The sequence below is a fragment of the Puma concolor genome, chromosome A1, assembly GCF_028749965.1.
Source record: "Puma concolor isolate L17-30 chromosome A1, mPumCon1.1.hap2, whole genome shotgun sequence".
Taxonomy (NCBI): Eukaryota; Metazoa; Chordata; class Mammalia; order Carnivora; family Felidae; genus Puma; species Puma concolor.
The window spans coordinates 234,088,280-234,232,458 of record NC_141667.1 but is presented as its reverse complement, the minus strand read 5'-3'; the positions used below and the strand labels follow the sequence as shown (position 1 = coordinate 234,232,458).

At 42.0% G+C, this 144,179-nt stretch overlaps 2 protein-coding genes and 2 long non-coding RNA genes across 6 annotated transcripts; 3 read left to right on the top strand and 1 right to left on the bottom strand.

Annotated features, from left to right (window-relative positions):
• The first annotated feature begins 18,939 nt into the window (after positions 1-18,939).
• On the top strand, positions 18,940-35,938 carry POMP (proteasome maturation protein). The gene is made up of 6 exons (XM_025923717.2): positions 18,940-19,147; positions 21,726-21,823; positions 24,455-24,515; positions 27,341-27,442; positions 31,410-31,503; positions 35,114-35,938. The coding sequence occupies exons 1-6, from the start codon at positions 19,145-19,147 to the stop codon at positions 35,179-35,181; spliced, it is 426 nt and encodes a 141-aa protein (XP_025779502.1). The 5' UTR covers positions 18,940-19,144; the 3' UTR covers positions 35,182-35,938.
• An 11,007-nt stretch (positions 35,939-46,945) lies between these two features.
• SLC46A3 (solute carrier family 46 member 3) lies at positions 46,946-67,539 on the bottom strand. Of its 2 annotated transcripts, none has more exons than XM_025923478.2 (6): positions 67,401-67,539; positions 66,469-66,681; positions 58,983-59,853; positions 57,302-57,385; positions 51,998-52,154; positions 46,946-48,194 (listed from the first exon to the last, which is right to left on the bottom strand). In XM_025923478.2, exons 2-6 carry the CDS (start codon positions 66,655-66,657, stop codon positions 48,110-48,112), a joined length of 1,386 nt encoding a protein of 461 aa, XP_025779263.1. In that variant the 5' UTR covers positions 66,658-66,681; positions 67,401-67,539; the 3' UTR covers positions 46,946-48,109. The 2 variants fall into 2 exon arrangements, with proteins under 2 accessions (XP_025779263.1, XP_086570615.1); XM_086714489.1 differs by lacking the exon at positions 67,401-67,539 and adding an exon at positions 67,098-67,239.
• LOC147584863 (uncharacterized) lies at positions 50,867-52,156 on the top strand. The gene is made up of 2 exons (XR_015253910.1): positions 50,867-51,186; positions 51,435-52,156. It is a non-coding gene; the product is annotated as an uncharacterized LOC147584863 (long non-coding RNA).
• Positions 67,540-71,614: 4,075 nt separating the features above from the next.
• LOC147584862 (uncharacterized) lies at positions 71,615-116,802 on the top strand. 2 transcript variants are annotated; one of them, XR_015253899.1, is made up of 3 exons: positions 71,615-72,140; positions 88,271-88,343; positions 116,463-116,802. It is a non-coding gene; the product is annotated as an uncharacterized LOC147584862 (long non-coding RNA). The 2 variants fall into 2 exon arrangements; XR_015253900.1 differs by lacking the exon at positions 116,463-116,802 and adding an exon at positions 101,968-103,326.
• Positions 116,803-144,179: the final 27,377 nt, after the last annotated feature.

Genomic DNA, 144,179 nt, shown 5'->3' with positions numbered 1-144,179 from the left:
AGTGTTTTAAAAATTATTTCATAGTAGTGTTATCAATAATTGCTTGTCATGGTTGATTGACATTTTATAATTACATACCCAATAGAAGAGCTGAGAAGGTACTTTGTATGTATTAGAGATAATAATGGTGAGTTTAAAAGTATCAGAGACATGGTGGGGGGGGGATTGTTTTAGAAGGAAGGATTCGGGAAATAGGACTAATTATTTTAGGTAGACTCATTCCATTATTTCAGGTTTCTTTCTTTTTTTTTTTTTTTTTTCAACGTTTATTTATTTTTGGGACAGAGAGAGACAGAGCATGAACGGGGGAGGGGCAGAGAGAGAGGGAGACACAGAATCGGAAACAGGCTCCAGGCTCTGAGCCATCAGCCCAGAGCCCGACGCGGGGCTTGAACTCACGGACCGCGAGATCGTGACCTGGCTGAAGTCGGACGCTTAACCGACTGTGCCACCCAGGCGCCCCTACATTATTTCAGGTTTCTAAGAGTGTTGTTTCAATTTGCAGGAAGACTTGAGTTCCGATCACATCTGCTCAATATGTTTTACATACACATTTTTATTCGCTCTCCAGCTGACTGAATAAGTGATTTTTTAAAACCCTTCACTCCATCCACAGGTGATTAACATTAGTATCTGGACTGAGTCTACAGTGCTTTTCCCAATGTTAGCTGCATACTTGTGTTCAGTTCTGGATGTGAAGAAGCTTTGACCTGAGGATGGCTGATTCTGACTGAAGGTAGACTGTGCTATGAGCTGGTCCTACGGTAGCTCTACTGGAAAACTCTTTAGAGTAACATAACCTCATCCGCAAAGTCATTGGCGAGTAGACAGTTGTAGCTCCCGTCCTATCACTCTACCACAAAAATAGAATCTCAGGTTCCTTTAATATGAACGTTATCTAGATAAAACTATGTCTCTGTCCTAACTGACAAGTTACATGATTCAGTGCTTTGTTTCTATAAACTAAAGTTAGAAACTCAGAGTGACTCACTTTTCTTTTTTGTGTGCATCTAAGTGTACGAGGAAATCGGGCTGCGTCTGGTGTTGCTTTCTTTAAGAGAGAGAGAGAAAAAAAAAAAAGATCTGCTCCTTCTCAAGTATCCTTTTTAGGTCAGCAATTTTGAAGGGCAAGACTTATTGGTATCCGAGCGGAAAGGGCTGATACTCTGCTTTATCACGACTCTCTGTGAGTAGAGTTCTTCCATAGCTGGAGAAAGGAAAACATTTGTTGTGCTAATACTGAATGTGCTTCCTGTGTAAAATAACCTTTAACTCTGCGGAGATCCCCCATTTTAATGATCAGGGCCATAGTGGAAATAGAAGGAAATCCAAACCCCGCACTGCGGCCGCTCTCCTCACCGGCAGGTCAAGCTGCAATCTTCTGCACGACAGAAATGGCTGCGAGGGGGAATGTTCAACTGGGCTCCTGTTTCTCCTGTCTTAAGATATGACTGCTTTAATTGTTTCAAAGTGGGTGTGACATTTTGACCCATTAAGAAGGCTGGGCTACATCAATCAAGGATCGTGAGGTAGACGGACCGGTGGAATCCTCTTACTCATGCGTCTGTCATGGGGATTGCAGGGAATCTGGTCAACTGTAGAATCAGCTTGCAAACCCCAAGCAAACTGCGGGTTTCTCTACCTCCATATCTCTGCTATAGAAACACTATGGAGTCCACAGTGACTGTCCTGGCCGTTGGAACTCTTCTTTTTATGCAGAACTTGAAGTGGGATTTCCTACACTGAACGAGGGGAAAATCCAGCAGTGTTCAACTAGAGAAACAAACTTCTGCAGTAATCCAGCTCCTTAAATTCTCTGAGAGCGTGTCTTTGTGCTATGCAGAGAAGGAGGTTAACCTATGCTTTCCAAGCTTCCGTGGCACAGTGGCAGTATGGGTCCCACTGCAGGACACAATCGCATTCTGTCTCAGCAAACTCACCTTAATAACCGCATTTGGTATTCCCAGAATGCAGTTAGCAGTAGATGATCATGAGAGCTTTCCACAGATCGCCCAATGGCACGTCTGTCTCCAAGCTCACTTGCGGATTGTACCTTCTTGAAAAGACGTGCCTACTTTCAAAAAGACATCTGAGCCGATTGGGAGGGAGAATTTGGAAGTCTTTGCCAGATTGCCTTCCTTTTCTTCTCTCTTTTTAGTTTATTTATTTGAGAGAGCAAGAGAGAGCGTGTGCATGCATGCGCACATGGGGCAGAGGGGGGCTGGGAGAGAAAGAGAATCCCAAGCAGGCTCCTGATGCTGGGCTGAATCTCACAAACCGTGAGGTCATTACCGGAGCTGAAATCAAGAGCCGGCCCGCTTAATTGACTGGTGAGCCACTCAGGCACCCCAGTGGGGACTATTTACATTTCCTTCCCATTCTACAGTTTCTCCTTTTTTGTGTCTCTCTCTACCCTACTCTCTCCTTCTCCTTCCCACTTACACCTGCAACTCTCTCGAGCTAGATCCTCCGATTAATCTTGATTCGTCTTCTTCTCCCTAAGAATCCATGATTTGTCTCAGTGAGTACAGACCAAACCTAATGACACAATACTTGTGTATTTCATATGCCTTAAACTGCATTGCTGGGTCCCAAAAACTCTAGCTAAGTCTGACATGGGTATGGTGTAGTGGAAGGCAACACCACCTGGTATCTTGATAGGTATTTGGTAACTATTAACTCTTGTTTGATATTTGATGTTTGCTGATGGGCTGAGCACTGGTTAGGAACCATGAGAGCCAGGTGCTGTCAGCATTGTGCTACTATTCTGATATACACCTTGACAGCCCCTCATCCTCTCTGGGTTTACAACTTGCTGGCTTCCTAAGAAGGAACTGTCCTTTCATGATTCTTGAAATGGGGCAACCATGTTCCCAGACAGAAGAGTTTAGGGTTATGTCACAGGATGTACATGGCCAGAAGAGAAATACCTTTAGAAAGGTAGCAATTTCACTTAAGGGTAAACACCTGAAAGTTTTGTTTTCTGTTATTCTAAGAAATCCAACAAGGGTAGATTAGGTACTCCCGAAACGTAAAGTGTGCCCACATTTCATGCCTGTAGCCAGAAGCTTTGGGTCTTGACCAGATTGCCTCTTATTCATACACACTTTCCTCTGCTTTTAGAAGTTCTCCAGTGGAGAACTCTGAGAAGTACTATCAGGGGACAGGTATTCTCCCTTTTAGGTCCTGTTTCTTCTTCTGTCTCTTGGAAGGATCTCCCCTGTGCCCTGCACTTAGACTACCACTATATCTCTCGTTTAGAGATCTCCTCTGGCCACCAAAAGCCTGTATATCCACTTGTCTACTTGGGATTTCTTTCTGGATATCTCACACCCAACACGTCTAATGCAGGATGCACGATTCTGCACGCCCTGCCCCCACCGCCAAATCCGGTGCCCTTAAATGTTCCAAACGTAAGTAAACGCCACTACGTTCATTAAATTGCACAAGTTAGAAACTTGTGGCATTCTTGACACCTTCTGCTGCCTTATTCCCTACAGCCAGTCAATCAAACTGGCAATCACCGACTTCTAAATAGCTCTCAAACCCGCCTTCCCTCCATTTTCAAACTACCGTCATCCCTTGTTGTAGCCTCCTTACTGTTCTATGCCACATCCTATTGTGGCCCCTCCACGTGTAAGACCCTGCGTGTTCCCGCCTGCGCCCATTTCTAATATCCTCATTTCCTGCTCCAGCCACACTGGCCTTCTTTCATTCCCTCATATATACCAGGCTACCTCTTATCATAGTACCTCGCCTACGTTTATTCTTACTTCCTCCCTTCTTTACTCGGTTAGCTCATCCTTTAGTCCTCAGCTAATTTCTACGTATCACAACCGAAAAGCCTTTTCTGACCTTGCTGACGAGTTCAAATCTCCTTTATTAGGACCACTTATTTGCCTTTTTGTGGCACTCGCTGAAGCTACAAGTTTTTGTTTCTTTGGCTATTTGACAGATAGGTGCCTCCCCCCAGGACTGGAACTCCTTAAGGACAGGAACCGTATCTGACAGGCATTGTGACCTGACAAGCCCACATCGTAGACACTGTAATAGGTAAACGTTTGGTGAATATGAAGGAATAAAATAGCTATTTGTTAACAAAGGAATGGGAAGTATTGATAAATGTCATCAATAACGATGAGTGAATACACACAGAAGAATTTTGTGAATCTCAACTGTTCAATTATTAAGTTCTGTTTGGAGGGAGTAGTTGGGATGTTATTTTTCAAACATTAAGTGTGGATCACTTGAAATATAGTGTGCAGATTCGTAAAGACAAAATGTAAACAAGCATTTGGAGTCAGGTACTTAGGTCTTGTAACAGTATTTCCAATCTTTCAATGGTTGCTACACTAGGGCATTCAAACAAAGGGGCAGTTTTTGTACGTATCCATAAACCAGGCTCTCCATATCTCTGAACTGTAAAATTACTTTCCTGCATTTGCATGACCTTTGTCCTAATGAGACAAACTCATTTTCACAGTGTTCCCCACTAAAACAAATCTCCTTAAGAATTAATGGCATGACATGGGAATGCCAGCAACAGAAACAACTTTATAATGATACCCCTTTACTTGTAAGACTTAAGACTTCTGTTTAAATGACAATGTAAGTCGCAACACTAAGTTTAACAAGTAATCTCAGTATATACAGATTTCCAAATAAATTTTCAGGGGAAGGAGAAATCCTAGAAGTTGCCTTTAATAAGTGATTAATCTTTTCCTACTAGCCATTAATTTAGGCATATGTGCAAAAACAAAACACAGATTTCTTCATGTACATGATACAAAATGATCAGTAGTCATTTGAAAACCATTGGGCACTTACTCTGTTACAATGTTCTGTTGCATTTCACAGGAAAAAATAAAGTATTATGTTTTAAGATTATTTTGGGGCCCCAGAATATCTGACTAAGGAGGATACATTAAGCTAAAAGGGCAATTCTTTTTCTCCTATAGCATGAAGTCTAGAGGTAGGCAATCTAGTGCTCAGTGAGGTTATCAAGGACATGGGTTCCATTTCTCGATTCTTGTTTATGTCACTTCATAATCCCATGACTGCGTTCAAAGGAGGTGGTGGTGGAAAAGGGTAAGGACAGGCAGAAGTAAAAGGTGACCTTTTTAAGTGGTCCTCTAAAAAGTGTTTTATCATGAAAGAATCCATATACCCCCAAAATTCAAGGTAGGAGAAATAAAAAGGCATTCACATCAAGACACACTGTAGTCAAATGCAGACAAAGAAAAAGTCTTAAAGCAGTCAGGGAGAAAAATACAGATTACCCACAAGAGAAAAAACAGACTTATGGTATACTTATCAACAGCAATAGTGGATGCTGGAAGGCAGTGGAATAATATCTTCAACATGCATAGAGAAAATAATTGACAGCCTAGATCCTCTGCCCAGAAAAACTATCTTTATGAGGGCAAAATGAAAACATTTTCCAACAAACACAATATGAAAGTTTACTATTACTCACTAGAGGAATTTCTATAGGACATACTTCAGGATGAAGAAAACTCATCCCAGAAAGAAGGTCTCAGATCCAAAGCAGATAGCAAAGAAAATAATAAACACATGGGTAAATCTAAACAATCACTGTGGTAAACAACAATAGTAATGTTTTAATTATAAGGTCATAAAATTACACAGAACTAAAATGCTGGTAAAAATGGCATGTAAATTGAGAGGAGATAATCAGGAATAAGGCATTCGGGGGGCACCTGGGTGGCTCAGTCAATTAAGCATCTGATTCTTGCTTTTGGCTCAAGTCAGGATATCATGGTTCAAGTCATCAGGTCCCACATCAGGCTCTGCCTCACAGCACAGAGCATGCTTGGGATTCTCTCTCTCCCGTTTTCTCTGCCCCTTCCCCAGTCTCTCTCTCAAAATAAATAAATAAACTCAGAAAAAAGGAATAAGGCATTCAAAGGTCTGTACTTTGTTCAGGGAGTAAAACACTAACCTCAAGGCTTATTAAATGACACACATTATTAGTTCCATACTTTATTAAATTATGCATACACATATGTATGCTAAAATTATAGGACACCACAGGGGTGCCTGGGTGCCTCAGTCAGTTAAGCATCTGACTCTTGATTTTGACTCAGGTCATGATCTCACAGTTAGTGGGTATGAACCCCACATCAGGCTCTGTGCTGACAGTGTGGAGCCTGCTTGGGATTCTCTCTCCTCTCTCTCTGCCCCTCCCTCTTTCTCTCTCTCAAAATAAATAAACTTTAAAAAAATTATTAAAATTATAGGACACCACGTAAAATATTAAAAAAACAAAGTATAAGCTCCAAACTACTAAAGGTAAAAACAGATTAAGAAAAACATAAAACAATAACAAAATTAAAGAAGAAAAGAATATAGAGAAGGCAGAACAATAAAATGCATAATATAAAGTGGTAGAAATGAAATTCAAATAATTAAAATAAGGGTAAGTAAGCCAAACTTTTTATCGGATTAGATAAAAAGCAAAATCTTGCTACGTGTTCTTTACATGAGACATATGTAAAACAAGTTCATGAAGAGTTACAAGTAAAATCAAACAGCATTACTAGAGATAGGGGTTTATTACCTACTAAGGAAGGTCTAAATCAGTAAAAAACATAAGCAATTCTAACAAGATAGCTTCAAAAATGTCAAGCAAAAAAATGACAAAACAAGAAAAAGAAATTGACAAATACACTATAATTGAGGTAGACTTTAACGAATCTTTGCCAGAAATTGACAAGAAAAAAAAAATCAGTAATAATATGAATGATTGGACCATCACAATAAACAAACCAGGTCTAATAAACATATACAGATACCCATACACAATAACACGATAATGTCCATGCACAATAACACAATAGGAACAGTTCTAAAAATTGACAATTTACTAGCCTATAAAGTAAATGTCAACAAATGTCAAAGAATCACTATCATGTAGAACACATTCTCTGACTACAGTGCAATTAATAACAAAAAATAACCAAAAAACCTTGGAAATTTAAGCATAATTCTAAATTGTTCATGGGTCAAAAAAGAAAGCAAAAAGAAGTAAGAAATTTAGAACCGACAGTAACAATTCTGTAGGACAGCTTGTGAGATACAGCTAAAGTGGTAGGTGGAGGAAGTGAGTCGCCTTATAATATTTACATTAATAAAAAAAGAAAAGTTCAGATTACAAAAAGAACAAAAAATCTAAATAGAATGAAGAAAATAATAAAAAGCAAAAATTAATGAAACAAACATTCAGTGGAAAGGATGAACAAAGAAAATGTTGATTCAATGAGAAGAAAATAAGAAAATTGACAAAACTTTAGCAACTGATGGAGAGAGAGAACAGATATAATTTTAAGAATGGAAAAGGAAATAATAAATACAACAGCAATTACACAGTTAAACTAGTACAAGCAATTTCTCAATAAATTTAAAACAAGTACAATAGGCAAAGTTCTGAAAACATAAATTTACAAAACTGGCTTAAGAAATTTAAAATCTTACATTTAAAATATCAGGCTTGATATTTAGTTTTACTGCAATTGCACAGCCATTCTGTTTGCCTAGGGCCAGGGTCAGTTCTGATTGATTGATATGACCATTCTAATTGGTTGTTAAACAATTTGATTACCACCCAGCCTATAACCATTAATAAAAATTTTCCCACAAAGAAAACACCAGGTCCAGGAAGTTTTATAGGCAAGTTTACCAAGATTCAAGGAAGAGATAATTCCAATCATTAACTCTTTTAGGGAGTATAAAAGGAAGAACGTCCTCTAACTGATTTTATGGGCTACTATAACTTTATACAAAAACTGGACAAGAAAAAACTATACTCCAACTTCACTCTTCATCATGGATGCAAAAATCTATAATTTTAGCAACTGTATCAAGTGATATATATACAAAGATAATGACCAACTGAGTCTACTCCAGGAGTAGAAGGTTGTTACACCATTAGAGATTTACTAATGCAATTTACCCCATTAAGAGATTAAAAGAGAAAAATCGTATGGTCATTTCAAAAGAGGTAGAAAAACATTCCAAAAAATGTCACAAGCCATTTACAATAAAAACGAATAAAAAACTTGTAGTCAAAAAGGAAAAGAACATCCTTAGCCTACCTAATAAAGGGTATCTGCAAAAACACCTCCAACGAACATAATACTCCACTAAAAAAAAAAAGTTAAAAGCATTTCCTTTCAAAATAAAGACTAAGGGGCACCTGGGTGGTGAGCAACCAATTCAGGATTTCTGCTCAGGTCATGATCCCAGAGTCCTGGGATCAAGCCCTGCAGGGCTCTGCACTTAAGATTCCCTCTCTCTCTCCTGCCCCTCTCTCCTGCTCATGCACACACACACACTCTCTCTCTTAAAAAAAATAAAAACAACAAAAAACCCCACAAACTAATACAAAGAGACAAACTATTATCATTCCTAGTTACTTTATGTTTTAGCCATCACAGAGCATCAAGAGAAATAGCAAAGGAGTACAGGGATGGGAGAGAAAGAGACTAAACTGTCACTATTTACAAATTAAATAATTGTCTATGTAAAACACTCATAGAATCTACCACAAATTATAATAAAAAATTTTATCAAGATTTCTAGAAATAGGATCAATAAATGAAAGCTAATTGCATTTCTTTATACCAGCAAAAAGTGGCTAGAAATTTTAATTTGAAAAGATACCATTTATAATAGCTCAAAAATAAAATATCTAGTAGTAAATCTAACAAAAATACTTAAGAAACTTCATGTAGAATACTATAAAATTTACTGAATCAAGAAAAAGACAGGAATACTCACTATCATCATTATTTATTCAACATTATTTTGGAGGTTGTAGCAAGTGCAGTAAGATAAGGAAAGGAAATAATATAAATTTGGAAAAGGAGAAATTATTGTTTTCATGATAATAGGATTACATATTTATAGCCCCCAAGATATGCTTTTAAAAAGGGCCTACTAGAATTAACAAGATAATTGGCAATGTGGCTGGACACAAGATAAATATAACACAGAGACCTATACATATGTAGATAGAAATACAAATGTACGTGTGTGTGCACATTGTTCTCTATATGGTAGAAGGTCTCCTGATTCACTTCTATATAAATGTGGGATCTACACAAGTTCTCAACTGCACAGTAGTCAATATGACTATAGTCATTGACAACTGTCAATATGTACAGACTATTATGTATGGAAGGATAAATGCCCTCACCTCGTGAGATAACCACGTATTCCACATTCACCAGTTGAGTTGCACGCTTACTATTATCCAGTTGTGCTTCCTCCTAAACTTTTTTATGACAGTTGTACTGTTATTAAAACTAAGTGATTTAAGTAAATATTACTGAATCTCATAATCATGTGAAAAGAATTAACTGTTTTATGAAAACTAAGTTGTCTGCTTTAAACTCAATAAAGGCGACTTACAAACAATACTGTTGGTGTTGGTGTGACAGTTATAAAACATGAGAGGCAAGTTTTAAGATTCTATATTTACATTTTTCTACAAGTGTAGCTCTTGACCCACGGTAGAGAAATCAAAAATGCAAACTGTATAGGATGCGTAATGAACGAGGTGGATGCAAGAAAAATATCATGATGCTGCAAATCAGTGGACCCATACTTAAAGAAAAAGACTTTGTCCTATGTAACAATATGCATAAATGAACATATGTATGTACATACATACACACATGCATATGGCGTTTTTTTTTTTGGTTAAAATATGTATTGCATTAGTCAGAATAGGCTAGGTTATGCTGTAGTAAAACCAGAAAGAAAACCCCCAAACCCCTTAAATCTCAGTGCTTTAAAACCACAAAGACCCTTCACTTGGATAGCATCCAGGGCAACCATCTTCTACATTATTGCCCAGCAGTCTAGCCACTTTGAAGTCTTTTGGTACTTCCATATCAACAGACACTTCATAATCATCAAGACAGGGAAGATATTATGGAGAATCATGCTATGACTCCTCAATGCTTCCATGCAGAAGTGAAAAATATCATTACCACTCACATTGCCATGGCCAGGATTTGTCACACAGCCATATCTAACTTTAAGAGATAAGAAAGTATTATCTTCTTGCATACTTAGCAGTAGAGAGGAACTGGATGTTGTTGAACAGTGATGTCTATCACGCACGTAGTGTTTTCTAAGACTTCTCAATCTTGCTCACTTACACACATAACACTGACAGACTGTTATTACTGATCAAAATATTCGCTGTCCTTCATGTTGGAATATTAATTTCCATCCCAGTGGCACTGTGACTCAGAGGGCCCTTTCCTATAAAAGGATTATGGATGGATCTCTGATACTTTAATGCCAGGGATGAGTAGATGTCCTGCTCTGGCTTATAAAATGTGAGGCTGGGGATGTGGGACACTTCTTTGTAGAAGCTTGATGAGCCGGGAGATGCTTTACCTTGATTTCCCTCCCACCACTCCAAGGCTGCAGTGTGCTTAGCAGCTACTCTATTAGCCTGGGTCCCAGAGTAAAGACGAGATGAACCTGAGCCACTGCCATCTTGTGACCACCATGTAGTAAGAGCAGGAAGTTGTTACAAACCACTGAGAACTCCGGGTTGTCCCTGCGGCATAATTTACCCTAACCCGACTAATACGCACACCATCCTTATGTTACCGGTAAGAATGCTGATGGGAACAGCCAGATAGAAATAAAAACGGAAAAACATATTCCATTTGTAACAGTGATAAAAGTACAGAATACTAAGGCTAAATTCAACACGACAGGCTTAAGGCATATGAGGAAAATCGTAAAATATCATTGAAGGATATACGGCATGTAAAGTTTTCCCATAATCACGTACAAATTTAATGTAATTCCAACCATAATCCTAATGGTTTCTTTTTAATTAGATAAAAGCATTTTAAAGTTCATGGGGAATACTAGAACTGACCTATAATGTTGCGGCCAGGATTAAATGGGCTAAAATACAGGCATAAAAAAATGTTAGCTAGTTTTTCTGTTTGGAAAACTAATGAGATCATTAGAATGGAGAGTCTCAAAATGTATCTTAGTGTAAATGGGATTTTAATATAGCCTCTAGAGGAAAATAAACTTAAACCCCTCGCTTACTCCGTATTTAAAAATAAATTCCATATGATTTAGAAACAAAGTATGAAAAATAGCATTTTAGAATAAAATTTGAGAATAAATTCATGAACTAGGGGCTAGGGAAGTATTGTCAACTGAAACAGCCAGGAAGTTGCAAAGGAAAAGAAACGTTTATTAAAAATGTATAGGTCAAAGATACCAAAACAGAAGAAAAATATTACAGATTATGAGAAATATTTGTGATGAGACAAAGGTCAACGTCTATAATATATGAGCACCCACAAATTTATAGGAAGATGAAAAATTCCATAGAAAAATGAGCAAAGGATGAGTGAATAGGCATTTCCAGGAAAGCATATTTAAACAATAAATAAATGTGAAAAAAAATGCTTTATCTTACTAGCAATCAGGAAGAATCAAAATGAAGTAACAATAAGCCATGACTTCTCATTCATCAGATCAACAGAAATTTGTTGACAGCAATGTGCACTTACACATTCTGAATCACTTTGTGCATCTATTTAAAAAAAAGGATGTCTCAGAACAATCCTTTAATAAATATAATGGTAAAGGAAGAAATTATTTTGTATTGCAATTAGTCATACAGAAACTACACTATTTTGAAACTTCAGGTTCTCTTGGAATATATTTTGACAAGACGTTGACTTATGTCGCTCTTTGTTATTTTCCCCACCCTGTAAGATCCCTCTCAGCCCAAAGAATTTTGCAATTACTTATGGTCACTGGACAGTGTTGTTTTGTTGTCTTGCTTTGTTTTTTAATTTTTACATTTTAATTCCAGTTGCTTAACGTACAGTGTTATATTAATTTCAGATGTACAATATCATAATTTAACACTTCTATACCAAACCCTGTGCTCGTCATGACAAGTGCACTCCTTAATCCCCATCACCTATTTAACCCATTCCCCCTCCTCCCCACAGTTTTTTTTTTGTTCGTTTTTTACTTCATTACCTTTCTGACCCAGGACCTAGTCCTAGTACTCCCAAGAGCCCTACTTGTGCAAGTTCTGAACTCTGGCTACCTATACCTTTTTAGATCTGTGCTTTGTATGGCTGTCCACACCTGATTCTTCACCTAGTTTCTCACAGCCCTTACTTTTTCTACTGAACTCCTCACTCCTCTCCCACAGTTTGCTGGAATCTCTCAGCAGGGTGCTAGGGTCAAGGCGGTCTTAATATTTACTGAAGGAAATAAATCAGACTCAGTGCTAACTGTGCCCTGGGGCTAATTTCACCAGACCTTTGAAACCCACAGCCATTGTTTCTTAAGTCTACTCACCGTGGTGATGGTGTGGAGAATGGACTGGGGAACAGGTGAGGAGAGAGGCAGGCAGGCCAGCTGAAAGGCTATTAGGATGTGCCCTAATGAAAGGGCTACCAAAGGATACCGTCAGCTCCGAAAGGATAGGAATGGAAGTTACAGTGTAACAAGGAGAGGCACATTTGAAAACAAGAAGTGGAACTTTGTGTTACCGATGCTGTGATACCACTCCTGTAAGTACATGCAACGGCGCACAAATCTATTCTCTTTGGAAGGGGGAAAGCAGGACAGCACAAGCCAGGAAAGGCTTCAGAGAGGAAGTGATGCTTGCCCTTGAGACCATGCAACAGAATCTTCCAGAAAAAGGGGAGGACAGGAGTACAAGTACAGGGGCATGAAATGTGTGACATTTTCAGAGAATTCCAAGTAATTTAATATGACCAGAGTAAAGGATTTAGGAATGAGGTTGGCAGTCAGATCACAGAAGGCCTGTTGTGCCATTCTGAAGAGTCTGGAATTAGTCCTGGAGGGCAGACAACAGGGAGCTATTGAAGGGCTTTCAGGAGGGAAGTAATAGGTTTGAATTTGAGGGCACAAAACATCTTTAGCAGCACCATGGAAGACGGTTTGGAACAAGGCAGGAGCTCTTCTTCTGACCCAGGCATCAGGCAATTAATTCTGTTAACCATAATACCCTATTTGTCAGGCAATCTCACTGAGGTATCTGAGAAATAATGCTTTCCTTCCTCACTGATGTAAACACCTCTAACTACAACGATAAAAAAAAAAAAAAAAAAGGTCTTTTTTTTTTTCTTCTAGACTCTATTGTGTAAACTTAGTTGCACACTCTGATTTAATAAATAGAGTGAGGCTGAATAGCCTTTGGCATCAATCCCAGATACTAAAACAGTGAGAAAACAACAAAACATGGAACGTAATATCTATCCATAAATCCAATTGTATGGTTAGGGCTATGGAGCACTTTAAGAGTTATGATTTCCCTGGCAAAGTATCAAAAAAACATACCTTTGAAAATTATTCAGAACAGCCGTTTGGCATCCAACCATGCTGACAGAATGAAAAATACTGAGTAAATAGCCTACGTGTAGTTCACCATTCTTTAAGTAAAGAAAGGATGTTTTCTAAAGCTTCAGAATGACATCTTTTGTAAAATAAAAACATGGTCATGACAAAAGCCAAGAGAAAACTTCCCAACTCACTTAGAAGATGGGGTCAATCTATTTTTGTAAAAAAGATAAATAGATATATTCTGTCATATAAAAGAATACCTTCAAGCCAGTATGTTCCCGGTGGTCATTTCTGCTTTCCATTCCCTTCTTTTTGTCCTTTGGCGTTTTCTGATTTTCTACAATGCCTGTGCATTGCTTCCATAATTAAAAACGAAAAACCTCAGACAGACCAATCATACGATCAGAATGACTCAAGCTGCTGTCTCAGCTTTTAAATTCGAAATCAGCTTTCTGATTCTGAAAAAGATGAGTGTAAGCTGTTTTTGAGGTAGCCTTCTACTATGTTTGGAATGAATATAGGCAAATTTTCTCTCCTCCAGTTTTTAATGGGCTTCAAGGGGCAAAATTTTGATTTTCAAAAATACAAAAACTTCTCCTCAAGTATGCACACCAGTGGAGAAGAATACGGACCCTAGATTCCAAAACTATCATCCGGATTGAAAATACCATTGTACATGTATATCCTATGAGGGTCTATCTACAGCTGTATAATGCTTTTGGCAGATATGCCTTCCGAATTAAATTTTTCTTTAGCTGATATTAACACGACTCTGTGCTTCTACGTGTGGGCTGGCAAATGAAGGGTAACAGAAACAAGTCTAGAATTTAAACTTCGTTGCATATAACCTACACACTGTACGCTCCACGGACAAATAAAGACTCTCTATGATAAAAATAGAAACCACTTTTTCAAAAGCACAGACCCGAAATAGGGCTATGAGAGCATGAAAAATGAAATGCTAACCTCTGCTGTCTGATGCAACGCAGATGGAAAATAGTAAAACGAGACACCTGGATTCCAGAGTCCACGCTACTACTTACTCTCAAATCCCAGCCTTTCATATTCAGAGGACACTCTTCTAAGAGCACCTCCATCTGAAATCAGAGTCAGCAAGTATTTCAGAAGAAATATGAAACATTCATCTCTTAGGGTTAAAGAAAATGGTCTGTCAGATACACTTGGTGTGAAGTATTCCTCCGTCCCGTAACACTTATGAAGGGACTTGCAAAGAGAGATGTGTCAGTGTAATTTGTCTGAAATTAAGCACACTGAATCTTCCCCACCACTGCAAGAACTTAGATCATTTAAAGGAAGAGTTGGGTGTACTATTTACGATTTATATAGATTCTCTTCAGGTCCTCTGAAGCATCGTAACTTCCTTACCATTGAGATTTGGACCACCCCTTCACAAAAACTCCCTCCCCAACCTCATAGGGGAGCACCACTGCTGAAACTGACGCAGCCGGAGTACATGTTTTACAAAATTTTTACACTAAATATTTTTCCCTCCTGTGTCTCTCAAACAATGGAGCTCTTGTGCTTCTCCTGCTCTAAACTCTGAGGGAAAAGTCGCTGTCACCAACCCTCATCGCCAATCCCCCCATTCTGCTTTCAGAGCTCAAAAGAATCCATGTGGCTAAGAACTGTCAGAGTCTGGGAGGACAAAAGACCAACCAGGACTGGCCAGAATTTGTAGCTGGAAGGGGGAGGGGGAAGGGTGGGCATATCTCACACACACACACACACACACACATCCGTGGCTCTTAATGTCAGCGGATGTCAGAACTGTTGACTTTTTGGTGAGGTGCCGGATTTTGTGGAGTCTAGCCCTGGGGGAAAGGGGATCACTGGAGCCAGGCAAGGATTAAGGGCCTTGGCTTATAGTGCTGAGCTTTAAGGTTGGGTTTCAGGCCCGAGAAGATGCTTCTGGAAACTTCTCCAAATAAGTTATCTTGGACCACCCTTGTCTACCCCCACCTATTTCCCAACCATGTTAGTCTAGTCTTGCCTACTAGGCACAATGATCCATTCATCTGTTCTTTCCTACACTTTTCATTCAATAAGCATTTACTGGTGCTGTGTGCCAGATACAGATGCAATAATGTGTAAGGCATAGCCCCTGACTGCAGAAGCCTGTCAGAGAGAAGGAACAGAGAGATCTGAAAATAGATGAACACAATTAATAGATTAACAGCTAAAGGTTACGGCCAAGGGTGTATAGGTTGTATCAGGTCATAAGGGAAAGGACCTTGACTTCTCTACCCCATGTATTCCTCTGGTACCATTACCTGTTCGGCCCCTGAACCTGCTACTCACTGGTCTTTCCTTCATAACCCCCTGCCACCATGTCCCTTGGAACATACAATTAGACTTCCCTAGTTTATTGTGACTACATTTCCCAGTATTGTTTACTTGGCCACAAGTTCTCTTCCCACATCTTAGCCCCAACTAAAACCTAGCTTTCTCATAAGTGATGCCACTTTCCTCAAGTCTATCCCGTGGAGTCTCATCTTCCTCCCACTTTCCCTAACTCACAGGGTAAGAAAAATGTCAGCACGGCCTCCTGCTCCCCACTTTACTGCTCGATCATTGACTTTATCACTCAACTGACGACCTCTTCTTTGAAATGCGCGTGCTTGCTTTATACCATCCTTTCTTTTGAAGGGACGAGGACTCAACCAAAGCCAAGGGCACATTTCAACTTGGCGTGCTTTTACACCAACCCGAGCTGTATCCATTCACCTGTGCTCACCCATGTTCAGCAGGCTGCTGTACTCTAGATGGGTTTCTTCTGCTACGTCCAACAATGTGCACGAAACAAGTATTTTTGCCAGAGAGCCTGAAGAGTAAAGTCAGGGAAGACAACAAAATGTGAAACAGAGTACTTGTTCTCTTACAATGTACACAGTGAGCCTGTTTCTTATGGAAAATGGGGATAATAGTAGTACCTACCTCACAGAGTAATTGAGGATTAACTGAAACAATGTATGTAAAGAACTAAGAACGCCGCCAGCTACTCAGCAGACGTTAACAATTACTAATAGTCTGTCCTCCAAACGATATTACATAAAGTCTAAGTAAACATTAAACCATTCTAATGTCAAGTCTAATTGAATTCTTCAAGCTACTTGAGCATACTTAACACTGACTTGTATTGGTTAATGCTGTAACAAACCTTTTCAAAGGATATAAATATAGGTGTGTGTATGGCTCAAAGGAAGGCGATTTTTCTCCTTGCTGCCCTCCTGATAGTATCCTATCAGTCACCGGAGACTTATTTTTGACACTTCATCATCTTTTTAAAGCGATTTTAAAGCTACTTTTAAACCTTAACTACTTTTCAATCTCTCATCCCTTCCTTCCCCTGTGGACTCTAACTACTGCAACACTCCAAATGGTACCTTGGTTCCTAGTTTCTCCTAATTCCAGTACAGTCCTCAGGCTGCCACCAGAATAATTGTTTTTAACGTCGAGTGTCTTGTGAAAAGACCTCCATTATTGCCTATTCCCTGCAAGACAAAGCCTAAAACCCCAGGATACCATACAGGGCCCTTTATTTTATCCTCAACCAATCCCTCCAATTTCATTTCATGCTGTTCCACCTGCTCCCCCTGAACTCCCAACTGCATGGGAATATTCCTCATTGTTCTTATTACAACATGCCCTTTTGCAAACCTCTGCCTTTCCACATTTCCTCTTCCTCAAAAGCCGGTTTTCCCTGTTCCCAGCCACTTTCTGATCCGGCTCCTTTCTCTACTACACATTTACATTTATTTACCATACTTCTACCCCCCAGTAAAATAAAAGTATCTCAAGTATAGGGAAATGGCTCTTCTCTTTGGCTCCAGAATCAAATGCTCAACGAAAACGTAATGACTGAACTGTGAGCAATCAACAACCTTAAAATAATTTCTTTTTAAGAGCTGCAGTTTTAAAATTTCTCCTTAGGTGGAACTGAGTGAAAGGAAAAAATGCAAATCAAACATTCAAACTCAAATCTCAAGGAAAACATGGAAGAGCCAGAAGAAGACACATAAAGGCAGCAGTGCAGAATATTCAAAACCTGGAACTTCAAGGTTGTAGGACCATGGCAAGCGGATATACATAACATACATGACTTTATCACCTCCCTTAGAGGTGACAGAAGTCCTCCAATGGTTTAAAAAATTTTTTTTTTAATGTTTTTATTTATTTTTGAGACAGAGACAGACAGAGCATGAGCAGGGGAGGGGCAGAGAGAGGGAGACACAGAATTGGAAGCAGGCTCCAGGCTCTGAGCTGTCAGCACAGAGCCCCACGCGGGGCTTGAACTCACGTACTGTGAGATCCGTTGGACGCTTAACCGTCTGAGCCACCCAGGGGCCCAGAAATCCTCCAATGGTTTTTTTTTTTTTTTTAATTTTTTTTTTTTTTCAACGTTTATTTATTTTTGGGACAGAGAGAGACAGAGCATGAACGGGGGAGGGGCAGAGAGAGAGGGAGACACAGAATCAGAAACAGGCTCCAGGCTCTGAGCCATCAGGCCAGAGCCCGACGCGGGGCTCGAACTTGCGGACCGCGAGATCGTGACCTGGCTGAAGTCGGACGCTTAACCGACTGCGCCACCCAGGCGCCCCTCCAATGGTTTTTAAAGATAAAGCCTCACCCTTAATTGGCACAGAGGCCTCCAAAATAAACTTGCCTCCATCTATGTACAGCCTCATCTCCCACTACTCTCTCCATACTCTCTGAACTTTAGCCACACAGACCTCTTTTCCCAGTTCAGTTTTTGCGCAAATTTGCCAGTAATGTTCTTTCCCATACTCGCCTACCTTTCAGTATCAGCCCAAGGATTCTTTAAGTTATCCCCATTATATGGTAACAGAGTAGGAGTCCATTTTATCGCGTTATATTTGGAAGGCAACACAGTATAATGCTTTGAAAACGGATGATTGGGTCCTCGGGCATATTTAAACTCTTTTGTCTTGCTTTCCTTGCCTATAAAGTTGAGATAACAATAGAGCCTACTTCATAAGATTATTGAAGAGATTAAAGGGGATAATTCAGGTAAAGGGCTTAGAATTCTATCGCGAGAAGAGCCCCAATATATGTTGGTAATTATCATCCGTACTTCGCTCCTTGTCACCCGCCCCACCCCCAGCAGTTCCGCTGCTCCTCTTGCCTAGGAACCACATCAGCCCCATTCATTTCTATATTCTTAGCCTCCGCACAGGGTTCTGAACATAGCAGACCTTCGTTCTATGGTTTTAAAGAATGAACTGGCAAAGCCTCGTGTTCTACTTTTGCCTTTTTCTAGCTGAAACGCTGCAAATTATTCATTGCACCTGTGCCTCGTTTGCCCTCACGAAAAATGTAGTCTCCCCTTGGACGAGGTTTTGTATTCACTAAGGGGATGCATCTACCAAAGCGCACTGCACATCTTCAAATACTGTACCAACGGTGGATGTTTATCATTAAGCGGAGGTCCGCGTCTTCCCTCCCCTCCGGCACATCTCGTCCCGACCCCACCCTCCCCCCAGCCCACACCCTTACTGCGCCCTTGGCCCCGGGTCCCTCGGGACTTCAGGCGTGGGAGCCCCGGCCCCGCGCGGCTCCCTCCCGGCGCCCCGCGCCCTCCTTCCTTCCTCGCCCGGACGGACGCACTTCCGGCGGATGTGGGGGGGGCAACCCCGGAAACGGAAGTGAGCAGTGGGGCCGGCTGACGGTAACGGGGCTCAGAGGCTGTTCACTGAGCAAGTTGAAGATGGTGAGTGAGCCCCCGGGCGACCTGAGTTCCCGGCGGGTTCGGGACCCTGGCCCGGCAGGAACAGGCCGCCTCCTCCTGGCTCGTCCCGGGGTGGCGGCGGCGGCGGGAGGATGAGGCCGGCCTCGGGCGCCATGATCTGTCGAGTCACGGGGTTGGGGGTTTCGTGGCTGTCGTCCGGGCTGGGCTCGGCGCGGGTCCCGCGAGTAGCGCTTCGGCTTCATCCCCTCGCTTGGTTCTCTTCTCTCGGTCTGCGCCCCCTCGTCCCCAAGTCCCCAGTACCCCCCGGCTCCTTCCTCGTGGTTGGCGCCGAGCTGGCACATCCGAGAGTGCAGCCTGTGACGCGGCGCTGCAGACTACCCTGCCCCAGAGGGGCGAACCTTGGGGGCCCAGAGCCCTCGAACTCCTCGCTCACCCCCGACCTCGGAACTGCTTTGCGAACAGACCCACAGCTGAAAGTCTCCTTTTCGTCTCTTACCTTTATAGACATTTCTGGGAGCTTGTAGTGTGCCAGACGTTGGAGGGGTAAAAATCAAAGCAGTTGTTACTCCCCGTGTGTCTGTATCTTTAGTGCATCCCCTCCCCCCTCCACTCCCTTTCTCTCCTTGTAACGTAAAAGTAGTGATGCTTGGGAAAGACTCCTGAACCGCCCTGGCCCCTGATTCTGATACTAGGCCATCTAAATCTAGAAAGCTTGTGTTGGTAATATTGCTGATTATTATGAAGATGTTGTATAAACTCTCTGAGGTGTAACTCGTGATACTTTTCATAGATTTGGTTTCTCTGCTGCTTTAGTAGAAACATCGGGTGCCTATCCTGATGTTGTACAGAAGGAAATTGGGGGAAATGATAATAGTAGAACCCAGAGATCAGAATTCTCCTTTTCTTTGTGCATAGAAGAAACTTTCCTTCTGTTACTTTACAATAAAGCAATCTGGGAGGAAGAGAGTGTTCCTTTCCTGGTGGGAAAGTACCAGGAGATACATTTGGTAAGGTAGAATCATACCACTGTGGTCCTGGCAAGAGTTCAGGTGCCTGGGAGGATAAGTAAATGGGGCCAGAGACATTGTATGCCTTGATCATAGTCACGTAGGAGGTTAGAGACAGGCCACACTACATAGATTCCAGATTCTATTTCCTGATCAACCTTGACTTCTGTGTTGGGGAGCCTGTTGTGTAGGTTCTTGAGTTCCAGGATAAGGATATTGGGCTTTGTTTTTCAGACTGGACATTGGTGAATCGGTGAAAGGTGGTTTTTTTTTTTTTTTTTTTTAACAGGTTGGTGGGGAAGATTATATGTTTTAGGAAAACCTTGAGATGCAGAATTGGAAAGTGGAAGAGTCTAGAGACAGCAGTACCCAGCAGAGTGCTGTTAAGGTTACCCAGGTGTGAGGTCTTGAAGTAGGGCGGTAGATTGAAGAAACCCTGGACAGGATAAAGTACCTGACCAAATAAAATACACGGGTAAATCCAACAGTCAACATAAAACACTGGTTTCTCAGAGTAGTTTCTCCTAGAGTAGTGTAAGGCTGCTCACCAAACTACCTGTAGCTGTTGTACATTTTTCTGCAGAATTACAGGGTTGTTGTATGTGAGCAACACGTGATTAAAAGTTAGCTCTTGTGTGTTCCCTGTTGTAACATTTATTGCATTTTATTTGCTTGTTTAATTTATCTTCATTAGACTCAACCCTGGGAAAGGTGTACATTCAGCATCTACCAGAATACCTGATACATAATGGGTGTTTAATAAATCACCTGCTGATTATTAAATGGTTTTTATATTTAAATATAATTATTGAATTTTTTTTGATTAAATGTTTTATAGCGTAGATGTGGAGGGTGATAATACGGTAGTACCCAATGTACTGTGAGTCTTTGGTTTTGTTTACATTATGCTGATTAGATTTAGTTTTCATAGGGCGTACCCTCTTTCAGAAACCAAATACTTTCTGAACGTCCCTTTTTTTTCTTAGCTTCTGTGACTTCATTCTTCTAGCCATTCTATTCATTCTTAACCCCATTTCCTTGTGCTTTTTTAAGGAGTAGTGGTTTCCAGGATTCTGCCCTCGACTTTTTTTCATTCTGTGCTAATCATTTCAACCTAGGGGAAGAATCTTTCCGATGAAAGTAATTCTGATCATGCCAGAACCTTCAGAGGCTCTCTCAATTTCAGAATAAAACCTGAATTTCTTCGCATGTTCGAGCCTTTTTTCATTTTGCCAGTCTGCCTTTACCTCTGCCTCACTGAGACATGGAGTTATCTCAAACTACTTGTAGCGTATTCATTTATGTCTCTTTCTTTTACCTGTGTTCTTTTTTCCTAGAATGCCTTTCAATATGACAGTATTCAGAGATCAACTCAGGGATCCTACCTACTCCCAAGTTTGATATTATTTAGTGTACCATGTATGATCACCCTACCATAATGCTAAGTCTCATCACAATTGTCTAGACTATGGGCTCTTTGAGGGCAGAGACTTTATTTTTTTGTCTAATGCTTAAACAGTTTTTTACATAGATGTTCAGTGTAAGTTTTAAAAAGTTTTTTGTATTTAATGGTGTTTTTGGTTGTGTCGTAGAATGCCAGAGGACTTGGATCTCAGCTAAAGGACAGTATTCCAGTTACTGAACTTTCAGCAAGTGGACCTTTTGAAAGTCATGATCTTCTTCGAAAAGGGTATATGGGTGGGGGGGAGGGGCGGAATTGTGACTTTGACTTTGTTGTAATAAAATGTTTCTGTGAATTCTTTTTCACAGTATTCTTTAAATATTTTGATAGGCCATAAATATATATTTAATTGGGGACATAGCAAGTAATATACCTTAGACTGGGTGAGTGTGGGCGTGGATGTTTTTTGTTTTTGTTTTTCTTTAATTTTTATTTAATTTACTTCTTTAATTTATATCCAAGTTAGCTAGCATATAGTGCAACAGTGATTTCAGGAGTAGATTCCTTAATGCCCCTTCCCATTTAGCCCATCCCCCCTCCCACAACCTCTCCAGTAACCCTCTGTTTGTTCTCCATATTTAAGAGTCTCTTGGGGCGCCTGGGTGGCTCAGTCGGCTAAGCGTCCGACTTCAGCTCAGGTCACGATCTCGCAGTTCATGAGTTCGAGCCCCGCATCGGGCCCTGTGCTGACAGCTCAGAGCCTGGGGCCTGTTTCAGATTCTGTGTCTCCCTCTCTCTCTGACCCTGCCCCGTTCATGCTCTGTCTCTCTCTGTCTCAAAAATAAATAAACGTTATGGGGCGCCTGGGTGGCGCAGTCGGTTAAGCGTCCGACTTCAGCCAGGTCACGATCTCACGGTCTGTGAGTTTGAGCCCCGCGTCGGGCTCTGGGCTGATGGCTCAGAGCCTGGAGCCTGTTTCCGATTCTGTGTCTCCCTCTCTCTCTGCCCCTCCCCCATTCATGCTCTGTCTCTCTCTGTCCCAAAAATAAATAAACGTTGAAAAAAAAAAAATTTAAAAATAAATAAACGTTAAAAAAAAAAAAGTCTCTTATGTTTTGTCCCCCTCCCTGTTTTTATATTATTTTTGCTTCCCTTCCCTTGTGTTCATCTGTTTTGTATCTTAGAGTCCTCATATAAGTGCAGTCCTGTGATATTTGTCTCTCTCTGATTGACTTCGCTTACTGTAATACCCTCTAGTTCCATCACGTGGTTGCAAATGGCCAGATTTCATTCTTTTTGATTGCCGAGTAATACTCCAGTGTGTGTGTGAGTATTGTGTCTTTGTGTACCACATCTTCTTTATCCATTCAGTGGATGTTTTCTGTAATGAAGAAATGTTTTGACGGTAGTGGGTTCCCAGATTAGGGCCTCCTTCTAGGAGCTGTCACCCAGGAGCATGATTTGCTAGGATTCTCCTTTTTGCTACTGCTGACTTGGAAAGCCATTGTGTCCTTAATCTTATTTCCTACTGGAGTAATTCTCTGGGAGACACTAGAACACAGCAGATACAGAATTAACTCTGGACTAGGCCGCCTGGGTTTTGATCCGCTCTTTACTAGATGTATGACTTTGAGCAGGTTACTTAATTGCTCTATTTCTCAGAGTCTTTGTATGTGAAATAGGGCTGTTAATAGTATAAATCTTATTTTGAGGAATAAATGAGTTAGTACATGAAAAATAGAACAGTCCCTGACATTAGTAAGTTCTTAGTAAGTGTTAGCCATTGTTATTTTTCTTCTCTACCCTCAGTGCACAGTTGTACCCTTGATTTCTTCCAGGTTTCTATATGTTTAGGTCTCGATTTCTAGTACTTCTTGGCAGGTTGCCTTTCTGCTTAATCCAATAAGAGTAGCATCTGAATTTTGAATTCTGTATGTAACTTTAAGATATTTAGGTCCTGCTATAATAGAATGTTGTTCTAATACTGGTGTCTGGGGACAGATATGATGCCTTGTTATTATTGTCTTTCCATTTTATAGTGAAAGATGCAGTTTATAGTCTTTGGAATTAGAGAATAGAATTTGATTTATGGCATAGTGTAATCAAGTTCACGAGTTAGTCAGTGACCAAGTTCTGATGATTTGTTATTTATTTATTTTCACATAAAATGCTCCTTTTTCTTCCTGGTTAGACTATAAGATTGCTGTGAACAGAACCATTTTCAAATTCCACTTGTAGGATACTTCTGTACAAAGACAGTATTCAGTAAATGGTTGTTGCAGGATTTCTGTGGTTTCTTTCAGCTTTCAAATCCTGTTTTGGCAATAAGAATAGTTATCTTTATATATCTAGGGTGATAAAGACCAGTGGTCTGGTTCTAGCAGCGTGTGACCTTACATACTAGGTGTTCAGTAAATGTGAAACACATTGTTCAACATGTGTTTATTAAAGATACGTTAAATATTGAATATGTATTAGACCTAAACAGAAGGGGTGTAGATATTTTGTATAGTAAAGGAAGCACGTCATCAAGTAATAGTAGTTTTAAACATACTTTATTAAATTTCTTCTAGATAATAGGGCATCGTTTAAACACTGTTTTTTGAAGGGCTCTCCCTAGTTAATTGACTACTAGTATCTATAATTGGTACATTTTAAAACAGTTATATAGTAGATTTGACTTTTTTTCTCTTAATGTTATATAACTCGTTATAATTCATTATGTTACAATTCATAGTTATATGAATTTTAACACATGTATCAGTTTCTGTAACCACTGTCACAGTCAGGATGCAGAGTGTCATCGTCCCCCAAAAGTCCCTTGTGGCATTCTGTTACAGATAAACGCATTGATAGATGTGATTTTGAGCTTTAGGGATTGAGTGATTTATCATCTACCTTTTAAATGTTTATTTTCAGCCTTCCTTGTGTGAAAAATGAACTTTTGCCTAGTCATCCTCTTGAATTATCAGAAAAAAATGTAAGTATGTTACTTGTATTTTTACTTTTCTTCTCTAGTAGAAGAATAGTTTTAGTAATACTTATGTGGTTTCATTTATTAAGACATTTTTGATTTTGAGCATTTGACCATGAAGAATATGAGGACTTATTTTCAGTATCCTTGTAGAGTAGGCTTCAAATTATCATTATACTGCTTCACTAAAGCTCTACACATTCCTTCTTTTGTCTTTTTTATGGATGTTTCTTTTTTTTTCTTTTTTAAATTTTAACTAGGCTCCACGCCCAGCATGGGGCTTGAACTCATGACCCTGAGATTAAGAGTCGCATGCTCTACCAGCTGAGCCAGGTGCCCCTTTATGGACATTTCTGAAAGCCAATCCACCATTCCTCTCATAATATTTCCCCATTTGATGATCCTGTTTTCTTTCATATTTTTCCTCTGCCATTTTTGCTATTGATCTCCAAATCCTTATCTCTAGCCTTGACCTCTTTCTCAAGCCCTGCACCTCCAAGGTACTGAGGGACATATCCTCTTATGTGGTATAGTAGGTACACAGAGGAATATGACATAATCCCCATCCTGGAGGGGCTGAAAATTTAACGGGAGGACAGGCAGTGGAGAGGGGCTATATAAAATGCTATAGAGGACGAAGACGGAGCAACCACTTGTGCATATGGCTAGTGGAAGGCTTTAGAGAGCAGACATTTGAATAGTTTTAGATCAGTCACTCCAAAGGGAGTATAGCCTGGATGGATGTTGTAAGGCAGCTTACAGGGTTTCTAAATACATGTTCAGAGCAAGAATAAAGAGGGGTCTTATTCAGGAAGATGGTGCAATGTTATTATTAATAAGATGGGGCTCACTCAAATCAAGGGAGGAGACAGTCTCACTTTCCCAAGTATTATTTGGAATATTGGTTCACTTCTGGGCAATACATGTTAAGAGAAACTTGGACAACTCTGAGTGAGACTGGCCCAGATGAAGAGTTAAAAAATCATATAGTTGTTTTGAGACTCAGCTTCTATGTGCCACCTCTGTGTAGTCTCCTTAATCACTTAACCAGGTAGTGGGAGTCTCTTGAAATTGTCTGGCACTTTCTGTTATAAATCCTTCAGCACAGGTTGTGTAATTGAACTATCCAGGTTTGAATTCTTGGTACCATACTTAGCAGCTAAGTGAACTTGGCAAGTTTCTTAATTTCTCTTTAAGTCTTAGTTTCTTCATCTGTATAATGGAGTTAGTAATAGCCATGACTTGGCACATGCTGACTTAAAGTAGCTCTCCATGATTGGGAGCTATAGTAACGATAGGGAAGATGGCCATCGTTATTCATACCAGTGGTTGTCAACTAGGAATGATTTTGCCTCCTCCAGGGGACATTTGAAAAGGTCTAATTGTCACAAGGGTTGGGGAAGAAGGATCTTTGGTAGTGGCATCAGTTGGACGGAGGCCAGGGATGCTGCTAAACATCTTACAGTGTACAGGACTGTCCCCGTGCACCACGACAGATAATTATGTAGCCCAAGATGTCAATAGCGCCAGGGGTTGAGAAGTCCTGATCTGTATGTAATGTTTTCCCAGTTCGATCATACAACCTTCTCCGTGGTAGACTGGTTGTCGTACATTGCCACAGAGCCTAATTCTAATTTTGCATGTGGTTGTTAGTGATTAAGTATATGTTGACTGATAATTGCAGTTTGACAGCATATTATAAGGTGGATACATTCATCAAAGTTTGTAAAATTGAATCTTTTACATAAAACTGTATTTACTTAATTCAGTATTTAAAGGAAACCCTTCAGTGAGAACTTCAGATTATATACCCATAATGAAATATTGCATATTTTCTCTAAGGACCATCTGTTAAAATTTTGCACTCCAGCTACAGTAGTTAAAAACCATATTGCTTAATATCCTTTAGACTTCACGTATATGGCCCCAGGTTGTGTCTCAGTGGGCACTAATCTCTCAGTAGGTATTTGATTAAAATTTCTTACCCTGCCCCTGCCATGACTTAAAATCTTACCAAGAGAATGTAGTGTAATAAAAAATGATCACACAGGTCACTTTACCTTACTATAGTTAACTTACACAGACCTTTGTAGCAGTCTGTCTGCAAATCATATCCGCTACCCCTAAGAGCCATTTTAGGAAACTGTATGATTAGAATCCATGAATGGAGTTGATTCATTTTGCCTGAAGTACATTAAATTGTCAAAGTTTTTTACAAGTAATATCAATGTTTAGTAAAACTATGATTCCAGAAAAAAAAAATTCCTTATTAGCACTCAATGCAAACTGGACAGACTTTAGAGTTTCGGATCCCTACCCCCCAGGAATCTACTGCTCCAAAGAGTGGAGTTTAAACATTATAGCCTAGTTAACAGGGTGGTATAATGGGTGTGATTATTTCTTCTGTGAAATCCTTTGAATTGTATATTTTCATACTGAGAAATTCACCATTTTTGTCACTTGTATGTAACTATTTCTGGATCTCAGGTTATTTATACCTTTCTGTGTTTTACCAGTTTTGCGGGAATTCTAATCAAAAGCACTGAAACGTTTTGTAAATGTATTTTTGCAATGTGAAAAACATTCTTCATCTAAAGTTTTGTAAATCCAAGTTTTAGGGGTAATTTTACGTTAGTGAAGTACCCTATACCTGCATGCTGGATAAAACAGACGTACGTACTCTAAACTTTATTAACAAAAGTGTTTTGTTTTTATTTCAGTTATGGATAGTAAAATGCTTTGTCTAAGTGTTGCGTTATACATGTATCAATGAGGTTTTGAAAGCAGAGTGTTGAGTGTAACCTTTCAACTTCCGTTGTTGTCCTGTGTAGTTCCAGCTCAACCAAGATAAAATGAATTTTTCCACACTGAGAAACATCCAGGGTCTGTTTGCTCCACTCAAATTACAAATGGAATTCAAGGCAGTGCAGCAGGTGAGTTTGTGCATGTCAGCTATGATACATTCCACCTGTGTGTTGCTATGGACTGGAAGGACTCTTCCCTATTCATAGCCCTATAAACCTTACCTTCTCTTCTCTACAGCCTATTCTACTTTGTCCCCTTTTAGGATAGGACCCCGAGTCCTACTTTATACAGAAAAAAAAGAAGACATTAAGCGGAAGACTTCAAATTAAGAGCTCAGTGCCAAAACTTACCTGCATCTGCTTTCATGTTTTTCTTTTTGGAGGGTTACATTGAATTTGAAATGCCTCTAGAAATATCCATGTGGTGGTGTGTAGCAGGCAGTTTGCATATAGCTGGGTACGCCTGTTGCTAAAGAATAAGATCTTCAGAAATGTCCTTCCAGGTGTAAGAACTGTTCTCGACCTGTGTTCTAGGTTCTGCCCTCTCACACCACGTCAGAGAATTCCCTTTTTGTGGATCCTTTCTGTAGCTGATGTCTTCATCCTCTCTGTCTACTTGCTCAGACTCCTCAGCAGTGTTTATGTGCATCCCGACCTTTTCTGTCTTTTAAAACGACCCAAATGTTGTATCAGTCCCTTTATAGCAACTTCTCGCTCACTAAATGTACTTTTGCCAGGTTAGTGTCGTAGACTTGCCTCTGTTTGCTGCGTATGTGCCTTTGCCTCCTGTCCACCCAACCCCGTGTTTCCTGGCTTCCATCACCAGTGAAGGTGCTCCTGAACAGCATGGACGTCTGGTCTCCCTGTGGTGTGTAATACCAATGACTCCTTCCTTCTTCCCCTGGCTTTTAGGACACCACACTTCTCCTGATACTGCTTCCTGTCTGAAATCGCCTTCTCGGGTATTTCTGCGTAGGTTCCTTTTGCTTTTTTCTTCTGCGTCTTGCAATACCAGGTTTGTTAGTTCCCGTCTCCAGTCCTCTTCTCGTCCTATTATTTCCTACCTATTCCTGTGACTTTAGGTATCATGTATATGTTGATGACTCCCAAGTTTTAATTCTCATGAGCTGTAAACCTGTAGGCTTCTCCAGTTGTGAGTCCCACGGGCACTTCACGTTTCACATGTGTGAGTACAGAACTCGTTATGCCGCACATACTGTGTGTCACGTGTGACTAGGTTGCTACCTAAGGCAGAGATTGCAGCATTAGCCTTGGTTGTCTCAAGCGGCACCTGTCCCCACCCACCACCCTGCCTCCCACCGTCCAATCAATTACACGTTGACACCATCGCTTCTGCATTGGTTTTGATCCCCTACTGTGCTTCGTCTGGATCAGTGCGACACCCACCCCTGCTGCCCTCCAGTCCATTGTACATGCTGTAGCCACGTAATTTTTGTAAAATACAGAGTTGATCGTGGCACTCCCCTCACTTTGCCCTCAGAATAATTCTCTGACCCTGTAATGTGGCTGTGCTCCTGAACTGGCCTCTCCTTGTTCTCCAGTGTACTTCGTAGCCTCCTGAAACTACTTTCAGCGTCCTAGTTTTTTTTCTGGCCTTTTGGCTTTTGCACGTGTTCTTCCTACTACTGTGTCTTTTTCAACAAATTCTATTAATGCCAGCAACTGTGTTGGCTGAGTCGTCCTGGAAGCTGTTTCAGAACTTTTTTCCAAGGATCAAGCTCCGAAAGAGCATGTGTGGCTCTAACAGTAACCTGGATGTGAATCTTGGCTCCACTGCCTACCAGTCTTAAGAACTTAAACAAGTTAGAGACCTTTCTGAGCCCCAGATCTTGTGTTTGTTTTTAATGTGAAATGGAATTAACAGGAACAACACTGTCGGGTTATTAGGGTAACTCTGAAGATTAAATACAACATATGTTTGGCACAGAATTGTTCGTTTCCCTTTTATTTTCCTGCTACTCAGATTCCAGTTACATATTGCTCATATTTTGGGCCTAAACTTTTAATTCCATTTAATCCAAAAATCCTCGTCCGGAATTCTGTCCCCCGCCCCGCCTTTTTCCCTTATCCTTGTGCTGTTGTGGTTCTCGCTTATTGGGAAATATAACAACCGCCTGCTCCTTCCTGCTTTTGGTGCTTTCTCAGGACCGTGTCTGATCAAACTGTACCTACCAGGCCCCTTACTCTCTGATTTAACTTAAAGCTCCATTTTTGTCTCTTCCTCTGTCTTCCCTACTTTCCTTTAAAAAACAAAAACAAACAAACAAAAATACATACATACATACATACATTTGTCAACCTAGAGATTTTTTCATCCTAAATTCTATAAGCCATTAGTAATTAAAAATAGTTTTAGTCTGGTTATATTTTCTTGGGGGAGATAATCTTAATGCCCTGAGATTTCAAAGTCATGGTTACTTTAAAATACTGGTATCATATGGTCACGGACCATCACTCTTGGTATTCTTTTGTTAATATCCAAACTAATCTTACGACTAACAGAGAACACAAAACTTGAAAATTTGGTTTGCTTATATAAAAGTTCATCGAATACCAAGTATGTGCCAACGACTATACCAAATACATACTTTACACCACACCATTCCGCCAGTTTGAGAGGAAGGTGATAGTATCCTGTTTCCCAGATGAGGAAACCAAGAGTGAGACAGATCAGGTACTTCTACGAAGCTAAAGTAATGGTGAGTCCTAAAACAGTCTGGATCCAGATACCACTGGCTCTACAACCCGTGCTTTCTCTGCTACGCTTACAAACCAGGGTGCAGATCCTATGCTTGATACTTTACTTGAAGGGGCGCCTGGGTGGCTCAGTTGGTTAAGCATTTGACTCTTGATTTCAACTCAGGTCATGATTTCACGGTTTGTGAGTTCAAGCCCTGTGTCAGGCTCTGTGCTGACAGCACGGAGCCTGCTTGGGATTCTCTGTCTCTCGCTCTCTCTCTGCCCTTCTCCTGCTCTCTCTCTGTCTCAAAATAAATAAACATTAAAAAAAAAAGGGGGCGCCTGGGTGGCTCAGTTGGTTAAGCATCCGACTTTGGCTCAGGTCATGATCTCACGGTCTGTGAGTTCGAGCCCCGCGTCGGGCTCTGTGCTGATGGCTCAGAGCCTGGAGCCTGTTTCAGATTCTGTGTCTCCCTCTCTCTCTCTGCCCCTCCCCTGTTCACACTCTGTCTCTCTCTGTCTCAAAAATAAATAAACGTTAAAAAAATTTTTAAAAAAAAGTTAAAAAAAATACGGTACTTGAAAAAAGTAGATACTGCTAGTTCAGAATGGTATCATGGTTTTTTTTGTTTTGTTTTGTTTTAAAGTTCATTCATTTATTTTGAGAGCGAGAGTGGGAGAGGGAGGGAGGGAGAATCCAAGCAGGCTCTGCACTGCCAGCACGGAGCCCAATGTGGGGCTTGAACTCATGAACCATGAGATTATGATCTGAGCCAAAATCAAGAGCCGGGGGCTTAGCCGACTCAGCCACCCCAGTGCCCGATGTTACTGTGTTTTTTAAAGGCCTCACAAGTGACTTTGACCTTCCTTTCTGGTTACCAGTACTGTTTTAAAGGGCCATAACTTACATTTTTACTATGAGCAATATGAAACAACATACAGAGTGAAGTCATCAGTTTGCTAAGTAGAGTAGTACTCTTACTAAGGTGGAATTTCTTCAGGAATTTGATCATCCCACCTTTATTTGGAACTAGATTATGGTGTTAGGCTCTGGGATTTTTGCACGTCGTCATGTGTATGACAGAAGCAAAGCCCCAAAGCCCCATCAGGTGCAAACCTGATGGAATTATTAAGTGTTAATAAAACTAATAGTGTTAATAACTCTAATTTTCAGGGTCTTTACATATTTTGAGTAAAGTTTTGAGGAATTTTAAAAAATTTGGTTTGGGTCTAAAATATGAACTGCTATTTGGTTTTTTCCCCCCCACTGGTTAAACTGTTTATTTAGTTCTGTGAATTTTACAAATAAAGAATGAAGAGCAAGAAGTTAGATTATTTATTGTTTCCCCCCCCCTTTGGTTTTCTCTAATCTTGCCCTTTCATATTTTTCCTGAAGGCTCAGCGTCTTCCATTTCTTCCAAGCTCAAACCTTTCACTGGATATTTTGAGGGGTAATGATGAGACTATTGGATTTGAAGATATTCTTAATGGTAAGTGTCATTCAGCACCTTTTTATGGAGCCCTAATAATGTACAAGGCAATGGTAGCAAACAAAACCCACAGTGTCCTGTCCTCATCCATATGGCCCTTACAGCTCATTGGATTCACTTGTGTTTATTCATTGCAATCAGACAAAATTTAATGGTAATAACTGTACTTGAACTGGTTTTTAAAGGTGAAAGTTACTATGAATCAACTAATGATAGTCTTTCATTTCATGTCCTGCAGACATAGACTAATGTGTGAGTCTAACATAGTATTGTTAGGGTAGCTTGAGCAATGATTGTTGTTTCAGTATTTAAAATATTTGTGGGACACGACTAGTTTTTAAAAGGACTAGAAAAAATAAGAAAATTTTTCCTTAAAAATTGCCTCCCACCCCCAAAGAATTTTTGTGCTACTGTAGGTGGTGAATAGGAAAGAAGAATCTGTCATTTTTAACAAAATTCCTTGGATAATTGTAGCATGTATGAGATAAATGACTTTTAAGTAAGAACCATACATGCAGCATCCCCTATTTTTTTGCTCCTGAGGAAGATAAACAAATATAATTCTGTCTGGTGTTGTTTCTGCTCGTTTTGCCCCGGCGGTTCAGGAGAAACAGAAAAACCCAACAGGATTAAATTATACTAGTTTTGCTTGGCTGCTGATATCCGGTGAGGAAATGCTGTGGACACAACAGAAGTCTAGTGAGCCTGCCCTTCGAGAATCTTTCCTGAGGGAACTGTTTGAATGCAGGAAAACCTGGAATCCCTAAGCTTTTTACATTGAACTTACACCTCATTTTAAGTTAGCAAGGTGATTGTTCATGTCTGCATGTTTCTATCTTGCATTTTAAATTAGTTATAAGAACACATTTACTTAAAAATCACCTCCTGTAAGTTTGTGTAAAGAAAGTGAGAGATGCTTGTTGAGCATGTACTCATTTATATATTTACTGTGTATCAGGCACTGAGCTAGGCTCTGAATATACAATGGTAAAAAAACAAACTGTGCTGGGGCGCCTGGGTGGCTCAGTCGGTTGAGCTTCCGACTTCGGCTCAGGTCACGATCTCGCGGTCCGTGAGTTCGAGCCCCGTGTCGGGCTCTGTGCTGACAGCTCAGAGCCTGGAGCCTGCTTCCGATCCTGTGTCTCCCTCTCTCTCTGCCCCTCCCCCGTTCATGCTCTGTCTCTCTCTGTCTCAAAAATAAACAAACATTAAAAAAAAAATTAAAAAAAAACCAAAACAAACTGTGCTTTCTAAGGCAGGAGGTAAACATTAAACAGTTAAACACAGACATATAATTGCAAATTGTGATAAATTCTAGGAATAAAAAGGGATAGGGGTAGAGTTTGTTGTTGAGTAGGAGAGAGGGGCACTTTTGGGAATATGACACATAACCTGATTCCTAGAAGATGTATGAATTAGTTGATAAAGTAGAGGTAGAACCAGTGTGTTCAGGGTCTGTAACCTGAGAGAACAGCTGAAGAACTCTGATGTTGTCCTATCTAGAAGCTAACAGGTTAGCCTGCCATGGTTTCATGAATCCGGGCAGAAGACAAGATTCCTAGAGACAACAGTTTATTACTAAGAGCAGTAGTAGTAGCTGGAGTGTCAGCTTTCTGGTTGGTTCCCCGAGCCCCAGCTCCCACGGAGCAGCCAGAAGAAGGTCAGGTGATGCTGCATATGTTACGTATTTTATTACAGGTAGAGGAACCCCCAGGTAAGGGCATCTGAATCTTTTACAATAGGCAGTAAGGCTTCCTGTTCTGTGCTCCAGAGGAGACACGATCTTTGTCGTCTTCTTAGTCTGTTCACTTTAGTAACAACTTTGGACAGAGAGCCTAGAACAAAGGCAGGCTGTGTATCCAAGGCTTACAAGAAGCATGAGAGACGCATGGAGAATTGTCTCAACACACATAAGAGTGTGTTAAGAAAACCTATGTGACTGGAGGTTTTGAGTTCAGTGTTGGAGGTGATGAAGTTTTGCTTGCTCATCAGGGAGTACTTGGCCAAGAAAATTCTGCACGTTTTACGAGGAAGGGAAGGGAATATGAGGAGGGCAATAGTAAAGTCAAAACAAGACTTTTAATGCTGAAAGGGGATTTCTGTTTACTCTAGTTCCCTCACTTGATGGTGGTTAAACAGCCTGATGGAGAGGCTCAGTCCTCCCTCATGGTCTCACAGCAGACGTTGGAGTCACAGGCCATCGCCCTGCTTATGTGGCGTGCTGTTTTCTGGTGGAAGTGACTTATTTAATAAGCATGTACTTTATTAAACTCAAAGTTTAAAACGGTTTAAAAGAAAGTTGTCATTATACAAATTAACGTATTCTTTAACGATTTAAAACATGACAGCTGAAACTCAAGTCCTCCATGATTACCCCCAAACCCATTTCTCTTTTGTTCTTCATTTACTTGCTATTTATATTTAGTGTATTTCCTTCCAGACTTTTTCCTGTATGTCTTCGTACAAATATATATAACCAGAAATATTTGGTCTTGCTTAGTGTTTTGTTTTTGTTTTTTTAACACAACAGGTATACTGGGTCTATCTTAACAGTATGCGTGATACCTCAGTGCATTTATTGATGGTTGCTTATCATTTTTCACTTATTCACATGAAACAGTGCTGTAGGCAAACATCTTTGTCTATCCTTTGTACTCATGTGCAGGCATTTTTTTTTTATAAGTTTAGATTTTGAATGCCTGTTACATACATAGCAGTTTACTCTGTTGTTAATAATTACAGCAGTGTCAGTTGTTGTTAAGGCTGCTTTATGGTGTGATGAGTGCAGAGAGTATATAGATGACTGAACTGATGTGACACAGTAATCTCTAGTCTCTTAGGAGATCCAGCGAGGAAACATCCAGATCTGTAATCATTATTTTAATGTGGGTGGTTTATTTATTTTTACAAACTGATTTTACAGTCTAGTTCATTGGGGTTTGTTTATCCTGTTTGTGGAGTAGGGGACAGAAATGGAAAAAGGCTTTGTTATTTTGCAACTTACTGTTAGTATTAATTTTAAAAGCTCTTCTAGGTGTATTGTATGGTCAAAATAAGTCTTTTGTCTGACTCATCTCTAAAAATGAGTGAAGATTTTAAAATTTTTCTTGGTCTAGGATTCTGATTTATGTTTGTGTATGGAAGAGAGTACAAAACAATAGAAATAAAACGTTTTTGCAAACTAGATTAAGAGACTGATCAATTTCTTGATTAGAGATTGTTTCTGGGAAGCCTCTGGAAAACTTCGGAGCTTTGAAAAAGAAGAACGTTTTCAATCTGTTGTTGTTTTTGTTTGTCTGCTTAACAGTCAACTGTATTGAGGTATAATTGACATACAATAGAATGCTCTCATTTTAAGTGTATATTCTGTGAATTTTAGCAAATGTGTACTGCTGTGTAAGTGTCCCCCCAGTCAAGATATAAAATGTTTATCACCCCAGAAAGTCTGCTTGCTCCTTTTGCAGTCAGTCCCTCACCTTTGGCCCCAGGCAACTGCTCGTCTGTCTTCTTTCATGTTAGTTTTGCCTGTTCTAGATTTTCATGTGAGTGGAATCATGGAATTTATCTTTTTTTGAGAATCTTTAATATGTTTGTTTTTGTTTGTTTTCAGACCCATCACAAAGTGAACTAATGGGAGAGCCACACTTGATGGTGGAATATAAACTGGGTTTACTGTAATCTCTTGTGCTGTTCATGAAAATAGAGGGACTGCATCTTGTTTATAGTCCTTTTTTTACTATAATTTGATGTACACAACATTAAAAGTACTGACATCTGAGAATTCTTGCCTAAATAGTATCTGTGATCATTTGAAATTATTTGGGTCTTTGGTTTATTGCCATGTGACAATTGAAAGCACTAAAGGGAGATGCTTTTAAAACTCCCAATTTATATGAAAACAGTAGCCTTCTATATCTTTAAAAAATTGTTGCTAATGAGTATTTTAAAACTGTCTACAGGTGTACAGTGCAACCTGTTGTTTGGGTATTCTATAAATTTAGTTCTGAAATCATTATCAGCATTGGAGTCTGCAACCTTCATAGTAATGTCTTTCAGAATAAACATCTGTAATTGATTTTAGTGGCAACACTTCAAATTAAGTACAAAGCAAGGTATTTATATTTTACCTTGTTTCAGTATAGCTCATTAATATTCAGAAGAATAATATTGGCTGTATTGATGCTATTTTAGAATTATAGCTATTCTTTGAGGTTGAAAAGTATAAGTTCAGAGGTTTTGATTTCGGTCTTGTCTTTAACGTGAAAAATTAAATAAAGCAACCAGGATATGCTGATTAAACTGTTGTACCACATAGATTTATATATCACAAGATGCTTAAATTGAAAAATAATCAGAATATTCATGTACACACATACTATGTATCCATGAACAAATCCCATAATAGTTTATTTAAAAATAAACCTTCGCTATGGTTGTTCTTTCTTATGAGATATTCTTTATGAACCTGGTATACAAAAATTAAAGAATTTTAGATTTAATTACTAAATGGGTCATCTTTCACTAATAAGAAATATATTTTGATAATAAAAGTGCCAAATGAAGATGATTTTAAAAACTCATAATTTACATTGAAACAGTAGCCTTCTATGTCATAAAAAAAGTTATTACTGAATATTGTAAAACTGCTTATATTCAGAGTTTGCTCCCTGCAATCCCAAATCATTTGGTTCAACATGTCAGTAGTGTCAGGGATGACAAACCTTGAAATAAAGCAGATGACACATTTTTAAAAATTGCTCTTGGGGCGCCTGGGTGGCTTAGTCAGTTGAGTGTCTGACTTCAGCTTAGGTCATAATCTCACGGTTCATGAGTTTGAGCCCCACATTGGGCTGGCTGCTGTCAACGCGGAACCCACTTTAGATCCTCTCTCCCCCTCTCACTCTGCCCCTCCCCTGCTTGCGTGCTCTTTCTCAAAAATAATAAATAAACATTAAAAAACAACAACAACAACAACAACAACAAAAAACCTCTAAAATTACTCCTGACTGTTGAGGTTAGGTTTAGAAACACCTTTGCTACCACAATATTTGCCAAACCATTTTACACTTAAATTATGAGAAAATACAGAATTAATGAAGGTTCACTGAGTGTTTCTAGATATATTCTTTCAACTAAGAAAATGGGAAATTTCTTCTTTACCATAGTTCTAAGAATACTACATACCCTTCCCGACCAGGAGAGGGTACTATGAAATTAATGAGCATAGTTTAAATGGAAAGCTGATGCTTTAAACAAATGGGAATACTTTCTGAAGGTCTTTTCGCTTCCCCTCTCTCTCCTTGTCCTCTTTTACCTTCTTTGTGAAGAATACCAGTGATCCTGATTGCTGGATACACAAAAAATCACCTGGGGATCTTGTGAAGGAATTTTGGTACTGGGTCCGAATCTCAGAAATTCCAATAAGACCAGAATGGATCCTGGGAAGTGTACTTTTGAAAAGCTCTCCAGGCTTGAGAACATTTGATTTGTATGCTTGCTTTCCTCTATGCTCACTTTTGCCTTTGTAGTAGCAACAGTCATTGGCATTAATTAGTTAATTTTTCTGGCCTACCTCGCTGCTGAAAAGCTTGCCATTTCTTAATTCCTGCAGTCTTTACTATGTGCTTGGAGTTGAATTATTTGGGTTCCTGCATTAGAGTCCATTGCAGGGCTGTCTGAGTTACCTGTCTAGGTGTCCAACTCTAATTAGGCATTTTTTCTTTCAGAGGCTGTGACTTTATTGAAGAATTAGTTTAGTATTTTCCTGGTCTTTTTTTTTTTTTTTTGCTTGTGAACTATCTTTGGGTTCAAGGGGAACTTCATAGGTTGGTGGCTAATTGAAATTCATTTTATTCACATTAAAATGATAAAATTCACAATAAAAGATGGAAGCATGCCTAACGAGGTGCAATCTAATTCTTTCTTAAGCCTCTCAATATATATGAGGATAAAGGAATTTGTGGGTTTTATTGTCTGGAAGTGTTGGGGGTGGTTGGCAAAAAATTAAGCACTATTTGGCATACACGCCATGGGATGGCTCTTTCCTACCCTCTGTGCAAAATACAGCTGATAGATGTACCATGTTTCCTTAATTGTGGCCTTTGCAGTGTTATCCCTCTTTCAGGAGTACACATAACCAGTGTATAACCCAGTGCTCGCCTGTGTTTCGTTACTCCTTCAAACGCAGACATGCAAGAATGTAAAAGGTGATCTGAACAAATAGATGATGAAGTTTTGAAAAACAGACTGTGTTGTGTATCATCTTCCACTGAAATTTACCATCGATTAAATTCTTTTTATCAAGCACCTAAAATCTATATATTAACTAAATTTTGACTTGCTATTTGAATAAAGCAAAACTAAGAATGTTGTGACACTTTTTGGACCTGTTTAGCTCATGATTTCAAAACAAATTTAGATTCCTTCATGTACAATGAATGTTTAAGAATGTATATGTTTAGTTTGTTTTATTATAGATCCTTATGTTAAAGAATAAGAATATACTGTTAGTTTTTGAGTCGAATTTCAGCAGTTATTTTTTTCTGATTGAAAAAAGTAAAAGGGACTTTAATAAATATATACACGTATATGTACATATATATATACACATATATATAGACATGTATATAACATGTCTATATATATGTGTATATATAATATATATAATGTTTTATATTAGAGAGAGAGCAAGAGAGCACGAGCAGGGGAGGGGCAGAGAGATAGAGACAGAATCTGAAGCAGGCTCCTGGCTCCGAGCTGTCAGCACAGGGCCCGATGCGGGGCTTGAACTCAGGAACCATGAGATCATGACCTGAGCCGAAGTCTGATGCTTAACCAACCGGCGCCCCTCTTTTAAAGATAAATCAAGTTTAGAAAACTTAGAGTTTGCTTTCAGATCTCGAGTTTATTTCTGGAGCCAGTAGACCTGCTTTGCCAGTCGTACTTTGTCATTTTGCTTTTCTTTAGCGTCTTGAACTAGTGGAGACAGGAAGAGTCTATGTTGTTCATCTGTGTGACAGAATAGAGGTCGCAGAGGGTATGGCTTTGGGTCAGTGAAGGACCAGGTGAAATTCTGCTTCAACTTCACCTAGGCTGTTTTACTTTTGGTGAGATGGATTGATTTTAACCCAAGACTTAGACCACTCTTTTTATTTGTTTGTTTTCTGTATTATATTTTATATAATTATATTGTATTATATTTTATAATCCCTTTCTGTCATCACTCTCTGATGCCCTAAACCTAACCATTCTAGTGAATACATAGACCTTTAATTTGAGAAGAAAATTCCATGGGGGTTCAAGTACTGGATTTAATTTTTAGCACTCCTAATTGTTATTTCACAGAGTTTTGAATATACTTGGGATACTTTAGTTACCATAGTTATCATAATCATAGTTATTAGAGAAGTTATGACCAAAGAAATATTGTGTCAGTCATAGGGGAAAACACTGCTGAACTTAATACTACTGATGTTTTGATGTTTTGCCTGATCACATGAGAAAGTCATGAGATCAAGACAAGTGAGGGCAGCCATAGTCTTGGTCCATTATACGCTGTGGCTTCCAAGTAGGCAGTATATTAGGAACATTTGAGAAGATAAAAGGAACTGATAAGGCACAAGAAGTGCTGTATTGTTCTTCTTTTTAAACTTTTTCTTGAAAATTTCAGACATCCAAACGTAGGTAGAAAAAGACCATACAATCTCATGTTCCATAATATACTCATGACCAGCCTTATTTCATTGACATTTTTTTATCCACTATCCCCCTCAATATTTTTGGAAAGAAATTTCGTTCATCAATTCCATGCTGAGCTATTTCATTATATAAAGCTAACCATAACCGCAGTATTATACCTAAGTGGACAATAATTCCTTATAATTCAGTGTCTAGTCAGTATTCAGATTTCTGATAGTCCAGTAATTGTTATAAACCTCTTTTTTTGCAACTGTTTTGTTTGAATCAGGATCCAAGTAACTCACATTGTGATTGGTTTTTGTGGCAGTTGTCTTTTGATTCATGGGTTCAACCTCCATCTATTTCTCTTTTCTTTCACTTGCTATTTGTTAAAGAGACCAAGTTGTTCTGTAGAACTTGTCACAGTCTAGCTTTTGTTGTTTGTGTCCTTGTGACACAGTTTCACATGTTCTTCTCACCTCTGCATTTCCTATAAATTGCTAGTTGAATCTACAGATTTACTCACATTCAGGCTCATTATTTCGGAAGAGATCGATTAATGGTGTTCCATAAAAAGACATAAAAAGACACCTAATGCCTAGTGGGCTCTCATTTTGTGTTATTGGTGGCCACCGACGCCCAATGCATGCGCTCATTTATTTATTAGGGGTTGCAAAATTCTAAATCTGTCATTCATTCCCTCTTCACTTTTTTATCCGGACTACTCCCTTGGAAGGAAACTTACTGTGATCTACCATTTGGTTACCTGAGGGTAGAGTTGATATAGAAAAGACAGGGAAAATATGCTTTCTTTTTTACTTTGTTTTTAGCCATTTTCAAAATAAGGTGATTTTTTTTTGTTTTTTAAATATTCTATAACAGGGTTTAGCTTTGGGCAAAGATAGGCAAGACTAGCTTTATCCCACCATACCCTTAATTTCACCTTCACTTTGTAGAATTCATTTGTCTTACTTTGGCTGTCTGGGATCCACTCTCACTTTCTGAACATTCAGAATTCTTTAGGCAAATCACCTTTCCTCTATTGCGTGTTTCCTTGGGGGAAGATCACACATACCTGCCTCTGTAGAATTCTGTAAAGGCGTGCCTCTCTGCTCCTGGTGCCCGTGGGGCAGGTCTGTGACCTGAGTCAACCAATCAAACCTCTTGCCTGGACTTGGACTCCAGAGAACAAGGGCGTGAGGAAGACAGTGAGGTGGCTCATCACTGGCAGAAATAACGCCCTTTGGTGCCGCATGATTATTGCTGTGTCGCTGCTGCTTTATCTTTGGAGCTCCATTGGCTCCCTATTATTTTCTTACCTGTTCTTTGGCTTTTTATTGAAGCTACTACTGATGTAGAAAATGTTGGGGTTCGGAGCCAATGGCCAAGAAAGAATTCTTGAGATGTCTTCGGTGCAAAAAGGTGGTTTTATTAAAGCATGGGGACAGGACCGTGGGCAGAAAGCTGTGCTGGGGTTGTGAAGAGTGACTGATTATATACCTTCAGATTGGGATGGGGTTAGGGATAGCACAAGTCTCCAAGGTATTTTGGAAACAAGGTTTCCAGGATCCTGAGGAGACTAGCTTTTGTCAGGAAAAGGCAATTTATTACTATTTAGTAAAAACTCAGTCATGACACCCTTCAGATGTGTATCAGTGGGCTATATGCTTGGTTGGAGGATGATTGTTTACATTTGCAGGGTGGGGGGGTTGAGAGAAAGGAAGTTTCCAAAGGAATTTTTATGTGTTAAAGTAGACTTAACAGGATCCTGGAGGTTGGGATAACGTGAAGCTAAGATTGCCTTTTGTCCTTAGCAAAGTGTCATCAAGGAGGCAACTGAGCTCCCAGAGGAATGTCACTCTGGGTCTCAAGGACTTGTCAACGGGCTGTAAGTTGTAAGGAAACTTAATTTTTATCTTTTACCTTTGTTCCCCACATCGCTATCATTCCAGTAAATTCACTGTGCTTAAGATAAACAGTACATTTTGTTGTTTCCGGTCAGGATCTCTGAATGCTGTGGAAATTGGCATCAGATAGTTGGTGTTATGGGGAGCACATCCCCAGAGACTTGTGGGAAGCAGGGGTTAGTTATCTGACTGGGATAGGTTAGGCAGTGAATCTGGGTAGGAAGTCTAGCTGTCTTTCCAGTGGTTCTCTGGTCACATGAAATCATATGCCCGATTCATAGCAAAGCTCTGGGCAACCAGAATGTGGAAAAGTCAGGATGGTGGAGTGGCTGCTTCTGGCTGTACTGGAAAGTTTAAAGTAGGTAAATCCCAAGTTCAAATCCACAAGCCAACCTATCGAAGCCTAAAGAATGTAGTCTTACAGGCATAGTACTGTAGCAAAAACCAGTGTGAGGCTCCAGAATTGGCCCAGTTGTGGAAGTCACTGCCTTACCAGATCTAATGTATGAAAATCGCAGCACTGATTAGAGTCCTGAGAATTAAGTAGGAATGTGGTTTAGCAAGGAAGCAATTTCTTCACTTAGACAGAGGGCGTTTCTTTCTTAAGACATTTTCACCTGAGGGGGTCAGTTTACCAGAGAAAACCAATTACTTACTGTCTTGTCACTGTGCTCTATTCCCAAACCCGGAGCTAGTGTTAAGAACCTAGCATGCCCCCTGGAGGCCAAATCCAAAGAAATCTAGCATGGAGGAGGAATTTGGGGACTGCTAATTTTTATATGCCAAGAATTTCAGGAACGTGCAAAAGAATAGAGGTTGAATGTGCTTTTCGAATCTTAGTATGATCCCCTTATACAAGATACTTCTAGATACGTTTAACTCAAGAAGATGGATGCGGCTTTAATTGTTTGCAAAATTGCATTTAACACAGGCCCGCACTAAATGAAGCTGAGAGGCCAGAGGTTGTTAGTATTGCGTAAAGCAGTGGTTCTTAAACTTTTTCGTGCATCGGGCTCATGGGAGGGCTTTTAGAAACACAGACTGCAACGCCTCCCCCAACCCCCCCAGAGTGTGTGATTCTGGAGGTTTGAGTTGAAGCCTGAGAATTTGCATTTCCCACAAATTCTGAGGTGATGATGATAATCCAGGGATCACACTCTGAGCACAGCAGGTGTAGAAGGAGGAAGTCACATACTTTTGTGAGACAGAGACAGACAGGAGCTTTGGGATTTTTGGTTTGCTTGTATAAATCTGTTCACTGTCCACCTAACTGGCTTTCCCAAGATAAGCTAGGTAACTATTATACCTTTATCAAGGGCTTCAAGCATATATTAGTGCTGGCTTCACAGCATCAATATAGGCTTTTTAATTGAAGGTTATTGAGGCAAAATTTACATAAAGTTGATGGATATCCTTGCCCTATTCCCAATCTTATGGGACAAGTGTCCAGTCTTTTTACTGTTATGTATGTATTGTGTTAGCTGTACAGTTGTGTGTGTGTGTGTGTGTGTGTGTGTGTGTGTGTGTGTGTTTGGTAGGTAGATGCCCTTTATCAGCTTGATTCTAGTTTTTTGAGAATTTTTATCATGAATGGAATTTTGAATTTAAAATTTTCTTTTGTATCTATTGAGATAGTCATGTGTTCCCCCCCCCCCCCCCCCTTAATCTGTTAGTATAGTGCATTAAGTAATTTTCAGATGCTGAGCCAGACTTGTGTTCTCTAGATAAATTCCACTTGGACAGATGTATTATCTTTTTCATATATTGCTTGATTTGTTAATATTTTATTGTGACTTTTTTACGTTCATGAGAGATATTAGTCTGTAGTGTTGCAATGTGTCTCTGTAAATGCCCCAGTTGACCAGAAATGCAGCATATCCAGTCAACCCGTCCCCAAATGCCAAGCCATCTCAGAGCTTTCTACTTACTTCCGTATTCCTTACTCTTTTTTCTGGTAAAAGCTTCCTGCCTTCTGGCCCAGTTTGGTATTCTCCAGATGGAGTCCTATTTTCATGAAGTGTTAAATAAAGAGTGTCCCCTAACTTGTCTTCTTTATTTAACAGTAGTTCACTTTTCATGCACAGACAGTCCCCACCTTAGGATATTAGACTTAACGATTTTTTGACTTTATGATGGTGTGAAAGGAATACACATTCCATAGAAACTGCACTTGGAATTTTGACCTTTCCCTAGGCTGTGATATGTAGTAGGATCCTCTCGCGATGCTGGGCATTGGCAGCTCCCAGGTAGCTATGCGACCGTGAGAGTAAACAGCCGACACACCACTGACAACCATTCTGTTTTCCACTTTCAGTACAGTATTCAGTACATTACATGAGATATTCAACACTTTATTATAAAACAGGCTTTGTGTTAGATGACTTCGTCCAACTGTAGGTTAATATAAGAGCCCTGAGAACAGTTAAGTGGGCTAGGCTAAGTAAGCTGTGATGTTTGGGAAGTTAGGATTTTCGACTTAGGATACTTTCAACTTACGATGGCTTTCTTGGGATATAACTCAAGGAAGATCTGTAATTTCTTGGTCTGGTTTTGCATCAGGATAATGCTGACTTCATAAAATGAGTTGGGAAGTGTTCCTTGCTTCTCTCTTCTGGAAACACTTGTGTAGAGTTGATTTATTCCTTAAATATTTGGCAGTGAAACCATTTGGGCTAGGTCCCATCTTGATCATATTCTAGCTGTATATCATCCCCAAGAAAGCGGTCCCTAAGTAACCATCTGAAGCTATGTAGGTCTAGAAACTTATTCCTGTGAGCACAACCAGATCATTCTGGCTCCCAGGACTATCTTGAGCTAATCAAATGAGACTGCTTTTTCAAGCCCCCACTGAGTCAGGAACTGTACCAAGAGTTCTATATTTACATTATTTTATGCATTCTGTGATTTAAAATGCCAATATTTACAGTGAAGGACATAGCTCTCCAGTAACCACAATGTGTGTGTTCTCTGTCTAGAGCAGGGCTTCAGCAAAGTCCTGCCCAATTCAGCTGGCTGCTTGTTTTGTTTTTTGGAGGACCGCTGTGCACATTCGTTAGTATATGGTCTATGGTTGCTTTGTGCTTCAATGGCAGGTAAGTAATTGTGACAGACTGTATAACCCACAAAGCCTAAAATACTTATTCTCTGGCCATTGATAAAAATAGTTTGCTGACCCTTCATCGAAAGCAGTGATTCTCAACCTTGGCCACATACTAGACATACTGGAATCACCTGGATAACATTAGGTGATTTGAAAAAATACTAATGTCCACCCTCCCCTCCTAGAAATTTTCCGATTTAGTTGGCCTGGAGATTGGCAATGTTGAAAGCCCCCTAGGTGATTCTCCATGGCAGCTAAGACTGAAAACCACTGGCCCATGAAAAGGCTTACTTGTATTTATTTTACTGCCCATCCCACACTGATTATTCTAACGTGCATTTAGAAGAGGGCTGAGAAGAATTCACTTGGCCAGTAGTTTCCAGATCTGGATGTGTATCAGTCACGTGGAAAGTTTTAAAAACAGATTCTGAGGGGCGCCTGGGTGGCTCAGCCAGTTAAGCGTCTGACTTCGGCTCAGGTCATGATCTCACGGTTCGTGAGTTCGAGCCCCACATGGGGCTCTGTGCTGACAGCTCAGAGCCTGGAGCCTGCTTCAGATTCTGTGTCTCCCTCCCCCTCTCTCTGCCTCTCCCCCACTCACACTCTGTCTCTCTCTCTCTCTCTCAAAAATAAACATTAAAAAAAGAATTAAAAAAAAAAAAAGAATTGGTCACCTTCAGAGGATGATAGGGAACCAATTTATAAAAAAAAACAAACAAACAAACAAACAAAAAAAAACCCAGGTTCTGAGACCTCATTCCAGACTGACTGGATCAGAATCTCCAGGGATTAAAAAAAAAATTCCTTGGGTGGTTCTGATATGCAGGCGTTTCATTAAAAGAGAACTGAAACTAGGACACCTTATTCTTTTTAATGTTTATTTATTTTTGAGATAGAGAGAGACAGAGCATGAATGGGGGAGGGTCAGAGAGAGAGGGAGACACAGAATCGGAAGCAGGCTCCAGGCTCTGAGCTGTCAGCACAGAGCCCGACGCGGGGCTCGAACTCACGGACCGTGAGATCATGACCTGAGCCGAAGTCGGACGCTCGACTGACTGAGCCCCCCAGGCGCCCCCACCTTATTCTTATCAGCAGGATTTTTGGACATTGAGGGATTATTTGGTGAGTGTAGGAGTGGAGAAAAGGGGTTTCTTGAGGCTGTGCGATGCAGGATGTAAATGATCTTATTGAATAGTCCAGCCTCATAGAAATACCCACCGTGTAGCGATAAGAGTATCCATTTCTTCTGGATCTGGGTATATCTAGCCCCTCTTGTACCGTGCTGGATAAAAAGGAACATGTCTTTCCTCTTTGTTCCTTTTATATGGACTCCACAGAGACAAATCATCCCACCAATATTCTTTCTTCAGGTAATCAGATAATTAGGTCACATTATGGGAGATTAAGCGGTAACATTTTTTCCCTCACTTCTGTCTCGACTGTGTAACCCCATCAGCTTGTGCATTTTTCTAGTCTCTTCCGTATCACATTTACTAATTGTATCTTAGGATAGATACTTTAAAGATGGCTAAACTCCTTCATGCTGTTTTTACCCTGAGCCATCTCAATCCAGTGCCCTGATGTACTTACTGGATCTCCAATAGTTTTTGCTCAAAGATGAAACCCATCTTTTCATCTCTTAACTGTATGAAACAATACCATTTGTGCTCTCTTCACTTTGGATGAAAATTGTAAAAGCATGGAAAGCTGAGCTGAAAGGGTCTTTAGAGGCCATTATGTCTACCATTAAAAAGGGCAATACTGTAGGCAGTCTAGGCGGGTACAGTTGGGAGGTACTTCATACCCTACCTTGTACAAGTGTTGATACTGGGTTTACAGTCTGTAACATGGGCACCTTAGCCGTGAAGAATCTGAACCACGCCAAGTCCATGTGTGTGTGACGCTGATGCCTGGAGGGAGCCGCATAACCATGGTCAGGTCTCTCCGAGACTTACCCTCCTTGAGTGTACTGAGGAAAATGAGTATCTATCTTGCGGGGTTATTAAGGGAGTATACAGTAAGTTGATATAGAAGATCCCTTTGTAAACCATGAAGTCCTTTTTGGTTTGGGAAAATTATTGAACAGGAAGAAAAACAAAACTAAGTAACTGTGGAAATCTCCCAGTTCTTACGTGGGCTTCTGGCCCAGAAGGCATTCGGTAGACTTAAAAGGAATGGTCTCGGAAATAAAAATTTCTAATATTTTACACCGAGTGCTATTCGCTAGTCCAGCGGTCGTTGATTACCCTACAGGGAGAAGCTGTAAGCAGTGCTGTCAAATGGAAAACTGTCTGTGTTCAAGAGATCACAGAGAAGTCAATCATCTAGTTGTACTTGAAGGCATTTGCGATATTATGTATTGTAACTTAGAAAATCAGAGATACTGGGGCATCTGGGTGTCTGAGTTGGTTAGGCATCCGACTTCGGCTCGGGTCATGATCTCACGGTTCGTGGGTTTGATCCTTGTGTCGGGCTCTGTGCTGACAGCTCGGAGCCTGGAGCCTGCTTCGGATTCTGCCCCTCCCCTGCTTCAGCTCTGTCTCTCTCTCTCTCTCTCAATAATAAATAAACATTTAAAACAATGAAAAAAAAACAAAACCAGAGATATTGAAGGACCAGTGAAAATACCATAAACCAATTTAAAAAGTGCTGGCATATTTTTTCAATTGACTTGCAAGGTTGGCTTAATGGCTGTGGCATGCTATCAGTGGCTACTTAAATATGTAACTTTAAATTATTTTTACCAGGAAAAGCAAAATTTTGTATTTAGTTCAACAAACATTTATTGAGGATATAATGAGGAATCAAAGACTGTCCCTGTCCTCAAGGTGCTCATTGTCAAGTAAGGAAAACAAACATTAGGAGACGGTGGAAAATGCGAGGATGGAAGTATGCACCCAGTGCTGTGGGTGCCCTGCAGGGGCGGGGGGAGCATAGGAGTAGGGAAGAAGTGTCAAGAAGGCTACACAGAGGAAGCAGGATTTGGCTGACAGTTGAAAGTTCCAATGTCTCAAAGGAGGAAAGGCAAATGGAACAGTGTATAGAAAGATAGGAGGCATGAGAGAATGTGTTCTGAGGGACCAGGGTGGGTCTCAGGATAAGTTTAAGGCAGTAAGATATGGATATCCCTGGATAAAAATAAGGAATGAATATTGGCTCTATAACATTACTTCATGATTGGCTGCTTGCTCAGTGTTTACGTTTCTTTATAAAAAATTTTATTTACAGTATTTTTCCAGTCACCCCTGTGTCACCTATATAAACACTATCATATCTGTCACTGATGACACGTATTAGGAAAAGTGAAAATATGTCTCCTCTAAAGTGCTTCCATTTTAAGGTTTTTGCATCTCTTAGAAACTTTCACGGTCCCTAGCACCTTGATGGGCTCTGTAAAACAAAGCATTATCCAAGCAGAGGTGTGACTGTACTAGAATTGTTTGAAACTTCTACCGTTATTTTCCTATCAGAGAATGATTCATCATAATTTTGAACAGTGATGCCTTCAAAATCTTTGAGAGGTCAGAACCCATTTTGCAGATGAAGAAACTGAGGTATAGAGTTCTCCTTGGTCCCAGGGTGAGAGGCTGGAGTATGTCAGGGAGATTATTGCTTTTGATTGTGTTAAGTTTCTTAATCCCTTTAGACTGTGAAGTTTCCGTTTCTTTCCCAAATCCAGAAGTGGGAAGTGTTTTGAGATTTGTTCTATCTATGGGACTCCATCGCAGAATATTCATAAAGTGCTCAAAGTGCATGGTACTGTAAGAAGCTAGAGCCAGGGGCCGTTTCTCTCACTGTTTAGTTGAGAAGAAAGGGCATGTAGCATTGATTATTTATGAACTATTGATTATGGAACTAGTTTACAGTCCTCGGAAGTCTGAGTATATAATGTGTGTGTCCAATTATTTTTTTAAAATCACGATCAGCTGTCTGAAGTGTCTTCACTGGGTTCCTCTTGTGTAAGAAGTACATAGCTTCCCTCGTTCCAGCTGGTGCACTTGACGATGCTGCAAAAGCAAACAAGACATTCTGCAATTGTGACCAAAGCAATACATAAATAAATAACCTATATTCCAACTTCCCCCTGGTTATATGGCTTGCAATAAATTATGCAAATTATACACAGAAGGAACATACTGGCACTTTGAGTCCAGCTGACTTGCTAGGCATAGCATTCTGAAAATAATAAACAATCTACAGTTCTTTTCTCTTCCAGATCCCTGAAATGTCCATCCATCCCATTGTTTAGTTTCTATAGTCCACAAAAAAAGTAGTTATAACTGTAGGTGTGGCTGAAGTTCATGTCCAATACCTATAACTGAAGCTGGGACAAGAAGACACCTGGAACTTAAAAAACATGTAATTTGGGGGTGCTTGGGGTAGCTCAGTCCAACTCTTGGTTTCGGCTCAGGTGTTGGCAGTGCAGAGCCTGCTTGGGATTCTCTCCCCCTCTCTCTGCCTCTCTCAAATAAATAAACTTTAATAAAAAATAAGCATTTAACTTTTTAAAAATATTGAACGGTATAGGGTTAAAAAATCTCAGGAGACCATCTACATTTACATTAGAAGCATTATTGAAAGCATAACTATCTTTTATCTAGCTGTGTATATGTTCATTAACAGATATGTATGAATATATGAAGAATACAAATTACCCATTTTCTACTCCCTAATTCTTTTTATTTTTCGTGATATGGTATGGATGCACGATCATTTATTTAATCATTCTCTTTTGGTCATTTAAAAGATGTTTTTGGGGCGCCTGGGTGGCGCAGTCGGTTAAGCGTCCGACTTCAGCCAGGTCACGATCTCGCGGTCCGGGAGTTCGAGCCCCGCGTCGGGCTCTGGGCTGATGGCTCGGAGCCTGGAGCCTGTTTCCGATTCTGTGTCTCCCTCTCTCTCTGCCCCTCCCCCGTTCATGCTCTGTCTCTCTCTGTCCCAAAAAAATAAATAAACGTTAAAAAAAAAAATTAAAAAAAAAATAAATAAAAATAAAAAATGTTTTTGTCTTCATAAACTTTGTATCAGTTGACCTTTGAACGTCCCATGTAGTTGGAAATGCGCATATAACTTTTGACTCCCTAAAAACTTAACTACTAATAGTCTACCATTGACCAGAAGCTTTACCAGTAACATAAAACAGTCTATCAACACATATTTGGCATGTCATAAGGCTTATATGCTGTATTTTTATAATAAAGCCAGAGAAAAGAAAATGGCATTAAAATCATAAGAGAAAGTATATTATAGTACTGCATATATAGAAAAAAAATCTGCATGTAAGTGAATCCATGCAGTTCAGACCTGTGCTGTTCAGAGTTAACTGTACATAAATTTTTGATATTACTGATCATTTCCTTAGGATGTGCTTCTAAAAGGAATCACTGGGTCAAATACTACAAACTTCTTAAAAAAGCTTTTGGTACATGTTTATGAATTGCTTTCCAAAGATGATACTGCCAAATAACACTCCTACAAGCAATGCGTAAGACTGTCTCATCATTTACTATATAGCATAGCATGTATTTTTAATTTTGCTGGTTCAACAGGTGGAGTCTCTTTTTAAAAAGATATCTAGTAAAAATCACTTTTCATCAGAATCACAGAGGAACTGTAAATAGTACTGTAGTCTGTCTTACACAGATCTAGGTATGAAAATTACATAGAGAGACATTATGTAATGAGGTCCTACTATGATTAAGACGTAGGGCAGCCCTTCAAGGAGGTCACAGTCTTGGTCGAATGGGTAAGGCCTGTGCACGTAGGTACTTTCCTTACTCACCCCACACACCCTCCTCACCGCCCCCCAGTGCTCAGGAGAAAGCAGAGATGTGTTGTGCTCCACCTCCTACTGACCCCTGTCACCGCACTGTGCTCTCAGCCGTGTAGACTGGGCAAAGCCCAGCAAGGAAAGGGCAAAGAGCTCTTGCCCAGTGCGCTGGCCCCATAGAACGTGTTCACTCTCTTTGCTTGGCCATTTCGGCAACCACTTGTCTAGTTAGATTACACTTTTTGTTAACTGAAGGGCAAAGGAAGAAAGAAATACTTGTTATGTGTATGACTGTGGTCTTTTTATTCTATGTACTATTCATAAATAGAATTTGGTACTTTGTATTTATTTGGATATTTACATTTAAAAAGGGAGTCATGGGGCGCCTGGGTGGCGCAGTCGGTTAAGCGTCCGACTTCAGCCAGGTCACGATCTCGCGGTCCGTGAGTTCGAGCCCCGCGTCAGGCTCTGGGCCGATGGCTCAGAGCCTGGAGCCTGTTTCCGATTCTGTGTCTCCCTCTCTCTCTGCCCCTCCCCTGTTCATGCTCTGTCTCTCTCTGTCCCAAAAATAAATAAACGTTGAAAATAAATAAATAAATAAAAATAAAAAGGGAGTCATTAGGGGCGCCTGGGTGGCTCAGCTGGTTGGGCAACTGACTTCGGCTCAGGTCATGATCTCACAGTCCGTGGGTTCGAGCCCTGTGTCGGGCTCTATGCTGACAGCATGGACTCTGGAGCCTGCTTCGGATTCTGTGTCTCCCCCTCTCCCAACCCCTCCCCTGCTCACGCTCTGTGTCTCTCTGTCTCTCAATAATAAATAAATGTTGAAAAAAAACACTTTTTTTTTTAAAAGGGAGTCACTAAATAAGCCAACATTCTTCAAAGAAAATGAAGATATTTTCTTTGATATTCAGTGCACACTATTTGCTCTTGTCATCAGCCCAAGACTCCATATTAAAGTCTGTCTTCTTATAGGAATCTTTGACCCCCCAGGGGATATTATACTCTAGGAAATCATAGTTGAATATGAATATATATACATACACACACATACGCATACACATGCATATTCTTGGATGCTGATTTAATCGGTTCATATCTAAAGAGACAGGGGGTGGCTCTTCAGAGTCTGACCCAATCTTTCTTTCTCTTAATAATGGTGAGCCTTGTCATTGTCTCTTTCTTCTTAAGTCTTCAACATTATCAATAGATGTCCTCATGTCTAAAAGGTACTGAGGGGGCGCCTGGGTGGCGCAGTCGGTTAAGCGTCCGACTTCAGCCAGGTCACGATCTCGCGTTCTGTGAGTTCGAGCCCCGCGTCAGGCTCTGGGCTGATGGCTCAGAGCCTGGAGCCTGTTTCCGATTCTGTGTCTCCCTCTCTCTCTGCCCCTCCCCCGTTCATGCTCTGTCTCTCTCTGTCCCAAAAATAAATAAACGTTGAAAAAAAAAAAATTTTAGAGAAAAAAAAAAATAAAAGGTACTGAGAAAAGTACATTCTGGGGCAAAACTTCGTTCAAAAGAAAACCACAGGCCCCACGTGGTTTCCATTAGGCCAGCTCATCAAACCTGGACTTCACATGTAACTTACCTGCACTCCCAGCCTCCCCCAGAGGCTCGTCTTCACCAGTCAAGCCAGGAGTTCTCTGATCGGCACCGGTGAGCCTGCTACTTGGGCCCTTTCTATCCCCCAGAGAAAGATGAGGTCATCCACCCTAATAAGACCCCTGCCCTTCTCCCTAAGGGAAGGAGACTCTGCCTGAAATAATTATTTCTTCTCCTCTGCTAATAACGTCACGACCCACCCTCTTTCCTATGAAAACCTTCCAGTTAGCACAGCTCCTCAGAGCCCCGCTCTACTTGTTAGATGGGATGCCGCCTGGTTCGTGAATCAACCAGTGGAGCCAATTAGATCTTTAAAAGTTACCCAGTTGAATTTTTTTTTTTTTTAAACAACTTTAACAGATCCTCCTTACTAGTGAGGTTAGGGAATTCATTTAATCCAGCTATCCTCTGACAAAATGGTTGAAAATAATTACCTACCATAGACTGATGGCTGGAATTAGTAATAGGACGGCAGACAGCAGAAAGGTGAAGCCTGGGTACCAGGCGACAGTGGCTGAATAAATTCCATTAAAAGTAGAAACTGCAGTGACACCACCAAGCGTTTCTAAGAAGGCAATGCAAGCAAACAGAGTACCTGTTTGGGGTCAGGGTGTGGAAGGAGAAAAAGAAATGGCTTCGTGACAAAACAACGAACAGAACAAAGGGAGAAAACTTACGCACTGGAAAAAACAAACACGGGGCACTGCTTGGTGAATGAAAGCTATTTCCTCCAAATCCTTGAGAAGTCAGTAACCCATTTTTGCAGGTGGAGACACTGAGATCATGAGGTCCGCTTGGACTTGATGTGACGGAAGGTGAAAACACAATAGTTCCGATGTCGGTAGGGCAAAGGTAAAAGGCAACGACAGCTGACACATTTGAAACCCACAGTCTCCTGTCCCTGAACAGCCGCAGGCATAGCCACAACTACATAGCCCTGACGTTCAAGCTTATTTCCCACTCTCAGTCCCCAAGCTGGGGACATCTGTGACACACCTCCTATGTGCAGGTGGCTCCTACCAGCAAAGGTCCCACCCGCGGAGCCTTTTGAGTTAAAGCAATCCTTTTCATCTGCTTCTCAGATCTGGCAAAAGTGACAGCTGCAGACAAAGACAGATGGTGGCACACGCTTTCTGCAGCGTGCACTGGATCCCTCCCTCCAAAGTGCCGGCAAACTGAGCAGCCACAAGGTTCCTTTGTGTGACTCCTCAAGTAACTGTCTGTGCTCTAGTTCTGCCACGGTTTGATGCGAAGTGAGTCTTTTCTGCCTTCCCTGCCTGAAACGGCTTCCACGCTGAGGTGGCTCACGAGACTGAGTGAACGGGGATCCCGCCACTGCCCGGCACCCCTGCTCGCCTACCACGGTTGGTCGAGGGCAGGCCCTGGAGCATCGTTCGAGGAGCGTAGGGTGGCTGCATGGTCAGTCCAAGTTCATAATCCGAGAAAAGGGGGCACAAATTCTACCAATGTTTCGTTCTGTCTGCAATCCAAGACCACGCTGACTGAGCAGTTAAACCTCTAAAGGACAGGCGGGTCATCTCGATGTACTTGTCTTCCTCTTTGCCCTATTTTGCATCACCAGATGAAAAACTTTGTCCTGGTTTTCCGCTCTTCTTGATGTCCCCGGTAGAAGTCCCTATGTGGCTTTGGCAGACTCTATCATTAAGCCGTTGTGATTGTTCCCTGCTTTGCCAAGTTTACTTTTCCATGAGAAGTTGTGATGTATTTTTTCTACAAACAATGCAAATCATGTAAATAACTGTATTTGATTGGACTGGTGAGAAGGAAAAGGCAAGCATGAGGGTCACCTTTCATAACCAGATTATGGCTTACACTGTCTGTGTTTTAAGGTCTTGACTACAAGACCGTGGTCTTGGTCTTGTAGACCGTGTGGCCTATAGGTTTTTATCTACTGAGACTTTTTACCCTGGTATACATCTTCTCGTACGTTGCTTCTAATTCTTCACCGAATGACAGGTCACGTGTTCATAAAACATAAACATATCTCTGAAGAATACTGTGTTTTCCCGTACATGTCTTCTTTTGACTAAAACGAAAGCTCTGTTCATGCCAAGTGCACATCTACTCTGTTTACTGCTGTCCCAGGGCCTGTCTGTCCTGGCACATGGAAGATGTTTAACCCGTATTTGTCGAATGGATGAAAAAAAGCTTCATTCAAGAGCCCAGTTACCAATCAGCAAGTAGTACACAGACCTGTTGCCTCCATGATTTATGATAAAACACGAAGTCAGTTCAGTTGGGAGGAAGTTCTCCTACCTGTCTATGCGATTATCTTCTCTTATTTCTGATCCCTTGCCACAGCCAGGCACAGTGCCCATGGAGGACAGACTGGACAGATGTAGCCCTATGTTGCAATGACCTAACTCGATTCTTGACAGAAAGCTGGCCAGGTGGTATGTGTGTCTGGCATAAACAGCCATCCTGTGACACAGTAGGGTTCACTTGTCGCTCAACTTTCTTGAGCAGTTCAACTTGTGTCACAGTCACCAGAGATAAACTGGATTAAGTAATCAGCCCATTGTTTCGTATCTATACTTTTTCTTAATCTGGTAGGTTTCAAAAGTCGAGTGTGTTTTGCCGGTGTTCCAAGTAATCACAAAGAGTGCGCAGGGAGCAGCAAGGCAAGAGGTAGTCCAGGGTGGCTTTAGCTGGGAGTTTCACAGCTGTATGGAGCACAGAGATTCCGAAACAATCCAGTTTCCTCTCCTTTCTCATTCAAGATGCTGGGGATACTGAGAGACTCATGAAAACCTCTGTGCCACTTCCTTTCTCCTCTGATTACCTTAAAGCACATAACATTTTCACGAAAATATCCCGTTTTTAAAAAAGTAATGCAGGACCAGAATATACTCAGTAGGGAAACTCTGACATCAGCAAAAGGCTTTCTTAGTGAAAATCCAAAAAACAAAACATTTTAAAGTGTCACTTTAAATAGCCTTTGTAAGTAGACTACACCAAATAAAAACCAAAACAAACCAGACACTCTGAGAAGTCTCTTTTAGCTCCAAGTTGTGAAGCAGGTAGATGTTTCTTTTTCTTCTGAACAGCTCTACCGAGGTATAATTCATATGCCCTAGAACCCACCCCTTTAAACTGCACAGTTAACGGAGCTGTGCAGCCTCACCCCAGAAGAAACTGTACCCATTAGCAATCTCTCCCTTTCTCTCCAGCCCTGGACAGCACTTACCTGATTTCTGTCTCCATGGGTTTGCCTTTTCTGAACGTTTCATATAAATGGAGTATTTATACGACAATGTGTGACCTTTTGTGTCGGGCTTCTTCATTTTCCATAATGATTTCAAGGTTCATCCATGGGGTAGCGGGTATCATCAGTACTTTATTTTTATTGCCAAATAATATTTCATTGGGCCGATATACCACATGGCATCTATCCATTCATCAGTTCATGGACGTTTACATTTGTCTTTACTTTTTGGCTACTATAAATAATGCTGCTGTGAACATTTGTGTGCAGGATTTTTTGTCGGCATATGTTTTCATTTCTTTTGGGATTTCAATTCCATTCTATTTCTAGGGATGGAATTGCTGAGTCCTAAGGGAATTTTATTTAACTTTCTGAGGAGCTACCAAACTGTTTTGGCAAAATGGGTGCATCATTTTATGTTCCCACCAGCAGTGTAGGAGGGTTCCAGGTTCTCCACATCCTGACCATCTCTTGTTGTGGTCTTTCCATTTCAGCCATCCCGGTGGGTCTCACTGTGGTTTTGGTTTGCATTTCCCTGAAGGCTAATGATGTTGAGCATTTATTCATATAATTCTTGGCCATTTGTACAGCTTTTGGAGAGATGTCTATTCAAATCTGTTGCCTATATAGTTGGGTTGTCTTTTGGTTGTTGTTGTTTTTTTTTTAATTCCAGTGTAGTTAATACACAGTGTTATAATAGTCCCAGGTGTACAATACAGTGATCCAGTAGGTTCCATATACTACTCAGTGCCCATCCAGATAAGTGTATTCTTAATCCTCCTTACCTATTTCATCCATTCCCCTCCCCCACCTCCCAAGTTCCTTATTAGACATGTGATTTACTCATATATTCTCACACTCTGTAGCTTGTCTTTTCACTCTCTGGATGGTGTCCTTTAAAGTGCAAAAGCTCTTAATTTGGATAAAGTCTAATTTATCTATTTTTCTTTTGTTGTTGTGCTTTTGGTGTCATACCTAAGAAACCATTGTAACCCAAAGAAGCAGGTATATTTTTACATATTACAGTTATAAATTTTTATATTCCTAAGTGGTTTTCCAGTCAATCATCATTATATAATATATAAACAGCTGTGTGCATATACAGTGACATGGGTGGAAGAGAATCAAGAAATATATTTTTAAAGGCACTGAATTAGCAGTCTTCCCCAGTGTTGACTAAACTGCCATAAATACAGTAGCCTAGATATGAATGGTCCATCAACAATTAATATGAATATCTGCACCAGGCTGAGGCATGAAACAAAAGAAAGCTCCAAAATCTAACAATATTCACATGGTACAGATATGCCTAATATCTAACTAGTAACTAGTTCTAACTAGAAATTTAATTTTTTTGTCCTTTTGTATTGGTTATTCTCTGCCCTCCCACTTCAGCTGTTTGATCTCCTGTGTCCTGCTCTGTGCTTGGGAGGCTGATAGATTTACTCCTATCGAATGACGTGGATTTCCTTGCTAATCTGACTTTCTGTTGCACTTGGTCAACGAGATGAAGGTGGAGAGAAAGCTTGTAGTGTCTTGTCTCTGCTCCCTATTTGGGCCACCTTCTCTGGGTGCCTTCTCCACTGCCCACTCCGCCATACTGCTTGGACTTCATGAAAGTCCCACCAGCTGAGTGGGATCCTGTTTTTGCTAGGATTCTAATTCAGGCCCAGCCCTAACATTTGTGGGGTCCAGTGTAAGAATACACTTAGAAGCCTATATATTATACTGTAAGTATTTGTGAGTTACAGTTCTAACGAACAGACTGTTCAGTAAGCTATGTTTCAACTACCCGCTCTGAGAAATATGCCTTCTATACCTTCACGATGATTTGGAAGGTCAGACACAGACTCCGAATTCTCAGACTCTTTGGAGTTCTGTGGAGGAACATGGCAGCACTGGCCGAGCTAGCTGGCCCTTGGTCCTCAGTCCCCAGCTGCAGGGTGCAGTCCGCCCACGCTGTGTTCTATCTCTTGCTCCATCCTGCTCAGAAAGGATCATTTACACATGGCTGTACACACCCCACTCTGCAATGCCAAGGTTGGGCTAGTTCTATGAAGAGTGATGGCTTGGCTACCCCTTTGGTCTAGAGGGGAACACACGGTCTACCCTCAGGAGAAAGGGTCTGAGGAAGAGGACCACCCAGGCACTGAAAGACATGAACCCAAAACTGTTTGGCTGGGAATTATGGGTCCCGGATACCCAGAGTATAGTCTAGAAGGGGGAGGTGTTGTGAGCTCCCGGGTGGGCATCTGCCTGGCCCTGAGCACTCCTCTGCTCTTGAGGCAAGGCCTGGCTAGATGCAAGCCTTCTAAAGCGGGAGACCCTGGGCAGGGCACCCCTGCCTGAACATAAGCCTCTACCGAACACTGAATTTACTTACCACTTAATTCAAAAGGCGTTCTGAACAAAAAAAGTGTTGTAGAATATTCGGAAGAATCAAACATTGGTTGTCCATAGATTTCAGTTGATACAGATTGTAAACTCATTATGTTCATTAAGCAAATTAAACTCACCTTGTTCAGTAGAACGAACCACTTTTGATATCATGGACCGTAGAACAGAGAGCGGCACGATCGTGAAAAGGAATGGCAACCTGACTGTAAGAGAAATGGTGGGAAATCACTGGCCAAGTCAGAAAACGAATGGCCAATTTTAAATGTGAAATACTTTCTTTCTGACTATGTCCTTTTCTATAAGCATCCTACTTCATTGCATCTAAGGACTGAATTAATTAATTGCAGACTTCTGTCTCGTGACTTAAGATACACTATAGATGGGTCAGCTAAAGGTTACTTTACTTTGTTATTCTGGGAGTAAGAATAAGAGTTCGTGGAGGTTTTAGGTCCTTGGGATTAGAACTGCGATTGGGACTGATGTGCTATTTCCCTGATTATTACAGTGACCTCTCGTTCAGCAAGTTGTGACTTAGCTTTCTTCATGTATTTTCTGGTTTTGCTTCCTCAGACTTGACATTCTTAGTGTTAGCATGCTTGTAGTATATTGACTCACTTATCGAGAAATTGGTTCTTTCTGCTGGTTCATCTTTGTGCTGAATCATTTTATGAGCCCAGATCACCTCTCCTCTTAAATTATGACCCCTAATAGTAGCATTTCTAGTTCTTTGACAAAACAGTAATAGATTATTTTTGCAGATGATGTTAAAGTTTTCACACACATATCAACTTACTTGACCTTGGCAATTCTAAGGGAGACAGGGAGAACCGACATTTACTGAACACAAGGCCTTCTGCGAAGTGCTTTACAGTGATCTCTTCTAATATTCTTGTAACCCTCTGAATTAGGTACTACTGTGTCCATTTTACATTTGAATAAATGAAGGCCCTGAGTACTTGAGTAATTTGCTTAAGATCACCTGGTGCCATATAGATGGACATTAAACCTGATTCTCTTTGGTCACCCTGCTTCCCTGCAAGGTAGCAAGAGGTTGGCAGTGGCTTTGTAGAAAAAGATGAAATCGGACCTTTCCTAAGGTCCCACTTGACAGATCCCTTAGCTCTTTCAAAGGCGGCATCTCACTCAAGCCCTACAGAAACCACCTGTGGGGTAGGTAGTTGAGGAAGTGGTCCAGTTTGCCAAAAAATGATTTATCAAAAGCCAATTGACGGAATGACCAATTTGCAAAACCTTGTCTTAAAGAATTTTCTTCTTGAATATATTCAACAAATGTGAATTTTATAAATCTTTTGAGTTTATTTTATGTAATGATTTTTAATTCTTATGGGGCGCATAAGAATTATGCTCCACTGGTGGCTCAGCCAGTGGAGCGTATGACTCTTGATCTTGGGGTTGTGAGTGAGCCCCACGTTGGATGTGGAGATTACTTAAAAATAAAATCTTAAAAAATAATTTTTAAAAAGTTTTATGGAAAGTAGTCTTCTTAGCAGCACTTTAAGAAATATTCAAGTTGGCAAAAAGCTCTATTGAAGAATTGACTCACAAGAAGAATGCTTCTCAAAACAATTTTTTGGCAAGTATGCAAATTTAGAAAATTGTGGTTAATCATTAGTGTTTTTTAAACCAATTGGCTTTCACTTCCTGGCAAAGTGCCTTAATTGAACTAGAATGCGTTAAATAGAGAATGTTAAACTAAAAGTTTCTCACCCAGCAGACTAAATTCATTTTATATAAACATCAAATACATGGTTAGTTCTAAGGCTACATTTTGTATCTTACCTAAAAACATCATTAATGTCGTTCTGGCAAAAGCAGTCATAACCATTCCTGCCATGGTGGTAAAGATTCCAATGAAGGCCATGTGAATGTCTTCCATACAGTAAGAAAAAAGCCATATTCCTAGGAAACTGCTGAAAAAGGTAATGCTACCCAGAGCCGATCCATAACCTATAAAGACTTCATTCCAGCAGAGTGGGGAATCCAATTCATAAAGGATAAAAATGGGGGAAATGCCAATTGTCACGAAAAAATAAGTGATCATTGTAAAAAGTAACAAACAGAGAAAATACCGTCGCTTACCAGAAGCATTTTTAAAAAGCATGTAAGTTCGGTAAAATAGGTTTTTAAAGCCTTCGCTACATGATATGGCAACATTCGGAGATGAAGATTCTTTCAATGAATCGCCAAGAAAAAATAAAATATAAATCAAGTTAACAGCAAAAGCCATACTAATAATGAAAAAGGACCACACAAAACCTAGTTCTCTGATAAAATAGCCAGAAGACAGTCCCGTTAACCCAGTGACAAGTCCAAGTATGAAGTCAATTATAGCTATTCGAATTGTTCTTTGTTTCTGTTCTACACATTGATCAACTACGTAGGCAAAACAGGCCCCTAAAAATGTGGTAGAATTGCCACACAGTGCACCGATAAAGGTGGATGCAATCAGAAGCTGGACTGGGAAAGCAAAGTAGGAGAGCACACAGAGCCAAACACTGGTTGCAAGGGCACCAGTGGAAGACAAAATCAAAGGGAATTTCCGTCCTCGATGATCACTATGAGACAGAAGTATGAACGTAGACACTAGACCGGGAATTAGCCCACTTATGTCCATCTGCAGATTAAAGAGAGACACCTTCTTCTGAACTTCCTGCAAAGAAACAAAAAGAAGATGATGTGTTTACAGAGATATAGACAACATGCATGAAAATATCACAGCGCGTGCTTTTCTTTTTTCCAGTACGTCGCCAATAAGGAATCTCTGCGGCATGGGTTTGATACAGCCTGAATCTTCATCCAGTTCACAAAGCAAATATCAAGAGGTGACAGGAATCAAAGCTCAGTCATAATATTCAAGTACCGTGGTGGGCACTTTCACTCATAGAAAGAGAATTGGGTATTGCGTCGTGTCTGTCTTATATAGGGGCTCCACAGACCCCAAGACATCTGGGACTGGCCATATAAGGATATTTCTTTCTTCTGTGAACAGCTAGCACGGAGATCATGACCACTGTTGTAAAGCAAGAGCGACACCCTTTCCCGTGACAGATCCTTCTGTCTACTTAAAAGGGAATGAATATCACGTGTAAATGTCATACTCGATAGACCTTTATTTAGGAGGCACTCAGTTGCTTTTTTCACATGTGTCTCCACAAATAAGTTTCTTCCAGTTTCTTTCTTTCCTTACTAAAAAATAAGATAAAACCCCAAGAGAAGCTTTGCACTGACGAAGACGGATGGTAGCACGCCATGAACTGAGGAGGAAGGTAAATCCAGCTTCTCCAAGCCAACACAACCGGGGGCACACACAGGCTGGAAGATGTTACAGTCGCTGCACTGGTTGTTTGATGGAGAGCATTTGGGGTGATTTCTGTTTGCCACCTCTCTCTGTATTTTCCAAGTTTTATGTAGAGTATGTGCCATTTTTATAACAGGGATTACTAAACTCATTTTTAAAAACAGACGGATTCATGTAATATTTAGAAAGCACCCTAGAACAACTGATGAACCACACAGAAAAATCAAGTACTGAAATTAATGATTTTTTAAAAGAGTGAGCCTGTGTTTATTTTTATATATCCATATAATGCAAGTAACTTCCCGTTACCAGGAAGTGTTGTCGTCACTAAGACTCAAAACTCCAGTCATCTTTGTTTCTGGCCTTTCCCTTCACCCATGCCTGCCAACACCCAATGCTTCTCGTGACCTCTGCCTCTTTCCGGTCCCATCACTGCCACTGGGAGCACAGGGCTCCTAGTGCTCACCAGGACTCCCCAGGCACCTTGCTTTCCCTCTCTTCAATTCGGTCTATGACCCAGCCTCGTCACTTTGTGGATCACACACCCTAATGGTGGGAGCGGCTTGCCAAAACACACTAGTGGCACGTCTCTCACCTGCTTATTAGCCCTCTGCCTGCTAGAGAAAGCTCACGCTTTCCATGTCTGTTATGTTAGGCCACCCAGATGCGGTCCAACCCCTCTTCAGCATGATCTCCACTCCCTTCCCTAATACGCCATGTTACAGGCACAGGCCTTAGTCAAGTCCAACTTGGATTTGCCTGAAATGCCCAAACAGATGTAATCTCTCCTGCTGAACCTTCTCATCTGGCCATTATCATTCTTCAGTTGCACTTTTTTGTGTAGCGATTAAGAGCTCTGGAGTCAGATCGATCTAGATTCAGAAGGAGCCTGTTCTTTATGTAGCAATTAGAGTGATTTTTTTTTTTAAACGTTTATTTATTATTGAGAGACAAAGAGACACAGAGCATGAGCAGGAGAGGGGTAGAGATAGGGGGAGACACAGAATCCGAAACAGGCTCCAGGCTCTGAGCTGTCAGCACAGAGCCCGACGCGGGGCTCGAACTCACAAACTTCAAGACCATGACCCGAGCCGAAGTCGGTCACTTAACCAACTGAGCCACCCAGGCGCCCCTAGAGTGATTTTTAAAAACACACCAACCAGCTCACATTACTCCTCCACCCAAAATCCCTCGGTGGCTTTCCTGACAGTGGAATAAATCCGAATTCCTTGCCACGGTGTGGGCGGCGATATCATGACTTCTCTGATTTCAGGTCTGCCTCTTGGCTCCCCTCAGCCACATGCATTCCTCAGACACTCCACGCTCATTCACTTGTTTTGTACTTGCTGTTCCTTTTGCGATGACCACACGGCTCACTTCCTCAATTCAAAAGTCACTTCCTCAGAAGCCTTCTGTGAGCCATCCAGAGCAACCCCATCAACCCCCACCCAGGGCTCCATGCCCTTATCTGGCTATAGTTTTCTTTAGAGACTTGCCCCACCCCTACAGGGTGGGTTACTTTAATGGAGCTGCTCACCGTGTGCCCTCTCCACTACCACTAAGCTCTGGGAGGGCGGGCACGCGGTCTTCTTTACCACATCATCATGGATTCCAACCAAGTGCTTCACAGGGTGCCCCACAGACACTGGTTGTACCAGTGAATAAGCAGATAAAATAGGCGATGCGCTAGCTGCGTGTGATGCCGACCAAATTATTTATCCCTATAGCTTCATCTGACAAGAGGGGGTTATGAAGAGTCCCTATCTTGCAGGCTGTTGTGAGTGTGAGATTTAAAGTCAGCATGTCAACATAAGGCACACCGCAGAGACCCTATTATACGTTCACGCTTAGTCAACTCTGGTAGTTTCATTTTTACTAGGGCAGGCTTCTCGCGCACATCGTTGTGGCTCTACGGTTATAAAAGCCATCAAGTAAATATTTACCGAATAAAGAAGTAAATCAAACAATCATTTTTTAATCAGCTTCTCAACAAGATATTCCAGTTTGGGATTCCTCTTCCCATTCCCACCCCTCCCCCGTATCTGATCTTCTTTCTTACCCAACCTCTTACGCAGACTTCTCTCCTCATCTGCAATCTATTCCTTTTAAACTCTGGAGAATCATAATTAGATAAGGGCAAATGGAAGAAATCAGAGTAAAAAGTGCTATGTCTTATACAAGACTGAACAGGGTGGCTCAAGCATCCGACTCTTGACTTCAGCTCAGGTTATGATCTCACGGTTCAGTTCATGAGTTCGAGCCCTGCGCCTGACTCTGCACTGACAGCGTGGAGCCCGCTTGGGGTCCTCTCTCTCTCTCCCACCCGTTCACTCATGCACGCACACTTGCACACTCTCTCTCAGAATAAACTTTGAAATAAAACTAAAAAAAAAAAAAAAAAAAAAAAAAAAAAGACCGAACAGAAGGACAATGTACTGAGACAAGTGTAAGTTACATTAAGGAAAGGAATATCAATTTTCAAAAAGTCACGATTCCATAGGCTGTAGTATATATAGTAATTACAATTGAGTAGAAAACATTCTCTATCTGCTGGTAGTAAGGGACTGTGTTAGTTATTAAAAGGGTTATAAGTAAATTACTGAATAAGAACAATTTCACAATCTGGTTGACACCAACTTGCCCCCTCAACTAGCAGCGTCCCTGTCTTGATAGCACTTGAAGAGAAGAGACCAAAGTGGCCAGTTTAGCACCTCCAAACCAGTCATTTAACCTGGGAAGGAGAGGATGGCAAGGGGCTTCAAAATTCCTTCCTCCACACAAGTCAACAAACATGCTTAGAATTCCCTACCTCTTCTGCTTTAGCCAAGAGTGTCCTTCCCACAGCCTTGCCATTTTAAGAGGCCCTTTAGAGATTAATCTTGCTCAAGAGAAGTATGTAGGTGCATCTTATAGTCACAAGACTCAGAAAACTCAAAGATTCGGAAAGTAGGTTAGATGAATATTTATATGTATTTATATTTATATGTCTATATATATTTGACCCTACTAGGTTGAAAAATAAGACTTTTCATCCATATAGACTTTCAAAATGTTAAGTATAAGTGAAATAGCTTAGTTTATTCTTATATCTATACCCTGAAATTCATATTATTATCTTGCATTCCAATACATGTGTCTGTGTCTGTGTATTTGTTATATAGAAGGATAAATAAATATAGTATCACAGTAAGAAGTTCAATACCCTATTGTATTATGCACTCTTCTTACAAATAATTGGTCTTTTGGGAGAGTGGCAAAGAAAAATTTGAACTGAAAAAAATCCTTTGTTTTATTCAGGACTGACTCTGTGTGTCCTATGACATTTTATTTTTAGGGTTACAAGAACAGTTCTCAAACCCCTAAATTTCTTTAAGTCAGCAAGTGCCCAGCACCCACCCCCAGCAGAGCTGGGAATTGAGAAGGAAGGTCCTAAAACAGGGAACATTTGTCCCTTGGATTTAAAGGTAAGAGAGGGGCGCCTGGGTGGCTCAGTCAGTTAAGTGTCCGCCTTCAGCTCAGATCACAATCTCACCGTTTGTGAATTCGAGCCCCACGTCAGGCTCCGTGCCAACAGCTCGGAGCCTGGAGCCTGCTTCGGATTCTCTGTTTCCCTCTCTCTGCCCCTCCCTCACTTGCACTTTGTGTGTGTCTCTCTCTCAAAAATAAAGAAACATTAAAAAAATAAAAATAAAGGTAAGAGAATATTCTTATATTGAGCAGGAACAGTATCCAGAAAAGGGGCCAGAGGGAAATGCTGAAGGAGATGGGGGTGCCTCCTGGGAAGGAAAAATGCTCCTGTGACCTAAGGAGCAAAAAGCGAGTGGCCTGCCTGCCCTGTCCCAATTGCGGGTGGGGACAGTCATGCTTTCTAGTTCCCCAATCTGAGAAAAAGCATCTGTAGCTCTAGAGCACCAACTTTAAGAGAAGGGATCTAGGGCACTATGTTTTCTTGAATATTAATCTAATTAAAAAACAATTAAACACTGGGCAGAAATTTTCAAAATGAGACCACTGCTCTGGGCAGTGGGGGCCTCTCAGCAGCTGGGTAAGGCCAGAGGCGGCCAGTACTCATCACCTGCACAGTCACAGAGGCCACCGAGATGACTGAACCACGGCCTGTCTCCCCTCACTCTGGGAGGGCAAGGGCAGCAGACTTTTCCACACATTCAAGTCCTCTCCCCCTCTGTCCCTCCCACAGCTCCCAGGTGTCTGCTGTAGGAAAGCATGGAATCCAATATAGAAACTGATGAGCCTACTGAACCTTCTCACTCCCTGGGAGTTTATATATATAATATATAAATATATATAATTATATATTCATATATTTATTAATATAAATATATATTTATAATATTTATAAAGTATTTATATATTTATTTATATAATATATTTATTACATGTATTATATATAAAATATATTATATATATATAGGAACATTCTTACAGTCAGGAGACAAAACCACCAGGTGAGACCCTTGGCCCTTCTATTTTTATGACCCCACTCTAGGCCAGAACCCTGATGTCTGCATGGCTTCCCAGCAATTATCAGTTCCAAGAAAAGTTTCTCCCATGGAAATGAGGAACGGCAGAAGCTGTGTCCAAAGGCCAGGCCTCAGCCCAGCAAGGTTATATCTGACACCTGGGGAGCCACCTCCACAAGCGCTACAGCCTTCCTTCTGGGCCCTTGGCCATTTCTTCTAGGCCTCAGACTCCTCTCCCAGTCACACCTGAATCCCCTTCTCCTGAGGACAAAATCTGAGAGCCGGCTAGGCAAGTGACTTGAATTCCTCCAAACTCTTCTTGTCCTTTGAGAGGTGAGGCGGTGCCACTCTTTGCCATCACAAAATATCCCCTAGGGGAAGAGTGCAAGGTGTGGAACTGCGGTCTGTTTTTGAGGCTTTTTGAGGGGAACAATTCCAGATCTAAATGCTACCTCCTTCGCATCTGGACATTGGTAGACTTTGCTAAAAACTGTCTGAGGGAGCTGGAGGATGGTGACGTACCTCCTGTTTGAAACAAATACAAAATTGGGGGAGGAGGCCAGAGAGGGAGAAGGTAAGGCTCTGTAATATCTGCCTCAACATTTTCAGTGTCCTCAGAACCAAAGTGAGTGCTCCCCTCCGCAGATAGCCTCCCACAGCTGCTCCTGGGCACTTGGGAGTCAAAGCTGATCTGCTAACACCAAATGATGAATGACAAATGCTGCCCCCTGCCCCCTACAAGTCCATGAAGGACACTGGCCCCAAGGTCCACAGTCTTCAGTGATGGGCTACTTACGGGGTCACTGAAAACTGGGTCATGTACAGGCAGCAGGAGGGGTGGTGGAAGGAAGCAAGCCAGGGAAAGGCAGAAACACTGCTTCCCCCGGCCGCTGGGACCATCGAGTACTCATTCCGGTTGGCTGTGGTCCAACTTTCAGGCTTTGGGATGGGGGTGGGGGAGGAGGAGGAAAGAGCCCCTGGGGAGGTGAGACTAGGCTGAAATTTTCTAAGAAAGGAGAAGCACCAATGTCACAGAAGAAGAAGGGGCTTTTGCTTAGAAGAGGCAGATTAGGGACACCTGGGTGGCTCAGTCGTTTGGGGTAACTGACTTCAGCTCAGGTCATGATCTCACAGATCATGGGTTCCAGCCCGGGGTCAAGCTCTGTGCTGACAGTTCAGAGCCTGGAGCCTGCTTGGGATTCTGTGTCTCCCTGTATCTCTGCCCTTCCCTGCTCATACTCTGTGTCTCTCTCTCAAAAATAAACATTAAAAAATTAAAAAAAAAAAAAAAAAAAGAAGAGGCAGATGAAAGGTGTCAGGAAACTTCAAACAGGAGAACTGAATAAAGGCTCTTGACCTGGGATTTCGGAGCGTTTAAGGTGACCCTTGAGAGATCAACGTATGATGAGTGCAATGCCCTCTTTCATCAAAAACGCCTTTACACATTCCCCTTTTATTACATTTTAGGGATATTTTAATGTCTTACCTCCTGGAATGCAAAGATTGGGCTGCTTGTATTTTTTCCACACTCAGAAATATTGCTATCCGACACAAAACTGTAGTTGCTGGTTTCTTCCCATATTCTCCTATACACATACTGTGTTGTCAGCGGGGCAGTCAAAGTCATAGCAAATGCACTCAGGCAAATGGCAGGTTCTACAAAGAAAATCTTCATATTGCCTGGGTAGGTAGTTGAATTCTGTTAAAAAGAACGGGGAAGTTAGAGGAGTCTTGTGGAGTAACTGGAGAACAGAAAGCAGTAAGCAGTTCGTAAGAGATTAATTTTCACTTTGGAATAGGGTACGCAGTAAACCGGTGACTATCGTACTTAACGATTTTTAAGAGTAAGTATGACCTTTCAGGGCTCAAACCGCCTTAAATAATCTTAGTAAGTTGTCACCCATTTTCGTTTGGAATCATCTCACCACAGTCCCCACATTGTATATACTGCCAACCGGTTTTCAAAAGGGAAACAATGAGGTTCCTCCGGGAACGCGATAATTGCGCAACTGTTTGTTATTGTTATTTTGCTGCTCGTTAACAAGGACAGGAAGGGGGCCTTTAAAAAGCAGCTCCCGATCGTAAAGGGATTTTTTTTTTCTCGTTTAAACTCACCCCACGGTTACAGTCTTCCTGCCAGGCTAGGCGCAAGTCTGATCATTTTCGGGGCCGGAATCCCCGGGGGCTGTCTTCTTTGGGGGGGGGGGGGGGTGCCCTGCGCTCTCCGGGCGCCTGCCGAGCAGCAAGTGCTCCCGAGGCTGGGGCGGCCCGGGACGCGCCGGGGACACTGACCGCCGCCTGGGTCGGGGGCCGGGTCTGCGCCGGCCGCCGCGCTGGGACGGGGAGGGGAATTTCCGTTGAATTCGACCAAATGCACCTGTCGGGGAAACTCAAGCTCTCGTTTTAAAGCAAACCAACCGAGCGCACTCCGGCGTCCAGAGTGACGACGGCGACAGGTCACTGCGCAGCCCCCGCTCGGCTCCTCCGTGGCCCTGCGGACTCGGCCCCAGGGAGCACGGGCGGCTGCTCCCTGCGCGGTCGGCAGCCTGTCCGCGGGTCGGTGAGTGGGTCTGCGGGCCCGCTGCCGGTCGGCTCCAGACAGAGGCTTAGCTCCCGCCCGCGGAGCCCCGCAGCCGGCCGAGAGGGCGGGGCCGCTGGCTGCCGGGGTCGCCGCCGGCGTGGCCGTCCCTGTCCTGCCTGGCTCTTCTGCGATTGGGCCCGGTGTCTGGCTCCCTCGCGGGGATTGGTCCGCTCGACGTCGCTCCCGTGAGCCCGCCCCCAGGGGCCCCAGGCTAAACCTGGCGCCGCGCAGCCGTCCGCCAGCCCGAGCTGTTTGTAGGGCAGGGCAGAGGTCTCGCTTTAGGGCTCTGCAGTGGCAGAACATTTCTGGGTCAGAACACCGTTTTTCGCAGAAGCACACGGAGATCTGTTGCAGAAGTAACGTGTGTGGGATGCAGCTGCCTGTAGCATCCGGGTCGGCAGGGCAAGTGCCCTAAGAAACGCAGAAAAGGGGGACGGGGTAGGGGGCGCCCGCGCAGGGAAAGAGAGTGCTCCTGGCAAAGGGTCTGAAATGTGGTCTCTGGCTCTTCCTGGCGGTGTGACCTTGGGCAAATTATTTAATCTCTATGAACCTCCTTTCTTTGTCAAGTGGGCATAACAGCCCTACAAGATTGTTCTAATGAACCCTCGACACGTATATACAGCATAGCCTTGGGACAAAGGAGGGACTGTACCAGTGCCTTCCAACAAGCCCGCCAGGACCACACCTGAAGTTAGGTTTATGACTTCTTGTAAGGAGGAGGAATACATAAATGGGGAGCAATGGGGTATTTCAGTAGAAGTGTTAGAATTTGTCATGGGATTTGGGCATAAGTGATATGTGGGAAGGGTTCAAGAAAGCAAGCCCCCCCCCCCCCCCCCCCCCGTATTGGATGCTGTCAGGAAGTAGGGGTAATTCTATGATTGGGTGTCTTAATTCTTAGAAGGAGTGAACATAAGTGGGGGTTAAAGCCATAACTGATAAAGAAGTAGCTTACGGTAGACATTTTTTGTCATTTTTGTGGTTTAGACCATGTTCTGTGTTCCAACTAGACTGTGGAAGCGGTCTGGTTTTTGTCTCAACCATGGTCAAAGAATGGCCTTGTCTGATGTTATCCTGTGAAATTGTTTTTATTCCACAGAACATGGTCCAGACGAGCTCATAGCAACATCAAGGTCAGTACCCAGATGTCTGAGCTGCTTTCTCTTCCTCAGTGCTCAATAAATGGTAGTGAAATCATGGAATGTTGAGTCAGAAGTCTTAGAATCCTACTTATAACTTTGCTACTGGAGTGCTACTTATAACTTTGGACTTGCCACTTACCTTCTCAACTTCTTCAAATGAGCATTTTTAAAGCACTTGTTATGCGTCTGAAACAGTAGAGCTTGGCTGTCGGTTGGAAAGAAGGTATACAAAAATGAACAGGACACAGTTTCCTAGGAAGACGGATCTTATTTTAAAACGGCAGGACACTGTACTAAGTGCTGAATTAGGGGCACATTAGAAGTGGGATGGACAGTGAGAGCAGTCGACTGACCAACGAGTGTTGGTCTGGAAGGGAGAGGGAGAGAGATCTGACCACTTCCCAAGACCACAAGGGAAAAGAAATGAAATAATTAATGAAGAATGCTTTTGAGAATTGTAAAGCATGTCATAATCTTATTCTCACTAAAATAACATCTATTTTTTTAAGTTTATTTATTTTGAGAGAGAGAATGTGTGCATGTGCATGGGGGAAGGGCAGATAGAGAGAGGAAGACAGAGAATCCCAAGCAGGCTCCTCACTGTCAGTGCCGAACCCGATGCAGGGCTCATTCCCACAAGTGGCGAGATCATGACCTGAGTCAAAATCAAGAGTTGGATGCTCAACTGACTGAGCCACCCAGGGGCCGCAATAACATTTATTTTTGTGCTAGGTACATCCACTTTCTAAATGTTTTAGCCGGCTTAGACCCTCTTGTTGAGATACGAGTAAAATGATCACTTCAGGTGCTTGGCCCCTGTAAAATCAAGAAGGCCAAGGTCATGCCCCAAATCTCAGTATCTTAAAGCAGCAAAGGTTTATTTACCTCTTGATCTACCTGTCCATCGCGTCACTGGAGAGCTTTACTCTCTATCATTTTCACTCACAGACACAGACGAATGGAGCCATCATCTGAATACTATCACTGGCATCAAAGCAGAGAAAACAGAATGTGGTGAATCTGACACCAGCTTTTAAAGGTTCCCCCGTAGAAATGATACATACCACTTCTGCTCACATTTGACGGGCCAAAACAAGCCACAGGGCCACATGAAAAATTGAAAAAATTGAAAATGAAAAATTTCATGTGCTCAGAAAGAGGAAGAAATATCAGCAAATAGCTCTAATGACCTCCGTGTCGCCAAGGCCGTGGTTTCTCACAAAGATCAAGAGAAAGGAAAAGGCATTTAAGAGATGCTCTTTCTTATGGGCAGAAACAGTTAGTATCCAATATACTTGCATGCTTTGGTATTCCTACTCTTCCACTTGGAGAAAGCCAGGCCTTTTTAATTTACTCTCTGCTGTGTATCTCTATGTGATAATACTCATTATGCAAACTTCCTCTTGCCAAATAATATTAAATGCTTGAGTATGTATTAAAGAGGCCTTAACCAACTATCAATTGGAATCTGTCACCGTACCAGGGGCTGTCGATGCAACAAAGAAAGTTAACACGCCACAGTTAATTATCAAAGAAACATCCATTTATTTTTTTTAGGAAAAGATACAAATACATGAAAGGAGTAAAAATGATTCTAAACCGAAGTCTCTGGATGTCATCGTAGGCCAGAGATTGTCATTCACCCACTGCTATTGTTACTCCTCACAGGTTCTAATTCAAACCCTCTTCCCTTAAAGACAGAAATCAAAAATAAAGGGTAGGCATGAGAGAGGAGTGCCCATCCACTGGGCATAGTCTCCCTGGCAGTGTTTCTGAAACATGAGTCAACAGGTCCCCAGGAGGACTTTGAATTTTCATGGTTTCAGTTCGGGATCCAGAAATTCTCATGTAAGCATACCCTGAAATTGTTTTGCCACTTGATATCACCTGTATTTGTATTTCTGTTTATGATACATTGGTGCTGAGTAGAAATACTTTAATAATATCAGACTAAAAAGAAAAGAAATGGACTAAATATATAAATGAGATGCCCAAGCTAAGTGAAGACAGTGTCCTATCATGGTGTTCAAAATGTTTCCAGAGCATTCCAGGAAAAAGTGTAGGGGAATTGAATCATTACCTGACATGTGAATAGATATACCGAACTCAAAAGAACCCATGCTGTACAGGGGCAGTGCCATAGTCAAGTGGCAAAGACAAAACACCATATAGTAGTTACTAGATTTCATTGATGTCAAGAGGAAAGTGGCTTTTTTGCTTCTGATAAAATCAGCAGAGTAAGATGTGATGAAAAGGCCTTAGTTATACCAATTACTACTTAGCAAGTGATGGTCAATAGTGTGCTGATAAGAGTCTAATTATACAACTCCAAGCACAAATTGTTGAAAGGGAATGTTAATCTGATCATATGACCTTAATCAATAATATGCCAAAACAGACCTTTATCTGTGTGAGAAACTCATAACCTGACTTCAGTCCCTGGCTTTCTTGACCTCTGTTACCTTGAACGCTGTTGAACAAATTCCTTCTCCTTGAAATGTTTTCTCCCTTTGGGGTCCATGACACGTCTCTATCTTTCTCCTACTTGAAGAGCTCCTTCGCTTCCTCGTGGGCTTGCTTCCCAAATGGTACTATTCCTCAGGTTCCTTCTCAGCTGTCTTCCTCTCTGGAGTCAATCACATCCTCACTGTGATTCAACTACCAATGCAGCCATCACTTCCAAATCTCAAGCTCACCTGCTACTCTTGAACTTGACACCCAGAACTTCCACCTGAGTATTTTAAAAAGCCACTGCATAGTTTTAAATGTCCCAAACAGATATTCTCTTCTTGTAAATCTTGCAAAGGGACCAAGGATTTCCCTAGCAAATCAGAAATCCTGGCTCTTTCCCTTTAGGGTTTCAAACCACAGGGAAGGTTATAACCCTTCTGATGGGTTATAACCCTTCTGATGTGCTGGGATGGTCCTACCTAAGTTAAGTGGCCAGGAATATACAATAATGGCCCTCAAGAAGAAATCCACCATCATGACGGCAGTGGTGGTGATGGTGGTGGTGGAGTGAAAGGGCTGGGCTGGTAAGCCAGGTCAACACCAGGGCCCGTCTGGTCTTAAGAGGAAGGTCAGTTGCTCACAAAGTGATGATGTTACATCCTGTCCTGACCCACCATCTTGGACCTTGGGGTTCCTTAAGAGAAATAGTTCATTATCTGTACATGAAAATATTTGTCACTGGAGTTGTAATTGGGAACCCAGTCTCCTATAGTGTGGAGTAACCATCAGTAACCTCTCTCCCTCCAGTCTGTGTAGCACTATCTGCAGTGGGTTAAGCCTCCAACCTTTAGACATGGGAGCTGGACTTCCTGTTTTCTGAACCAGCCTCACAAAAGCAGAAGTGAGAACCTTAGGCAGTCAGATCAGACTTCTCAATTTCTTTTCTGAATAACAGAAATAAACAAGATTGACTCATTGGATAAGGTGAGCACTGAAGGGGTCTTACTTTCCGAGGAAGGGAGGGCTCAGGGAATGGTGAATGGACCTCTCACAATCAGGATAGAAGCATAAATTTGCTCTATTTGTGTGGTAACTTAAGTATGGCTTTATTTTCGACCACAGCAAGTGAGATAGGATGTATGTGAAAGCTCCCAGAACAGGGTCTGACACTTGGTGGGTATTCAGTGATGTTTGGATTTGAATCGAAATCTTGTTTAATAAGACATACATACTACTGTGTTTGAGAAATTACAGAGAAGAACCTGGTCATGGCTTCAAGTTGGCATTTCCTTTTGTGACTCCAGAGAACAATAGTCATCTTCCTTTCTTAAGAGGATTCCGTCCCATTTACAGTGAGGTTGGTTAGCGGAAGGATTTGGAGTCAGCAGAGTCAGTTAAATGCATGCACATGGGATTCCACAATATAGACCATGTTTATAGGATTAGTCCCCCTCCTTCCGTGTGCAGTTCCTTACCCCAGGCCACCATAGTCTCTTGTCTGCAGTCCTGCCACAGTTTCTTACTTGGGTGCTCTGCTTCTACTCTTTATTCTCCAACAACAGCAAAGCATGATCACCTTCATATAGATGTGGGATCACATGATTCTCTTGCCTGAAACCCTTCCGTGGCTTCCCCATTGTATTCTGAATAAAGGTCAACCTCCTTGCTGTGGCCTGAAAGACCCTAAACAACCCGGCTACTATCCACCACTCACCCCTGAACTCCCTCCCACCATCAGGGTTGCCACACTTCTCATTCAGGTGTTAGCTTCCTTTAGGTGTCAACTTGAACGTCACCTTAGAGAAGTCTTTTCTGAGCATCTTGCCAAACTAGCAAATGTGTTCTCTTCTGCTGTTCTCTAGCTCAACAGCTTCTTGTTTAAGACTTCACATTCTATATTATTTTATTTATTTGTATGTTCCCCCCCCCTTTTTTTTTGGTCATCTTTTCCCTGCACTAGAATTGTAAGCACAAAACCATGGCTGACTCGAGCAAGACTGTCCATGTCTACAGTAGTGGTTGGAACTCAATAAATCTTTGTTAAATGGATGAAAGGAGATGATTTTGTCCAGTGCTCCCAAGTTATAGAATTGTATACAAAATCTGCTCTTGTGAACCACAGAGAATAACTATATATATATATATATATATATATATATATATATATACTATATATGTACATATATATACATACTATACATACTATATATATATACACACACATACTATATATATATATATATATATATATATATATATATATATATATATAGTCCCTATAAGGGACTAAGTTTATGACTACGTGCATTCTTGCTGAATCCCTTAAAAGATGTACGTACCAGAGTATTTAGCAAACAATGGTTACCAACAGTATTTTAACATACTATGTGATAATGGCAGAAATGAAAAGGTTGTATTCATAACACCAGTCTAAAATGTGTAACTTCAAAACTAATTATAATTTTATCTGAAATGTTACTCTTTACCAGAAAAAGAGGGAAAAATGTTCAGTCTCACTAGTAATCAAATAAACGTGCATTCGGATAATGATTTAGGTGTCATCTTCCACATTCAAAATAGGCAAAGGTTTTGTTTTTAAGATAAAATTTATTTGGAATGAACACGCTGTAGTGTACTGCCGGTGAAAAGTCAGCCGGCAAAAGTTTTTTCAGAAAAGTAATTTAACAATATGCACTAAAGTCATTAATGTTTTCGATCCACATTGTCTTCCCAACAAGTCCTATTGGTAAAATAATAATAGAAAACTTTAGCTACTTGCATTTTTTACAAGGTTGTTTATAATTTGAAAAGTCCTCAATATACAACACTATGTAACTATAACTGTTGTATGAGTAAAATAATAGAGGAATAGTGCATATATAATTGCATATTGAGAAAGGCTATTGCACTGTGTTTTCACAGAATATTTAATTACATAAAAGGCTATTATACTGTGTTTTCACAGAATATTTAGTTACATGGAAAATTTTTCATACTGTGGCATTAAGTGAGACAAAGAGCGAATGAAAAGTATATTGCAATTTTCTTAAAAAAGTATGAGTATACGTATGAATGCAGAGAAAAAAGCCCCCCCCCAAACAACAAATGTTGATAACAATTATCTTTGAGTGATGGGATTACTAACAATTTTTATTGAGTATTGAATACCATAGACAGTATAATTTTCTGTATTCTCCATATTTTTAGCAATGAACATATGTTAATTTATAATCAGAAAAAGTGCTTATCTAAAAAGAAATGGGAGAGGGAAATGATAAAAAAAATACGTGCAAAATCATCTATATTTGTTACAAAGCTTGAGTAAAAAAAAAAAAAAAAAAAGAAAGAAACCTTTGGAACTTCTCAAAGGTTGATTCTTTTCCAAGTGGCACTACAAGCTTCAAAGTTGAGTCAGCAACCACATGACAAACTGACATCCGTGGCCTGTCCCAGGTGGCCCAAGATAAGACAGGACGGAAGCCAACTCCTGACAAGCAAGAGTTCTTTCTCTAGACAGGTGCTTTGACAACGGAGAAATGACTGTTCTGAAATGAACAGAGGAGCCAGTGTGACCTTTTGGATTGTATGGCCCAGACTCTTTAAAACCGGGGTCACACAACAGTGGAGACTCAAAGAACATACAAACCCTCTAGTTTCGAAAGAAGCAGGAAGGAATCATTGTGTTATTCTTCACTTTCTGTGTTTGCTCTTTGATAGCGCTGTGCTCACAAAGATAGGGAAAGGATCCTCCTTGGAATGCCGGCTGCCAATTCTTCCATTATTATTATTATTATTATTATTATTATTATTATTATTATTTGTAACAGAAAATGAATGGAGTTTTTAAGGAGAAGTGTAAGAAGGCAGTTAAGAGGTTTAAGAAGGGGTTTTAAGCAGGAGAGTCTGTTACCCATCCCGGTGCCCCAGGAAGGTAAAGTGTACTCTCTTATCTTGTCACTCCTAGGTGGCTCCCATGTCACTCAGTCGCTGCTACTGTGACCTCCAGGTCCTTGCACTCCCTGAGGTTATGAAAACAGGGCACTCACACCACCGTGGCTGACACTGATGGGAGCCGCACCCCTGCGTATCTTTAAATGAAAGGAGACATAACTTGTGTCGCCACGTTCACACCAATCCTGAACCATTGGATTATGGTTTATTTTATTTCTATCCCCCTCCCCCCGCCTCCCACCCCTCCATAAAGAAAACCTTCAGGTCATCAGAGCAAAATTTGCAAGTATGCAAAACATAACTAAGCAGAACTCTCCATTAATGTTTTTTTTTCTTTTTAATTGTCCTTCCCCAAATATCTGCTATCCCACTGTGTTCCCTATCTTACTTCTCACCCCAGCCAGACCCTGGTGTCCTCCCTGACTCCTCTCTGCTATCTTCTCTCCAGAAGTGTTCATTCAGACCTGCTTAGTGTGCTTTATTCATTCAACAGGAATGTACTGAGGCAGTTCTGATCTCGGTTCCACTGTGTAAAGACCTTGCAGGTCATTAATCCCGTCCTCAGAGCAAAAAAAGCTGAACAAGCTGAAAGTCAATACATTCCCTTGAACCCATCAGTGACTGAGGTCCCAGGGCAGAGCTGCATCCCATGATCTGGAGAGCGAGGCCAGACCAGAGTCACAGCCAAGATCTCCTTACCTGTCCAGAAAGTGCTGCAGCCCCACGCTGGTGGGAACACTTAGATGACAGTTTTGATAAATCGCTGGAGGCTGAGTGTGGACCAGCCTGAGGGTAAGAAACTCCTGGAGTCTGCCTTCTTTTTTGGGGTCTTACCTCCAGGAACCTCACCAGGGTTTTCACAATGAAGAGCCCAGAGTGATCCCCATGTGGCTCTGGCACAGAAAGGGGAATATTTACCATTCAAAAATATGCCTGGAGCATTCTTGTAACAAAGGCCTACTTGCTAAGGGAAAGGACTGTCCTACCTGGGGAAGGGCATTTCCCTGCCTCCAGCCCCCTCCAGCCTTCCTGTCTCACCTGAGGGAAGGGGGGAAAAAGAGCTAATAAACACTTGTGAAAGTCATAGCCCAGGAAGACAAGCCCACTTAAAGACATATTTAATTATAAGATCACATCCGAACGCTTCCCGTTGCCCACACTTTAGCAGTACCTGCAAACCTCGGTGAAATAGCAGCGGGTTGTAACTGAAAGGCACAGGCCCTAGCTTCTTGAGGCCTCTGGCACCTGCACCTTCAGAGATTAAAGACAGGTCAACACCCTGGCTACATTAGAATAGAAGCTGAGACTAAGGGGCCGCATACCTCAGGTCCTATTACCTGACATGTCATGTCTGGCTTCCAGCAAAAAGTTGCAACGCAAGGTAACAGGCAAGCAAAACCACAATCCGAGCAGCATCAGCACCAGGTGCCGGTATGGCAGAGATTTGGGAATTATGGGGTAAGCAACTAAAATAGCTATGATAAATATTTTAAAAGCTATTTTGGGAAAAGTGGACAGACAACTTGCAAGAACAGTTGAGTCAGGTAAGCAGCAAGATGGAAACTTTAAGAAAGCAGTAAAAGGAAATGCTAGAGGTAAAACACACTGTAACAGAAACAAAGAGTGCCTCTGATGGGCCCCGCAGTAGACTGGACGTGGCCAAGAAAAGAACCATTACTCTCGAAGACAGATAAAAATGTCCTCAGTGCCTCTGTGTGCCAGACACTGTGTTGGGCCATAGTGAACAAGGCGGATGGCCTGTGTCCGTCTAGAAGTGCCTTCCTGCAAGCGGAGAATTCAGAATACATCCATCCATCTCCCATCTGTCCTATCCTTCCCATCTTTGCTATCTATTACCATCCCCGTCCTGACCTTTGCCTCTTTGAAACCTCCCAGATGACTCTTAACACTTTCACATCTGGTCTTCGTACCTTCCAGCACCTGCCCCGTTCCAATTAATTCTTGGCACTGTTGCTGGAAAAAATCAATCTCAGATATAAAACGGGCTGCATTCTCCCTGCTTTGGTGGTTACAGGTTGCTGTCCGGATAAAGTCTGAATCCCTAAGCGAGACATGCAGCATTGACTTTGACCTCCTTCTTTTATAGCTTCAACTTTTACCAACCCCTACCTAGAATTTTATGCACCGACACACCGAACTCTGGTTCAGTAACTTAATATTCTGACCTGCTAAATTTCTTCCACTAGTGGAATGTCTGTCCCCTTCCCTGTTCTACCTTGCCTAGGCATCTAATGTATCCTTCAGGAGACAGTTTTGGAATCAGTGGCCACAGGAAGCCTTCCTTCCCTTCTCCCATAGCATATCAGTTAGGTACACTTTCTGTTTATCATAGCAGTTACCACTCTGTGTCATAACCATCTGTTTTCTTGACTGTTCTGCCCTGGACTAGGCTGTGGTTCTTTAAGGGTATGTGTCATTCTTAATAGGCAATGTTTTCCAGACACCTAGTACTTTGACAATTAAAGGCAACCAGTACATGTTTGATGGGTAAATGCATGTATAGATGAATGCAGAAGGTTTACAGTAGGAGAGAAATAGGTAAATACAAGAAACGAAACTACAACAGGCATCTGGCTTAAAAGCTAACTTCTAGGGTGTAATAGTTAGGGTTTGTGGTTACAAAGATGACTCTGGGTTCACTTGAGCAGAGTTGGAATTTTCTAGAGGGGTATCAGGTAGCTCATGGAATCAATAGAAAGGCTGGAGAGTCATGGAAAAGACATAACCAAGAACTTGGCCTAGGAATGACCTGCTGAGAACTGAGGCTGGTGTAGCTGTCTTGGCACATTTGCTACAGGACTTCTCTACCTGCCAGAGCCACTGCTGAGAGTCACAATTTGGTTGCCTAGTCCCTCTTTCAAGATTCAAAATCTCCACAGGGAGACTCTGACTTGCCGTGCTTGGGTGAGGTGTCTGTGATGTAATTGCTGGGGGTGGGAAAAGGGACTAGCTCCTCTTCAGTTTCAAAGGAATGGTGTTCACATGCTAAGTAGCCAAAGGGACAAAATGGCGACCGTGCAGATTTTCCCGAAGAGCTAGGTGTCAATTTCCTAGGGCTGTCATAACAAAGGACTACAAACTGGATGACTTACAACAACAAAAATTTATTTCCTCACAATTCTAGAAGCTAGAAGTCTGAAATCAAGGTGTCAGCAGGGTTGATTCCTTCCAGAGAGTGCCTTTGTCTTAGCTTCTGGTGCTTACTGGAAATCCTTGGCATTGTGGCTTCCAGACGTATCACTACAAGAACATCAAGCGGTGTTTTCCCTGTGTGTCTGTGTTTCTGTGCCTCTTCTTCTTATAAGGACACCAGCCGTATTGGATTAGGGGGGCACCTACTCCAACATGACCTCCGCGGTGACCCTATTTCCAAATAAGGTTACATTCTGAGGTACTGGGAGTTAGGACTTCAACATGCCTTTTTGGAGGACGCGGTTCAACCATAACGTCCTACACCTTCTACATCAATGTTTTCCTTCTATCCCATGGTTTCCCAAGAGCAGTGAAGGGGGAGTCTTCTGCCCCAAGTGTAGACAGGGGGTACAATGTGAAGGATGTAAAGATATAATAAAAATGACTAAAAGATGGTTGCTTTTTGTTCTCGACTTGGGCCAGGGGTTCTAAACAACATCAGTGATAAAATACTTTTCTCTCCCACATCTGTGTGTTGGTTCTAAATAATTTCAGTATGTGGTAAAACTATGTCCACAAATTCTTCAATATGCCTCCCTTTGATCTGTGGAGCCCACTTCTTCTCTCCTGAATGTGGGCTGGACTTAATATTTTTGTTTGGTTCATCCATAGTGTATTTACAGAGTTTTAAATCTATCTTTAAATGGAAATTTATTCTTTTTTTTTTTTTTTGCTAGTTTTATTTTTTATTTTTTTATTTTTTTTATACATAATTTATTGTCAAGTTAGCTAACATACAGTGTATACAGTGTGCTCTTGGTTTTGGGGGTAGATTCCCATGATTGATCACTCACACACAACACCCAGTGTCATCCCAACAAATGCCCTCCTCAGTGCCCAACACCCATCTCCTCTCTCCCTTGCCCCTCTTCCCCATCAACCCTCAGTTTGTTCTCGGTATTTAAGAGTCTCTTATGGTTTGCCTCCCTCTCTGTTTGAAACTATTTTTCCCCATGGTCTTCTGTTAAGTTTCTCAAGTTCCATATATGAGTGAAAACATATGATGTCTGTCTTTCTCTGACTGACTTATTTCACTTAGCATAATACCCTCCAGTTTCATCCATGTTGTTGCAAATGGCAGGATTTCCTTCTTTCTCATTGTCAAGTAGTATTCCATTGTATATATAAACCACATCTTGTTTATCCATTCATCAGTTGATGGACATTTAGGCTCTTTCCATAATTTGGCTATTGTTGAAAGCACTGCTATAAACATTGGGGTACATGTGCCCCTATGAATCAGCACTCCTGTATCCTTTGGATAAATTCCTAGCAGTGCAATTTCTGGGTCATAGGGTAGTTCTATTTTTAATTTTTTGAGGAACCTCAACACTGTTTTCCAGAGCGGCTGCCCCAGTTTGCATTCCCCCCCAACAGTGCAAGAGGGTTCCTGTTTCTCCACATCCATGCCAGCATCTGTTCTTTCCTGAGTTGTTAATTTTAGCCCCTCTTACCAGTGTGAGGTGGTATCTCAACGTGGTTTTGATTTGTATTTCCCTGATGATGAGGGACGTTGAGCATCTTTTCATGTGTCTGTTGGCCATCTGGATGTTTTCTTTGGAAAAGTGTCTATTCATGTTTTCTGGCCATTTCTTCACTGGATTATTTGTTTTTTGGGTGTTGGGTTTGGTAAGTTATTTATAGATTTTGGATGCTAATCCTTTATCCGATACGTCATTTGCAAATATCTTCTCCCATTCCATCAGTTGCCTTTTAGTTTTGTTGATTTTTTTCCTTTGCAGGGCAGAAGCTTTTTATCTTGATGAGGTTCCCAATAGTTCATTTTTGCTTTTATTTCTCTTGCCTTCAGAGATGTGTTGAGCAAGAAATTGCTGTGGCTGAGGTCAAAGAGGTTGTTGCCTGTTTTCTCCTCTAGGGTTTTGATGGTTTCCTGTCTCACATTTAAGTCTTTCATCCATTTTGAGTTTATTTTTGTGAATGGTGTAAGAAAGTGGTCCAGTCTCATTCTTCTGCGTGTTGCCATCCAGTTCTCCCAGCACCATTTACTAAAGAGACTGTCTTTTTTTCCATTGGATGCTCTTTCCTGCTTTGTCAAAGATTAGTTGGCTATACATTTGTGGGTCCAGTTCCGGGTTCTCTATTCTATTCCATTGGTCTATATGTCTGTTCTTGTGCAGGTACCATACTGTCTTAATGATTACAGCTTTGTAGTAGAGGCTGAAGTCCAGGATTGTGATGCTGCCTGCTTTGGTTTTCTTTTTCAACATAAATTTGGCTATTTGGGGTCTTTTGTGGTTCTATACAAATTTTAGGATTGTTTATTTTAGATTTGAGAAGAATGCTGGTGAAATTTTGATTGGGATTGCTTTGGGTAATATTGACATTTTAACAATGTTTCTTCTTCCAATCCATGAGCATGGAATGTTTTTCCATTTCTTTGTGTCTTCTTCAATTTCCATAGTTTTCAGCATACAGATCTTTTACATCTTTGGCTAAGCTTATTCCTAGGTATTTTATGGTTCTTGGTGCAATTATAAATGGGATTGATTTCTTGGTTTCTCTTCCTGCTGCTTCATTATTGGTATATGGAAATGCAACTGATTTCTGTACGTTGATTTTGTATCCTGCAACTTTGCTGAATTCATGTATCAGTTCTAGCAGTTTTTTGGAGGTCTTTTGGGTTTTCCATGTAGAGTATCATGTCATTTGCAAAAAGTGAAAGTTTGATTTCTTCTTTGCCAATTTAGATGCCTTTCATTTCATTTTGTTGTCTGATTGCTGAGGCTAGGACTTCCAACACTATGTTAAACAACAGTGGTAAGAGTGGAAATCCCTGTCGTGTTCCTGATCTCAGGGGAAGGTTCTCAGTTTTTCCCCATTGAGAATGATATTAGCTGTGGGGTTTTCATAAATGGCTTTTATGATGTTTTAGTATGATCCTTCTATCCCGACTTTCTTGAAGGTTTTTATTAAGAAAGGATTCCATATTTTGTTAAATGCTTTTTCTGCATCTATTGACAGGATGGTCAACAGATAAATATGGTATTTATCCTTTCTTCTATTAATGTGATGTATCACATTGACTGGTTTGCGAATATTGAACCAGCTCTGCAGCCCAGGAATGAATCCCACTTGATCGTGGTGAATAATTCTTTTGATATACTGTTGAACTCGATTTGCTAGTATCTCATTGAGAATTTTTGCATCCATGTTCATCAGGGAAATTGGTCTATAGTTCTCCTTTTTTTTTTTAAAATTTTTTTTTTAACGTTTATTTATTTTTGGGACAGAGAGAGACAGAGCATGAACGGGGGAGGGGCAGAGAGAGAGGGAGACACAGAATCGGAAGCAGGCTCCAGGCTCTGAGCCAGCAGCCCAGAGCCTGACGCGGGGCTTGAACTCACGCACCGCGAGATCATGACCTGAGCTGAAGTCGGACGCTTAACCGACTGCGCCACCCAGGCGCCCCTATAGTTTTCCTTTTTAGTGGGGTCTTTGTCCCAGTAAGGAAATTTGCCTTCTTCCCACAGCACTCAAGGGAGAGAATTGCTCTCTCCGACTTCGCCTGGAAGCTAACTGGCAAGCCAGGTGCTGGCTCCCCTCCTCCCCAGGTGTGTGAACAGAGTGTAGTGGCCCCAGTCCGGAGAAAGGCTCACAGTTAGAGAGAGATTGGATCTTCTTCCATTTTTTTTTCGATCCCTGGTCTGTAGTTTTTCTCTTGTCCAAATACAATCCTCGCTTTCACAACCTCTCTTTCTCTTCCTTTTGTCTCTTCACAGAAGGGGATCCCTCGTCTCCATTCTTACACTGTTTTATCTCTCACAGTTTGCAATCCTGCACCTATGGCTTTGCCACATTGTCCCTGTGGGCCCCTGGAGACATTTCTGTCACTCTGTAGCCCGGATTGCTGGAATTCCAAGTCTTCTGGCCTCAGTACTGCTGTGTTTGAGGGATAAGGGAACTGTGGGCCCCCCTACTTCTCTGCCATGTTGCCTCCTTTAAAAACCTTTAGCTAGTTGTTGTAAAACTAAAGGAATCAAGCAAAAAAAATATAATTAAGTATAAAAATAAGATTAGTTTTGGTAATTACTGAAAATAATTTTGTTTACAGTTAAGAAAATATGAAAAAGTGACTTGTCATAGTTGTCAAATATGCTAGGTATTATGGTACTGCTTTTATGGCATTTGACCCTGAGACTCAGAATTGTCTGAGGCAGCATAAGTTCTCCATTGTGTAAAGAAGACTGCATTTTCTTCATTATGGCTTTTTTTGATGTCAGGGAGTTGGATCCTATGAAGAGTGAAGTCATATCCCTACTTAAGCTGATGAAAAGTTTATCAAACAAATTTGACAAAGGCTTCCTGTGTACCCACTAGGTGCTTGGAATACATCTGTGAACAAAATAGACCCTTGCCTTGCGACTGGAGGGAACAGCAAACATGAAATGTATATAGTAGGTTAGAAGTGGGGGGAAACAATAGGGCAGGAAGGAGAGCTGGGCCTACTGGGGTGGAGTGGAGCGGGGCAGATTGTAGGATTGTGCAGGTGGATGGGGGCAGGCCTCACTGAGAAGAGACATAGGACCAGAGACTGGGAGGAAGGGAGGAAGTTTGGCATGTGGGTAGCTGGAGAACATTCCCACAAAGGGACCATCTAAGGCAAGGGTCTGCGTGGATGTGTGCCTAGCCTATTGGAAGGCCATGGGAGTACAAGGACAAGGGAGCTGAGGCTGCCCCTGGGGTGGGATGTACCTTGAGTGAGGAAGCTCTCTTCTGAAGGAGAAAGCCTGAACTGCCAACATGCCAGCAGCTGGGGAACAAGGGCTTCACACTTGAAGGAGGTCTGGGCAGGACTCCTAGCAGCCCCCACAGAGCAGGATTTACAGGGATTGAGTCATTTCATGTGGACAGGGTTTTAAGGGGGAATCCTATATTCTATGTGGAAAACCCCAGAGACTCCACTGAAACACTGCTTGAACTGATACATGAATTCGGCAAAGTTGCAGGACATAAGATCAATGTACAGAAATCAGTTGCATTTCTATACACCAATAATGAAGCAGCAGAAAGAGAACTCAAGGAATTGATCCCATTTGCAATCGTACCCAAAACCATAAGAAACCTCAGAATAAACCTAACCAAAGAAGCAAAAGGTCTGTACACTGAAAACTATAGGAAGCTTGTGAAAGAAATTGAAGAAGACACAAAGATATGGGAAAACATTTCATGTTCATGGATTGGAAGGACAAATATTGTTAAAATAAATATACTACCCCAAACAACCTACACATTTGATGCAATTCCTATCAAAATAACACCAGTATTCTTCACAAGCTACAACAAATAATTCTAAAATTTGTGTGGAGCCACAAAAGACCCTGAATAGCCAAAGAAATCTTGAAAAAGAAAACCAAAGCTGGAGGCATCACAATCCCAGACTTTAAGCTGTATTACAAAGCTGTAGTCATCAAGACAGTATGGTACCAACACAAAAAAAGACACATAGATCAATGGAACAGAACCAAGAAATGGACCTACAAATATATGGCCAACCAATCTTCAACAAAGCAGGAAAGAGTATGCAATGGAAAAAAGACCATTTCTTCAGCAAATGGTGCTGGGGAAACTGGACAGCAACATACACAAAATAGATTCAAAGTGGAGGAAAGACTTAAATGTAAGACAGGAAGCCATCAAAATCCTAGAGGTGAAAACAGGCAGCAACTTCTTTGACCTTGGCTGCAGCAACTTCTTACTAGACATGTCTCCAGAGGCAATGGAAACAAAGGCAAAAATGAACTATTGGGACCTCATTAAGATAAAAACTTCTGCATGATGAAGGAAACAGTCAACAAAACTAAAAGGCAACCAACGGAATGGGAAAAGATATTTGCAAATGACATATCAGATAAAAGGCTAGTATCCAAAATCTATACAAAACTTACCAAACTCAACACCCAAAAAACAAATAATACAGTGAAGAAATGGGCAGAAGACATGAATGGACCCACTTTTCCAAAGAAGACATCCATATGGCTAACAGACACATGAAAAAATGCTCAACATCACTCATCATCAGGGAAATACAAATCAAATCCACGATGAGATACCACCTCACACCAGTCAGAATGGCTAAAATTAACAACTCAGGCAACAACAGATGTTGGCAAGAATGCAGAGAAAAGGGAACACTTTTGTACTCTTGGTGGGAGGGCAAACTGGTATAGCCACTCTGGGAAACAGTATGCAGGGTCCTCAAAAAAAAAAAAAAAAAAAAAAAAAAATAGAACTACCCTATGACCCAGCAATTGCACTACTAGGTGTTTATCGAAAGGATTAAAAAAAAAATGCTGATTTGAAGGGGCACATGTACCCCAATGTTTATAGCAGCAATATCAACAATAGCCAAAGTATGGAAAGAGCCCAAATGCCCATCAACTGATGAATGGAGAAAGAAGATGTGATCTACATATGATGCTAAGCAAAATAAGTTAGAGAAAGACAAATGTCATAGGATTTCACTTATGATGTGGAATTTAAGAAACAAAACAGATGAAAATAGGGAAGGGAAGGAAAAATAAGATTAAAAAAAAAACAGAGGAAGACAAACCATAAGAGACTCTTAAAAATTTTTTTTTTCAATGTTTATTTATTTTGGGGACAGAGAGAGACAGAGCATGAATGGGGGAGGGGCAGAGAGAGAGGGAGACACAGAATCGGAAACAGGCTCCAGGCTCTGAGCCATCAGCCCAGAGCCCGACGCGGGGCTCGAACTCACGGAGCGCGAGATCGTGACCTGGCTGAAGTCGGACGCTTAACCGACTGCGCCACCCAGGCGCCCCCATAAGAGACTCTTAAATACAGAGAACAAATTGAGAGTTTCTGGAGGGGAGGTGGTAGCGGGGATGGGATAAATGTATGATGGGCATTAAGGAGGGCGTTTGTTGTGATGAGCACTGGGTGTTATTTTTTTTATTTTAATTTTATTTTTTTAATTTACATCCAAATTAGCATATAGTGCAACAATGATTTCAGGAATAGATTCCTTAGTGCCCCTTCCCCATTGAGCCTATCCCCCCTCCCACAACCCCTCCAGTGACCCTCTGTTTGTTCTCCATGTTTAAGAGTCTCTTATGTTTTGTGCCCCTTCCTGTTTTTACATGATTTTTGCTTCCCTTCCCTGTGTTCCTCTGTTCTGTGTCTTAAAGTCATCATATGAGTGAAGTCATATGTTTGTCTTTCTCTGACTGACCAATTTCGCTTAGCATAATACCCTCCAGTTCCATCCACGTAGTTGCAAATGGCAAGATTTCATTCTTTTTGATTGCCGAGCGCTGGGTGTTATATGTAAGTGATGAATCACTGAATTCTACTCCTGAAACCAATACTACACTATATTTTAACTAACTTGGGTTGAAAACCACCAAAGTCAGGGGGAATCCGAGGTTAGCATACTGGGAGCTATCCACGTAATCCCAAGGCACTTAGTTGACTGACAGTGACGGCATGCAAAGACACAAAATTGACATACAGCAGTTTTGCATAGATCAGACCAAGATAGGGGCTAAAGAATACTTTAAAGAAGATGAAAGTCATCCACCAGGGAAATTACAAAACACTTGAAGTATTTGCTGTACTTTTTTTTTTTTTTTTCTATGTCTGAGAACCGTGACTGGATAGTAAGCTGTAAGTAAGAAAGGAATAGATCTCACCCTTCTTTTGTGTGTATATCTGTCTGCTCAGGCTGCTGTAACAAAATCCCACAGACTGGGAGGCTTGCACAGCAGACATCTGTTTTCTCGCAGTTCTGAAGGCTGCAAGGTCAAGGTCAAAGTATCAGCAGGTTTGGTTTCTGCTGAGACCCCTGTGCCTGGCTTGTAGACACCCTGTTCTCACCCTGTCCTCACATGGTCTTTCCCCTGAGTGGCAACATTGCTCATGTTTCTTCCTCTTTTTACAAGGACACGAGTCATATTGGATTAAGGTCTCATCCCTATGACTTTAACTGTAATTACTCCCCTAAAGACCCTATCCGCAACTCGTGACATTGGGGGTTAGGGCTTCACGTACGAATTTGAGGGGAACACACTTCAGTCCGTAGCTGTATACGGTACCTTGTGGGGTAGCGCCCTGTGTTCTTTTAGGCATTTAGGGCCAGAACATTTTGGAGTTGAAAGGGTTACTAGAAGTGTTCAAATTTAACTTTCCCGCAAAGTCAGAATCCCTGGAAAATAGTTATTATTTCACTGGGGAGCTGAACTTTTCTGGTTGGCAAGTCTGATATATAGGGTTAATAACGTATAGCAGATAGAAGTAAAGGGAGAGGAGTGGGGGGAGGTGTGCAGGCAGGCATCTTGAATTCCAAGGCAGATTTATCCGTAGTAATCAAAGGGGTCTGTCGGAGGAAGCAATGATAACGAAAGCAGAAATGATAACACTTTAAAAGCAGGGCCCGGGGGCGCCTGGGTGGCGCAGTCGGTTAAGCGTCCGACTTCAGCCAGGTCACGATCTCGCGGTCCGTGAGTTCGAGCCCCGCGTCGGGCTCTGGGCTGATGGCTGGGAGCCTGGAGCCTGTTTCCGATTCTGTGTCTCCCTCTCTCTCTGCCCCTCCCCCGTTCATGCTCTGTCTCTCTCTGTCCCAAAAATAAATAAACGTTGAAAAAAAAAATAAATAAATAAAAATTAAAATAAATAAATAAATAAATAAATAAATAAATAAATAAATAAATAAATAAAAGCAGGGCCCAGAAAAGTAAGTGTAGCGCTGAGTTTGGGGCAAGGATCCCGGGGGCTGTCTAATCTCCATACCCTGGCTTCCCCACGGAGGTGCCCACCGCCCGCAGGAAGTTGTGTGGAGATGGGGATCAGGAATAATGTGCAAACAGAGTTATAGGATGTAGACAATGTCATGATTCTGGGGAAGATGACCATATATTTTCTCTTCCAAACACGGGCATTGCTTAGAGTGACAGGGATGCCAGACGACAGGTGCACAGCAAGAACCCGGATGTGGTCACTCTAATATTTACAGGACTGTCGCCAGGGGAGGCTCAGTGGATCAGTGTGGATGCGGGCCCTGGGGACGTGTGATCCTCCCGGACCTCTGAGAAGTGACATTCTGCATGAAACTCTGTAACTGTTCCCTTTGGCCAAGCTGGGGCCCAAGAAGGTTAACGAGCGACACCTTTGAAATGTCGATCTCTGTACTACGCTGGCAACCCCAGAAAGGCCACGAAGTGCCCACTCCCTTTCTTTAACTTCCGCACGTTGATTTTTAACTCTTTCTCAGCTTTCAGGTGTACATTTTAACCTTTCAATCGTCAAAACTCAATACCCGACAATACCTTCTTGCTGTGGATTCGTACAGAATTGAAACGTGTCACCAAATTCCGTGCCTTGGCAGTAGATTATGCAAAGTGTCATTTCCTCACAAAACATAACATAGAATCTGGAAAACAGAACTAGTAGAGTATCATCTTAAATGTTTCGCAACTTTTTTTAAGGTAATCTGGGCATCCGGTGTGAGTCTCGAACTCACGACCCTGAGATCAAGAGTCATGTGCTTCACTTACTGAGCCAGCCAAGCGCCCCTCATATTAAGTGTTAACAATCAGCCCAAGGGTGACAAAAGCCATGCACTCATCCTACATGTGCTAAAGTAGCTTCTTTGGCAGGGGAGAGCAGAGGTAATAATCTACAGCTGAGCAACTGTCAGATGATTAGAGGCCAAAAGTCCTAGAGTTGGAAAATGTTATCAGCAGACTGCACATGTGAAAACCTGGGAAGGGGAGGCTGTTGAAGATATGTTCCTACCTCTGTCCACACCCCTCCCCACCACATTTTTTAACCTTGCTGTTAAAGCTTGCGTTTTGTGTATGTATTTATCCTCCTCCACAGCAGCTCTAGGGTAGGCCCACCATCCCTCGTCCCAGCAACTGAATCATTCTTGATCTAATTCAGTTAATTCTCCTTCCCTGTAATTCCCTTAGTCATGCGTGTGTGATGAAATCCTGGCCCATGAAGTGTTTGAAGCCAGCTGCGAAGATTCAGTCTTAAAAAGAGGTATGTGGAAACATACCCTCTCTTTTTTGCCTCTGGGGGTTGTGTGGTTGTGAAACCGGGAGCAGCTGCAGCCATCTTGTGATCATGAGGAGAGCTGGTGGAGGACAAACAGGTTGCTCAGGCTGGAGGCCAAGGTAGAAAGACAGGAAGTATTAAGATGCCTGACATAATTGTTGAGTTGCTGAACTGTGGAGTTCAGCTGCAACAGTGGAACAGCCTTTCCTGTGGACTTGGCTTATGTCTTGAAACTCAGCAGTATAGTCGGTTTACAATTTGTATCTGATAGATTTCTAAAAGTTTGTGCAGGTCTGTGTCTGTTCTTCCTTGCTTCCGCTGGCCTTTTCTCCTGGAACCTTGTTTCCCGATTTGCCATTTATCTCTGCAGGGGCCGTGGGCCTTAGAAAAATGGTATCCAGGGCTTCTGGGAGGTTGGGATAGAGGTACTTCCTCCATAGAGGATTTATATTTGCTTCTGCCAGATACCTGCGGGCTCTACTGGTCAGTGACACCTTAAACCCAATTCCTGGCTTGAGATTCCAGAAGGGAACTAGGCCTGCAAATCTGCCCCAGGCGACAAGGATAGGCTGCAGTCAAGACCCCTCCAGGACAGTTTCTTTCTCTTTCTTCTTTTTCTTTCCTTTTCTGTAGTCAGTGCCCAGCAACCTTCCCCTAGGAAGGTAGGGGATGGGAAGGATTGTTTCTGGTTCACACTTTCCTTGACAGGGGACTTTGGGAGGTATCAGCCCCCAGTAAGACCCCTGCCTGGGTGTTGATTTCTCCCTCTCCCTCGGGGAGGCCTCAGAACCCAAGTTCTTATGCCCTGGAGCAAAGTGGCTGAGCATTCCTTCTCTGGATTCAGGCTTTGCCTCAATTTTGGCCCAAGCATTTGCCCCCAACTTATCAGTTCTTTCATTTTTTTCCAGCATTGCTCTTCGTATCTCATCTAGCAACATACCCTTTTCATTGAGAGAGTTACTCCCCCTCTGTCATTAATTTTGTGTGAGAAGATTCATTCATTACTGTTTCAGTCACTTGGGTCAGGAGTTTCTGTTGCTTTCAGGCAACTGAGTCCACTCTGGACACCTTAACGGCATTCTGGAGAAAATTCCGTCAGGACGTCTAAAAGAAGCCCAAAGCCTTTAATAGTAGGATTTGGGATGCACTGCCTCAATAAGGATTTCTTAGTTGTTCTGGGAAAAGCTGTATAGGAGAAAAAAAAATTGACTTGTAAAGGAGACGTGGCACAAATACGACAGCACAAAAGAAGAGTAACATTTATTATGGAGGGCCGATAGCCATTCAACTCTTGAGCTTTATCATCTCTGGACTAAAACTCTGGTCCCTTAGATTAAACAATGAGATTCTATTACTCAAGATGTGCAGATAACGTGACAGAATTGAGAGGGAGAACAAAGGGAAGGAGGAGGGGAGGAGGGGGAATAAGAGGAGGAGGGAGGGGAGAAAATAAGGGGAGAGAGATGTGTTCTATCCTGTTCCCACCTGGAAGCCAAAAAATGGTTCACCCCCATGTTTTCTGCTGTTTTGGGTCGGTCAGATCATACTGTGCCGTGAGTCCTGAGGTCTTGGGAGGCTTCCTCACTGGGACACAGTCATAGCCGTGACCCTGCCAAGTTTACACACGGTATGGTTTACGTTTGGCTTTGTTTTCAAGCTGGAAGCTTTAAATTATATTTAGAGCCACGTAGGTGTAGTGGCTATAAAACCAGTTTTAGCTAGACAGGATATCTTAGAAAACATCAGGAAGCCGGGATCTTGGGTCCACCTTGGTTTTCACGTTGCCTCTGGATCTTGAGAGAATCTCGACTTCTGTGAGCCTCTTGGCCCCTATCGTTTAGATAAGGGGTTCGACACGATCTTTAAGATTCAGATTCTGACACGCTGCTCTATGAATCCAGATTTACTTAAGATTTTAAAGCCTGTATTTGATGGCAAGTCACCAAGTTGATTTAATACTGTCCTCCTCCTTGCTCTATTTCCCTTATAGCCATCCCAGCCCTCGTGGGTCATTGCACTGTCACGGGGCTTTGCTGTGGAGGATGCCATGGGGTACAGCTCAGACCCTGCAGGACCCAGCCCTGGCCGCTGGGCTGCCTGCTCAGACCCTGCCTGGGAAATCAGTGCCTCAAGTGAAGGGAGCTGCCTCACCCAACAGGATGTTCCTTCCTAGGGGACAACTCAAGTCCCAACACTGGCCTAGTGGGTCTAGGCGGCCCTAACAGAATACCACAAACTGGGGGGCTTAAGCAACGGACATTTCTTTTCTTATCTGGAGGCTGGAAGTCCAAGATCAGGGTGCCAGTGGGGTCGTTGGTTTCTTCTGAGACCCGTTTTTATGGCTTACGGATGGATGTCTTCTTGCTGTGTCCTCACATGGCCTTTTTTCTAATTGCCCATCCCTGGCATCTCTTTCTCTATCTACCTTTTTATTTTCTTTTTTTCTCCCCAGTATTTATTGAGCTCCTACTATATAGTGGGCACAAACACTGTGCCAGGACTTAGGTACGCAGCAGTGTGGAGGATGGACAGACAAGGGCCCGGCTCTCCTAGAGCTTCTGTTCGAGTTGTTGTTGTCTTACAAACAGGGTGCAGGGGTGAAGAGCACCTGGCTCTGGGGGGGCCCAAACAGACCAGGTTCAGCCACTCACTGCTGACAAAATCCAAAAGCAGAGAGATGAGTGGTGGTGAAACAAGAAAGGAATTTATTTCAGTGAGGCCAACACCAGGAAGACAGTGCATTGACGTCTCGAAGACGTCTCCAAAGTGCTGAAAATCCTTCCAGGTTTATGTAAGGAGAATGTGGGACAGTGGGTACATGTAGGTGGGCAGTGAAGGGCAGGTTAGTCCTTGTCCTGGGGTCAGTCACATGGGGGCAGTCATATTGCTCGAGGGGGCATTTTCAGTTCCCATCGTGGATGCTTTGCTCCCAGGGTCTATTGCCTGAGTTAAGAGAGAAGCTGGAAAGAACTTAATCAATCACAAAGTACAGGGTTGCCTGGGTGGCTCAGTCAGTTAAACATTCAACTCTTGGTTTTGGCTCAGGTCACGATCTCACGATTTTGTGTATTCGAGCCACATGTTGGGCTCTGGGCTGGCTGCATGGATCCTGCTTGGGAGTCTCTCTCTGCCCCTACCCTGCTCACTCTGTCTCTGTCTCTCTCAAAATAAATAAATAAACTTAAAAAAAAATAAAGAAGGTACAGATGGAGGTCAAAATGGAGAGAGTTGAATTCCTCTTCCAGTTTTGTCAAGATTTTTTTTAAATTTTTTTTAAATGTTTATTTTTGAGACAGAGAAGAGACAGAGCATGAACGGGGGAGGGTCAGAGAGAGAGGGGAGACACAGAATCTGAAGCAGGCTCCAGACCCTGAGCTGTCAGCACAGAGCCCGATGCGGGACTTGAACTCACCAGCCGTGAGAACATGACCTGAGCCAAAGTTGGACACTCAACCAACTGAGCCCCCAGGCACCCCTCATTCATCTATTTTTTAAAGTTTATTTATTTTGAGAAAGAAGGAGACAAAGAGAGAAAGAAGGAGAGAGAGAGATAGAAAGAAAGGAAGAAAGAAAGAAAAAAAGAAAGGAAGAAAGAAAGAAAGTGGGGGTGGGGCAGAGAGAGAAGGAGAAAGAATCCTAAGCAGTCTCCATGCTGTCAACACAGGGCCTGACGTGGGTCTCTATCCCATAAACTGTGAGATCATGACCTGAGCAGAAATCAAGAGTCAGATGCATAACTGACTGAGCCACCCAGGTGCCCCTATCCATTCATCTGTTGACAGACACTTAGGTTGCTTCCAAATCTTGGCCATAAATCTTAAGTGAACTCAGGTGTGTATAGATCTCTTCAAATTGATGTTTATGTTTTCTTTGGAGAAATACCCAGGAGTGGAATTGCTGGTAGTCTATTTTTAATTTTTTGAGGAACCTCCATACTGTTTTCCACAGCGGCTGCACCAATTTATTTTCCCACCAACTGTGCATAAGAGTTCCCTTTTCTCCTCATGCTCACCAATATTTGTTATTTTTTGTCTTTTTGATTCTAGCTAATCTGACAGGTGTGACACCTCATTGTGGTTTCCATGTGCATTTCCTTGACTATTAGTAACGTTGAGCATCTTTCCATGTGTCTGTTGGCCATCTGTATCTTCTTTGCAAAACATGTCTATTCATATCTGCTGCCCATCTAATAATCAGGTTGTTTGCTTTTTTGATATTAAGTTGTATCCTTTTTTTTTTTTTTTTTGGTCAAAATTATTTCTGTTTATTTTATGGCAATTTTGAAAATCCCAAATATGTTTGCCTTACTTTTGTTATTTTAATATGGCAGAGTGGCTTGTTAATTATGAGACATCTTTCCCTGTAGGTGTTCATCATTCTGTTATTACTCGGTTACTTGGCTGAGGAGAAATGGATTGGCCATGGATTTCTCATCTCAGTTTTTTTTTTTTTATTAAGTTTTAAATTTTAATTCCAGTATAGTTAACATACAGTGTTATATTAGCTTCAGGTGTAGAATCTAGTGATTCAGCAATAATGTGTAGATTATTTAGTGCTCATTGTGATAAGAGTTGTGTAAGTTTTAAAATATATTCTAAACATGAGCCCCTTGTTGGATGTATAATTTGCAAATATCTTCTTCCATTTAGTAGTGTGCCTTTTCACTTTGTTGATGGTTTCCTCTGCTGTGCAAAACTTTGTAGTTTGATGTAATATTATTTGTTTATTTTAGCTTTTGTTGCCCTTGCCTGAGGAGACTGACCCCTCAAAATATTGCTAAGACTGATGTCAAAGAGCTTACTGCCTATGTTTCTTCTAGGAGTTTCATGGTTTCAGGTTTTACATCGAGTCTTTAATCCACATTGAATTTATTTTTGTATATTGTGTAAGATATTGGTCCAGGTTCGTTCTTTTGCATGTAGCTGTCCTATTTTCCCAACATCATTTATTGAAGGGGCTGTCTTTTCCCCATTGTATATTCTTGCATCTTGTTATAGATTAACTGACATATATATGTGGGTTTATGTCAGGGCTCTCTATTCTGTTCCATTGATCTATACGTATATTTTCATGCCAGTACCATACTGTTTTGATGACTATAACTCTGAAGTATAGTTTTAAATCAGGGTGCATGATACCTCCAGCTTTGTTTTTCTTTCCCAAGATTACTTTGGTTTTTTGGGATTTTTTGTGTTTCTACATAAACTTTAGGACTCTTTGTTCTAGTTCTATGAAAAATGCCAGTGGAATTTTGATTGGGATTGCATTGAACCTGTATATTTCTTTGGGTAGTATGGACATTCTAATAATATTAATTCGTCCAGTCTATGAGCATGGAATGTCTTTCCATTCATTTGTGTCATCTTCTATTTCTTTAATCAATGTCTCATGGTTTTTAGAGTACATGTCTTTCATCTTGATTAACTTTATTCCTAGGTGTTTTATTCTTTTTGATGCAATTGTAAATGGGATTATAGCCTTGATTTTTCTTTCTGATAGCTCATTATAAGCATATAGAAAAATTACTCTTTCTGTGTATTAATTTTGTATCTTGTGATATTATTGAATTTATTTATTAGTTCTAACAATTTTGAAGTGAAGTCCTTATGGTTTTCTATATATAATATTATGCCATGACAATTTTACTTTTTCTTTTCCAATTTCCAATTTTTCTTTTCCAATGACTTGTATTTCCTTTTCTTGCCTAATTGCTGTGGCTAGGACTTTCAATACTATGTTAAATGAAAGTGGTGAGAGTGGACGTCCTTGTGTTGTTACTGATTTTAGAGGGAAAGACTTCAACTTTTCACTGTTGAGTGTGATGTTAGCTGTGGGTTTGTCACATCTGGCCTTTCTTATGTTGAGGTATGTTGCTTCTATATTTACCTTGATGAGAGTTTTTATCATAAATGGATGTTAAATTTTGTCAAATGCTTTTTCTGCATGTATTGAAGTGATCATATTATTTTTATTCTTTATTTTGTTAATGTGGTATATCATGTTGATTGATTTGCAGATGTTGAACCAAGATTCTTGCTTCCCTGGAATAGATCCCACTAGATCATAGTGTATGATACTTTTAATATATTGTTGAATTTGTTTCACTAATATTTTGTTGAGGATTTTTGCATCTGTGTTCATTAAGGATATTGGCCTATAATTTTCTTCTGTGCAGTGTCTGTCTGGGTTCAGTATCAGGGTAATGCTGGCCTTGTAAAATGAGTTTCAAAGTGTTCCTCCCTCTTCAATTTTTTGCAATAACTTGAGAAAGGTGTTAGCTCTTCTTAAAAACTTGGTAGAACTTGCCTGTGATGCTCTCTGGTCCTGGACTTTTCTTTTTGGAGAGTTTAAAAATTAAAATAGGTTCAATTTTGTTACATATAATCAATCTATTCAGATTTTCTGTTTCTTTGTGATTCAGTGTTAGAAGGTATTTTTTAGGAAGTTATCCCTTTCTTCTATGTTTTCTAATTTTTTAGTATACATTATTCATAATATTCATAGTCTCTTAAGATACTTTGTATTTCTGTGGGTAACTTCTTCCTTTCATTTCTGATCTTATTTATTTGGGTTCTCTCTCTCTCTCTCTCTCTCTCTCTCTCTCTCTCTCTCTCTCATGAGTCTGGCAAGAGGTTTATCAATTTTGGTTATCTTTTTAAAAAGCCAGCTTTTAGATTCATTGATCTTTTCTATTGTTGTTTTTTTTGTTTTGTTTTTGGTTTCTATTTCATTTACTTCCGCTCTTATCTTTATTATTTCCTTCCTTCTACTAACTTTAGGTTTTATTTGTTCTTTTTGTAGTTCCTTTAGGTGCAAGGTTAAATTGTTTATTTGGATTTTTCTTGTTTTTTTGAGGTAGGCCTGTGCCACTTTGAACTTTCTTCTTAGAACTGCCTTTGTCGTGTCCCATAGATTTTGGAAAGTTGTGTTTCCATTTTCATTTGTCTCGAATTATATTTTGATTTCCTCTTTGATTTCTTCATTTACTCGTTGATTGTTTAGTAGCATGTTGTTTGTCCCTGCATGTTTGTGTTTTTTTCAGTTTTCTTCTTATAATTAATTTCTAGTTTTAGCCATTGTGGTCAGAAAAGATGCTTGGTATGATTTTAATCTTGAATTGATTGAGACCTATTTTGTGGCCTAACATGTAGTCTTTAAGTAAAGCTTCCTCAAAATGCATAGATTTCTACAATTAACAGTGACTACCACTGGAGGATATTCAGAGGAGGTAAATGGCATGACTAGGTGGTCTCTAAGTTTCCTTTTATAGGACTTGCCTGTACTAATTCATTGTCACCTGACAGCTCTTCCTTAAATAGTCAAAGGGTGCAGGGGCTCAAATAAAAGTGAAAGTTACACATCATGTGCCTGATTTTGCTGTTCTTAGGCCCAACTTAGCTCTTTGCCCCAGCTCCCAGAGACCTGAAACAGTTTCACTCTCTCTCTGCCTACCCTTCTTGTACAAACCAAGAAAGGATTTCAGGTCATCAAAATCACAGAAATGAACAATTACAGTGGGGCGAATTTGAGAATTTACTCTTTATTGAGCATCTGTTCTCAGCAGAGCACTCTACCATGGGGAATAGGAAAGAAGTAAAGGGGAAGAAAATCTGGCTCTAAAGCCATGACAAGGCAGATGGAGAGATGAGTTATATTCAGACTAAAACTTGTCATTATCGCGGGAGATATATCCAGAAAGGAGACCATCAGTCACATTAGGGAGGACCAGATGATGGAGGCCTTGCTTCTGGAAATCAAAGCAAAATGTAGGCCCAGCTACCAAGGGCAACCCCAGCTGTGGGAATCTCTTTATCTCTCTTTGTCTGTTCATTAAAGGCAACGTGGCCTCTGACAGGCACCAGTTAAAGATTTCCGCTTATTGGTCCTGGTTTTGCAAGACGGTGACTTTGGAGGAAGATGTAGAAAGGAGACTAAATCTCCAGCTGCCTTGGACCAAGTTCCCCCAAAACAATCTTGGTACAGCCAGCGGGTTGAGAACCTCTTACAAATCATCTGAAAAGTCTTTTGAACGCCTTGGAAGCAGATACGGCGTAAACATAATGATTATGTTTGTAATATTAATACAAAAAGGGTAACTTGTCTCAGTTGTGCTGTTCATACTGGCAGCTGTTATTGTTCACAGAACCTATAGCCTCAACAAGAAGTTAGTATATTTATGTCTGTACCGTTTCCTCTAGGAGTCCTGTATATGTGCCTAAGAAAAAAGTCACATTGAGCCAAATACGTAACCTACGTAACAGGCACAGGAAACTCTCAAAGATTTGGAAGAAAACCTTTCCAGAGTTAGGGAGAAAGCAGCAGAATTCCACTGTCAGATCCATCTCCTGGCTTCTGTCGCCTCACAGTGGAGAGCTGGCAGAGCAGTGTGCCTTTTCCCTACCCTCTCTGGGACTATTAGCTGCAATAAGATGTCATGAAGGAATTGAGCATCCTGCCGCGGTTGGTACTAAGTCCAATGAAAGACCACAGGGAGGCTTGACATGAATTGTGAGATAGCTCTGAAGCCAACACTCTGGAACTTTCACTAGGCAAGACCAGGCTGCCTGAACCGACTGCCGTTTTCTCTGGCTTTGATCAAGGTTCAAGGCTCTGGGGCATCGGGGAGGTTCTAGAAGCCCACTGGGGGGCATCTTATGGGAGCCAGCACAGATTTGGGCTGAATTAGGATTTATGGTATGAAATCAGTTTAAAAACCTAAAGAGATTCTACAGAGACTAACTTGCCCTCTCTCTAGGATTCCCTAAAGCAACTCCAATCCTGTTTTGGGATTCAAAGTCCGAACTAGATTTGTCCTGCAAACCCAAGACTGGCTGACTGGTCAGGGATTACCAGGTTCAGAACCGTCCTTGGGGATGTGGAACTTATCTAGAAACTTTTGATCCATGTGCACTCCTAGAACATTCCCTCGGTGGTCACTAGGCAGTGTTTGCATCTTTACTTGGTCTATACTTACCCCAGACCTTTGACAGTTTAACACTCAGTTGATGATAATGTCAAAATACATTCTTTTTCATGACTTATATTCATCTGTATGTCCTCTGTTACTAGGAATTATTTTCTTCTAATTTTTTTTGAAAATGAACCTTTTAAAAATGAACCATTTAAAAATGAACCATTTAAATGAACCATTTAAAAATGAACTTTTTAAAAAACCTCTTTTTAACTTCTAGGAGAAAGTGGATCCTTTTCTGCATTTCTGCATATTCACCCAATGATGTGTAATAAAAATACATTGCGTTTACATATCGGATTTTCTTCCAAAGACTATTCCCAACCATCATCTGCTTGATTTTATAGATATAAATAGACACGTATGTAGATATACATGAGACCAGATTAATATGCACATATAAATATATAGTTATTAAATATGTGTTTATATACATCTGAACAATGTAGTATTAATATTGTGTATGTGGATGTATATATGTACATCAGTGGGTATATATAAGGGTATTTGCGTGTATGCATTATGTGTGTGTGTTTGTGTGTGTGTGTGTGTGTGTGTATGTGTGTGTGTGTGTTATAGGTAATTATAAAACTTAAGCAAAGTATAGCATGGGAACATAAGTGTCAATTTTGTCTAAGACCAAAAAAGGTGTTTGTGACAGCATATGAAAATTTTTTTTTAATATTTATTCATTTTTTAAGAGAGAGAGAGAGAGACAGAGCATGAGTGGGGGAGGGGCAGAGAGAGGAGGAGACACAGAATCCGAAGCAGGCTTCAGGCTCTGAGCTGTGGGCACGAGCCTGATGCAGGGCTCGAACTCATGGACTGCGAGATCATGACCTGAGCTGAAGTCGGATGCTTCACTGACTGAGCCACCCAGGCGGCCCGCATATGGAAAATTTTCAGTGATGAATTTAAAACTGCTGGCTTGTTCCACTACTATTTTAAGCTACATCTGAGGAAATGGACTGCTGTCTGTGTGTGCTCCCTGGGACAAATGCTTCTCTGAGATCCACGTCTCCCCCTGGACCTTGGGGTTATTTTTAACCATCCCAGAGTATGGATCTCTGGGCTGTTTGAGAGAAGCAGCTATTTTTCACTCCCCAAAGCCTTCTTCACTCTGTCCTTCTGGTAAAAGGCGGCTGGTGATATATCAGGGGCAGATGCCTGGGAGCCCCGGCAGCTAGAGGGCCTCCTTGCTGGGGGTCTCTGCAGACTGAATAGAGGAGCAGAGGGGAAAGGAGCGGAGCCTGACCGCGGCCCCCACCTTTCAGTGCAGCCAGGCATCCCCACCCCCCCCCACCTCGGGGCCTGGGCATGGAGGCATGGGGAGGGTGGGGGTCTAGCTTGGGCAGTGCGGTGGTTTGGAGCATTTGACACCAACATTGGTGTTCTCTACCGGACAAAATTACTTCCTCTCCTGGTCAGTAATAAGTAGCAATCGTTCTTCTCTCTATTAAAAATAATATATTTGGGGCGCCTGGGTGGCGCAGTCGGTTAAGCGTCCGACTTCAGCCAGGTCACGATCTCGCGGTCCGTGAGTTCGAGCCCCGCGTCGGGCTCTGGGCTGATGGCTCAGAGCCTGGAGCCTGTTTCCGATTCTGTGTCTCCCTCTCTCTCTGCCCCTCCCCCGTTCATGCTCTGTCTCTCTCTGTCCCAAAAATAAATAAACGTTGAAAAAAAAAATTAAAAAATATATATATATTTTAATTTCAAAGATACCCAACTGAACTAAAATGTGCATGTATCAGACAAAAAATATTGCACTGCACTTTTTCACTCTTCCACGTTATTTATTTATTTATTTATTTATTTATTTATTTTTTTCACTCTTCCACGTTTTAAGCACAAAGAAAAATTCCGCGTGGTCATATAAAATAATGAAATTGAAGGGACGCGAGTTCTGGCTTTTCGTCTTCACAGTCATTGTCCTGTCGTTGTTTATTTTGAGTCTGCTGTTGAAACACAGCCGCATGCCATGTTACAGGGCTGGAGACAAAAATTGGCCCAGAGCGAACTTGAGCGAGGCCATGCTGTTACCAGTTTCTCGTCAGAATGGCTGCGTGTTGATGAGTCCGTGTAAGTCGGAATAACTGGGGATCCTCCAAATTAACTTCCATAGAGAATACAGTGATTATGGAAGGATAAGTAATTCAAGTGTGCTCATGTGCAGCTCACCTGAATTAGTAAAAGTCACCAACACCGGTGGCAGCTGTTTATAGCCTGTCGTACAAAAAGATTTTTTGCAGAGGTGCATAATGCGAATTGTTGGTGTGTGTTGATGTGAAAAGCAGATTGACTTACAGTTTGTTTTCTTTTAAAAAAAAATTTTTTTTAACGTTTATTTATTTTTGAGAGACAGAGAGAGACAGAGCATGAATGGGGGAGGGTCAGAGACAGAGGGAGACACAGAATTCGAGGCAGGCTCCAGGCTCTGAGCCGTCAGCACAGAGCCCGACGCGGGGCTCGAACTCACGGACTGGGAGATCATGACCTGAGCCGAAGTCGGATGCTTAACCGACTGAGCCACCCAGGAGCCCCCAGTTTGTTTTCCTTATCAACATTTTTGTTCCTGCCAGTGACACATCCCATTATTACCAGCACCTGGCTGTTGTGCCCCAGCCTCTTCAGAATGCAAAGAAAAGGGCTTCTGAACTTAGAAGATTTGGCCTTGGGTGTTGGCCTATGACCTTGAGAAACTGGCCAATATTGTTGTGGTTCACTTTGCTTGTCTATACAATGAAAAGAACAGGTGCGCCTGGGCGGCTTGGTCGGTTGAGCGTCCGACTTCGGCTCAGGTCATGATCTCGTGGTCCGTGAGTTCGAGCCCCGCGTCAGGCTCTGTGCCAACAGCTCAGAGCCTGGAGCCTGCCTCGGATTCTGGGTCTCCCTCTCTCTCTGCCCCTCCCCCGGTCACACTCAGTCTCTCTCACCATCTCTCAAAAATAAACATTTCATAAATAAATAAATAAATAAATAAATAAATAAATAACATTAAAATAACAGCACTTCTCTATGTGACCTCGCATAGCCGTCGTGAAGATTCCATACATGTGGAGCCTGTGATATCTGTACACAAATAGCAGTTTGCACAACTAGCCCCTGGAGTTGTGGTTTGCCGTGGAAGAATCTGGCCGTGAGGCTCTCCCTACCTCTTTTCTCTCCCCATCACTGGACCCTGCTTCCTGGTCTGCTTCCTGAACACAGTGCTGTCATTTCTGTGACAGGTCAGTGCAGGTTCTGGCTCTGACCCTTGGCTTCTCTCTCCCCAGTGCTGCTTTTCTCCCCCCTCACCTCTGCTGAGCTCATAGTTTCTGTTTCTACTTTCAATTAGCCCAACAGCAGTTCCCAAACCCACCCTCTCCAGTGCCAGGCCAACATTTCCAACAAATCCTCTTCTCCGTAATATTCTCCTCCCAATTTCCCACTTTTGCAACCTCTGCCCTGTGTTTCAGTGATCCGAACATAGGCCTCGGGCATGGGCCCCAAAGATGACTCTCATCCTCCCCTACATCTAAACGGAAATGAGCCAGAGGGGGCGGAGGGGATGGGCGTGGGGGTTTCGGGGCCAGGGGACTCTGCATTCAGATCCTGGCTGTGCCGTGTACTAATTTCTTGATGCTCTCTAAATCCTGGAGTCCTTAAGTGCGTTTTGACCCACCCGAAATACAAACTCACAGAGCCAGTAATTTATTATTTGCATAATGTTCTTTCTCTCTCAGAGGCTTGGAATATTTTTGATTATAATACTTAATTGTGGTAAAATACACACACCATTAAGCTTATCATCTTTAGCATTTGTAAGTGTGCAGTTGTGGTAATGAGTGCACCCACATTGTGGTGCGATCATCACCACCATCCATTCTGCAGAACTGAAAACAGTGATTCCCGATTTCCCCCTCCCCTCTAGCTCCTGGCAACCACCGTTCTACTTCCTGTCTCTACTTGTGACTCCTCTAGGTACCTATATAAAAGTAGCATCTTCTAATATTTATCCTTTTGTGTCTGGCTTATTCCATTTAGCACAATGCCCTACGTTGTCACACGAATCAGAATTTCCAAACTTTTTAAAGCTGAATAAAATTCCGGGGTGTGTGTGTGTGTGTGTGTGTGTGTGTGTGTGTGATCTTTTGTTTATCCGTTCATCTGTCACTGACATCTGTCAACTGTCAGTGGACAGTTGGGTTGATTCCACCTCTTGGCTATTGCAAATAACACTATGAACGTGAGCATACAAATATCTCTTTGAGACCCTGCTTTCGATTCTTTGGGTCTATACCCAGAAGTGGGATTGCTGGATCATACGGTAATTTTGCGTTCAACTTTTTGAGGAACACCCTCCCACTTTCCATAGCCATTGTCCTATTTTACATTTTCACCCACAGTGAACAAGGGTTCCAGTTTCTCCCCATTCTCATCACCACTTATATTCTGGGGTTTGATACACATTTTTTTTTTAAGATGAAGAATTATCTGGGTTTTATCCAGTGTTTCTCTAAACTTATAGGAGGATCACCTCCCCAGAACCATCTGGAACACTTGTAAAAATGCACATTCCTCGTCCCCCCCACCGAGTAGGGCCTCTGAACGTGACTTCTGAGGCCAAGTGCTGTGTGCACCTGTCGCCTTTATTCACAGGAACGCCTCCGGCAGGTGAGGTCTTGGCCAGCTGACAAGCCCTTGAGGAGAGATTTAGAGGGAGAGCACCCTCCAGCCCCCTGAAAACCACAGCATGCAGGAGAACTCCATCGGGATCGTCTCATCGCTGGGATTCCAGTGACAGCACAAGTGGAAGAATGATAATCATTCATAATGGGTTTTTTTCCCCCAGTTTTCAGGCTTTTCAATGGTAATCCACTAAAAAAAAAAAAAATCACATTAAGGTCTGGAAACAGGACATTTTTAGCTAAGGAAATGCTCTTGATCAAAAAGCAGATTTTGACTGGTGATGCTCGACGAAGTACCTATTATCAGCTTCCTACAGATCTCCTCAGAGCCATTCTCAGGCATTAGGGAAGCAATCTTCACAAGGGCCACTTCCCTGGCTGTAATGCCTACTGTGATATGAGTCATGCCTTTTGTCTTGTGCCTGGAATTTGGGGATGTTTACGAAAAGTTGTTGTAAATACGAGTCATAATTCCTCTTTTCACAAGATTCTTTATTTCACAAAAATGAGTGGCTCATCACGTACAAACGTCATATCACTTCCAGCCCTATTGTCACCCGCAAGTGGTCTCTCAGTTTTACTAGGGATTATTTAAAGGCTTTCGAGAACAGTATGTCATGGAAATCCACCAGGCAACACAGTTTCTGGGTCGCCACCGATAATGTTGAAATACACATGTGCATCGACCGGACCAACTTCGTCTCTTGAGGGCAGAAGATGGAGTCTTGCTTTTGGAAGCAAATGGCAAAGACAGGCAAAACACCTTTTTAAATGCAGGCTTCTTGAGTTTGAGCACAGCATCTATTTTCTTGCTTCATTTAAAGTCCCAAAGCAGGTGGAGATGTAATGGACACGCACCGCATGCCAACATTTTCCTTAGCACGCTAAAACCTTATTTTCGATTTAAACTGCCCTGGCACCGAGCATTAATGTTTTAAAGTGAAGCGTGGCAGTTCATAACTTTTTTAAAAATGGAGAATGGGTCACTTGAGCTTTCTTTCCCGGTGGTGTCTCTCAGCATTCAGACATGGATACGAGACCAGACCAGATGGGTAGAACAGTGAAGCAGGACATAGTCCAGACTGCCCAGCTAGTCTCAGGCAAAACAAACAATGCAATTAAAAAAAAAAAAAAAGACAACATTCCATTGAATCCCTGTAGATAGAAATACGTGTTATGTAAACTGTCACTTATGCTTGTTTGTACTTGGCAAATGTTGGTGGAGGGAGAGAATAAAGTTCCAAATAAGATGGCCAGATGTGCGCGCCTAATGGGAGAAGTAAGTATGCTGTTTATGGAGGCAAATATTTAAAGGGAAAAATTATACTATTCGTTTCTACGGGGGCATACTGAGGTGAAGTTGTCTACAGTTAAGTGCAGTTCTGTTCATGCTGTTCTACTCACGCAAATACAACTATACTTTTAATTTGAGTACAGTTGATGCATAACGTTACATTGGTTTCAGCTGTACAACATAGCGATTGAACAACTGTATACATTATGCCGTGCTTGCAAATGTAGCTACCATCCGTCACCATGTAACGTTATTACAGTATCAGTAACTATATTCCCTATGCTGTGCCTTTATCCTTGTGACTTATTCACTCCATAAGTGGAAGCCTGTACCCCCCCCCCCCCCCCACCTTCACCGGTTTTGCCCATCCCGGTCTCCCTCTGGCAACCATCCGTTTGTTCTCTGTATTTATGGGTCTGATTCTGCTTTTTGTTTGCTTATTTATACACTTGTTTTGTTTTTAAGACTCCGCATATAAGTGAATTCACATGGTATTTGCCTTTCACGGGTTTTTCAAGGCTCTGAGGCAGGAGACTCCTTAACTGAGTGTTCGGGGTTAATTTGACCATTTGACAACAAGATGGGAAAGAAGGCAGGCTGGGGAAAGTCGGCCCCTCCTCTGTCTTCTGTTCCACCGAGAACAGTAAGTAGCAAAGGCTTCTTTCAGGAATGTTTTAAAACTCTGCAGAACAAAGCTTCTCAACTTCAAAGCGCCTACGTCTCATCTGGGGACTGTTAAAATGCAGATTGTGGTTTAGGGTGTCCGGGCGGAGCCTGAGGCTCTATTTGGAAGAAGGTCAGAGGTGATGCTGATAGTGCAGGTCTGAGGAGCATGGGAGTGGTGAGAGAGATTAGAGCGAGGAGAGAAGCAAACATTCGCTCCTGGCCGCAGAGCAGAGAGCTCTGAGCCACAGGAAGACGGCCCGGGCTAATCACCTTACCCTTTCAGCCGTCAACCTGTTTGGCATTGTCATCAGTCAGACTGAATCCTCGTTTTGAGGTCTAAAAGTGTGCTTTATCCTTTCTCGTGGGGTTATAGAAGGCAAAAAGAGATTGGCATAGATGGTGCATAACTCAAGAGTCTCGTCGGAGACAACCGTGTTCCCAGTTGACAGAAATCCAGGCCCGACGGACGACTTCCTCCTTTCGGGGACGGACGGTGTCACGAGTATGTCCCTCTTGTGACGAGATCTCATTTTTCTCCCCATCTTCCTGGGCCTGCCGGGTGTTTAATTTCACAAAAAGTGCTAGTTAAACTTTATCAGGAGTGAAAGTTCGTTTTGCCCCAGCGTTCTGGCACAGAGAACACCAGGGCTGTGGGAAATTCAGTGAATCAAAGATGGAGGCCAAAGTCATTAAGCCCTCGTTAGCCAAATGCTAACTTCTGCCAGGGCTGAGTTTTTGCCTTTCACCTGATTATTTTCATTAAGGACCACGTTTTATTATTATTATTATTATTATTATTATTATTATTATTATTATCATTGCTATTATTATTAAGAATCATGTTTTATTAAGTGTCACAGGGTTGTTTGCAAAATAGATTCAAGTTTCTCCTCAGCCTGAAGTCCCCCTCGGCCACTCCCTCTGAGACCTCAGGGCCCACAAACTTCCGGCACCCCCAGGATTCAGTTGCAAGTTCTTCAACCTAGAGCTGCACAGTATGTTTCCGTTGTCCTTGTTTCTCTCTCTCTCTCTTCATTGGCGACTACCAGTCTGTTCTGTGTAGGCACCAACCCATTGAACCTATCACAGGCCTTTAGTCTGAGGTCTCAAAGTTCAAGGGGACCCTTTTTGGTAGTCACGAGGTGCTGATTCTGACCTGGACCTGGTGGTCATGTGGGCCGGACCTAAATAAACAGTCCAGTCCTCTCCCTTTCTGGGCCCATGGTAAGTTGGTTATCTCTTTTTCTTTTTTTTTTAAATTTTTTTCAACGTTTTTTATTTATTTTTGGGACAGAGAGAGACAGAGCATGAACGGGGGAGGGGCAGAGAGAGAGGGAGACACAGAATCGGAAACAGGCCCCAGGCTCCGAGCCATCAGCCCAGAGCCCGACGCGGGGCTCGAACTCACGGACCGTGAGATCGTGACCTGGCTGAAGTCGGACGCTTAACCGACTGCGCCACCCAGGCGGCCCAAGTTGGTTATCTCTTTTAAAGTTAGGCACATCGCGTGACCTGTGCTGGCCAGTGAAATGTGGGTGGAGGTTGTATGCCACTCCCAGGAGGCGACATTAAGAGTTTGTGCACAATTCTGTTCCCATTCTGCTAGTATCACGGAAGCATTTCCCGGGAGGGATCCTCCAGCAACCCAGCAGGCTGGGCCCCTGGATGGTTACACTAAGAAGAACACCCCATCACCACATCCTGTAATCCATACTGCACATGTAGTATGAGCTGCAAATAGACCTTTGCTGTGCTAAGCCATTGAGGGGTGTGTGTGTGTGTGTGTGTCTGTCTGTGTGTGTGTATTTGGGAGGGGGGAACGTGATTGCTCCAGTAGCCTAACCAATCAGGATCAGTGGATCCTGATTGATCCACTGGCATTCAGCTGATAGTGTGATACATCACCCACAAGTGCACAACTGTAGCAAAGCAACTTCTGGGGATGGTCTTCATTTTCTGTTGTAAGATAGGAGGTGGGAAGGAGGGGCCAGTTCCTTCAAGTTGAAGGAAACCGTTCTCACAACCGCCACCCGGAATCACTGGCTCCGATCGCTGGCACCAACAGCTGGCTCCCAGTTCAGCCAAGAGCCGAGATGACTTGTAAGGACTTCATGAATATTCGTTTATCAAAAAAAATTAGCTTTCACTGTCTACAGTGCACTCCTGTTCATTCTTCCAACACCTCTCTCAAGGTCACATCTGTAATGGATGCAGCTGTTGGAGGACAGACACATGTAGTAAATCATAGGGTCAGATACACTCTTCTCTCGAAGGAAGATGAAGTCAAGTGCCCTGGAGTAAATTTCTTTTTTTTTTTTCTTTTGTGGTGGGAGGAATTAGGTATTACCACCTGATTATTTTACTGTTTCTATTCCACTCAGTAATTAATTTGGGGGCCCTGGTCGGCACAGAAGCTCAGGTCCTGCTTTGCTTCTCTCTTACCAACGGCCTGGTGCTTCTTTGACTTCATGACTGCCCCCCCACCCCCCGCCCCGAATCTTTCACACGTCACTTGGGCTGGCATTACCAGTAGCTGATAATGCAAAACCTTGTCATCTTGTGGGCATTCCCTGCCACGTTTTTCTTCAGTCCTTCCTGAGTTTGAAATGAATGTGAACGAAGAAAGCATTCTTCCTGCGCTTTCAGTCGTGGATTTATTTCTACGGGGTGCAATTCCGAAACGCAATTCTTTGAACACAATTTCTTTTTCTACATGAGAGGTCGTGTTAGGAAGTGATTACGATTTGGGCTTCTGAGCTCAGATTGCCTGGGTCTCAATTCCGCTGTGGCCCTCAACTAGCTGGGTGGCCTTGGGCAGCTTACTGGGCCTCTCTGTGCCCTAGTGCCCCATCTGTAATATGGGATTACAACTTCCAGCTTTCATTGGCTAGTGTTGTGAGCATCAAATGAGTTAACACCTTAAGAGTGCTTCTTGGGGCGCCTGGGTGGCTCAGTCGGTTGGGCGTCCGACTTCGGCTCAGGTCACGATCTCGCGGTCCGTGGGTTCGAGCCCCGCGTCGGGCTCTGGGCTGATGGCTCGGAGCCTGGAGCCTGCTTCCGATTCTGTGTCTCCCTCTCTCTCTGCCCCTCCCCCGTTCATGCTCTGTCTCTCTCTGTCCCAAAAATAAATAAACATTAAAAAAAATTAAAAAAAAAAAAAAAGAGTGCTTCTTAGCAAGTGCTTACAAGCGCCAGCACCCTCGACGGCCCGGAAAGGAGGTCACGTGGCCCAGCTGAGTGCAGGCCGTGGTGGAGACCACCTCTGTGGTCTTAGACAAGGTAGTGACCTCTCTGTGCTTCAGTTTTCTCAACTGTCAAGTGGGGCTATCGTAGGACCGACCGTAGGGGCACCTGGGTGGCTCAGTTGGTTAAGTGTCTGACTCTTGACTTCAGCTCAGGCCATGCTCTCATGGTTCATGAGTTCGAGCCCTGCATCAGGACTCTGTGAGCACACAGAGCCTGCTGGGGGTTCTTTCTCCCTCTCTCTCTCTGCCCCTCCCCTGCTTGCTCTCTCTCTCTCTCTCTCTCTCAGAAGAAATAAAAATTACACATAAAAAAAAAGTAGTACCTACCATAGAGCACTTTTGTGAGACTAAAATGAAACAGTACAGGTAAAGGTCCTTGCCAATGGTTCTGGAACATCCAAAATGCTCAATAAATACTAGTTAGTTCACTACTATGATTGTTATTTTTAAAAATTCTTTCTAATTCTCAGCATTAAAAACAAATTTGCCACCTCCTTCCCAAACATTCTACGCTTCCCTCTTCTTTTGGTGGCATTTATTTAATAGCCTGAGAAGATTGAATTCCTGGTATTGCCTAGTTTTTCTTTGATGGGGTAGTTTCTTTGATGCAGGGGGTGCAGTGTTTATGCTGGCTGTCAACGGGGCAACGCCCAGGAATTATTTTTTAGAATGATCTAATGTAGTTTCCAGAAATTCTCCAAAAGACAAACATTTTTCGGGGCAAAATACATTTGAGGCGGCCATTGGTCCTTTCACACACCTTATAACCCATCTCGCAGATGCTAACATTTTCCTGCACGCCCTGACCCTCTGCCAGAAGTCGCAGGGCTCTGACATCTAAGACGAGAATTGTTTGGGTTAATTCAGTACATTTTTTGTTGTTGTTGTTCCGAGGTATATTTTACACTGGAAGTTTAAAAAAATTATCTTGTATCTTGTATTTAGACTACAGTGGCTTGTTTTTCTATCCTATGTATTTATAAAGGTCTGTTTCCTACTTTATTTTACAGTTATCAAAAGAACATGGCCAGGTTTCTTTTGTGAAACCTCCAAATGTTTCCGAATTTGGCAGGCATTATTAACCATTCCTTCACACCTCTGAGAAACTCCACCTTTGTCTCACTTCTTCTATGGAAAAGGTCTCTAAAAATATCTACAGGTATGGAAATAAAATTATTAGGAGGAAAATAGCATTTTTTTTTATCTCTTAACTATTACAAACATAAAATCAAATTTCTTGGTTTAAGGTGAGTACTAATTTTATTTCTCTCAAAATACTAGCGCTAAGTCTATTCAGGAAGAATGCTGAATCTCAGGTATATTCAGAAACCAACACTCCTACGTGGGAAGGCGTTTACTCGTTCTTCTCACTTTCAGGGAAGAGCTGAGCCATTGGCTGGCTGCACCCATTTGCCTGGAGTTCAGAAGAGAGCCCCGTGCTGGCAAAAGATCAGCATGGACCCTCTGGCCACGGGCGACCTCGCTAGTGACTGGACAGGGCCCCTTTGCAATACCAGCAACGTATTCAAAGCTTCGGACAAATATAAAAATCACGAAGAAAGCTTGATGGTTTCCCGGCGAGACATTGCCTCTGTCGCAGGCCTGGCAGGAATCGTCAGAAGGGGGCCGGGTAAGAGAAGGTACCAGACAAGCTGGGTTTATTGGGATCGGAATAGGCAGGGCATGCCGGGGACTCAAGGGGAACGGATATCTATCTAAGGAGCATACGGGTAAAATATGGAGAAAGAGAGACATCCGAGTGATCTACATCCAGGGGAAGGGTGGAACCCCTTAAATGCCATGGGAAGTCCGCTTTAGCTGAACACGAGGGGAAGGAGGAGGTAATCTTAAAAAGGAAGCATAGTGTATATATAGTTGCAGCTAGCGTATTTTAACTGAGTAATTTGGTGTTTGGGAAGATGGAAACATTGTGCCTGGAAAGGAAGCCACATCTCTTTGCAACCGCGTTGGAGCTGTACCCCACCCCCCACCCCCCTTGCCCAGCCTGCTGCCCACAGGGGCCTGCCCAGAGGGTTGCTGTTCCAGCACACTTCCACCAGGGGGCACTGTGGTCCACGCAAAACCACTCGACTCTGGCCACGGTCCTTCCGGTGCAGCTCTGAACTAGATGGAATCGTGTGAGAATGGCTTGACTTCAAGGGCTGGGGCCACAGTGCTCAGTGGCTTAACTGGAAGTCCTCTCCCGTGCCCCCAGGAGGCGTCTCCTGCAGTGTGTGCAGGGCCCAGCTGTGCTTTTCCGCGGGAGAGCGGAGCCCAGTGGTGAAACAGGCACGGGCATGAGTAAATACCCTTGGCCACCTGCCTCATTCCTGCCATCTGCTTCTTGGTCTCCAGATGGCTGGCCTGCACTCCCTCCTCTCCCCATGCCCTTTCTTCAAAGTCGCCCCTCCCCTTCCTTTGCGCTGATAACATCTAGTGGGTCAAATTCTATTTTAGCTTTTTACTGACTGGCTGACCCTCCTTGCTGCGACAGGGAGAAGTTATTTATTTTTTCTCCGGAAACCTCAACATCTAGGTGGGAAAGGACTGGTTTCCTGGAAGAGTGCTTCTAGAAAGACCACCCCCCTAGGAAATGTCACAAACTTTTTTATCTAGGTACTTCCTGCTTCCTCAGTTTAAAGTACTCCTTCCCCTGGCCATAGCCTTGTAAAAGAACTTCAAAGGCTCTGGCCTTCCAGGTTTAGGCTCATAGGCTTTTTTTCTTTGAACTCTTCGTGGTTTACTAGGAATCGGGCATTTAGTTATCCTACAGATTGGTCTGTGGTTATTAAGGGAACGTGATCGTTAAATTCTGTGCAAACAGCTCTTGTTAATGCGTTTGCACGTATCCGACCACACATATACCTTATATTGTTCTTGGGGCTGGGGGCCTCCTGGGAGGACACACACCTCGTTCAGATGTCACCATGAGGTGAAAGTTATGCAGTGCATGATGCTGTCACTTTTAAGTGTAAATTTTAGGCTTATTTATTTAAATTTGCAAAAACGCTTCACCTTCGCGTGCAAACTTATCATTAGTTCTGTTTCTCCACGGCTCAGCTTAAGTGCTCTGTGCAGTTACTCTCCCGGAGAGGTGCAGAGGATAAGGGCATGTAAGAGTGTTAAGATCAGGGAGTTATTTCTTAGACACAGATGTTCTTTCTTTTTAAAAACAAAACAAAACAAAACAAAACAAAACTCTCTTTTCTAAAACGAATACATGTTCTTGGAAGGAACATGTAAAGGAGTTATCCATCATTTAAACCTCCTTATAAATTAGTCTATTAGTGATAGGAAAGATCTTAAGGAAAGGAGACGCAAGGCAGCTGAGCCATGTGAACTTGGGCAAATGCACGTGACCTCGGGCCTCAGGGTATCGTTTTCCTCGTGGGAAGTGGGAAGGAGAAACTATTTCAGCCAGTAGTATGAAGATCAAAATCCAAAGGAGATGAGAAACAAATGAACTCTACTGGAATTAAAAAACTTAACTTTTTTTTTTTTTAAATTCAAAGGAGATGGTTAATGAGACCGTGCTTTATAAAACTCACATGCATAGAACTGTTACGGTTTTGACGGAGGCAGAGGAAAAGAGGATGAAGGTGGGCTGAGGGGTGGGGCAAATGTCTGGATGGGTGAGCACCCCCCGCTGTCAAGAAAGGTGGGAAAAGAATTGAGGAGACCCCGAGGCAGACTAGCTTACTTCACAACTCTGCACCGTATATGGGTCTGAGGGGTCAAGTCAGGGGCGGTGAGAGGTGATGTTTCCCAGTGAAAACAAGCGTGGGATTTTATGTCAGAAGAACGGACACTGCCAGATGATAACCTTGAAGGCTTTGGGGGAAGTTTCTCAAGGTCTGTATCCCTTAGTTTCTGATCTGTTAATGATGGGTGATGATGAGTGTTACTTATGGTCAGCATGACATGGGAATCATGGAAAAACCGACTTTATAAATTCTAAAGGACTATGGTTATGATATCGTAGAACACTGACCAATGGTTAAGCAGCTCACTCTCTGAAATGAGGCAGTAGCATCCAACCTTACTAGTAGCCATTGTATTCTTCACAACCATATACTTCCGACACGAAAAATGCCCGTTTCACTTGAGGATGTCCCCAGCGGAGCAGCAAAAGTTAAATTTATTAAACATCAGCCCTTGACTACCTGTCTTTTTAATATTCCCTGTGATGAAACAGAAGTACATTTAAAGCCTTTCTACTGTGCGCTGAAGTGTGATGGTGAAGTGCTTCAATTGTTTGAGATATGAGCTCAACCAGCTACTTTTTTTCCCTGGGGGACACCAGTGTTATTTGAAGAACGCTTAACAGTCTAATTGAATACCAGAATAGTTCATATTCTTTTTTTTCTTTGAGAGAGACAGAGACAGAGACAGAGAGAAGGGGAGGGACAGAGGGAGAGAGAAAGAGAATCTTAAGTAGGCTCCATGCTGAGCATGGGCTTGATTCCACAGCCCTGGGATCATGACGTGATCCGAAATTAAGAGTCAGATGCTCAACCGACTGAGCCACCCAGGCGCCCCAGAATATTTCATATGCTTGAAAAGGGATAGTGAGCCTTTCATCTCAAAGCAAACAACAGACAGTATTTGTAGTGTGAATAGTGCTGCAGTGAATATATTTTTTCAAAATCTTATTTTCAATTTTTTTGGAGGTATACCCAGAAATGGAATGCTGGATCACATGGTAATTCTGTTTTTAATTTCTTGAGGAGCCACTATACTATTTTACATCGTGGTTGCACCATTTTGCATTCCTGCCAGCATGAACAAGTGTTCCAGTGTCTTCACGTTCTTGGCCAACGCTTATTTTCCATTTATTTTTTTTGACAGTGACCATCCTAATGGATGTGAGGTGGTATCTCATTGTGGTTTTGATTTGCCTTTTCCTGATGATGAGTGATGTTGAATACTTTTTCATATGCTTGTTGGCCATTTGTATATTATCTTTGGAGAAATGTCTACTCAAGTCCTTTGCACATTTTAAAATTTGGTCTCTTGTTTTTATGTTGTTGAATTGTAGGAGTTCTTTTATGTGTTCTGGTTGTTAACCCCTTGTCAGATACATGGTTTGCAAGTATTTTCTCCCATTCAACAAGTTGTCTTTTCACTCTGTTGATTGTTGATTGCTGCTTTTGACACACAGAAGCTTTAAAGTTTGATGTAGTTCCATTTACCTTTGTTTTTTGTTTTGTTTTGTTTTGTTTTGTTTTTTTGCTTTTATTGCTCATGCTTTTGGTTTCATATCCAAGTCCAATGTCATGAGGCTTTTTAAATTTGTTTTCTTTACCCTATGTTTTCTTCTGGGAATTTTTTAGTTTCAGATTTTATATTTAGTTCCTTAATCAATCTTGAGTTAATTTTTGTGGATGATATAAGCTAAGGATCCAGCTTTATTTATTTTAATTTTTTGGCATGTGAGTGTCCAATTTTCTCAACATCATTTGTTGAAGAAACTATCCTTTCTGCATTGTTGAAGATCAGATATATGTGGGCTTATTTCTGGGCTCTCTATTCTATTCTATTAGTCTGTATGTCTGTCTTTATGTCAACTCCATACTATTTTGATTACTGTATCTTTGTAATATTTTGAAATCAGGAAGTATGAGTCCTCCTGCTTTTTTTTTTTTTTACCCTCAAGATTGTTTTTGTTATTTGGGATCCTTTGAGATTCCATATGAATTTTAGGAATTTTTTTCCTATTTCTGCAAAAAAAAAAAACCATTTAGATTTTGATAAGGATTGCATGGAACTGTAGATTGCTTTGGGTAGTACAGACATTTTAACAATATTAAGTTATCTAATCCAGGAACATAGAATGTATTTCCATTTATTCATGTCTTTTAAAAAATTTTTTTTTCAACGTTTATTTATTTTTGGGACAGAGAGAGACAGCATGAACGGGGGAGGGGCAGAGAGAGAGGGAGACACAGAATCGGAAACAGGCTCCAGGCTCTGAGCCATCAGCCCAGCGCCCGACGCGGGGCTCGAACTCACGGACCGCGAGATCGTGACCTGGCTGAAGTCAGATGCTTAACCGACTGCGCCACCCAGGCGCCCCTATTCATGTCTTTTTAAATTTCTTCCAGTATTGTTTTCACTTTTTTTTTTTAATTTTTTTTCAATGTTTATTTATTTTTGGGACAGAGAGAGACAGAGCATGAACGGGGGAGGGTCAGAGAGAGAGAGAGACAGAATCCGAAGCAGGCTCCAGGCTTTGAGCTGTCAGCACAGAGACCGATGCAGGGCTTGAACTCACGAGCCATGAGATCATGAGCTGAGCCAAAGTCAGATGCTTAACTGACTGAGCCACACAGGTGCCCCTGTTTATTAGTTTTAACAGGTATGTTGTGGGTTTCCTATATTAAGGTCATATTATTTGCAAACACAGATGATTTTACTTTTTCCTTTCTAACTTGGATGATTTTTACTTCTTTTTCTTGTCTAATTGCTTTGGCAAGGACATCTAGTATTGTGTTGAATAGAAGCAGCAAGAATGAGCATCTTTGCCTCGTTCATGATCTTAGAGAGAAAGCTTTTAGTTTTTTGCCAGTGAGTATGACATTACCTGTGGGATTTCCATATATGGAATGGAATTATGTGGAGGTTATTTATTATGTGGAGGTAATTTCCTCTCTTCAGAGTTTGTTGAGTGTTTTTATCATGAAAGGCTGTTGGATTTTGTCATATGCTTTTTCTGTATCAATTGAGATGTTTGTGTGGTTTTTGTTCTTCATTCTGATAATGTGGTGTGTTACAGTGATTGATTTTACCATCTTTGCATTCCAGGAATAAATCCCACTTGGTCATGGTATATTATCTTTTAAATGTGTGTTGAATTTGTTTTGCTAGTATTTTGTTGAAGATTTTTGCATCAATATTCATCATAGATACTGATCTGTAGTTTCCTTATTGTAGTATCTTTGTTGGATCTTGTTATGGTAATGCTGGCCTCGTAAAATTAGTTTGGAAATATTCTCTCCTTTTTATTTATTTATTTTTTGAGAAGGACTGGTGTTAATTTTTCTTTAAATGTTTGATGGAATCCTCTAGTGAAGCCATCTGGCCCTGGGCCAATGTGATTTTAGAGATTTTTTTTTTTTTTCTCCAACGTTTTTATTTTATTTTTGGGACAGAGAGAGACAGAGCATGAACGGGCGAGGCGCAGAGAGAGAGGGAGACACAGAATCGGAAACAGGCTCCAGGCTCTGAGCCATCAGCCCAGAGCCCGACGCGGGGCTCGAACTCACGGACCGCGAGATCATGACCTGGCTGAAGTCGGACGCTTAACCGACTGCGCCACCCAGGTGCCCCGACATTTTTTTGAAGTTTATTTTATTTTGAGAGAGAGAGAGCAGGGGAGGGGCAGAGAGAGGGGGAGATAGAGATTCCCAAGCATGCTCCACACTGTCAGCACAGAGAGGTCTCAATCCCAAGACCCTGGGATCATGACCTGAGCCGAAATCAAGAGTCAATCACTCAACTAACTAAGCCACCAGGCGCCCCCCAGTGTGATTTTTTTAATAATTTAATAAATATGTCTACATTTGAAGGATCTCTATTACTAGTGAACCCAAAATTTCCAACTGACCAATGCATGATATTATAAAATCATGCCTGAGTAAAAGTGCCATTATAAAATCATGCCTGAGCAAAAGTGCCATTCAAAGTGTAAGACAGACTAATGGATTTTAATGTAACAGTATGAAAATTTCACTGAGTAGTTTCAAACTCTACAATGTAACTAATCCTTTGTCATGTTTTGCTGTAGTGTCAAAGAAAATGTCAATAACTGTCTGAAAAGATGATCAAAATACTCATCACTTTATTACTACATATTTGTATGAGTCTGGATTTTCTTCATATACCTCAACCAAAACTAAATATCACAACAGATTGTGACAACAAAAAATTGTGATGAAGAAGGCATCTTTGTGCTCTTTGAGGAGTTGGTCTAAATGACCTCTAAAAAGTCTTCCATTTCAGTCCCTAAATTCTAAGATCTCAACTTTTTTAAAGCAAGATATTTTAAAGTCTTGCCTAAAAAAAGTTGCCAAATAGAAACCAACAACTTGTTCTCATCCTTCTGTAAAACAACATGGCTGTCTGTGTGTGTGTGCGTACCCATTCGTTCTTTGTCCTGTTAATCTTATTACTAGGAATATAGTCTGCAGAAAAAGATTCTAAGGAATAATAAAACACAAAAAGGCAATTTATGCAAATATGTCTATCATAGCACAATTCATAGTGGTAAAAACTTGAAGCAGCCTAATTAACCGATGCATAGCAAGGAGGGCACCTGTTGGGATGAGCACTGGGTGTTTTATGGAAACCAATTTGACAATAGATTTCATATTAAAAAAAATAACCAATACATAGCAAATGTTAACCAAACAATGGTACATCGACATAATAAAACTGTGATGGCTTATGTTGCAAGTATATAGATTACAGTCAGTAAAAAATGAGTCCCTGCCTAGTTTATAGTATAAACCATTGATTGTAGCTCTATAAAAATTCAGGTTTCAATATCTACCAGAAATAGAAATATTTTAGTTGAGTATGTTGTTTTCCTATAAAGTGGTTGTATGCACGTTGATATTTATAAATGATAGACAATCGCGGCAAGAATATTCAGGTCTGGATACCAGAAGGCCAGTTCTGGACACAGACAGGCCAGGATGAGCCATTTTAATGGTGGCGGAAACCTCTTTGGGTACTCCCATCCCCTCTCTGGCCTCCCATCTTCTCGTAGTCTAGTCAGGAGAAGAGGGAAGTGGGTAGGGCAGGGCAGTTGTGGGGGTACCCTAGGCAAAAGAATTTACTGGGGGTCTGTGAGGAGCACCAGCCGAAGTTGGAGTACCAGCTGGGGATGCCTGGTTGACTTGGCAATATGTCATACCTCATCTGGTCTCCTTGGTTATTCCTGGATTGGCAGGGCCTAGGACTTTGCAACCCAGCCCAGTTAGATTTGCCACACATTTAGTGAGTGTCTACTGTGTGCCAGGTACTTCACTAGGCCCTCTGGGGCCAAAGGCTGTTCTTCTCAATCTGGAAGAACTTAACCACACTCCAGGTAATCTCCACCAGGCATGAAGTGAATGGGCAGTGATATTTTAGATACTTGACAATAAAACATACTGTTAACCTTACTAGTGAATAGGTTTCATGACTTCGGGGCAGTTTTGACTAGAACTGCTCATTAGTGGCCTGACATTTACGTGTCAATGGTTCGTTCTGTTCCAGAGTACCGTGGACTGTAGGGGTTGGGGAGGCTCGGGAGGAAGGAAAAGAGACCAAAGCAAAACAAAGCAACAACAACACAAACAGGGTAACTTAGTCGTAAATTATATGACTTTTTTTGAAAAAGATGTGAAAGAAAAGAATTCTCCTTCTGAAGATAAATGTGTTGCTTTGTCTCAAAATTGTTATTTCTTCCTGGTAACAAAATAAAGTTAGGGCCAGATGAAACTATCCTCAGGGTCATTTCCAGGAGCCCAAGAATAGATATAAAAGAGTGGAAGCATGTGGGACAAGGAGAGAGGTCTAAATTTGAGGCGTTTTTTTCACTTGTTTGGTTCCTTATTTGTCAAATACTATTTGCCTCACTGGATTACCATGAGGATACATAAAATGGTTCTGTGAACTGTAAAGTAGAACAAAAACGTAAGACGCCGTTTCCTTTATTGTTAATACAGAATATTCCATAGACTTGGATTTTGCGATAAATGAGAATTATACCTGTCACGTATAATTTTCGATTTGAGTGGCGATTTTCTATAGAAGACTTTCTGGGTCTAGTAATAAGATGCAAAGGTTTAAATTATTGTTTTTTTTTTTCTTTTTAAAAAATATATCTTTTAAAAAATTTATCTTTTAAAAAATTTTTAATGTTTACTTATTTTTGAGGGGGGGAGAGTTCAAGCAGGGGAGGGCCAGAGAGAGAGGGAGACAGAGAATCCAAAGCAGGCTCTGCACTGTCAGCACAAAGCCCCACGTGGGGCTCTAACCCATGAACCATGAGATCATGACCTGAGCCAAAGTTGGACGCTCAATAGACTCAGCCACCCAGGTGCCCCTATTATTTTTTTCTTAAATCAGTAACAGAACCACAAAGTTTTCCATATGGTTTGGTCGTATCATCAGCAAAATTAATACTTGTCCAAAATGTAAATTAATTTTCAGAAGCAAAAAATTTCCTCTCCTCTTAGCACACAGTTAATTTCATCTTTGGGGTCAGGGGGAGATCAAGCTAAGTCTATACCCCCATCTCACAACCACTGTTTTCAAATGGTATTTTCCTAAGGACTCTATGCCTATTATTACACAAAATAACTCAAAGCAAGAAAAAAAAAATATCTTTCAGTTAGAATTTTGGACTCTCCCCAAAGTGCTGATTAATCCCAAATCATGATATTTGGAGGAAGCAGTTTCAAGTTTTCTGGATGAAAAATAGAACAAACTTGTGAGCAGGTGCCAAATATAATCCTCAGCCCAGTCTGGTTTGCTTTGCCAGACAGCATCAATGGTATTTCCGTTGTGTTTAGTTTGAAATACTAAAGACAGTTGTCAGTTGGAACTCCTCTGTCTCCAGAAAACACTGGACAGACCCCTGAAATACAGGTACAACAGGGAAGGTGAGGACAAAGGAGGTGAGTCTGGGTGGGATAAGTCACTAACACTCCTCTGATGTCCTAGGCATCCTGGGTTGTCCCCTCAGGGCAGCACCAGCTGCATGGGACCTGGCGGGGGGGGGGGGGGGGGGGGGGGGGGGGGGGGGGTTGCTATTGTAAATCACTAGGAGGGGCTGTGATAAAAGCAGGTCAGTGGGGGGCCAGGCCTATCAGAGGCAAACTGAGCAGTCAGAGAGTTTTTCCCAGTTCCTGGCATTCACGGACTCTCATTACTGGCTCAGATACCCAGGCCTTCTCTGGGGCAATGTCTCTGGTTCTAGAACCCCGAGAACTGAGCCTGTCGCTCAAAGCTTCTGCTCATGGAGCTGGAGGGACTGATCTGTGTGTGTCAGGCGGGGCGCTCCCAGGCATAAGGAGTCCAGTGTGGAGACCAAGACCATGGCTGAGAATAGTTCCGGGTGGACGCAGCATGTCCACTGTGCCCGGGCTGGGCAGCAGCCTGAAAACCTGGGAACAAATCCCGGTAGGGGACGTAGAGCCAGATGCAGCTCCCGGACGGGCCCTGAGACAGAGGAGGGAGGGTGGCTTTCTCCTCAAGACTGTTCAGGCAAATTACATGTCCAGGAGACTGACCCCATCATTCCAGGACGTGTCTCCTCAAGGTGTGTAAAGCAGTGTCCTCAAAGGATAGTTCCCAGAGGTCCCGTCGGATGATGTTCTTGGTAAAAACGTAGACTGAGGGATGTAGAGGTGGGCTGGGGCTCAGCCTTGTGCGTTTTAAACCAGGACTCCGAAAGCTTCTTATTACATAAAGATCCCCTCCCCTTGCAGATGGACATCTTAGATGTCAGGACAGGTCGGTGGGGAGCAAATATTTTTGGACGAATCGCTTGTTTGTGTTCCTCAAATTACACGATACTAGTTGTTATTTACCCCATCACACCTTGAGAGGAAAACATATTTTGGGGGTGGTAGCGAGTTGCATTATATTTCTCTTTCCCCTTTCTCCTCTCAGGCTCAGCGTGATTCCTGAATTTCCAATGAACATTCCTCGCATGGAGTCATATGGGTATCACCTGCTCCCCGTCTCCTCTACCAGAAAATGGAAATCTCGTCCCATCAGGCACATATTAGTTTTCTGTGCTGTGCAACAAACTACCACAGACTCAGCAGCTTAAAGTAACACTCATTTATGACCCCGCCTTCTCCATGGGTCAGGAGTCCAAGGATGGCTTAACAGAACCTTCTGCTCCCTAAGGTTGTCATCCAGGAACCAGCCAGGCTGTGTTCTGATCCAGAGCTCAGAGTTCTATTCCAGGCTTTCATGGTTATTGGTAGAATTCACTTCCTAGTGGTTACAGACCAGAGGGGTCCTGGCTTCTTCTTTGCTTTTGGTCAGAGGCCATCTTCAGTTCCTAGAGGTGTTTGCAGTTTCCCACCACATGGATTTCTCCAGAGGCAGTCCAGAAGGTTCTACTAGGCCATGCTTGGACTCCTGACCCATGGACAGGGCGGGATAATAACATGGCTGTTTGCATCTTAGAGACCAGGAGGCTGCCTTGATGTCTGGCCATCACTGCCTTGATGTCTCATTGCTGCCATATTGGCTAGTCTATTAGTTTACTAGGGCTGCCCTAACAAACTATCATGGACTGGGTGGTTTAAACAGCAAGGATTAATTTCCTCCCCGTTCTGGATTGTGAAGTCCAAGATCAAGGTGTCAGCAGGCTTGATTTCTTCTGAAGCCTCTTTTCTTGGCTCGTAGATGGCCATTTTCTTGGGGTGTGTTCACAACCTCTTTTCTCTTTCTGTGTCTGGGTCCAAATTTCTCCTTCTTCTAAGGACACCAGTCATATTGGATCAGGGCCCACCCACATGACTTCCTTTAACCCTAATTAACTCTTTAAAGGCCCTATCTGCAAATAGAGTCACAGTCGGAGGTTCTAGGGCTTAGGATTTCAACATATATTTTAGGTGGGTGGGAAGACACAATGCAGCCCAGAACATAGTGGGATGTGGGATACACCAAAAAAGAAAAAAAAAAAAATGTGATAAATGCTAGAGCAAGGGAAACACAGGATGCTGTGGGGAAATTCCTGGGACAGTGATCAGGCCTGGGCTCGACAGTCAGGGGAAGTCTTCCTGGAAATGCCGAAACCTAGGCTTAGCCAGGAAGCATCCAAAGGGCAAAGAGGGAAGGGGTACGAGTGTCCAAGCAGAAGGAGTCACATTGTGTTGGTTAGGAACGATTTTGGTTTCAAGGAAGAGGTACTGATTAAGGCTGGCTCGAAGCAGTAGGCGTTTATTTTCTGTCACATCTCAAGGAGTGGGAGTAGGCAGCTGCCGACATTGGTTCTGCAGCTTGATGATCTGTAGGTGTCTCTGCTATTCTCTTGGCCTCTTCTTACGGTCACAAGATCGCTGTTGCCACATTAGCATCATTTCTGTGCCAAAGACACAACAGGTGAGGGAATGTTGTTAGCAACGTCTATCCATTCAATCAGGAAAGCGAAAGCTTTCCTAGAAGCTCCCAGCAGACTACGGCCCATCTTCCGTGAGTCAGACAAGGTCACAAATGACCGCCCCTGGCTGCAAAGAAGGCTGGGAATGGCAGTGTTTTCTACCCTGGCCTCTGTGTGGAAGTGGAAGAGAGGTGGAGGCTGAGAGGGGATGTGTCCGCCAGTCAGTGTGGCCATAAGCACACAAAGTCTGGGGGTGGGGGAACGTGGCTTGTTCAGAGAACTCACGGTGGTTGGTAGAGTTGGAGGATGAAGTGCTGCGGGGAAATGGCAAGAGGTGAAGCTGGAGAAGGTGGGGAGTCATGAAGGACAGATTAATAAGTTTGGATTTTACCTTGGAGACAGTGGAAGATGTCTCAGTTATCTATTGTTGTGTAACCAACCACCCTCAATTTAGTGGCTTAAAATAATGACCGTTTTGTTATGGACACAGATTCTCTGAATCAGGAGTTCTGGCAGGCACAGTGGCTCTGAAAGCTCCTTCTGCTCGTAACTGGTGCCATTAACTGACACAGGCACACAGGAGCAGGGTAAATTTGGTGGAAGACAATGAGCTCACTCTTGGATGTTTGCACTTGGGGTTTCTGCGAAACATCCAAGATCCAAGCAGAGTTTTCTAGTAGTTGGTTGTATGGGTTCAGTTTTCAGGAAAAATTTCTGGGCTAAAGATATTGATTTAAATATCATCAAGGTGCAGTTGGTAATTGAGATCTTGGGGAAAATGTGAAATACCAGGGAGAATGTGTGGAATGGAAAAGAAAAAAAAAAACAAAACACCGCTCAACTGAATTCTGGGGAGAATCAAAGTTTCAGGTTCAGGCAAAGGAGCCTTCAAACAAGGCTAAGGAATGGCCACAGAGGTAGAAGGGCGCTGAGATTATTCTGGACTATCTACTTGAACCCCAAATGCCATTGCAAGGGTCCTTAGAAAGGAGGCAGAAGGAGATTGGAGAATGCAGAGAAAATGGCGTGAAGATGGGGGCACAGAGGTGAGTGATGTGGCCACAAGCCATGGAATTCCTGGAGCCACCAGAAGCTGTAAGAGGCCAGGAATAGATTCTCCTCTAGAGCCCAGAGGGAGCGTGGCCCTGTTGACAACTTGATGTCAGATTTCTGGCTTCCAGACTAAGAGAAAATAAATTTCTGTTGTTTTAAGTCACCTAGTTTGTGGTGATTTGGTACATCGGTTCTAGGAGACTACCTCAGAGAGAAATCAGGAAAGCAAGATATCATGGAAGCCAAGGGAGAAAGGATTTCAAGAGGATGAGTGGTCAACATTTAACAAATAGTTATTACGTACATCCTATGTAGGAAGTCCTGTCCAAGATGCTGGAGATGCTGTCCTCAGGGAGCTTACATTCTAGCGTTTCCCGTTGGGATGAACACTGGGTGTTGTATGGAAACCAACTTGACGATAAATTATATTTAATATAAAAAAATAAAAATAAAATGTATTTATCAGCAAAAAAAAAAAAGTTTCCTAACAATGAACCAGCAGTTGTTCGTTGTGGCAAAGGTGTCAATTAGAAAAGCTGAAAAGAGTTGTGGTGGGCATTTGCTTTCTATTTTTTTCCACCCGTTATTCTTTCACCTTTCTTTTGATTATAACACCTGCATTTCCTTTTAGGAAACTTCCTTCCCCATCGTGTGCACTCTCAGTAGTCTCCTGGGACTTCAGATTTTAAGCATAGGTACAAGAATGGGAGACAGAGCCAAAGTTCATTCGCTCCCAAAGCGGGGCCCTGACCAGGCTGTTGAATAGTTGTTACTACCCACCCCCTAGGGCTGCCCCGATTTCTGCATTTCTTCTGACCCTGGTTATCTAGGTACCTGATGATTCCCTGCCCTATTTCTTCCTTAATGAATCCTTGTCTACCTAAGGCAATTAGCTTTCTCTTACTTGAAAAGAAAGACCTGTGGGGCGCCTGGGTGGCTCAGTGGGTTAAGCGTCCAACTCTTGATTTCGGCTCAGGCTGTGATCTCATGGTTCATGAGTTCAGTCCCCTCATCGGGCTCTGTGCTGACAGTGTGGAGCCTGTTTGGGATTCTCTCTCTCTCTCTCTCTCTCTCTCTCTCTGTCCCCTGCCCTGCTCATGCTCTCTCTGTCTCAAAATAAATAAATAAACTTAAGAAAGACTTGCAATTAACATAGGCATCTGTTGGCTTTCAGCCAGATTATGATTTATTGAAGAGTATAATATATAGGAAGAAAAGGAGTGCAGACAAAGAGAAAGATGGTATAATGGCTGGAGGAGGGTGTAGCTTAGGAGAGGTTTCCTTTCTCTTTATTTTCAGATATTGAGGGGATCTATGTGTTGGTGGAGGCAGAGGCTGAAGATATAGGACAGAGAGTGGGTAACTGATGGAAACATGTCTGTGAAGAAAGAGATGGGATCTTAAACATTAGAAGATCTCTACTGTAACCGAGGGAAGGAGGTGGATATGATTGGAGCTAAGTCCGTGAGAGTGGTGCAGAAAGTTTACGAGATTCCTTTCTACTATCTTTTATTTTCTCTGAAAAGTGAGAGGCCAGGTCATGACCCAAGAGTGAAGAGGACAGTGATGGGGGTAGTGGTTTGAGGAAAGAGGAGGGGGCTTGAAGTAACCATGTGGACAGTGGGAAGGAGAATCAATTAAAGCAACCTGGCAGAGTTGGCTGGAAAGATTGTGAGTCCCGGTTGGGTCAGACACCATGAGTTTATCTAATACAGTCTGTGAGGTGGTGTGGATTTCTTCCTCAGCACTTAAGAGCATCAAGAAGGCTGATAGTTGGAGTAATCCAGGGTTTAGGTTTTATCAGGTGGGTATGATGGAAAGACGATGAGGTGAGCTTGTTGAGAATGCCAAGAGAAGTTGGACAGGGTGAAACATTGGGTAGAAGCTAGGGAGGGAAGGGAGTGTTGACAGGATGGGTAGTTAGGGGTGAGGGAGAAGGGTGAAGAGACTAGAGGGCTGGACAAAGGGAAAGAACTGATGCAGAGGAAGTAAGTGGATGGTCCAGCTGGGAGAAGGAGGGTGGTGTGGAGCTAGGATTCCAGGGGACAAGTAGATCCAGGTCATGGCTGAGGGAGGGAATGGAAGGGCCACTGTGGAGAAGGTTGCTGCTGAGAGGAGGCCAGCGATAGAAAACTTAGGTTTTTGAGGTCATTCTCAAAAATGTTTCATTTCCTTAGCCCAGAAATAGAAAGGAAGACTGAGCCAGATTGTGGAGCCTTCAGTAAATGATGAAGCAAGACAGGAAGTTTGGAAGATAACAGCAATGTGGAAAGGAAGTGTGCAGCAGATAGAAATTTGTTTCATGATGTTCAGGAACACGAAACATGGCTTTTATGTTGGATGACAAATCAAATCCGGCTCTAAGACCCCACTTCCTGGTTGGTGGCACAGTTGATGTCGGTGATTACTGGGACTCCTAGCGCCCTCCTGTACTGAATCCTTTAACAGAATCCCAGGGTTTACCTGGTCATAGGGTGGTGGCTGCCATTGTATCACACATTGTGCTTCCATCGCACAATGTGGTTGTCCAGCCCAGCCGTGCTCCCCAAGTGGGCTGCAATGGTGCCCGTGGTGCCCAATGGGTGTCTCCATTGACAGCTGCTCAACCACAGCGGACCCTCCCTGGTGCGGCTGAGCCTTGTGGATTTAGACTCCAGCCTCTAGAGATATCCATTCACCCTGATGTGGGTCCAGCCATATCTAGGACGTGTGGAAACAGGTCTCAGGCTTCCAGCATGCCTGGAATTCATCACAGGTGGTTCCACAAGTTATTGAGCACTCCAAAGAGCTTTTGTTTGGCGGGGGGGGGGGGGGGGGGGGGGGGGGGGGGTATGGCTGTCAATATTTACCAGAAATTAAAACTGAGAAATGTTCAAAATCTTTATTCATCAAAAAGTATTATTAAGCCCAGTATACATTGAACTAAGTAACGTTCTTTAGGTAGAATTACTTTTTCCAAACCAAAAAATGAATGAGAATTTTTTTTTTTACAGTTTTTGTAAGTCACTTTCATATCTGGATTCTCACATCTGCTTCTGCATTCGATCTGCGGTGCTATCACACCCGTTGGCCTCTGGCAATTCCATGTACACCGGGGAGAGCAGGAAAGTAAAAAAGGCAAAGAATCTTGTATTATCGTGAAAGTGGTTTTGATCTCCTGGAACCACTAAAGGGGTCTTGGGGAACTTCAGGGGACGGCATTTTGAGACCCTCTCTTTAGAGGATCCAGCTCTTCCTGGGGCTGGAGGGGTCATACTCCCTCTTCCTCAAAACTTAGGGTTCTTACAAAGACCTGTTCTTGCCTTTTTTTTTTTTAAATATTTTTTTTTATTTTTTTTAACGTTTATTTATTTTTGAGACAGAGAGAGACAGAGCATGAATGGGGGAGGGGCAGAGAGAGAGGGAGACACAGAATCGGAAACAGGCTCCAGGCTCCAAGCCATCAGCCCAGAGCCCGACGCGGGGCTTGAACTCATGGACCGCGAGATCGTGACCTGGCTGAAGTCGGATGCTTAACCGACTGCGCCACCCAGGCGCCCCTGTTCCTGCTTTTTAAGAATAAAGTCAAGTTTCCGAGACTCAAAGGCATGATTGCTTTCTGAGAACAGGGTGAAAAAAAACACCGCTTGTTGTTTTTTAGTGAGACATCCGCAGAAACCATGGCAGTGAGTTTCTCGGCCAGATCAATCTGCTACAGAGGGACGGCAGGTGTTATTGGTGAGGGTGGAGGGGGAATGATTTGGAAGCAACTGGGAGAGAGGGAACCAGGTGGTGAATGGGGAGCAGCCCCTTGGGAGGGCTCAGGACACATCTGGGTCCCCACTAAAGCTGGGCACTTTGAATCCTGTTAGACCCCCACTCTGGTTTTCTCCTTGCCTGATCTTTTCCAGAAATTTCTCCGTCATGCCCATAATGTGGGCTGGTACATGGACTCACCAGCCTCTCTCCTTAGTCTCTTTCTCCGAACTAGTATCTCTTGCCCTCCAGTTGAAATCTTGCTAGCTGTGTGGCCTTGGGCACCACTCCAAACCTCCTTTCCCCACTCATAAAATGGGAGATGGTAGGGGCAGGAGATGGTGCAATCACGCAAGAAAATGCATGCCAATTACCCGGCACAGTCCGAGTCTGGTACACAACAGACTCACTTCACATTAGCCATTATCAGTGAGCATCTCTGGGAAAGGCCTCCGCGAGGGAGAAGAGCCAAATGACACTTGTTCTCTAATATAGGGCTTGTACCCTGTGTCGTCTCTATAGTTTTTTAAAGGCATCCACCGCACGACCCATTCACATTTTGTTTAGTATCACATCCGGGGGTGGGAAGTCCGCGAGCAGCTTCTTACTGTGCCTGTGTCTTCAGTATCCATCTGATTCTTGTCGTCTGCAAACACCGGCCACACTAATCCTATGAGCCCATCTCTTTCCTTTCTTACTGTTTCTCCTCACTCGTCTTAAACCAAGACCGGCTGTAGGGCCCACCGTGAATTCAGCATGGGTTACAAAGCAAGTTCAGACACGCGAAGCCATTTCTATACGGATCATTTTTGCTGAGCCACTTTCTCCCTGCCTGGTCCGGCTGGGAGCCCGGGGTGCTTCTGGCCACAACAGCTGCAGCCTGCCTCAGGGCTCAGCTCCCCCACAGCAGAGTGAGCTGGACCATCCACTCACCGGGTCACAAGGTCCGCTCCACACTTTGCCCTGCTGCTCGATTCTGAGGCTAATTTGGCAGAAAACGGGACTTGCATTTAGTTAGTGAGGACCGGGCCTTAAATACTCTTTTTTCCATCCTTTCTTTTTTTTTTTTTTTTTTAACGTTTATTTATTTTTTTGGGGACAGAGAGAGACAGAGCTTGAACGGGGGAGGGGCAGAGAGAGAGGGAGACACAGAATCGGAAACAGGCTCCAGGCTCTGAGCCATCAGCCCAGAGCCCGACGCGGGGCTCGAACTCACGGACCGCGAGATCGTGACCTGGCTGAAGTTGGCCGCTTAACCGACTGCGTCACCCAGGCGCCCCCATCCTTTCTTTTTTTAAATGTTTGTTTGTTTATTGAGAGAGAGAGCATGCACACAAGCCAGGGAGGGGCAGAGAGGGAGAGAGAGAGAGAGAGAGAGAGAGAGAGAGAGAATCCTAAGCAGGCTCCACCTGTCAGCTCAGAGCCTGATGCGGAGCTCCCTTTTTTTTAAATAAAGAAATAGACTAAAAAAAAAGATACTGTTTTTTCAGTTTATCATCCCAAGATACTTGGTTTCGACAAACGGATTAGTTAGGGAATTGTGTACCAGTCAGGCATCCAGGATCTATTTGTTGAGAGCTTCTCATGTTACGGACAGAATTCTCGGTTCTGGAGATCCGGCAATGAACGGGACAGACAAAAAAACCCTTCTCTGATAGAAGAGAATGAGGGCAGAAAACATATAAGGAAACAAAACAGCCAAGAGCCCGGAGGCCAGGTAGAGATTTTGGTTAATCACAACAGAAACTTTGTTTTAACCAAAAGAAGGATTTTACTGGGAAGACATAGGGGTCCTCGTAGAATAGGAAAGGCAGAAGAGCCAAGGTGTGGGACCTCCCAAACCAGAGGCACCTGGAGAATGTAGGAAACGAGAAGTGTCTTTTCAGCATCCCATTCTGTCACAATCGGCTCCTGCTGGTGTCTCCTTCTGAGTCAAAATGCCAGAGAGGTGGCCAGCCGGTCCAGCCTGAGTCACATGCCCGGCCTCTTGGCCAGTGGAGGGCTGGCTGTCTGGATTGACAGTCCGCAGGGTTCTCTCCAACGGAGAGAGTGGTTGACTCCCCAAGGGAAAACCGGGGTGCTGTGGTAGAAGGAGAGTTGAGCACTGAGCAGACAAAAAGAGCAGAGGTCTCTGATTGTAAAGGCGTTTACACAGGCGAGGCCTAGGGCCTTCAGTTACACAGGCATTCAAAAAATGGATGTATTTTTGGTTTGCACTAACTAAACCCACCTAGGTCTCAAGGGGGCGCCAAACCCACAGTCTTGGATGTATGTTTGGTTTGCATTAACTGGATCCACCAAGATCTCAAGGGGGCGCCAACCCCACAGTCCCTACGGTGGTGAAAATGGGACGGAGGATTTAGGATTTTGAGAAGGATACTGACAGTTACAAATTTATCAAGGACAGTCGGGATGGCAGAGGATCTGGAAAGCCTGATCTATCACGGATAATTAAAGAAGCTGCTGTAAATAGTTTGGAGCCCCTAAGAGATGCTGGTTGTCTCACTCTTGTGTTCCAAATGAGGTAAATAGCTAGTTTCACTTCCTTTTAAGTGATACTTTATGGTAAAATCTTGTCTTTTGGGAATGCAAACTGGTGCAGCCACTCTGGAAAACAGTATGGAGGCTTCTTAGCAACTTAAAAATAGAACTACTCTATGACCCAACAATTGCACTGCTAGGTGTTTACCCAAAGGATCCAAAAAGAACAGATTCGAAGGGATACATGGCACCCCAATGTTTATAGCATTATCAACAATAGTCAAACTATGGAAAGAGCCCAAATGTCCATCGACTGACCAATGGATAAGGAAGATGTGATATATATATATATATATATATATATATATACCATTTATTTCATACACACACACACACACACACACAAAACACACACAAGGCAATATTACTCAGCCATAAAAAAGAATGAAATCTTGCCATTTGCAACGATGTGGATGGAGCTAGAAATATAATATTAAGTAGGTCGGTCAGAGAAAGACAAATGCCATATGATCTCACGCACATGGGGAGTTTAAGAAACAAAACAGATTAATATAGGGGAAGGAAGGAAAAAGAGGAAAGGCAGGCAAGCTGTAAGAGAGACTCTTAACTCTAAAGAACAAACTGAGGGGATGGGTTAAGTGGGTGATGGATATAAAAGAGGGCACCGGTTCTGATGAACACTGGCTATTATATGTAAATGATGAATCACTGAATGCTACACCTGAAACTAACATTACACTATGCTAACTAATTAGCATATAAATAAAAACTTGAAACCTAAAAAAAAAAAAGAAAAAAAAAACAGAGCAAAAAATCTTAGTCTATCAAAGGAAAACTTTAAAATAGGTACAATCTTCTATTTCTGCATTTTTGCTTATCCTTCTTTAAAACAAATTTGAGGGGCGCCTGGGTGGCTCAGTCGGTTTAGCATCCTACTTCAGCTCAGGTCATGATCTCACGGTTCGTGAGTTTGAGCCCCACATCGGGCTCTACCCTGGAGCCTGCTTCAAGTTCTGTGTCTTCCTCTCTCTCTGCCCCTCCTCTGCTTGCCCTGTCTCTCTCTCTCCCTCAAAAATGAATAAACATTAAAAAAAAAATTAAAATACCTTAAAAAAAAATAAAATGAATTTGAACCAGATCACCTTTGAGGTGTCCTCCACTTTTAAAATTCTACATTCTACAAATCTCATCATCTTTACCAATATGTTATGAGACAGCTACATTGTAAATAATATTAATATGGTACTGTAACTTGTCAAAGTTTATTCTATACTATTTTTGTTTATTCCAAGAGTGTTAAATTAATCTTCATCATCTTCCTTTAAGTATAGAAGACTAGTTGAAATTTCTTTTATTTTAAAAAGATTAGGAAATGGGGTGCCTGGGTGGCTCAGTCAGGCATCCAACTCTTGATTTTGGCTTAGGTCATGATCTCATGGTTTGTGACATTGAGCCCCACGTTGGGTTCTGAAATGACAGTGTGGAGGCTGCTTAGGATTCTCTCTCTCTCTCTGCCCTTCCTATGCTCTCTTTCTCTCTCTCTCTCAAAGATACCCTTTCTCTATGATAAAGATACCCTTATCATAGATAAGGGTACGGTACATTTCATTTTATCTAGTTAGACTAAAGGGCACTATTCTCACCCTTTTTACAATAACCACACATCAAACACTATTAGATGTTTGTTTGTTTATTGAGAGAGAGAGCATGCACGCAAGCCAGGGAGGGGCAGAGAGGGAGAGAGAGAGAGAGAGAGAGAGAATAAACAAACACAGCCATGTTGTGAGGGTTGCCATCAAAGAAGAAATTTTATATTTATGGAAAATATGTCTGTGGCGTAAGGTCTATTTGGTTACTCAGTTGTGCCAAGGTTTTAAAAATAGTTTAGATAAAATGTGAACATAGGCGCTCAATAATGAAATCTAAGATCTTCCTTTCAAGAGTAAGAGGCAATTACTGTTTGTGATTTAATTAGGAAAACACAATTAAAGGAATAAAGAGTGTCTATTCTCCTGCTGAATATTAAAGTGCGCCACAGAGGAAACCCCCATGTGAGATGTAGCTGAGGCTAATTAGCTAAAGTAGATGGGTCTAGAACCAGTGCTTTGTTCAGGGCTAAACCACGAACTCCTCAGGGGCTGGAAATCAGTGCTCCTTTAGGAAGCAAACACTCCGAATCACAAAACCTAGACTATGCCTGTCTGCTGCAATATTTCACAACACATCATGCACTCCCCTGTGTTTCCTCTGGACATTCGATTTGCAGTTGCTTACAAACATCATATACTTGGGCTTATTAATAAAGAATTGTTGACATATTGATCCTGAACTGTATCCAAGGCAAAGCTGACTTGTCTCTGCGAACAAGCTGAGTGTGGCTTGCAAACAAGTCACGAGGTGCTGTGGGCCACTAAGAAGGGTTCTTAGGGGCAGAGAGGCTAGCCTCCTGACCCTGGGATAGAATGAAAAACTCAGGTCAGGGACCACATGCTCAGAACAGCATGGTCTTGGAAAAGAACCCGGGGATGAAAGTCAAGAGTCTCGGGTTCTGGTCTTGTAGATCTGGCTCTGCCACTATGAGGTGTGTAACTTTAAGGAAGACTGTTTACGTCTCTGGGCCTTATTTGTTTTACCTGTAAGCGGAATGAAGCGGTCGCTCTCCAAGGGTATTGGAAATATGTCACAGGTTTGGCAATGGGAGAATGTAAAGGTACGACGCAAAGTCTGCATCCTTCTTTCAGAGCAAATCTGCATACAGGTGAAGAGATCGCCTTTCCCATCCCCTCTGCTGATCTGACAGGTGCACCCTGTGGGCCCTGCCCACGTTGCTGTTTGGTCTTGACTTTTGTCTCGTCAGTGGGCACTGCGGCCATCAGACAGTGGGTTGTCAAGAGATTTATTTTCCTTTCAATATTGGAGTGTTTATACGCATGAGGCACTGTTCTGAGAGCTGGGGATACAGCCATGGACCGAGAATCCCACAAAAATCCCGCTCCTGTGGATATGCTAGTCAGATAATACATAATACATCAGGTGCAGGTGATAGTGCTGAGGACAAATAAAGCTGGTTAAAGGGTCAGGCCCACCTCAGGTTTGGGGGGTAAGTGGGATTACTCTTTTAGCTGGGGAAGGCCTTCCTGATAAGGTGACATCTGAACTGAGTTCTGAATGAAGGGGGAGAGCGTCCCCAGTCTGGGACAAGAGCAGTCCAGGGAAGCGGAAGTTAAGGGGAAAGGTCCTGAGGGGAGAGTAAGCGTGGGGGTGTTCAAGGAACATCAAAGAGACCAATGCGGCTGGAATGAGGAGGCAGAGAGATTGGACAGTGGTGGGGTTTCTGTTCTGTTGGGGGAAGGATAATGGGGGAGCTGTTGCCTCTGTGCTTCCAGAAGCTGGAAAGCGTACAGGTAACGGCACAGTCTGGATTTAGGGGTCCCCGGGTTGTTAGCATTGGCTGGACTCAGAGCACAGAGAGTGCACTGGATGGGTATGCGGCCAGTGCAGTCCCAAAGGGCTGACAATCTGAAGGGGCTCCCACCTGGCTTTAAGTCTCCGTGGTAGTCATCTTGAAATGCTTAACAGTGTTCTCTTTGTGTTTGTGGTGTTCGTGTGGAGCCTGACAGGCCAGTGGGGTCTGCGTCAGGGTGACAGGAAGGCCAAACCCTGTGCACACTGTCACAGGTCGGGGCACCGAGGCCTGCACCACCCTGCCGGTGTCCCTCAGCCAGAAGGAGCTGATATCAAATAACAAAACGCAGCATGACAGGTAGAGAGATTGAAGAATACGGGAAAAGCTTTCTTCTTGGCCTTTGGACAAGGGACCCCTATTTCATTTTGCAACGGCCGCTGGTGCACTTCTTGGTGGGAAGAGGGTGTCCTCCCCCTGGGCCGGGGCCTTGTTTTAAAACACGGTGGACATCTGGGTGCTTTCCTGTGGGTCCTGTTGCCCTCTGCTGGACAGCCTAGGCATTAGCTCTGCCTCAAAATCCGAAGAAAATGCTCCCAAACCAAGAAATTCAAAACCCCTTTGAGAAAACAGTTTAAATGATCATCGATGTTCTTCTGGGCTTTTGAAGGCTGTTGCAGGTTCGAATAGCCAATTCCCAAGTGAATTGCTTTGTCGGCAGGTGAATTTTGTTTTAAAACGGGCTATCATAAAACCTTAGGATCTAGGAACGCGATGTAAACCACAGTTTGAAGATTTTGTGATTCTGTTTTATTGTGCCATCATGTAATCTTACGTACTGTGTATGAAACATTCCTTACCATTGAAAAAATTATTGGAATGAGCCTACACATCAATAGCACCTGTGTTCGGAATTTAAAGAACCTCATCGCTCCAGTTTCCCAGCTCTGCATATCTGGCAATTTTTCATTTCATTGGACATAGGGAGGACCTAGGGAATATTTCTTTAACGTTTGTAATACATCAAGAAATTGATATTTAACCATGAAATCGGTGCTTCTAAGATAGACTCTCTTTTCGGCAATGGTGGTCCCAAAACCATAGGAAAGAACATCATTAAAATCAGTGGACCTCTGTTGTCTTTGGGGTGTGGGGGGCGGAGAGAGATGTGGAGCATAAGTGGAAGGTAAAAGATGAGCATCTTGTGTGTAAGGACAAGTCCTGTGTGTAAGCACAGGTGTCGTTAACACAATTGAAGGCCCATCTAGACTCTACCATGGGTGAACTGGCACAAACTTCATCTGACTTATCCCATTTAAATTTCACAGCAACTTTGCACGAGAGATGTCATACTTCCTACAGAAAAGTGAGCATCACTGAGGTTAAATAACTTACCCAAGATTTGCTAATCTGGTAACTGACAGTCTGGAATCAATGCCAGAGCTGTCTGACTCCAAAGCCCCGAGTACTTCACTATGCAATGTGGCCGCCTAACGAACGACTCTAATCCTGATTAGTTTTTCAGAGAACTACTAGGAAGATTGTGTAATACAATGGCACATTATAAGTTGCAGATGGCAAAATTGTAGCCCTGAGGAATCAAGTGATCCTTCCGGAGCTGGGCACAAGGAGAACACCTGGCCTTGGGTCCTCAAGTCACCTTAGCCCTAGTTCAGTGCTCTTTCCAATATATCACATTGCTGGAATAACTTAGTTAAGGAATTGGGGATAATCTAATTTATTTCCACTTTTCTGTCTCTTATGCGGTGGTATTTGGGCTCTCCGGTAACTACCTGGAGCGAGAGATATAAAAGAATGAGCTCGTACAACATTGTAAATGGATTAAATACTAGTCATGGTCTAACTGAGAAAGGAATGAGAAAAGAAGCTAATCAAATAGGCATCTCATTGTCACGCAAGTGTCACGCAGTGCAAACTTCCAGTCAGTTGATCAATCAACCAACATTGGGGCACCTGGGTGGCTCAGTCGGTTAAGCGTCCGACTTCGGCTCAGGTCGTGATCTTGTAGTTGATGAGTTCGAGCCTTGCGTCGGGCTCTGTGCTGACAGCTCGGAGCCTGGAGCCTGCTTCGGATTCTGTGTCTCCCTCTCTCTCTGACCCTTCCCCGGTCATGCTCTGTCTCTCTCTGTCTCAAAAATAAATAAACATTAAAAAAATTAAAAAAAAAATCAACATTTACTGAGCATCTTCTCTGAGCCAAGTACCAAGAGAGGGGCTAGAAAACTAGAAATGAGTAACGACCAATGAGGGGTCTCACAGTCAAATGGGATGACCAAACATTTAAACAAAAGTACATTGCAATGCTGATCCTACAAACACGCTGCTATTGGACTGCAGGGAGAGCGGTGATTCCCATCTGGGAGAATCACGGTCACCAAGGGACAGACATCCACTCACCAGGATACCTTCACTATGGTACTGCTATTCACATAGCATTTTTCCGGTCCTTCTAACAATGAAATGGGCACCCTTCCCTTCCAGCTTGGACAGACAAGAGGATCCTACAATAATCCAGGAACTGGAACTAGTAAAAAATTTTTGGAAGCAGTTAAATTATTTTGGTTAATAAGGAACAGAGATGTGGACTAACTAGAACACTGTGGTGCATTTAAATTGTCTAGACGGATTGAACAGCAAATGAAAGCCTAATTTCAGCTTGGTTAAACACAGAATAATTGGGAGTTGTTAAATGGGTATGCTAATTTAATTAAAAATTTAAAGCAAAAACAAACATGTTAGCTAAAAGGGTGACTATTATATAATCTTAATGAGTTTCCAATTTAAATATTTTTCCAATTAAAAATAGGATTAATTTTTGGGGCTCCCAGACACATTACATTGAACTCAGGGAAAAAAATAAAAGGATCAACGAATTATTAATATACCTCTCTCATTCCAGATAGATTTCAGAATTATATATCTCTTAAATTTTGGAAAAACAGAAAATGGAATTGATTATTTATTAAATCTCAGAATCGGGAAAGACTGTTTAGGTTCAAAAGTAGCATAAGCTAGCAGAGGAAAATGTACAAAATTGTACACGGTGTACGAAATTAACTAAACATGAGATTTTCCTGATGTAAAATAAAGAAACACCAGGGGTGCCTGGGTGGCTCAGTCTGTTAAGTGTTTGACTCTTGATTTCAGCTCAGGTCATGATCTCATGGTCTGTGTAATAGAGCCCTATGTTGGGTTCCCTGCTGACAGCAAGGAGCCTGCCTAGGATTCTCTCTCTCCCTCTCTCTCTCTGTTCCTCCCCTGCTTGCAAGCGCTCTCTCTCTCTCTCTCTCTCTCAAATTAAATAAATAAACTAAATAAATAAAAATGCCAGAAAAACTCTAGCACAGGAGGAATAGTTATAGCAATAAACTAATAATTATACAAAATTAATTATAATTATATATAAAGATTATATAAATTAATAAAATTGGTGAGAAAAATTGATAAGAAATTCATAAAATTTGATAATAAATTATCTAACATCCTGATAGATAAATAGATGTGTCAGTCCGCTATTCCTCTAATAACACTGCATAACAAATCCCCTTAAAACTCAGTGGCTAACGATAGCATTTATTATCACCTAAATCAACTCTGATTTGACTGGTTTAGGTTGGACTGGGCTAGGTGACTCTGCTTCAGGGTGCAAGTTCATGGGGCTTGTCTCCAGGATGCAGTTTGGATACAGGTCTATTCCAAAGGTCTGTCATCACTCTCAGACAAATGATTTCCCTTGGCTCAAGTCATGATCTCAAGGTTTGTGAGTTCAAGCCCCACACTGGGTTCTGCTGCTGACAGTGTGGCACCTGCTTGGGATTCTTTGTCTCCTTCTCTTTCTGCCCTGCCCCCCCGCTCATGCTCTCCCTCTCTCCCTCTCTTTCTCAAAACTAAATAAATATACTTAAAAAAACCTTCTGTATTAACACCAAGCCCCTTTTATAGTTTTACGTTTCTCCCCGTCTTTGTTTATTTTTATTTTTTCGAAAGTTTGTTTATTTTTAGTAATCTCTACACCCAACATAGGGCTCTAACTTATGATCCTGAGATCAAGCATTGCATGCTCTCCTGACTGAGCCACAGAGCTTTTTGCTTATGTCATGTCTGCCAACAGTCCCTTGGGCAAAGCAACTCATATGGCCAAGCGCCAACATCATTGGGGTAGGGGATAGTATTGTATCCATAGTGGGAGGGGAAGTAAAATTAATCTAAATGATCATAGAGGGAAAAGGAAATAAACTGGAAGCCCACAAAATAGGAACCCCATAGTTAATAAACTATGGAAAGATGACAAATCTCTTTAGTAGCATAAAAATGGAAGTTAAAACTGCATTGAAATAGTACTTATTACCCATCAATAAGAAAAATATTAAAGAAATCCAATTACTCATAGTAAAAATTCTTCCCAACAAGAACAACAGGAGATCCAGATGAGTTCAACTAAATTTTCCAGAAACAGATCATTCCATCTGATGTAAACTCCTCCAGAGGATGGGAAGAGTGGAAATATTTTTAATGCATTTTATGGCATCAAGACAAGAAAAGAACATTGGAATAAAGGGAAATTATTGTTCATTTTCATTCTAAGGATAGATGTAAAAATCCTAAATAAAGTATCCTAATTTTTTTTTTTAATTTTTTTTTTTCAACGTTTATTTATTTTTGGGACAGAGAGAGACAGAGCATGAACGGGGGAGGAGCAGAGAGAGAGGGAGACACAGAATCAGAAACAGGCTCCAGGCTCTGAGCCATCAGCCCAGAGCCCGATGCGGGGCTCGAACTCACGGACCGCGAGATCGTGACCTGGCTGAAGTCGGACGCTTAACCGACTGCGCCACCCAGGCGCCCCTTTTTTTTTTTTTTTTTTAAATTTTTTTTTTCAGTATCCTAATTTTTTTTAACATTTATTTATTTTTGAGAGAGCGCGAGTGAGTAAGGGAGGGGTAGAGACAGGGAGATGCAGAATCTGTAGCAGGCTCCAGCTCTGAGCTATCAGCAGCCCCGACACAGGGCTCGAACCCATGAACTGCGAGATCATGACCTGAGCTAAAGTCGGGCGCTCAACTGACTGAGCCGCCCCGGCGCCCCCTAAATAAAATGTTCTAAACAGAATCTAACAGTGTATAAAACAATAGCACACCATAATAAATACCCCCCAAAAGCATGGCTTAAATAAGAGAGAAGTTTCTAGCTTGGCTCGTCCAGGCTGGTCAGACAGCTCTGCTTCAACAGGTCTCCAAGAGACCTAGGTTCCTTCCACTTTGTTGCCAGGTCATTCCCAAGAGCCCTGTACTCACCAGAATGGTCAAAGATGGGCCACTCCCACATCAATGTTGCGGTCAAGAGTGAGGAAAAGCTGAATTCAGGGCAAGCAATGTTTCCTTAAGGAGGAGCTACCTAGAAGCTGCACCATTACTCCTGGGAGTGAATAGAATCGTTGAGTTGCTCTATGCCCAGGAAGAGGAGGATGGAATTTTTTGGAGGCAATTGGCAACCTGCAATATGAGGAATAACTCTAATAAAAGATGTGTAAGATCTACCTTCAGAATATCATAAGATCTTACTGGAGGATATTAAAGAACACCCAAGAAAATGGAATGATGTTCATGTCTTTGGAGAGGAGTACTCACTATCATGAAGTCGCTTGTTCTCTCCACAATCCAAATAAAAGCTAAATGGGATTTTCACTGAAATTGAGAGGTTGGTATTAAAATTTACATGGAAGAGAACAGGGTCAAAAATAGTTAAGAAGCATAAAGTAGATGGACTTGCTCTGGCTGATAGAAAAATTTATTATAAATCTGTAGCATTGATGCATTGGCTGTTGGTATAGGGAAAGACAAATTGACCAGTAGAACAAAATAGGGACTTTAGAAAGAAGCCCATATACTCGTGGAACTTTGATATATAACAGAAGTGGCATTGCAGATGATTGGGGGAAGAAGGAACTATTTAATAAATAGTTGTTGAACAGCTCAGTATCCACATGGCTAAAATTGAAACTCGATTCTCATCCCATACAAAAATCAATTCCAGTACTCAAAATGTGAAAGGCAGAGAACTTTAATATTTTAGAACAAGATATAGAAGAAAATCTTTCTAACCTTGGAATTTTTAAAACAAGACACAGAAACTCATGAAAAGAGAGTTGATAAATTTGACTACTTTACAATTAAGACTTCTCCGACAAATACCATAAAGCAAATAAAAATCAAGTCATTAATTGGGAGAATATATTTGTAATACATATAATCGAGAAGGGGTTGGGACACCTGGGGGGCTCAGTCGGTTAAGCGGCTGACCTCGGCTCAGGTCATGATCTCAAGGTTCATGACTTTGAGCCCCGCGTCACAGCTCAGAGCCTGGAGCCTGCTTTGAATTCTGTGTCTCCCCCTCTCTCTGCCCTTCCCTTGCTCATGCTCTGACCCTATCTCCCTCAAAAATAAAAATTAACAAAAAATAATCTACAAAGGAGTCATACCCAGAATATGCAATGAACTTCTACAAATATGTTAAATAATTAAATACAATTGAAAAATGGGCAAAAGATGTGAACTGATATTTCACAGAAGAGAAAATATGTAAGGTACATAACTGTAAGAAGAAATAATCTGCCTGATTAGTAATCAGGGAAATGCCATGTAGAAACACAGTTAGATACTAGTTTACAAACACTATCTTGCCAACAATGAAATTTGACCAAGTCAAGTGTTAGAGAGAATGAGGATAAATAGGGTATCTTATATAATGCTGGTGGAAAAGTATCCTGGGACAGCCAGTATCTCCACTGTTGCATTGGAAAAATATTTGGAATTATCTTGAATGGTTTTTGATATATGAAGTGATTTTTATGATATGCTCACATGAAATCATAATAACAAAGCTGAAAATGATCCAATTGAAAAGAATGGAATATTATTAACAGTGAAAATGAATGAACTCAATGATGTGCCATAACATAGATGAATCTTAAGAACATAATGTTGAGTGAAGATAGAAAGTTGCAGAACCCCATTAAGTATGATACTATTTTTATAAAACTAAAAACCCAAACTCACTGATACAATATTCAGGAATATACACTGATTTGATAACAGTTATTTTAAAAGAAAGACAAGAGAATAATAGATCTAAAATTCAGGATACAGTTTACCTGGGGGGTGCAGTGAGGCTGAGGGAAGGGGACAGTGGAGTTGCTTGTGTATGCACGCAAGTTATTGGCTGGGTTATGGGTTCATGTGTGCTATTTTGTTTTATAACGTATGCACATATTCCGTATATTCTTTTGTATTTTCCAAAGTTATATTTAAAAATATGATAAAGAAAATAAATAAATTAGATACTATTTATATTTATCAAAATTGTGAATATTCTAAAGGAGATTAAAGAAAGTGAAATAGCTTTTCTTGTACATTGAGAGTACAAGTATAAATTGGCAGACTCTTTTTAGTTGTATCTCTGTCTCTCTCTATAATTATGTATATATCACAACATATATATGTATATGTACACACATGTATGTATACCCCATGTATGTTGTGCACACATATGTATATGTGTATATGTATGTTATATATACATATAACAGATTATATAACATATATAATGTATGTTATATATACATATAACAGATTATATATATAACATATATAATGTATGTTATATGTATATATAACATATATAATCTGTTATATAGATTATATATAACACATATAATGTATGTTATATATATGTATGTATATATAACATACATATGTTATGTATATGTTCTGTATATGTTCTGTATTATTTATATGTTGCCATAAACTTGTTAATATTCTCCAAAAATTCAGTTCTGGGAGATAAAGGCTAACCCCCCCCTAAAGTTAAAGCTTGAAATGAACCCCCAAAATTAGAAAAAAATTATGAACACAAAGGTACAGTTACCTCTTTTACATCTGGGGACCTTTCGCTTTTCCTTTCTTCTGAGACCTGTAACTTGAGGCTCAGTGGGCAAGGGACCAGTGGAGGACACTCTCATATCCACAGTAGACACCCCAACCCCTCTGAGATTCTGTCGTGCCATACTATGTATTTCCTCCACAGTCCTGGCGCAATCTTTAATTTCCTACAGTTTAAATTCCACGAGAGAAGAGACCATGTCGTGTGGTCCTCCATTGTGCTGTGGCAAAAATACGTGCTCAGTAACCATCTGTGGAGAAATTAATGCTTCATAAAAGAAGAAAAGGACTTTCAAGGACCAAACTGGTCGAGCTGAAGGAGTATAAGTGATTTGTGTACCAGCGTTGTGCAGATTTTATAATCATGATTGACTTTTTTGGTTAATATTTTCTGGTCTCCAGAGAAATGCCTTTCTGAGATCCAATGTAAAATGCTGGATTCTTCTCCTAAAAATGCCTCTTGCAAGGTCTTCTATGATCAGGGTTTTTGACCCTCTGGCACAAAATAACAATCTCTGAGAAGGATTCTTTGTATGCTGTACATTGTGTTAAAATTTATGCATACATTTTTCAGTAGGCTTTACCATAATAATTGAAGTTTATTCCACCATAAGTACATAAAATAAGCAAAGGGAAGCAAAAAAACACATCTTTCGATATATTTTAGTTATAACCCTAAATGAATGTCAAATTCTCAGGAGACTCATAATGCATTAGAAATTCAAATAGCATTAAGACAACCATGGCCATTTATATTTTATTGCTGTTTTAGTCATTTCAAATATAATTGCCTGGGGGAATTTATCTTGGGTCTAGGGACAGAAATTACGATTTTTGTACCATTTGTATCATTTGAACAGTCCGGATTCGAGGAAAAATGGACTTTCAGGGAGAACACAAGAAGAGAAGGTGCATAGTTGGGGCAAAACCCAGTCACTGAGTTTTAGGATATCAACTGCAGTAAACTCTAATCAAATTTTAGAAGAAAACATGAAGTCTTTAAACTCCTGGACCTTGCAGCCAAGTGTACATCATAGCGGGTTTCAAGAACAGCAGCCAACTCTGTGATCTACACTGAAGGGAGGTGTCGTTGGTAGTGTTTAAAAACCACAGCCGGTGCTCAATGAGCCATGCTAAGGAAGAGGAAGGTGGGCGAGTTAAGGCCAGTACGGGGACACTCTGTCAGAAGACTGGGAAGTCTGCCTCTCGTCTTCCGGCTCTGCTGTCCCTGCCGTGGTGAAAGGTTTCCCCTTTCACCCCTTTCACCCCTGACTCCCCTTTCCCCAGAGTCAGGTTGGCATTGCCCAGCAATGGCAGAGAGACGAGGGGCAGCTGGGAGGTCCAGAGCCTCTGGCATGCGGACCAGGAGTTATGGGAAACATGCCCTTAGGCTTTGTGTGGTCACCGGCCTAGGAGCTGGGCAGTGTGTTCAGAAAGGGAGGTAGGGTCCTTGTCACTGAGGCGATGGTGTCTGTACACACCACCCAAGCCTTTCGCGGGACCAGGCCAAAGAACCAAGACTTAGGTCCCTTGACCTGGGAAGGAGACACAGAGGATCTCACTGATCCTTGATGCAGTGGGTGCTCTTGCCATGAAGACCGTTCCTTTGCTTCTTGTACTATTTGGGTCATTGGCTACCTTAAAAAAAATTGTGGTAAAATACGCATGACATAAAACTTGCCATCTTCACCATTTTTAAGTGATAGTTTTATGGCAGTAAGTACATTACTTGTTATGCAACTGTCACCACCATCCATCTCAGAACTCTCTTCATCTCGCGAAACCAAAACTCTGTCCCCATTAAATAACAATGCCTCAAAAAGTTAGAGAGGGAGGGAGCCAAACCATAAGAGGCTCTTAAAAACTGAGAATAAACTGAGGGTTGGTGGGGGGTGGGAGGGCGGGGAGGGTGGGTGATGGGCACGGAGGAGGGCACCTGTTGGGATGAGCACTGGGAGTTGTATGGAAGCCAATTGGACAATAAATTTCATATTGAAACAAACAAACAAACATAAAAACAATAATGGAAAAACAAACAAAACAAAACAAAAAAACCAAAAACCAAACCAAAAAAACAACACCTCATTTCCCCTCCCCCTAGCCTTTGGCAACCACCATTCCTACTTTCGGTCTTTATGAGTCTGACTACTCTGGGTACCTCATATAAGTGGGACCATACAGTATTTGTCCTTTGGTGACTGAATGATTTCACGTATAATGTTTTCCAGGTTCTTCCATGTTATGGCATGTGTCAGAATTTCCTTCCTTTTTAAAAAAATTTTTTTAACATTTATTCATTTTTGAGAGACAGAGTTTGAGGGGAGGGGCAGAGAGAGGGAGACACAGAATCCAAAGCAGGCTCCACGTTCTGAGCTGTCAGCACAGAGCCCAAAGCCGGGCTTGAACACACAGACCACGAGATCACAACCTGAGCTGACGTCGGACGCTTAACCGAGGGAGCCACCCAGGCGCCCCTAGATTTTCCTTCCTTTTAAAGGCCTGAATAATGATCTTTTATAGGTATGCACTACATTTGGTGTATCTATTCATCTGTCAGCTCATACTTGGATTGTTTCTGCCTTTTTGTTATTTTGAATATTGTTGCTATGAACAGGGGTGTACAAAGACCTCGTCCAGTCCCTGCTTTCAATTCTTTGGGTATATACTTGGAAATAGAATTGCTAAATCATATGGTAATTCTATTTGTTGTTGTTGTTGTTGTTGAGGAGGAGTTGCCATACTATTTTCTATAGCAGCTGCCCTATTTTCCATTCCCACCAACAGTGCACAGGGTTCCAATTTTTCCACATCCTTGCCCCTGGTTACATTTTATGTGACAAAGCATACCACCGCAACGTATCTGCTTCACTTTAAAGAATACCATCATAGCTGGTTTATTATTTTTTATTTCTTGCTCTCAAGCGTTTATCCCACGTCATCTTATTTTCTTATCAAAAGCTCAGGGCTCAGCATAGTTACGGTTTGGGGGGATGGGTGCAGAGACCAGCCAGGCCACCAAGAATAAGCGTTAATGTTCACACTCGTCATAAATTATATTGCTGTGGCACTTTACAGCTTATAAAATGCTTTTTATATTCATAATCTCTTTGATTCCTGCTCCGGAAGAGGGGTAATGCATTTGCTATTATTCCCCTTAATAGTTGGAGAAACGGGGCTCACAGGAGCTGCTGTGTAGGTTGTAGAGCCAACACTGGGCTGGAAACACCACCTGCTGATTTCTGACACATTCAGTGCTTTTCCCATCACATTTTGAGATTTCTCCAGTCCACTCTAAGGGCACAGAGACCAGTGTGATTGTTCCCATTCCAGATATATGAAGGACTGACTGTTCTAAGACAAAAACAGCTCCCGACTCAAACACTTAAAACTGCTTTGGAATACGGAGCTAATATCTGCTTGTGGACATCTGTGGATCCTCTTGGTGTCACCGTTTGCTCCAGCTGTTGTGGCCGCTACCAATTTCATGAGGCTTAGACCAGCTTTACTTCAGTATAACCAGACATGACCTCACCTCGATTCTGCCCTGGGTGTCTCTTGTTTTCCTTCCTGAAGGAACATCGGATAGCGTGGCATGGAGTACCTATAGGAACTCTGGAAGAGTGGGTGAATTAAAACTCATGAGACCACCTTTGGCCAAAAGGAAATGGAAGCCAGTGCATAAAGAGGTTCTCCCTTTCTTCTTCCAGGAGGACATATCTAAGATGCATTCCGTAAAAGCCTCTTCAAAAAGACTTAGTAGGATCTAATACCATTCACCCTTAGCAGTAGCCAACTCAGTAATGCTTCCATCATTAGTTTTCCATCCTTTCATATTCTACAACTCCCTTCCAAATAACTGATTCTCGGGATCACTTGTCCGATAAGCTCCCTGAACACAAGGTTTTTTTGTTTGTTTCTTCTTTTCCAGACTCTGCTTTCAGAGGATTCCATGCAGTTCTAGAAGTAAGCAGATCCTCGGGATGGGATTTTGACTGGGTCCCTATTTCATTAGACAGCAATAAGGACTCCTTTGCTAGTCTAAATTGAGAATGACAATCTTGGCATGCATTAGCATCAAAATAACTAGGATTCTGATATGCAGAGGACAACCGTGAGAAATGGGGTAAACTTAGGGCTTAGCAGTTTGGGGCAAAAATAATTACGAGGACTGTGGCAGAGTGACAGGGAGACTGAAGCATAGCCTCAGCGGGTCTCTCATATCAAAGTCGGGCCCTGATGTGAAACAAGTGGGGTCTGGAATCTGCGATAGAGATATTTGCATTGGCAAGATTGACTCTTTAGAACCTCCAGACTTCCTAGAACCACCGGGACTGGTAGAAGCAGCCCCGTCCCTCTTGCTAGAGGACAGAAGTTTCTGCTGGCTTGATTGCCTGTTAAAATTTCACTGACTATAAAATGCCTCACAAAATTATGCTGTTCTCCTCGAAGTCCACTCACACCATCCCTCCACTGCCCCCAGGCTGGTATCCAGAGTCAGCTCTCAGCTCAGCCTGAGCAGAAAAATAGCTTACACACACACACACACACACACACACACACACACACACACACACATTGATATTGTAGTTTTTCACAGTGGTTTGTGTGCTATTGGTTTAGGTGGGTGGTACTGTGTAATCAATAGCCAAAGTATATTGGTCCAGGAACCATTTGGTAGAACTAGACCCTCTTACCAACACTCTCAGTGACCCACTCATGCTTCCTGTGAAACCTTGAACTTTGTGGGATTAGAGGCCCTGACTCACTGTAATAATTCCACTGAGCTTGAAGCTACAACTACCATCTGGTCACTCGGAGATTCCCATGGCCATAGGCCAACAGGCAAGGGGAGGAGTTACTGTTCTGGCAGGAGATATTGATCCTGGTTATCACAAGGAGCTAGAATTGTTGCTATACAGTGGAGACAAAAAAGATAGTATGCCTGGGACTCACTGGGCACCTTTTGGGGCTTCCATACCCAGCAACGTAGCAATGAGTGGGCAATTGTAGCGGTCATGGCTTAACCCAGGCAAAACGACTAAGAGTCAGGACCCTAAGGAGGAAGGTCAGGTTACCCCAGCAACCTAGCCTGGTCAGAGTCCCAGCAGAGGTAAAGAAAATCTAGAATGAGAATTAGAGGAAGAAGATGCTGATTCTCAGTGACCTTCTAGGGAACAGATGCCACAGAAGAGACCGTAGCTTGTTCCACTAACTGA

What these genes read in the sequence shown, in the direction of transcription:
- SLC46A3 (XM_025923478.2), bottom strand. Translation starts at nt 66,657, where the DNA reads ATGAAGATTTTCTTTGTAGAACCTGCCATTTGCCTGAGTGCATTTGCT. An exon ending in CAATCTTTGCATTCCAGGAG is followed by an intron (nt 59,854 to 66,468) that starts GTAAGACATTAA and finishes GTTTCTTTGCAG; the next exon opens with GAAGTTCAGAAGAAGGTGTC. An exon ending in GGTTCGTTCTACTGAACAAG is followed by an intron (nt 52,155 to 57,301) that starts GTGAGTTTAATT and finishes GACCCCAAACAG; the next exon opens with GTACTCTGTTTGCTTGCATT.
- POMP (XM_025923717.2), top strand. An exon ending in CATGATCTTCTTCGAAAAGG is followed by an intron (nt 21,824 to 24,454) that starts GTATATGGGTGG and finishes GTTTATTTTCAG; the next exon opens with CCTTCCTTGTGTGAAAAATG. An exon ending in ATTTGAAGATATTCTTAATG is followed by an intron (nt 31,504 to 35,113) that starts GTAAGTGTCATT and finishes GTTTGTTTTCAG; the next exon opens with ACCCATCACAAAGTGAACTA.